The 143865-nt window shown below is 42.8% G+C and overlaps 6 protein-coding genes and 2 long non-coding RNA genes across 17 annotated transcripts; 5 read left to right on the top strand and 3 right to left on the bottom strand.

Moving 5' to 3' along the window:
- Window positions 1–7743: 7743 nt before the first annotated feature.
- LOC109891327 (zinc finger protein with KRAB and SCAN domains 8-like) lies at window positions 7744–10598 on the bottom strand. Its single transcript, XM_020483778.2, has 2 exons — window positions 10266–10598; window positions 7744–9653 (listed from the first exon to the last, which is right to left on the bottom strand). Exons 1-2 carry the CDS (start codon window positions 10450–10452, stop codon window positions 8644–8646), a joined length of 1197 nt encoding a protein of 398 aa, XP_020339367.1. The 5' UTR covers window positions 10453–10598; the 3' UTR covers window positions 7744–8643.
- Window positions 10599–48918: 38320 nt separating this feature from the next.
- On the top strand, window positions 48919–51607 carry LOC109890274 (zinc finger protein 184). Its single transcript, XM_020482259.2, has 2 exons — window positions 48919–49396; window positions 49591–51607. Exons 1-2 carry the CDS (start codon window positions 49219–49221, stop codon window positions 50343–50345), a joined length of 933 nt encoding a protein of 310 aa, XP_020337848.1. The 5' UTR covers window positions 48919–49218; the 3' UTR covers window positions 50346–51607.
- Window positions 51608–52942: 1335 nt separating this feature from the next.
- LOC109891326 (synaptophysin-like protein 1) lies at window positions 52943–86092 on the top strand. 2 transcript variants are annotated; one of them, XM_020483775.2, is made up of 6 exons: window positions 52943–53153; window positions 53340–53414; window positions 76241–76359; window positions 76733–76931; window positions 82688–82861; window positions 83038–86092. In XM_020483775.2, exons 1-6 carry the CDS (start codon window positions 53139–53141, stop codon window positions 83161–83163), a joined length of 708 nt encoding a protein of 235 aa, XP_020339364.1. In that variant the 5' UTR covers window positions 52943–53138; the 3' UTR covers window positions 83164–86092. The 2 variants fall into 2 exon arrangements, with proteins under 2 accessions (XP_020339364.1, XP_020339366.1); XM_020483777.2 differs by having other exon boundaries at window positions 52952–53153; window positions 83095–86092.
- Window positions 86093–87273: 1181 nt separating this feature from the next.
- On the top strand, window positions 87274–95595 carry LOC109891325 (ataxin-7-like protein 2). Its single transcript, XM_031825511.1, has 10 exons — window positions 87274–87512; window positions 88721–88789; window positions 89269–89593; window positions 89787–90205; window positions 90433–90515; window positions 93218–93432; window positions 93519–93699; window positions 93850–93971; window positions 94144–95008; window positions 95154–95595. The coding sequence occupies exons 1-10, from the start codon at window positions 87383–87385 to the stop codon at window positions 95169–95171; spliced, it is 2427 nt and encodes an 808-aa protein (XP_031681371.1). The 5' UTR covers window positions 87274–87382; the 3' UTR covers window positions 95172–95595.
- A 570-nt stretch (window positions 95596–96165) lies between these two features.
- On the top strand, window positions 96166–101689 carry LOC116374229 (uncharacterized). The gene is made up of 2 exons (XR_004210090.1): window positions 96166–96979; window positions 97164–101689. It is a non-coding gene; the product is annotated as an uncharacterized LOC116374229 (long non-coding RNA).
- Window positions 101690–101778: 89 nt separating this feature from the next.
- Window positions 101779–105861, bottom strand: LOC116374228 (uncharacterized). Its single transcript, XR_004210089.1, has 4 exons — window positions 105401–105861; window positions 105190–105303; window positions 103310–105073; window positions 101779–102291 (listed from the first exon to the last, which is right to left on the bottom strand). It is a non-coding gene; the product is annotated as an uncharacterized LOC116374228 (long non-coding RNA).
- A 3327-nt stretch (window positions 105862–109188) lies between these two features.
- Window positions 109189–126755, bottom strand: LOC109891322 (ubiquitin carboxyl-terminal hydrolase 48-like). Of its 5 annotated transcripts, none has more exons than XM_031825509.1 (27): window positions 126717–126755; window positions 125980–126114; window positions 125438–125558; window positions 125068–125209; window positions 122897–123024; window positions 122587–122711; window positions 121729–121837; window positions 120816–120949; window positions 120548–120630; window positions 120170–120349; window positions 119711–119848; window positions 119201–119350; window positions 117352–117552; window positions 117155–117269; window positions 116828–116970; window positions 116414–116613; window positions 116142–116264; window positions 112160–112221; window positions 111950–112060; window positions 111485–111615; window positions 111260–111366; window positions 111042–111149; window positions 110667–110849; window positions 110409–110534; window positions 110177–110225; window positions 110024–110050; window positions 109189–109902 (listed from the first exon to the last, which is right to left on the bottom strand). In XM_031825509.1, exons 1-27 carry the CDS (start codon window positions 126728–126730, stop codon window positions 109880–109882), a joined length of 3168 nt encoding a protein of 1055 aa, XP_031681369.1. In that variant the 5' UTR covers window positions 126731–126755; the 3' UTR covers window positions 109189–109879. The 5 variants fall into 5 exon arrangements, with proteins under 5 accessions (XP_031681369.1, XP_031681368.1, XP_020339353.1 ...); XM_031825508.1 differs by having other exon boundaries at window positions 120170–120352; window positions 126717–126754; XM_020483764.2 differs by lacking the exon at window positions 126717–126755 and adding an exon at window positions 126564–126701 and having other exon boundaries at window positions 120170–120352.
- LOC109891323 (low-density lipoprotein receptor class A domain-containing protein 2) lies at window positions 119801–136997 on the top strand. Of its 5 annotated transcripts, XM_020483770.2 has the most exons (7): window positions 126705–126878; window positions 127362–127449; window positions 131962–132104; window positions 132373–132703; window positions 132875–133033; window positions 133539–133640; window positions 136344–136997. In XM_020483770.2, exons 2-7 carry the CDS (start codon window positions 127431–127433, stop codon window positions 136643–136645), a joined length of 1056 nt encoding a protein of 351 aa, XP_020339359.1. In that variant the 5' UTR covers window positions 126705–126878; window positions 127362–127430; the 3' UTR covers window positions 136646–136997. The 5 variants fall into 5 exon arrangements, with proteins under 5 accessions (XP_020339361.1, XP_020339357.1, XP_020339358.1 ...); XM_020483772.2 differs by lacking the exons at window positions 126705–126878; window positions 127362–127449 and adding an exon at window positions 119801–119908; XM_020483768.2 differs by lacking the exons at window positions 126705–126878; window positions 127362–127449 and adding an exon at window positions 125764–126017.
- The last annotated feature ends 6868 nt before the right edge of the window (window positions 136998–143865 follow it).

The raw sequence follows: 143865 nt of genomic DNA, 5'->3' as shown, positions 1-143865 counted from the left end.
TTCCTGTAGTCTACAATCATCTCCTTAGTCTTGGTGACGTTGAGGGATAGGATTTTATTCTGGCACCACCCGGCCAGGTCTCTGACCTCCTCCCTATAGGCTGTCTCGTTGTTGTCGGTGATCAGGCCACTGTTGTGTCGTCTGCAAACTTAATGATGATGTTGGAGTCGTGCCTGGCCGTGCAGTCGTGGGTGAACAGGGAGTACAGTAGGGGACTGAGCATGCACCCCTGGGGAGCTACAGTGTTGAGGATCAGCGTGGCAGATGTGTTGCTACCTACCCTCACCACTTGGGGGCGGCCCGTCAGGAAGTCCAGGATCCAGTTGTAGAGGGAGGTGTTTAGTCCCAGGTTTCTTAGCTTAGTGATGAGCTTTGAGGGTACTATGGTGTTGAACGCTGAGCTGTAGTCAATGAATAGCATCCTTTTGTCCAGGTGGGAAAGGACAGTGTGGAATGCAATAGAGATTGCGTCATCTGTGGATCTATTGGGGCAGTATGCAAATTGGAGTGGGTCAAGGGTTTCTGGGATATTGGTGTTGATGTGAGCCATTACCAGCCTTTCAAAGCACTTCATGGCTACAGACGTGAGTGCTACGGGTCTGTAGTCATTTAGGCAGGTTGCCTTTGTGTTCTTGGGCACAGGGACTATGGTGGTCTGCTTGAAACATGTTGGTATTTCAGACTCAATCAGGGACATGTTGAAAATGTCAGTGAAGACACCTGCCAGTTTGTCAGCACATGCCCGGAGCACACGTTCTGGTAGTCCGCCTGGCCTCGCAGCCTTGTGTATGTTGACCTGTTTAAAGGTCTTATGTCGGCTACGGAGAGCGTGATCACATAGTCATCCAGCACAGCTGATGATCTCATGCATGCCTCAGTGTTGCTTGCCTCGAAGCGAGCATAGAAGTGATTTAGCTCCTCTGGTAGGCTTGTGTCACTGGGCAGCTCGCGGCTGTGCTTCCCTTTGTAGTCTGTAATAGTTTGCAAGCCCTGCCACATTCGACGAGCATCGGAGCCGGTGTAGTATGATTCAATCTTAGCCCTGTATTGACGCTTTTCCAGTTTGATGGTTCGTCGCAGGGCATAGCGCTCCTTGAAAGCGGCAGCTCTACCCTTTAGCTCAGTGCGAATGTTGCCTGTAATCCATGACTTCTGGTTGGGGTATGTACGTACGGTCACCGTGGGGACGACGTCCTCAATGCACTTATTGATAAAGCCAGTGACTGATGTGGTGTAATCCTCAATGTCATCGGAAGAATCCCGAAACATTTTCCAGGTTGTGATAGGGAAACAGTCCTGTAGTTTAGCATCTGCTTCATCTGACCACTTTTTTATAGACCGAGTCACTGGTGCTTCCTGCTTTAATAGGTATCAGGAGGATAGAGTTGTGGTCGGATTTACGCATGTTGAGGTGGTTAAACTGCTTGGAGTAACCCTGGATTGTAAACGGTCATGGTCAAAACATATCGATATAACAGTAGCTAAGATGGAGAGAAGTCTGTCCATAATAAAGCGCTACTATGCCTTCTTAACAACATTATCAACAAGGCCGGTTCTACAGGCCCTAGTTTTGTCACCAATAGACTACTGTTCAGTCGTGTGGTCAGGTGCCACAAATGGGCAGCATGGCTGGCCCTTGGATGTACACAGAGCGCTAACAATAATATGCATGTCAATCTCTTCTGGCTCAAAGTGGAGGAGAGATTGACTTCATCACTACTTGTATGTTACGGATACCAGTATCCTGTGTGTGTGTGTATCCTGTGTTCTTTTCTCTCCTTCTCCCCTCACAGGTGAAAATCATCACTCCCCAATCAGTCACCAATCATCAATCAGAAGACACACCTCCTCCTGTTTCCTACCCTATCACAGTTCCTTTCCCTTGGTTTAAAAACCCCATCAGTTGTTTGCTCTAGAGCTCAATCTCTCTGTAAATGCCATGTCTGTAGGTCTCTGTGTTTCACTCTCTCTTTGTGTATTAACCTCTCTTTTGTTTGAGCACCTCCATAGCACTTTGTCCTCACCTGTGAGTATTGTTTTTGGTTATGGTGTTTGTGTTTGATTGCTGGTGGGAAAAGGGGAAACCAAGACAAGTCGCCCATGGGCATACACTACCCGCAGGTAGACTTTGTTAAATACACTAGTTAGAACTGGGCGGACCACCCACTATTTTTGGTTAGTTAGCTGTTGTTAAAGTAGGCTAGTCTAGCTTAGGTTTTTTTGGAATACTTATTGTTTCTTTCCTTGAGTCCAGCTCAGCCCCTTTTCCTGCTCCCCCCATTACCGTGTGTTTACAAATAAACCCTTGAGTTTGACGGTAGATTTCAGTTGTCGTAGTTATTTCGTTCTCACTTTTACTTTGTCACAATTATTAATTTGCATGAGTTATGTTACGGGTCTCATTACCATCCCCCCTAGACTGTCGGGCCAAAAGGGATTCGTAACATTTTGTGAGAGGTATTGACATGTTGAATGCACTGAGCTGTCTGTCTAAACTACTGGCACACAGCTCGGACACCCATGCATACCCCACAAGACATGCCACCAGAGGTTTTGTCAGTCTCCAAGTCCAGAACAGACTATGAAAGATGCACAGTAATACATAGAGCCATGACTATATGGAACTCTATTCCACATCAAGTAACTCATGCAAGCAGTAAAATTTGATTTAAAAAACAGATAACAAATACACCTTATGGAACAGCTGGGACTGTGAAGCAACACAAACATAGGCACAGACACATGCAAACACACACAATAACACGCACTAAACAAACACGTACATGTGGATTTTGTGTTGTAGATATGTGGTAGTAGAGTAGAGGCCTGAGGGCACACACTTCATGTGTTGTGAATGTATTGTACTGTTAAAGTTTTTTTTCTAAATACCTTCTTTTGCTGAACCCCAGGAAGAGTAACTGCTGCCTTGGCAGGAACTAATTGGGATCCATAATAAATACAAATGCAAAGTGTGCAGTTTGTGATTTAGCAACAGACTATGTACTTTCAATGCACTTCTATGAAAAAGAAGTGTTCAACTATAAGGTGCTATTTTGAGCTTTCCTAGTTGTGTTGACGAACTAGAGCAAGCAGACTAGTAGTTGCTTTGTTTGGAACACAGCCCTGTATCCCCGCCATCACACACTGTTTGCACGTTCCAAAAACAGTCCATTATAAATCTCAATCTGGTTAGGTGGGCATTATTTGAAAGCATGTTCTATTGCCGACATGGCCAGCTAAGTTACAAAATACGAGCTTACAGTGTTAGGTGTTCACAAGGCAATTCAGAGAAGCAGATCATAATTTTGGTGCGCATAGAATAGTCACACGTGCATTCAGGTGAGTGTTCCCCACTGTTGGTATAATTTCATTATTCCAATATGTTTTCATTAATTGAATTCACTTATTCTATTTTATGAGAATTTGTAAGATTCTTATTTGCATAAAATAGACAGACCAGTCTTATCAAAAATAGATGATACTATTTATTCTCGGAGCGCGCTACCACGAACAACAGTTTATATACAAAATATGTCATAGAATATTTTATAACCTTTCTCCCAACAGTTCAAAAGTTCATTCGAGATAAACCTTCGGACGTTTTCATCCATCACCATTCAGCAGACAGTTCTAATGGAAAACCTAAGAAAACACACACGGCCTTATCTGAACATTCCAGAGCTAAGTTGAGTCAGTTCAACCATAGGTTTATGACCCTTTCTGCTTACTCAAAAAAAAAAACACTTCCAATCTTCTCCAACCTGGCTGGAATGGTATTTATTTAATGTAGTTACCCCCTATTTCAGGCTCCACAATCCCTCACTTATGAATTCATATTGTTAATCAGATATAATAAAACAGAGTATAAGTTTACTTAGTTACAGTTCTATTTAAAACGGGGATACTGTTTAGTCATTTATTCATAAAATTCCTAACACCCACAAATGTTTAATTTAACCTTTATTTAACAAGGCAAGTCAGATAAGAACAAATTCTTATTTACACTGACGGCCTACACCGGCCAAACCCGGACGATGCTGGGCAAATTGTGCAACCCAATATGGGACTCCCAATCACGGCCGGTTGTGATACAGCCTTGTAACTGTACATCAAACATAGTTATCAAAAACGTTAGCACTACGTTTCATGAGTTTTATGATATGGAAAAGTGAAGTGCACATTTGGATGTGTGTTTGGCTTGCTTATATGACATCAGTGGTATTTATCATCCTCAACATCTCATCTTTCAAAACACATCGAGTCCTCTTTATTTACAGCATTTCCCTCACTCAGACAAAGCATTTGCAAGTTACCCAATTAGCAGGAGTGATGGGAGCAACTTTTTGTCCAGCATTGTGCTCAAGTTCAGAACCACTGTCAGTGCTCTGGGTACATCGAATTCAATACAAAACCTAGGAGGCTTGTGGTTTTCAACCACTTCCATAGACTTATACAGTAATTACGACAACTTCCGGAGGACATCCTCCATCCTATCAGAGCTCTTGCAGCATGTTGACATGCTGACATGTAGTCCACCCAATCAAAGGATCAGAGAATGAATCTAGTACTTTAAGCATTAACTACAGCTAGCTAGCACTGCAGTGCATAAAATGTGGTGAGTAGTTACAATACTTGAACTGCTTTGAACAAATTCATTTCTCTCTCTCAAGCGGGAGAGAGAGCTTCCTATAATTTGTATTTTTTCACTTAGCTAGTGAATGCAGCTAGTTTAGCCTATTCAAACACCCGGCTTAAACAGAGGGGTGAAACTCTGAGTCAAGGTACGTTTTTGGTTTTATTAATTTATTGCCACCGGGGCCAGCCAGTGTAACTGCTAAACTGCTTGCTGACTGTACACGGTGCATGATTGTAGCGGGTTTACTAACACTTTGGTTTTAGTAGCTATGTTGACTATGACATTAGCTAATATGATGACAGCGATGTAGGCTGTGTATAGCGGTTAGCGGGTTGGATTTTTTTCTTCCTGGTTACAGACAGCTGATGTGTTGTGCACTGAAGTCCACAAGTGAAGGGAAAAGGTGAGAGGAGAAGAGCGCATAGATGCGAGAAGGAATTATACAACGATCAAAGGGATCATGCTGTTTGTATGTGGCTGCTATGAAAGTGAACTGTGCTTGTGTGTATTTGTATTTATTAGGGATCCCCATTAGCGGTTGCCAAGGCAGCAGCTACTCTTCCTGGGGTCCCAACACATAAAGGCACTTACATTACATATAAAACAAAAGGTGTGATCAGGGGTGTATTCATTCCCCCCGATTCTGTTAAAAAACATTTCTTAAACGGAACGAAATGGGGATAAACATGCATGAATTTGTCCAATACAAACTCTCGTTTGCAACTGTTGGACTAATGTTTACATCATAGATCAGCTAGATGCAGGGAAGTGTGCACAAGGCAGTACTGAATGTGTCAATGTTTGTCACCTTGAATACTCATTTCTCTTGACCTGTGCACCTACAGTGAGGGAAAAAAGTATTTGATCCCCTGCTGATTTTGTATGTTTGCCCACTGACAAAGAAATTATCAGTCTATATTTTTAATGGTAGGTTTATTTGAACAGTGAAAGACAGAATAACAAGAAAAAAAATCCAGAAAAACACATGTCAAAAATGTTATAAATTGATTTGCATTTTAATGAGGGAAATGAGTATTTGACCCCTCTGCAAAACATGACTTAGTACTGAGTGGCAAAAGCCTTGTTGACAGAGGTCAGACGTTTCTTGTAGTTGGCCACCAGGTTTGCACACATATCAGGAGGGATTTTGTCCCACTCCTCTTTGCAGATCTTCTCCAAGTCATTAAGGTTTCGAGGCTGATGTTTGGCAACTCAAACTTTCAGCTCCCTCCACAAATTTTCTATGGGATTAAGGTCTGGAGACTGGCTAGGCCACTCCAGGACCTTAATGCGTTTCTTCTCGAGCCACTCCTTTGTTGCCTTGGCCATGTGTTTTGGGTCATTGTCATGCTGGAATAACCATCCATGACCCATTTTCAATGCCCTGGCTGAGGGAAGGAGGTTCTCACCCAAGATTTGCCGGTACATGGCCCTGTCCATCGTCCCTTTTGATGCGGTGAAGTTGTCCTGTCCCCTTAGCAGAAAAACACCCCCAACGCATAATGTTTCCACCTCCATGTTTGACGGTGGGGATGGTGTTCTTGGGGTCATAAGCAGCATTCCTCCTCCTTCAAACACGGCGAGTTGAGTTGATGCCAAAGAGCTCCATTTTGGTCTCATCTGACCACAACATTTTCACCCAGTTTTCCTCTGAATCATTCAGATGTTCATTGGCAAACTTCAGACGGGCATGTATATGTGCTCTCTTGAGCAGGGGGACCTTGCGGGCGCTGCAGGATTTCAGTCCTTCACGGCGTAGTGGGTTACCAATTGTTTTCTTGGTGACTATGGTCCCAGCTGCCTTGAGCTCATTGACAAGATCCTCCCGAGTAGTTCTGGGCTGATTCCTCACCGTTCTCATGATCATTGCAACTCCACAAGGTGAGATCTTGCATGGAGCCCCAGGCCAAGGGAGATTGACAGTTCTTTTGTGTTTCTTCCATTTGCAAATAATCGCACCAACTGTCACCTTCTCACCAAGCTGCTTGGCGATGGTCTTGTAGCCCATTCCAGCCTTGTGTAGGTCTACAATCTTGTCCCCGACATCCTTGGAGAGCTCTTTGGTGTTGGCCATGGTGGAGAGTTTGGAATCTGATTGATTGCTTCTGTGGACAGGTGTCTTTTATACAGGTAACAAATTGAGATTAGGAGCATTCCCTTTAAGAGTGTGCTCCTAATCTCAGCTCGTTACCTGTATAAAAGACACCAGGGAGCCAGAAATCTTTCTGATTGAATGGGGGTCAAATACTTATTTCCCTCCTTAAAATGCAAATCAATTTATAACATTTTTGACATGCGTTTTTCTGGATTTTTGTTTTTGTTATTCTGTCTCTCACTGTTCAAATAAACCTACCATTAAAATTATAGACTGATAATTTCTTCGTCAGTGGGCAAACGTACAAAATCAGCAGGGGATCAAATACTTTTTCCCCCTCACTGTATGTTGTAAACTTTCATTCATTGGCTAGGTTGTAGCAACCTCATGTGTATAGGGAAAAGTCGATGTTACATTGAGCTGAGTGAATGGAATATGAATGAGAGTAATCCAATATGCTGTAATAGAAATATGGCCATGCTCATTAAAACAAATAATCGTCCTCCCTCAATTTAAATGGCACAGACCGCCACTGTGTTCCACATACTCCAGAAGTATATGTTGAGATGTCAACAAATCGCTGATCAACATTAAATCCTGTGGATTGCACATCCTGCATTACTCATTCTGGAATGGATGCAAAGCCGCTGACTGGGATGTAGAACACAAGTCTTTACAGGCCTTTTCACAATTGCCCTGCACATAAAAGACTTTGTAAGAGCCACAGATTGTAGCACCAGCATGTACTTCTGCATGTACCAATGGATAGAAAACGGAAATGTGTCGGACCACTGCTCTGGCCGCACGTAAAACAGGATGTGGAGATTGTGAGAAGAGGAGAACAAACCAGAGAGAAGAAAGAAAGAGTAACTCATGGACAGTCAAATGTGAATAGCAAGTTAAATTTACAAACAACTTGTTCAGGGTTGTGTTCAGGTGTGTGTGTGTGTGTTAGAGAGAGAGTGTTTAGCTCCTGGACTTTCAGACACAAAAATAATACACTTGTTATGTATTATTTTTTTAAACTTATTTATTTTTCTCTTATGGTATTGCTATACAAAATGTATTCATCAATGTTTATTATTTTAAATCAAACTATATTGTCTGTTTCATAAGTTATAAATAAGCTTTGTATTATTTGACACATTGGTTAGTGTCAATACCACATTTGTTATGTTTATATAGAGATTGGTCATGGAAATTTGGTTAAAAGTCATGGAAAATTCCTGAAATGTCATCTGTCAGAATGTGTATGAACCACGCTTGAGCTCTGACGTCCTGTATAGCATGTTACTGTACAACCAATGCGTTGCAATTTAGGCACTAATCAGTGTCCCAATCTGTCATTTTTAACCCACACACCGGTACGCTATGGCCTCGATTAAATTAGATCGAGGCTTTGGGCGTTAACCTGCGTTTTGCCAGTGTAACTGCAATATGAGCTGACAAATCGGTGAGCAGCTACTGTTGTGTGTCACCAACATCTCCCTTCCTTATTATCGACAACACGTTAGAGGTTGAAAAATGGCAATAAAGTGTAGGCTCTATTGATGTTAGAAATAACGACAGGCTAATGCATATTTTCATGTTCATTTGGGATTAGGGGATTTATAGTCTATCAGTCTAATTGAAGTGTAGACGATAGAACATCACACATTCAAGTGTTTAAATTTGTAACGTGGCTGTATGGGAATTGTCGGATATAAAGTAGGGTGTGGTTTCGTTGCATCCAATGCCAGTGTCTGCAAAAAGGCAACACAAGGAGCCGCTTGTGGATTTCACAGCTCTTAATGCAGTTCCAACTCGACACCGCCAAAACAACTGCTATGCGGATGTCGGCAAACGCGGCTCTGCTAGAATCTAGCCCTATGTTATTCTTACAAGTGAAGCGTTTACTACAACAACAAAAAAGTCAACAATGTGGTTGTTCTCCTCTGTGACTTCGCTGGTGCCGTTTTAGATGACTTGCTGTTCTGAAGCATTTCACACACATAGGGCACTTATATGGTCTCTCCCCTGTATGAATCCTCAAATGTGCTGCTTGGGATCCACTGTGAGTGAAGCATTTACCACATTCTTTGCACTGATACGGTTTCTCTCCAGTGTGCGTCCTCATATGTATGGTCAGGATTTTCTTTTGACTGAAGCATTTGCCACATTCTTTGCATTGATATGGTTTCTCACCTGAGTGAGTCAGCCTGTGACTGGTCAGGGTTCTCTTCTCTCTGAAACTCTTGCCACATACATTGCAACAATATGGTTTCTCCCCAGTGTGAATTCTCTGATGAGTTTTTAAAATGCTACTTTTCAGAAAGCATTTCCTGCAGACAGGACACCTGTGTGGTCTCTCCCCTGAGTGAGCCGCCCTCAATGGAACGTTCAACTCACTGGCTTCCCTGGTCTTAGAGCTTTGTCCTTTCTTTGTCCATGTTGTCTTTGATTTGAGTGGCTGTAACCCTGACATTAATCCTCCACTGTCCACCCCATTGCCTCTGTTCCCAATATGAGCTGCAGAACGACCCGAATTTACTGGAGAAAAGGGATTTAATTCATTGTTTGGTTCATATACTCCATAGCCCTCCCCATCAAGTTCTGTTTTGATGTCTTCAGTTGTTTTGGTGGGAAGAGAGTCCCCCTCTCTGTTCTCCACTGTCTGGTTTTGGTAAAGATATAAGGGCTGAGGAGGGTCCTGATCATAGTCACTTTTCACACAGGGAAGAGAGAATATGAACTCTTTTATATCAGACTCCAGCCCCTGAAGCTGCTCTTCCTCCTGACTGGTCCCAAACTCCTCCTGTTCCTCTTTAATCTGAGTGGGCTCTGTGTCCTCCTGGTCCAGACTGGGGCTCCACTCCTGCTCACAGTGCTGCTTCTCAGCAAGAACCTCCTCTTCAGGGACAGGGAGAATGAGCTGCTGGGTGTCTGAGATGATTGGATAACTAATTAGTCATCAATAGAGAGCAATAGTAATGGCATCTTTTTGTAGGCACTAACTCCGCCATGGTTAGTTGGATAAAACTTATGGGAAAATGAATGGAGTTTTTGTAGGGGCTTTGGGTAAATGCAGAAAATAAGGTCAGAGGTTAACACAGGCTTAGGAGATCTTATGTTTAGTTCTATGAGGTAATCTTCATCAGCTAACATCACTTTTTGTGCATTTTGAAGCATTTATGTAATAAAAACCCTGCAAAGCGTTCATCATTCATAAAGGTCATGTTAACTGACTGATATTATCTCAAATAACAAAACATAAGATCTCTCAAGCCTGTGTTAACCTCTGGCCCTATTTTCAGCGTTTATCCCAAAAGCCTATTATTTCCCCATAGGAATGGTTCAACGAACGGGACCGGTTTTTAGGACTACAAGCTGGTGAACGCTGTAGTTCTATGTGCCAAATTCAAATTAACATTAATTTTCAGAAAAATATCTACAAATCGGTTGATTGCCAGGCCTGGCTGGTTCAATCACATTAATTGATCTAGCGGCGGTCATTACTACCAGAGCCATCTATTAAGTACATATGGCTCTGCTCACCTGGTCTCTGTATGTCAGGTTTGCAAACCAAATCCAGCAGCCTCCGTAGACGTTCGATCTCCTCATTTGAACGCGAGATTTCTTCCTGGTACTCTGCTATGGTATTTTCCACAGCCCCAAATATCTCAACAGCCACCGCTGTTAACCGCTCGTTTAGATAATCCTGCAACAGCTGCATTTTAGACATTTTGAGGGAATATGACGAACAGAATAAATGAACACGTTTATGCTATGTGCTGCTAACGTGGTGTCTATGTACCTAGCAAGCGACCATCCTTTCGAGACCGCAAAAGATAGGCTACTTTCCCCTTTTGTGTCAACAACGCGAACGTTTCCTCTTTACGTATCGGTAAACGAGGGAGGTGTCGCCGCCTGCTGTACTGGAGATGTTGCGCATTTGAATTGAACGATCTCCACCTGGCACCAACATAGGAGTCCCAAAGAATATGCTAAGAAATTACACCAAAAGTTTTGCTGTAATGGGAAATATCCTACATCTCAATATAATATGTCTAAAGGTAAAGTTTGAGAAACTCAATTATAATACATAAAGGTACATTGAGAAACTACATTTTTTTAAATATAATTTTAGCCCTGTCCTATTTAATAAAAGTTGTATACACATTCACAAGTAGCATAACAATAGAAATCTATTATTTCTATGAGCATAACTCCAGGACTCTATAAAATGATTAAGGCACTCAGACTAGGCTGTAGATATACCATACACGCTCCGAACAATATCTACCCAGTGGTCACAGCTTAGCATTTTGAAGACAATTTAGAGTTGTGAATCTAATGATATTGTTTGGAAAATGCATAATAAAAAATAACAGGTTGTTGATTAACAATACCGCTCTCACAGATTATTAAAACCCTTTCCTACAGTCAAATGACCAAATCAACCTCTAGTGGCCTCATTGGTGGAATGATATTAATATTTTAATAATTTTATAATTAATAGACATTCTTTTTTTTAAACAGCCAAAAATACGGTGTATGTCAAACGGTTTTGTTATTTTTCAGGCTTCTGTAATGTACACTACCATTCAAAAGTTTGAGGTCACTTAGAAATGTCCTTGTTTTCCATGAAAACATACATGAAATGGGTTGCAAAATGAATAGGAAATATAGTCAAGACGTTGTGTCCTTCAAACTTTGCTTTCGTCAAATAATCGTCCATTTGCAGCAATTACAGCCTTGCAGACCTTTGGCATACTAGTTGTCAATTTGTTGAGGTAATCTGAAGAGATTTCACCCCATGCTTCCTGAAGCACCTCCCACAAGTTGGATTGACTTGATGGGCACTTCTTACGTACCATACAGTCAAGCTGCTCTCACAACAGCTCAATAGGGCTGAGATCCGGTGACTGTGCTGGCTACTTAATTTTAGACAGAGTACCAGCTGACTGCTTCTTCCCTAAATAGTTCTTGCATAGTTTGGAGCTGTGCTTTGGGTCATTGTCCTGTTGTAGGAGGAAATTGGCTCCAGTTATGCGCCATCCACAGGGTATGGTATGGCATGGCGTTGCAAAATGGAATGATAGCCTTCCTTCTTCAAGATCCCTTTTACCCTGTACAAATCTCCAACCTTACCACCACCAAAGCACCCCCAGACCATCACATTGCCTCCAACATTCTTGACAGATGGCGTCAAGCACTCCTCCAGCAATGTTCTTCTTTGTGATCCGAACACCTCAAACTTAGATTTGTCTGTCCATAACACTCTTTTCCAACCTTCCTCTGTCCAGTGTCTGTGTTCTTTTGCCCATCTTAATCTTTTATTTTTATTGGCCATTCTGAGATATGGCTTTTTCTTTGCAACTCTGCCTAGAAGGCCAGCATCACCTCTTCACTGTTGACGTTGAGACTGGTGTTTTGCGGGTACTATTTAATGAAGCTGCCAGTTTAGGACTTGTGAGTCGTCTGTTTCTCAAACTAGACACTCTAATGTACTTGTCCTCTTGCTCAGTTGTGCACCAGGGCATCCCACTCCCACTCTTTAATTTTGTATTTTTTGCACCCAACTTTTCACCTAAATCCAATGACAGTGAGACATTTTTTGTTGTTGATTCCACATTGAATTCACATTAGTTGATAACCAGATGTAAATCAAATCTAGATATTGAACTGATATTTGTGGTGAGAATTCGGAGCCGGCTCATTTGGCTCTGTTCACGTAAAAGAGCTGGCTCATTTGGCTCCCAAACAGCTCTTTGTTCAAAATGCTTTAAAAAATCAACCTTGACCCATTAAAAAATAGCACATGCCCAATGTAAACCCCAAATGGTAGGCTACCATTATGTCGATCGTGAAATTTTTCAGAACAAATTATTAGATCGCCGTGGACCAGATTGACGTGTTCTCCCCACTATTGATTGTTTCTGCAGTGAGGATGCAGCTTCTTTGATAATTATTTTGTAACTTATCTGCAGAAAAATTCTGTTTTGAGCTCAAAAAGCAGTTGTAGCAGAATGCAAATCAGGGAGCCAAATAAACAACTCGTTCACCGATGCGATTCGGTTCCCGACGTTCATCAAAAAGATCAGTTCAAAAAGAGCCGTTCGTTCATAAACGACCCATCACTAGTGGGGTGTGATGCAATTTGACTTAAAAAGAACAAGTCATGCAATCTGATGTAGAAGTCCTCAATGTATGTTAATGTGATTTATATCTGTTTGTCCAGTTTCTCTCCATTCTACCAGGTAGCCTGGTATGGCAGCCTTGTGCAACCCACAGAGTTCAATGGGAGCTCATTGTGGCAGTGGCTTTGATGCTGACATCATGGAGGACCTTCCTGGCAGTTAACCTTTTATATTATTACCACGTTATTAGTTTCCACACCCTTGCTTCAACCTCTTAATGTTCTTTTGAATTGAGGAAAAGGTACATTTTTGCATTTTTGATGAATCTTCTAATTATATATAAACACAGTCAATGTTTTAACTTTGTTCTCATTGACTGATCTGTCTTACAGATAAAAAGCAAGAGATACCTATTTAAGTTTTCCCATCTTTCATTAAGTAGCTGAGATATGAAGAAGCATGCTTTTGTACATACACATTATATACAGTAATGTGTGCTCCTTAGTCATGTATGAATCCAGACTAATTTAATATTTCAATCTATTCCTACAGTAACGGAGAAAGAACGGACTGTCAGAATGACCCAGCTGTTAGAGGAAAAGTGTGACACCCTATATTTGAATAGCACACTTTGTCATGATCATATTTTATGTTCTAAATCTGGTTGATTTTAGTTTTAAAAATATGTAAGACAGGCAGAAAGGCAGTTGTCGAACCTGAGGTCCTCTCATGAGTGTTAGGAGCTGAAGGTAAGCAGTCAGAGAACTCTTCTCCCTAAACCCCTTTAGCTAGTTACCCTGCCCTCTAATGTATATGACCAATATTCCATGTCTAATACACTGACATTGACTACGGCAAATACTATTTTGGTCTGATGATAATGAGCGATGTTGATGAGGTTCATATTTTCTCTGCCAACAGGTGAGACTGAGACTGAGCGCTGTGCCATTAAGGAGCATTACGGTGGGGATATCAGTGTGCCCAGTGCCACCAACACCACCATTGAGTCAACCACACAGTTTGATCAATGTATAAAAAGCTTCCAAACTGTTAATAGACCTAATAAGCATATTTGTCAGGATTGTTAGAGGGTAGAAATATGTTAGGTTATTCTCAACAAAATGTATTATTATGCTGAACAAAAATATAAATGCAACATGCAACAATTTGAATGTGTTTACTGAGTTACAGTTCATATAAGGAAATCAGTCAATTGAAATACATTTATTAGGACCCATTAAATGGATTTCACATGACTGGGCAGGGACGCAGCTATGGGTGGGCATAGGCCCAGCCATTTGGGAGCCAGGCCCACCCACTGGGGATAATTATTTTTTCCCCCACGAACGTGTTTTCTTACAGAAATACTCTTCAGCACCCACCCCCCTCAGACGATCCCACAGGTGAAGAATCCGGATGTGGAGGTCCTGGGCTTTCATGGTAACACGTGGTCTTTTGGATGTACAGCTAAATTCTCTAAAACGATGTTGGAGGTGGCTTATGGTAGAGAAATTAACATAAAATTCTCAGACAACAGCTCTGGTGGACATTCCTGCAGTCAGCAAGCCGATTGCACGCTCCCTCAAAACTTGAGACATCTTCGGTATTGTGTTGTGTGACAAAACTGCACATTTTAGAGTTGCCTTTTATTGTCCCCGGCACAAGGTGCACCTATATAACGATCATGTTGTTTAAACAGCTTTTTGATATGCCACACCTGTCAAGTGGAAGGATTATCTTGGCAAGGGAGAAATGCAACTAGGATGTAAACAAATTTGTGCACAAAATTTGATAGAAATAAGCGTTTTGTGTGTATGGAACATATCTGGGATCTTTTTTATTTCAGCACATAAAAACACTTTACATGTGTTTATATTTTGTTCAGTGTAAATTACACATTTGCAAAACCACAAATCTCAATGTGTGACCACGAAATACAAAACTCACTTAGTTCTGTTATCATTATAATCCCATAATGATCTCTGTCACTTAATCCAAAAACATGCCTAAATGAATATCCAGACACTGATGATTTATGGTTGATGAGAAGCACATTTATTTATTGATAACATGGTGGGGATATTTATGATGTGGAACATATGACATGAATGTGTATGTATACCTTTTCATTAATTAATTGACGTGGATTGTCAATTAGGGAATTGTTAGTGTTAGTGATTCATTCTGGGTAATGGTGTCGCAACAAGAAGCATGTCATTGCTTTGTTTGAGAGACACAAGACAGATGCTGCCGGGTTTACAGGCAAGGTTGAAGCCAGCGTTTTCTTTTGTTTGAGTTGTATGTTATTCAGTTCGGTTAATTAGACTTTCCTTTTTGTTCATCATCCTGTTTATTTGATTTGTAAATAGTTGTACAGTTCGCCTGTTCTTTATCCTCACTTTGCAGCCTTACACTAACCACGTTTCCATCCAACCATTTCATGCAAATGAATTACATAACACATGAAAAAAATGGAAACATGAAATGCGGGTACAATTTAATAAATGCCAACAGACAAATTTGTTCGTTCGACATTGTAAAATGAATTATGCGAGAAGTGGCGGTGGAAATGCATTTATCCGCAAATATTGATATAATAACCATCAAGTAAACTTGGAGTGACGCAATATGGTAAATGTGTTCTTCTTGAACTGCATTGTTGGTTAAGGGGCTAAGGGCTTGTAAGCAAGCATTTCACGGTCAAGTCACACTTATTGTATTCGGCGCATGTGACAAATAACATTTGATATATGTTGTATGGTACTCCCACTACGACTCGGGAAAGCATGTAGTTTATGCCTATTCGGTTACAGATTTAATAAATTATTATTAACTTTACAGGGTGGTGAAAGTGCAAGGTAATGAGCTTGATGGTGACATGATGATCATGCTTGGCTGCCGTTTGACAAACGCAAATAATATCGGAATATCCGTAATAATCTTGGCAGGTAGCCTACTCAACCTATCTACGAGCTGTTGGCAAGTTCACACGTGCCAAGACCAGAGTGAACATATTTGCTATATAAAGCAACAGTTTGTGACAAAACAATCAGTTGAGTCGAAAATGCGATGGAAACTCATTTAATGTGTATTTTTCATTCGGTACATGGGAATTTAACGGCAAAAGTTATTTGTATATACACTACGTCATCACAGACAGCCTTTTATCCACAACAAGTACGTTTGATGGAAACATACAGTATCTGGTGGGGAAATACATATTGAACTTGATCATACTTTTGAACGCCAACATAATAAACTGACCATAGTAACGAATGCCACCATTTACGGGTAGGTTACCGACCACAGCAACAAACTTGACCATTCCTTTTTATTAGTATATAATCTTGTTCTATGTTCTGATTCTAAAGAGTGTAAAATGACTCATGCTAACTTCTTTCCGGTTCAGTCTTTTACAGTGCCTTCAGCAAGTACTCACACCCCTTGACTTATTACACATTTTGTGTTACAGCCCGAATTTAAAATGGATAAAATTGAGATTTCATGGTAACTGACCTACACCCAGTACCCCATAATGGAATGATGTATTCTGAATTTTTACAAATTAAATTAAAAGCTGAAATATCTTGAGTCAATAAGTATTCAACCCCTACGTTATGGCAAGCCTAAATAAGTTCAGGAGTAAAAATGTGCTTACCAAATCACATAATAAGTTCCATGGACTCACTCTGTGTGCAATAAGTGTTTAACATGATTTTTGAATGACTACCTCATCTCTATACCCCACACATACAGATAATTGTAAGGTCCCACAATCGAGTAGTGAATTTCAGATTCAACCTCAAAGACCAGGGAGGTTTTCCAATGCCTCGTAAAGAAGGGCACCTATTGGTAGATGGTCAAAATAAAAAAGCAGACATTGAATGTCCCTTTGTGCATGGTGAAGATATTAATTACACTTTGGATGGTGTATCAATACACCCAGTCACTACAAAGATACAGGCATCCTTCCTAACCCAGTTGCCGGAGAGGAAGGAAACCACTCAGGGATTTCACCACGAGGCCAATGGTGACTTAAACACAGTTACAGAGTTTAATGGCTGTGATGGGAGAAAACTGAGGATGGATCAGCAACATTGTAGTTACTCCACAATGCTAACCTAATTGACGGAGTGAAAAGAAGGAAGCCTGTACAGAAAACATGCATTCTGTTTGGAACAAGGTACAAAATTAATACTGAAAAAAGTGTTGCAAAGCAAACTTTTTGTTCTGAATACAAAGTGTTATCTTTGCGGCCACTCTCCATAATTTCAAGAATAATGGTGGCTGCATCATGTTATGAGTATGTTTAAAATCTGGGGAGTATTTCAGGATAAAAAAAATAATTGGAATGGAGCTAAGCACAGGCAAAATCCTAGAGAAAATCCTGGTTCAGGCTGCTTTCCACCAGACACTGGGAAATGAATTCCTATTTATAAAATATATATATATGTTTTAATTCAAATAAAAAAAATCGCCCCAATTTCGTAGTATCCAAATTGGTAGTTACAGTCTTGTCTCATCACTGCAACTCCCATACAGACTCGGAGAGATGAAGGTCGAGAGCCATGCGTCCTCCAAAACACCACCCAACCAAGTCGCACTACTTCTTGACACAATGCCAGCTTAACCTGGATGCCAGCCACACCAATGTATCGGTGGAAACACCGTACACCTGGCGACCATGTCAGCATCCATTCGCTCGGCCCACCACAGTAGTCGTTAGAGCGCGATGGGATCCCTGCCGGCCAAGCCCTCCCCTAACCTGGACGACGATGGGCCAATTGTGCGCCACCCCATGGGTCTCCCGGTCGCGGCCGGCTGCGACTGAGCCTGCTTGCACTGCGATGCAGTGCCTTAGACCACCGCACTCGGGAGGCCCAATTAATTCATCTTGCAGCAGGACAAGAACCTAAAACATAAGGTTAGACAAACAAGTGTGTCTATTGATTAACAACCAATTTGACAGAGCTTGAAGAATTTTGAAAAGAAGAAATGGGCAAATGTTGCACAATCCAGGTGTGGAAAGCACTTAGACTTACCCAGAAAGACTCACAGCTGTAATCACTGTCAAAAAGGTGATTCTAACATGTCATGTCATTGACTAAGGGGGTTGAATACTTATCTAATCAAGATATATTAGTGTTAAGATATTAACACCTCTACAGGATCGGTGGGTCGCCCGTGGGACGGTTGAGCTAACGTAGGCTAATGCGATTAGCATGACGTTGTAAGTAACAAGAACATTTCCAAGGACATAGACATATCTGATATTGGCAGAACACTTACATTCTTGTTCATCTAACTTCACTGTCTAATTTACAGTAGCTATTACAGTGAAATAATACCATGCTATTGTTTGAGGAGAGTGCACAATTATAAACTTGAAAATGTATTAGTAAACCAATTAGGCACGTTTGGACAGTCTTGATACAACATTTTGAAGAGAAATGCCTTGGTTTATTGGATTAGTCTAAAACCTTGCACATACACAGCTGCCATCTAGTGGCCTAAATTGTGCCTGAGCTGGAATAATGCAAGAGAAAGGCCATAATGTATTTCAAAGAGGATGGTATAATTCTTTTTCACAAAAAACACTTTTTTTCTTTGTATTATCTTTTACCAGATCTAATGTGTTACATTCATTTCACATTTCCACAAACTTCAAAGTGTTTCCTTTCAAATGGTACCAAGAATATGCATATCCTTGCTTCAGGGCCTGAGCTACAGGCAGTTAGACTTGGGTATGTAATTTAAAAAAAATTGAAAACATACATTTTCGAAATGTCACATACTAAAAAAAAAAATGTACATACCCAAAATGACTACAATTTCTTCACAAAAATGTGAACAGAACTCCATACGCCATCCTGCTGACAACGTCAGTCTCTATGGACCCTTGACTCTATGGACCCTTGACTCATTTCTGCCCAGTGTGAATTCTCAAATGCTCAGTCAGGTTTCCCATCCGGATGAAGCATTTGCCACAATCTTTATTTATTTTACCTTTATTTAACTAGGCAAGTCAGTTAAGAACTCATTCTTATTTTCAATGACGGCCTAGGAACAGTGGGTTAACTGCCTGTTCAGGGGCAGAACGACAGATTTGTACCTTGTCAGCTCGGGGGTTTGAACTTGCAACCTTCCGGTTACTAGTCCAACGCTCTAACCACTAGGCTACCTTGCTTCCCCAATGTGAAATGATTTCTTCCCAATGTGAATTGATTTCTCCCCAGTATGAATTCTCTGATGTATTTTTAAATTGCTCGTTTTCAGAAAACATTTACTGCATACTGGACATCTGTGTTGTCTCTCCCCTGTGTGAGCCTTCAATGGCACTTTCAATTCACTGGCTTTATCGACCCCAACTTAAAAAGACAACCACCTGCTCACCACATCCATTCTGCAAGCCTTCCACAAGTGCTTCATAGAGGCCATCCTGACCTTTAGTATAACATCCTGTTTTGGGGCTCTCTAACCTTCACTAACCACAACAGGCTGGACAGGATACTGTCAGTGAGAGGGACAATAGTGGTAACCCAGCTATACAGTGGGCAACCAAAAAAGGGCAAGAACATCATCTCTGCCCTCTCATCCAGTCTGACCAGTATGCCATTCTACCATAACAGCGTATGATACGATCTCTACTCATGTCAATGAAGAGAGGCCTCTCCAGCTTTGTGCCTGCATTGATAAGTTTCCTGAATGAGCGGGGCTGCTGAGCATTTCTCCTTGCCACCCTAGCCCTCCTGTCTACACACCTCTTCATCTATATTACACAATCAGGGTCTGACAGTCTCAAACTAAAACTAACTTTTCAAATATAACACTGCCTCTGAAATCACTAGACTCCCACACCCAACCTATCAGACATCAACACCACTACACTCCTCCCATCTGGCCATAGGTACCGCCCCTTCAATGATTTGGATATTTAAAGAATGAACAACTACTACACTGTTTAAGTCACTAGGTAAGGTAGAATTCAATCAATTAAGACAAACCCCTAACAACTATACCCTACACACATGCACCTACAAGAAAAAAAAATAGGCAGAGGGTATATAAAGGTACCTTGTCCTGTGGTACCCTGTAATCTATTAAAGAAAATTATAGCTATGCCTTTACTGTGCCATTCTGATTTAAGGACAGATTACCACTTCTTCTGAACTGGCTGGACATAACTACACCAACAGATGCCTAACACAGAACTCAAACAAATTCAGAATATTGATAAGGTTGTGCCGGGGGCATCAATATCTCAGGATCCACTTACTGCCAATGTTCCCTTGAGCAAGGAACTTAACCACCTAAACTGCTTATTGAGCCCTGCACTGTGGCTGCTCTCTCCTCCAGCCTCTCCAACCTAATGTGTGTTTGTGTGTGAATGTATATCGGGGGAGTTGGATGAAAGCTGACAACAAATTTCTATCTGCGTGGACGAATAAAGTATATCTATCTGTCCAAGTTATACCTTTCACGTCAGTGTCAAATATCTATGTAATCTCTTCCACAGTTTTGGCCTGTTGGTCTTTGAAGCCCTGAGGACACAGACCATCAGACCAGACAATGGAGGGATTGTTAGGGTGTCCCACAAGGATCAAAAGGGACCATCCCCAGCTTTTCCAGCTTGTGGATCTGAAACGATTTAAGACAGTAATTCAGTCATACAACTAGTTAGTACACATACATTTGCCTACATACTTGAATAATTCATAGGGAGGATAGTAAGTATGTCATTATCGCTAGCTCACCAGTAAATGGGCAGTATTAAGAACCTTGGCAACATTGTTTCCCTTAAGGGGGCTTCGAGCCCAGTTGTCATCATCTTTCTGCGAATCCAGTTTTTTTTTCAGTTGCTGTGCTGCCCGACAAGTCACATTTGCGACGTGCCACCCTGATGTCTCCTCCACATGCACAGCACTTTATGAATGTTGAACATGGCATCTGAAATTAACAAGAATCAAGATTGGCATTACAATTGTGGAAGAAATGGGAAAATGAGCAAACAGAAATTATGATACGGTAAAATACCAGATTACTATCATTTTACTTCCATGAAATTAGGACAGGTGTAAACATTCAGTCGACCAGCTATCAGATTGGGAAGTGGTGCTGAACACAAAAGCATGGTTACAATGTCATAATTCAACAACATCACACCACTTGAAGCCAACTTCAGAGGGGCTTCTTTCTTGATATAATATAAGCATTTTCTATAGCTAAATGTAATCTACAATATAAACACACATTGGAATGAGTAGGCAGGTCACAGAGAGACTGACAAGCAGACGGACAGAAAGAATAACAGACACACAGACAAGTGACAACAGACTGAGGTGGAATGGCAGAGACAGATTGAGGCAGACAGGCAGGCAGACTGACGGACCGACAGAGACACTAAAGACACAGACAGACTAAACAACAGAGAGAGAAAGAAAGTAAGAGAGAGAATGGCTCTTAGAAAAGCCCTTGGATTGGGTTGTAAACAAGCAAGCCTAAGCAAGGAAGGAAAGAAGCAATCCACAAACAGAATAGGCTGCAAAGAAAGATTTTGGGCCCATGTTGGTTACTGTAACTCGCAGTCAATCTGAATTACAATCTTTAGGCCCCAACTTTAAACTGAATGTACATATAAATCTGACTTTGGAGAAGCAGAAAAAGGACATTACCAAAATGTCCTTTTAAACACACTTTTCTAACCTGTCCTTAATGTAACTGTAGTGGCAATTCCCTATTAAAATCCACTGGCACAGGAGAGAGCTGTCCATAACACGTCCACAAGGAACGGCGTTTTATTATTTTTGGGTGAAGTTCCCATTTATTGAGCATAGAAAATATAAATAGCTCCAATACACATATTCCTATACAAAAGGTGCACAGAGATGCATTCTATAAGCTGTGTGTGTGATACGGTAACAACTGTACAGGTGAAGTCGGAAGTTTACATACACTTAGGTTGGAGTCATTAAAACTTGATTTTCCACCACTCCACACATTTCTTGTTAACAAACGATCGTTTTGGCAAGTCGGTTAGGACATCTACTGTGTGCATGACACAAGTCATTTTTCCAACAATTGTTTACAGACAGATTATTTCACTGTATCACAATTCCAGTGGGTCAGAATTTACATACACTAAGTTGACTGTGCCTTTAAACAACTTGGAAAATTCCAGAAAATTATGTAATGGCTTTAGAAGCTTCTAATAGGCTAAATGACATCATTTGAGTCAATCCTTAGGAGCAATTTCCAAATGCCTGAAGGTACTATGTTCATCTATACAAACAATAGTTCGCAAGTATAAACACCATGGGACCACGCAGCTGTCATACTGCTCAGGAAGGAGACGCATTCCGTCTCCTAGAGATGAAAGTACTTTGGTGCGAAAGTGCAAATCAATCCCAGAACAACAGCACCTTGTGAAGATGCTGGAGGAAACAGGTGCAAAGGTATCTATAATCACGGTAAAAGGAGTCCTATATTGACATAACCTGAAAAGCCGCTCAGCAAAGAAGAAGCCACTGCTCCAAAACCACCATAAAAAAGCCTGACTACGGTTTGCAACTGCACATGGGGACTAAGATCGTACTTTTTGGATAAATGTCCTCTGGTCTGATGAAACAACAATAGAGCTGTTGGGCAGAAAAAGGGGGAGGCTTGCAAGCCAAAGAACACCATCCCAACTGTGAAGTACAGGGGTGGCAGCATCATGTTGTGGGGGTGCTTTGCTGCAAGAGGGATTGGTGTAATTTACAAAATAGATGGCATCATTAGGGACGAAAATTATGTGGATATATTGAAGCAACATCTCAAGACATCAGTCAGGAAGTTAAAGCTTGGTTGAAAATGGGTCTTCCAAATGGACAATGACCCCAAGCACAATGACCCCAAAGTTGTGGCAAAATGGCTTAAGGACAGCAAAGTCAAGGTATTGGAGTGGCCATCACATAGCCCTGACCTCAATACTGTAGAAAATTTGTGGGCAGAATTGATCAAGTGTGTGCGAGCAAGGAGGCCTACAAACCTGACTCAGTTACACCAGCTTTGTCAGGAGGAATGGGCCAACATTCACCCAACTTATTGTGGGAAGCTTGTGGAAGGCTACCCAAAACATTTCACCCAAGTTTAACAACTAGCAAATACTAATTGAGTGTATGTAAACTTCTGACCCACTGGGAATGTGATGAAAGAAATAAAAGCTGAAATAAATCATTCTCTCTTCTATTGTTCTGACATTTCACATTCTTAAAATAAAGTGGTGATCCTTACTCACATAAAACAGGGAATTTTTTACAAGGATTAAATGTCAGGAATTGTGAAAAACGGAGTTTAAATCTATTTGGCTATGGTGTATGTAACTTTTGATTTCAACTGTATGTGCTCTCCTCTCACCTGTGCCAACCCTTCCTGGTCACCTGTGCTACCTATATGCCTACACGTGACCAGTGACCCATGACCCCAACATATAGTCCCCTCTAGTGTACAAAAAAACAAACATGCCATGAGGTCGAAGGAATTGTCCATAGAGCTCCGAGACAGGATTGTGTCGAAAAAATGTCTGCAGAATTGAAGGCCCCTAAGAACACAGTGGCCTCCATCATTCTTCAATGAAAGAAGTTTGGAACCACCAACACTCTTCCTAGAGCTGGCTGACCGGACAAACTGAACAATCGGGGGAGAAGGGCTTTGGTCAGGGAGGTGACCAACAACCCGATGGTCACCCTAACAGAGCTACAGAGTTCCTCTGTGATGATGAGATAACCTTCCAGAGAGACAACCATCTCTGCAGCACTCCACCAATCAGGCCTTTATGGTAGAGTGGGCTAGACGGAAGCCACTACTCAGTAAAAAGGCACATGACAGCCCGCTTGGAGTTTGCCAAAAGGCACCTAAAGGACTCTCAGACCATGAGAAAAAAGATTCTCTGGTCTGATGAAACCAAGATTCGACTCTTTGGCCTGAATGCCAAACATCACGTCTGGAGGAAGACTGGAACCATCTCTACGGTGAAGCATGGTGGTGGCAGCATCATGCTGTGGGGAGGTTTTTCAGCGGCAGGGACAGGAAGACTAGTCAGGTTCAAGGGAAAGATGAACAGAGCAAAGTACTGAGAGATCCTTGATGAAAACCTGCTCTAGAGCACCCAGGACCTAAGACTGGGGTGAAGGTTCACCTTCCAACGGAAGCATACAGCCAAGACAACGTGTTGGAGTGTGCCCCTAGCTATCCGTAAATAAAAAATAAAATAAGAAATAATAATTGTGCAGTCTGGTTTGCCTAATATAAAGATTTTGAAATTATTTATACTTTTACTTTTGATGCTGAAGTATTGTAACGACCCTGGTTTTATAAGAGCAGATATGGTCTCTGCCGCACGAGCATGCTTATGGGGCACAATCGATAGCGCGCTGGACTTCGGGCTAGAAGGTGGAGGGTTTGAGGCCTGCTCCCTGCCTGTTTCATTACAATACTATATTAGACATAGTCTATTTTACATTTGTCATCTTGTAATTCTTAGTCCCACTCTAAAGCTCCACTCAACCCCTCCCATCTATATCAACAACCCGAGCCACTGCCTGTTCACCACGCTACGATCCAGAAAGCGAGGTCAGTGCAGGTGGATCAAAGCTGGGACCGAGAGACTGAAAAACAGTTTCTATCTCAAGGCCATCAGACTGTTAAACAGCCATCACTAACACAGAGAGGCTGCTGCCTACATACAGACTCGAAATCATTGTCCACTTTAATAAATGGTTCACTAGTCACTATAATAATTCCCCTTTAATAATGTTTACATATCTTACAATACTCATCTCATATGTATATACTGTATTTTATACCATCTATTGCATCTTGCCTATGTATGCCGCTCCATCATTGCTCATTCATACATGTATATATTCTTTAGATATGTGTCTATAATGTAGTTGTGGAATTGTTAATTATTACTGCACTGTCGGAACTAGAAGCACAAGCATTTCTCTACACTGCAACAACCGCGAAGCCTGGAAGATGCAGTTGCCATCATAGCAATCCTGTCAGGTTAGCACTACTGTATCTGGCCTCCCGGGTGGCGCAGTGGTTAAGGGCGCTGTACTGCAGCGCCAGCTGTGCCATCAGAGTCCCTGGGTTCGCGCCCAGGCTCTGTCGTAACCGGCTGCGACCGGGAGGTCCGTGGGGCGACGCACAATTGGCCTAGCGTCGTCCGGGTTAGGGAGGGCTTGGTCGGTAGGGATGTCCTTGTCTCATCGCGCACCAGCGACTCCTGTGGCGGGCTGGGCGCAGTGCGCGCTAACCAAGGTTGCCAGGTGCACGGTGTACCCTCCGACACATTGGTGCGGCTGGCTTCCGGGTTGGATGCGCGCTGTGTTAAGAAGCAGTACGGCTGGTTGGGTTGTGTATCGGAGGACGCATGACTTTCAACCTTCGTCTCTCCCGAGCCCGTACGGGAGTTGTAGCGATGAGACAAGATAGTAGCTACTACAACAATTGGATACCACGAAAATTGGGGAGAAAAAGGGGGTAAAATAAAAAATCAAAAAAACATTACTGTATCTACTAAACTACATGTAAAAAATTATGTTGGTGTATGTAACGGATCTCGTCCTCCTCTTCTGAGCAGGAGAAGGATCGGAGGACCAAAACGCAGCGTGGTAATGTTTAATAAAAACAACAGAACACTGGAACAAAATCAAATCATTTTTTTTACATCAGCTGATATCTCAAAGTGCTGTACAGAAACCCAGCCTAAAACCCCAAACAGCAAGCAATGCAGGTGTAGAAGCACGGTGGCTAGGAAAAACTCCCTAGAAAGGCCAAAACCTAGGAAGAAACCTAGAGAGGAACCAGGCTATGTGGGGTGGCCAGTCCTCTTCTGGCTGTGCCGGGTGGAGATTATAACAGAACATGGCCAAGATGTTCAAATGTTCATAAATGACCAGCATGGTCGAATAATAATAAGGCAGAACAGTTGAAACTGGAGCAGCAGCACAGTCAGGTGGAAGTTGAAACTGGAGCAGCAGCATGGCCAGGTGGACAAAAGAACGTGCATCAACGAACAGTCCCACACTGACACGGAAGACAAACACCCACCAAACACAGGTGGAAAAAATGCTACCTAAGTATGATTCTCAATCAGAGACAACTAACGACACCTGCCTCTGATTGAGAACCATACTAGGCCGAACACAGAAACCAACATAGAAAAACAAACATAGACTTCCCACCCCAACTCACGCCCTGACCATACTAAACAAAGACAAAACAAAGGAACTAAGGTCAGAACGTGACAGTGTAGAGTAAAAACATCAGCTGCAAACAATCGCTTAGTAGTTATGAAAATGTATGCCGACACTAGGCGAATTAAAGAAACACCGAGAAGCTATTGTGCACAATCTTGTTACGTACCACGATCAGGAAGGATCAAAGATTATTTGTGTATGTACACGCACACACACACACACACACACACACACACACACACACACACACACACACACACACACACACACACACACACACACACACACACACACACACACACACACACACATACACACATACTGGACTGACTCGACCGCTCTAAACAAAGAGAATAAAATGTCTGCATAACCGGAAGGAGAAGAGGCGGGAACATTCTAACCAGGGAAAAAACGCTTGTGAGCAACAGCACGGAGTTGCCAACTACAGGATGCATCACATTTTCAGGGATGCAGCTTTGATGCAGCCAGAGATAGATACTCCTGTTGCAAACCCAAAGACAGTACGGTATAGACAGGTTGGTTGTTTAGCAACAAAACCAACACGTGCGCAACTATAGGGCAAAACAGCGGGAGTTGGATTAGATTGTTGACAACATGTAAACTATATTTAGTCTTCAATGTTTTTATATAAAAGCCGCGGCTTTTGTGGAGCGATGGGTAACGATGCTTCGAGGGTGACTGTTGACATGTGCAGAGCGTCCCTGATTCGCGCCCAGGTCGGGGCGAGGGGACGGACGTAAAGTCTATACTGTAAGATTGGTGCCATGACCCGGATCAACAGATCAGCTGCAGCAGATCGCCGGGGGACCCCTACACAGAACTGGATCGACATCACACTTTTAGAACATTTGAGGGCAACGTGAACTCTGGACAATATGTTGCGTACACCTCAGGTGTGTAAGATTACAGAACAGGAGAGAGAAGACATATCAGGTGTTGGTGATAACAATGTACATGTTACTCCGGTTGGCGTTACTGTGAGAGGTCCACAAGGTATTGCCACTGGGGTGGGGCGGGGGGCTCAGTTGGCCAGTATGGTGGAACATAGTGCTAGAGACAGTCCTCTTAGATACCCAGCAGCCGATACTAGAGTGCCTAATGTTAGCAGTAGCCAATCAGGCAACGATAACAGTGAAGAGTCCCAGAAAGCCATAGGGGGTGAAAATGAAAACCGAACCCAATAGCAAGCCCTAGCAGAGTTAGTCAAACAACTGTGCAGTGAAATAGGAAATCAAGTTGCCGCTAGTCTAGCAGGGGCTGGTGCAAGCACTTCCCCTCCCCAACCAATAGTAGAAATACCTGATTGGTCAAAGGTCAACCTAATTCTGAAGTCAGACTTCAGAGAACCACCCCACTTCCGGGGTGATAGCACAGACACAGTGACTGAATGGCAAGAACTTATGCAAGCTAGCTTGAAAAAGAAGGGATGCAGTATATCAGAACAGGGGCAAGAGATACAGGATAGACTGATGGGGCGGGCTAAAGGCATAGTCAGAATTGGGCTCCATGGAAACCCTCTTGTTAACATAAGCAGAGGCCCTGAAGCCATATACAATATCTTGAGGCAGCACTTTGGAGAAGCAATCTCATCTACAATTCCATTGGGATACTTCTATGAAACCTTACCAAGACAGTCAGAGAGCTGCTTGGATTGTTGGGTTAGACTGAACAAAGCAATTGACCTTGCCAATGAGTGCTTGCAAAGACAGGGAAAAAAGAGTGGATGATCCAGGTCATGAGGTGACCATGATGTTTGTTAAGCACTGCCCTGATCCAGCACTATATGCCGCTATTAGGTGCAGGCCTATTGAAAATTGGACAGTTGGAGATTTGCAGGCAATGCTTGACAGCTATCACAGAGACAAACAGTCAGCCAGACACAGGGCAGACACAAAGTACTGCCAAGGTAGAAGTTGTGATGACACCCGAAGCTTGGTGTATGACTTAACAACAAGCAGTCGCTCATGATAATTCAGCCACACCCACTAACAGTGATCAGGCTCCATTGAACAAAGTGATTTCTCTCCTGGAAAAGCTCCTGTCAACCCAGGAACAGAATCAAAGGAGAACTTCGGGCCAGAACGCCACAAACTAATACAGCTGCTGGTCCCTGTAGAATTTGTAAGGCCTCAGACCATTCAACTCAGTCGCACTGCTTTAAGGAGGGTTTATGCATCAAGTGTCACAGGACAGGCCACAGAGGCTTTGAATGTCCAGCAAGAAAACAAGTTGGAGAGGCAACTGACGAGGCTCCCCTGGGCCCACTTTAAACTAACATGCTCACGCCAAGAGGGGGGCAGTGTGGGCAAACATGTTACACCCCCACAGAACACCACGGATATAAGGACTGGAAACACAATGAAAACCGAGGCGATTTATCCGAAAATAGAGAGTAATAAACAGTAAATAGACAGTCTTTTCTATGTTCCAGTAATGGTGCAAGAAATTGTAGAACTTCAAGCTCTAATAGATTGTGGGTCTATGACCTGCACGTTACATGAGTCAGCTGAAGACACACTTCTGAGATGTAATGTGATTAAACCGGAGTCTAGAAAGCCAACTCAAGTAGTTCTTGTAGGCTGTGGGGGCAACCAGGCACAGCCTAAGTATGAATATGACTTGAACATTGATCTTTTAGATTGCAAGATGGCAGTGTCTGTTTTAGTTGTACCTGGACAGACAGACGATATGATAGTTGGATTGAACGCCATAAAACACATAATGCAACAGGTCAAGAAAACAGAGTGGTATTGGGACAGCCTCTCCAAACCTGCCAAAGGAGATTCACATTAACTTTTACTCAGCATGCTAGCCAATGTGAACCGCTGGCACGGTGACAAAATAACAGACAAAGTGGGAACTGTAATGCTCTAGCAGAGTGTGACTCTCATGCCTCAACATGAACATTTGGTCTGGGGAAAACTGAAAGAAAAGGTGCCGCTATCAGTTGGTAGTACTGTAGTTATAGAGGCCACTACAGCACGATCTGCACCAAGAAATGTCCTAGTAGGACGCACTGTATGTCCTTTGAGGGGTGACAAGTTGGTCCCCATGAAAGTGATCAAAATGTTGGACCACCCTATTGTTCTCCGCCGTAACACCAAGTTGGCAGATGTTCACCCATGCCTAGCCCTAGAAGACCTAGAGCTCTATTCCAGCCATGTTGAGAACCCCAGTAATGTCCAGTCTCCACTTCAGAATGTCACCCAAACTGGGGAAGAATGTTCAGTTAGTGGAAAAAGGACAAAGGAGTATCTACAAAAGTTGTAAGAGTTGGGCTTAACAGAAGTTGACATAGAGTCCTGTGAAGTGTCTGATATGTGGAAAGGAAAACTAGTGGGCCTTATTGCTCAGTATGAAGGCATCTTCTCCAGGGACCGACTTGACTGTGGAGAAGCGAAGAATGTCATCCACCGTATCCGACTCAAAGATGAAAAGCCTTTCAGGCTGCCGTACAGGAGGGTATCTCCATCCGACTACCAGAAACTGAGGCAGACGTTGGAGGAAATGGAGGAGCGGGACATTATCCGAAAGTCCAGTAGTGAGTGGGCCTCCCCCTTGTCCTGGTTTGGAAGCCGTCAGGAGAGTTGAGAATTTGCACTGATTTCAGATGGTTGAACCAGAGGAAAGAGAAAGATGCATACCCATTGCCCCATCAATCCGATGCTCTCGCTGCATTGGGAGGGAACTGCTTCTTCAGTACTATGGATTTGACTTCGGGATTCTACAACATCCCCATACATGAAGATGACCGCAAGTACACAGCGTGCACAACACCCACAGGTTTATTTGAGTACAACAGAATGGCTCAGGGGTTATGTAACAGCCCAGCAACATTCGCCAGAATGATGACCTCGATCTTCGGCGACCAGAACTACTTGTCCCTCCTGTGCTACTTGGATGATCTCCTGGTTTTCGGGAAGAGTGAGCAGGAAGCCCTGGACCGTCTTGAAATGGTGTTATCCCGCCTTAAGTAACACAACCTGAAGCTAGCTCCAACAAAATGTTACCTCCTCAGAAAATCTGTCAAATTTTTAGGCCATATCGCCACGGCAGAGGGCATTGCAACCGACCCAGGAAAAGTGTCTGCAATCAACGACATCACAGCAGCTGATCTGATGGAAAATGATGGGAAAACACCTTCACCAACCAAGGTCAGATCATTTCTTGGTATGGCAAACTATTATTCCCACTTCATTGTGAGTTTCTCAGGTTTAGCCAAACCACTGTTTCGTCTGATTGCAGGACAGAAAAGAAAGCGGAAAGGAGAAAAAGGAAAACCTCATGGCGGGGCCCTAAAACATCTGAAACCTGAAGACTGGACTACTGAATGTGAGGAGGTGCTGGAGAAGCTAAAATTTGCAGTCTCCCAGACATCTGTGCTGGCTCACACAGACTTTAGCAGACCGTTTCTCTTATCAACAGCTGCATCAATGGATGGCTTAGGTGCAGTACTTAGCCAGACATTTGAGGGTGAGAGTAGGCCCAGACCAGTAGCCTTTGCAAGCAAGACTCTGTCAAGATCCCAGTCCCGTTACCCAGCACACATATTAGAGTTCTTCACTCTTAAGAGGGCTGTGTGTGATAAGTTCACCCATTAGCTGAAGGGGAATAGATTCACAGTCCTAACAGATAACAACCCCCTGACATATACAGTATAATGACAAAACCAACGATAGACGCCTGTGAGCAATGGTGGGTCTCTAAACTGGCCCCCTTTGACTTTGACTTGAAGTACATCCCTGCGCCCCAGAATGTCCCAGCAGACCTGCTTAGTCGACAGCCGTTTATTGGAGGTAGAAAGGCAAGTGAGTTCCCAGAGTATGTGACTTCAGAGTCCATCCAGGACGCATTCAAACTGTCAGTCAATATCCAGGATGGTGAGATCCTGGCTCAAGTCTCTTCTGAAGGAGTGAAAACAGTTTTGGAATCCTGTCTGGAGTGGGATGCGAGTGTGCCAGTGCGCAAATTCCAATTAGCCCAGTATTCTGCCAGCGTCCTTCAGCATGAAGGTGGAGCGGCTACTCTTCCAGTCCTTTCTTCTGATGTGATACGGAGAAAACAGAAGGCGGATTAGGTGCTGGCCCGAGTTGCGTACTTTGTTGAGAGGAGGAAGAGACCTTCGCGGAGAGAGAGGGATCATGAGACTGCCCAAGTGTTGAGAATGCTGAAGCATTGGGATAAACTTGAAATCAAGGATGAGATCCTCTACCGAAGATCTAAGGACAGAGTTGTCAAGAAGAGGTACCAGCTGGTGGTGCCAGACTCCCTTAAAGCCATCGTTTTGAGGGGAACCCATGATGAAGCCGGCCACCAAGGCCAGACTAGAACACTCCATTTGGTACGTCAAAGGTTCTTCTGGACTGGAATGGACGGGGAAGTGAAGAAGTATGTCTCCTATTGTACGCGCTGTGTGGTTGGCAAGACAATGGAGCCAGAGGCTAGGGCACCGTTGGAATCTATACAGACCAGCACAGCATTGGAACTGGTGTGCATAGACTTCTGGTCAGCAGAAGGAAGGGATGGAGAGAGCGTTGATGTATTCGTCATCACAGATCATTTGCGTTTGCGTCATTGCGTTTCCTTGCCCGAACCAGACAGCAAAGGTGGTTGCCCAGAAGTTATGGAACCAGTTCTTCTGTGTCTACGGGTTTCCCCAGCGGATACACTCTGACAAAGGAGCAAACATTAAGAGTCACTTAATTGCAGAATTGCTACAAGTGTCAGGAGTCAGAAAGTCCCATACCACTCCATATCATCCTATGGGCAACGGTCAGACGGAAAGATCCAACCGCATGCTCGGTAACATGGTCCGATCATTGCCAGCGAGAGCAAAAGAAAGATGACCCCAGATGATACAGACGCTCACCTTCTCGTACAACTGTACCACACACGAAACGACAGGATTCGAACCGTTCATCCTGATGTTCGGCCGAATTCCACGACTGCCAGTGGACATCATGTTTGGAAGTACCTTGAAAAACGAAGACATGTTGACTCATGACGAGTATGTTGACTCGTTCCAAAAGGACCTGCGAGAGTCTGTCAGCATCGCACACAGGCACACACAGGCACAGAAAAAGAAAGCAAGGCAGTATAACAAGAGAGTAAAAGGTACTGCCCTGGAGATTGGAGACCGGGTTCTCTTGGCAAACCGAAAGGAAAGAGGAAAAGGTCAACTTGCCGACTTGTGGGATTCAACGGTCTATGTGATCACATGGAAAGACCCGTCTGATCATCTACAGAGTCGAAGATCCTACTACCAAGAAGAGTAAGAGTAGTCCATCGAAACTTCATACTGCAGGGGCCTCCCGGGTGGCGCAGTGGTTAAGGGCGCTGTACTGCAGCGCCAGCTGTGCCATCAGAGTCCCTGGGTTCGCGCCCAGGCTCTGTCGTAACCGGCCGCGACCGGGAGTTCCGTGGGGCGACGCACAATTGGCCTAGCGTCGCCCGGGTTAGGGAGTGCTTGGTCGGTAGGGGAGTCCTTGTCTTATCGCGCACCGGCGACTCCTGTGGCGGGCTGGGCGCAGTGTGCGCTAACCAAGGTGGCCAGGTGCACGGTGTTTCCTCCGGCGCATTGGTGCGGCTGGCTTCCGGGTTGGATGCACGCTGTGTTAAGAAGCAGTGCGGCTTGGTTGGGTTGTGTATCGGAGGACGCATGACTTTCAACCTTCGTCTCTCCCGAGCCCGTACGGGAGTTGTAGCGATGAGACAAGATAGTAGCTACTACAACAATTGGATACCACGAAATTGGGGAGAAAAAGGGGTAAAAAAATAATAATAATATAAAATATAAAAAATTAAAAACTTCATACTGCCAGTGAACTTCCTGCCGGTGGGACAGACTGACGGGATATCCACAGTAGCCTCTACTGCTTCAGAGGAGGACATATTCGCAGACAGCGGTGACGAAAGGCCGGTATTTGACGTGGATGAGGATTCAGAGGATCGAAGGGCCAGAACCCTGAGGGGCCCACGGAAGCTGAAGCTCAAAAATCTTCGGGACTGGAAGATGGAGTAAACATGAGAGAAGCTCAATCCTCAAAGCCCAGGGCCTTCCCTGGGCTTTGAGGATCTCCGAACAAGCAGCTAACTCAAGCACAGGTAGCTCCTCAAGGATGCCTGGTGATGATTCAAGTGATCCTTCTGAAGATGACACAAGTAGAAAAGCAACGTAAGTGAGCAGTCTAGATGGCATCAGCAGTAGAAGTTCATCAGTCAGTGGCTCTGTGTGCATAAGATCTACTAAGAAGAGAATGAGTAACCAGAGAGAGGTAGAGTGCAGAAACAGCCAGACGTCTAAGTTCACTGATACAGTCCTAAGACCCAGTAAAGGCACTTTGAGAACTCGAATTGGAAGAGTTGTGAAGCCTGTCAGAAGACTTTTAGAGTCAATTAGTCAAGTGATTGCTGAGCCTGACAAAAGAGAGCATCTAGCGGCCCTGATTCAGGCCCTATCAACTTTTTCAGCCGGTACCCCAATGAAACAGAGGCCAGAGGATAGATTAAGGAAATGACAAATACTTTATTAGGGGTCTTAGGTTGTATGTATATGGGCATATTTCTACCTGGCAAAGTCTCTTTGCTGTCCTTCTGGACAACTCTTGGTCAAGGTTACCCCTGTGGAGGAAGAACTCTTACCTTATGTCTTAAAGTTTGCTGAAATGAAGAAGGGGTGAGTGTAGTAGTGTTAAAATGGTTATTCCATCAAACTTCAAATTATTAGAATAGTACACAACGCAGAACAGAACAACCAGGTTGAGGGTCAGTGGCCAAGCCCACCAACAGGAATATTCCAAGTTCAGACAGAAGGGGGGAGTAAGATCGCTATGATCGCCAGGAACTTTACTTTTGGTGTCTATTTCTAATTGTTGCACTACTGGTGCTGCCTGTTGATGTTAGGTAGGCAGCTACAGTAGCTGAATGATGTTAACATCTTTTTTTTTAAAAACCTTTATTTAACTAGGCAAGTCAGTTAAGAACAAATTCTTATTTACAATGACGGCCTAGGAACAGTGGGTTAACTGCCTGTTCAGGGGCAGAACGAGAGGTTTGAACTTGAAACCTTCCGGTTACTAGTCCAACACTCTAACCACTAGGCTACCCTGTCACCCCTATAACAAATCGTACAATATATCTTAAGCCTCTGTTAACTTTCTGCGATAATCCCAAAACCCTATTCTTTCTCCATTAATTTCCCCCATATAATTGGCTGAATGAACCAGAGGTAAATCATTTTCCTGGTTTTAGGAAGTTCAAGCTGGCGAGCTCTATAGATTAAGTTTTTTTATGTAGCAGTTAATCACTCATTTAGAAAAACCTGATACAGCTTAATTTTCAACATTTTGAGGGAACGCAGAGTGCATATGTTTATTGTTTTGGTGCTAACATTGTGTCTCTGATGGTGGCCAGCAAGCATCCGCTTCCGATGTAAACAATGCAAACTCTTCCTAGTCTTTGAATTCGTACCTGCACAAGGTAAAATTGTCATATCGCCGCCTGCTGTACTGGAGTTGTAGCGCATCTGAACTAAACAATCATCTGTCGCCAAGTGTCCCAAACATAGAGATAGATAGAGGACTCATCTTTGTGTCTGTGTCAGTCGTACATTTTCTTCTTCGCGATTGGCTGATCCCTCCTGATGACTCAGTTAGACATGACTCCAACAGGGTTACTAGGAAGGATCAGCCAATGAAGTTGGAAGTCCCACCCAGTTGACTACTTTAAAATGGCGGAAGCCTTCAATGGCACTGCCTACGCTAATACAGCCTTTTGGCCACTAGAGGCATCTATCATTCTTTATGGTCCCCAAAAAATATGCCAATCAAACACAGCGAAAGTTATGTAGTAGTAGTAGTAGTAGTAGTAGAAGGCTAATGTGAAATATTCTACATCTCTACCAGAGGGGTATACTACAAAGCAAGATCAGTGATCAGATCATATTCTGAAATGGGCATGTTGACCATGCCCATTTCACAATATTCCGCCAGTTTAGGTTTATAAATGAACCAGAAAACCAATAGTTATTTCTGATTGTTTATCAAAGTTAGCTGGCTAACTCATCCTGCTTTGTAGTACCACTCTGTATACTGTATTATGTCTAGTAATAAATAAAGATTGAGCGACTACTCAATTTCTTTGAGCTAATTTGAGTCCTGTACTAACTGATCTATAAAATAGCCTGCTATAACAAATGTTACAATTTAAATATAATGATTTACACTAAGTAAAAATGAAAATATTTATTCACAAGAAGCATGATATACCAATCCACTCTAAGATGCTCACAACAACATAGAATGGCATTACATGGACTGGGGCCATGTCAGGTTTATGAGAAAGAACACCATGCAGTGGTGTCAAACCCACTACACAGATATAAGAGGTCATGGCAGACTAGAGCTGGTGAGGTGACGCATTTGAACAAGGAGCCTTGTTGAAACAAAAGATGTGCTGCTTTTAGTACAGCTAGAAGAAAGTAATTGAAATGTACCGTGTATAGTTCTGAACAAAATGAGAAGGTAACTCTATATATGCTGAAAATGCATTGTCTCTGTTAGGCACAACATTGTAGGCTTCTTATGCATGTTTATTCCTCATAACATTTACAATGTATTCAACCAATATCAATCACCTTCTGGGGATGTGTTTGTCCTCCTACTACAGGTGTTAGGTAGTGTAAAGGATGTCACGCTGCTTCCTAAAAGCCAATTTATGCTTAAAGCCTATTTATGCTTGATCTTGTAATGCAATCCGGAGGCTCCGTATGGCGGGAGTGATGCAATTGCCTGCAGAAGCCAAATCGAGCTCCTTACCACATCGCTGTGTGCCTCCCACATTTTTTAGCAATGCTTAGGGCTCCGTATAGCTCCGCATTGGCATGATTGGTTGACGGTCGGTTGGGGCGGTACATCCTGTATCAACACAAACTCACTTCCTTGACAACTTCCTTGATAACAAATATGGAGAACTTTGACGAAAGGATATCAGAACAAGTTCACAAATAAACAACATCTTTATAATACCATGTGTAGGGATTTCAAAAACACGAAAGTTAGTTTGAACTCCTGGAAAGCGATCAGGGAAGTAATGGGGATAGATGCGGTATAGAGGTCAATGGAATGCAGACCGCATGGGATAGAAGGACGTTGGATTGGCGCACATTCAACAAATCTGCTCTATCAAAGTGGATATTTGTCAAATCCGCCATGATTTATGTATTTTAACAGGCCCAAGATGTGATTTCTAAAAAACAATTTGGATATATTTGGCTGCTTTCTTGGTCTAACATTTAATGCGAATTTATACTTGATTTGTAAATGTGGTCCGGAGGCTCAGTGCAAAGGGTGTGATGCAATTGTGGCACCTCTAGAGGCTTGTGAAAGCCAAATCGAGCTCCGTACCGCATCGCCATTGACATGATTGGTTGACGGTAGATGGGGGCAGGAACTCGTGTTTACACACAAACTCACTTCCTTTGTCAACTTCCTTCACAACAGCTCTGCTCCGCGAAGCTGAAGAAGTATGAATGCTCTGACTTATGTGGAGTGCTCTGACTTATTGCAGTAAATGCTGTATGGCCACTGCAGACTTCGGATTGACCATGTAGAGCCATAATGCCCGATGTCCACCAGATGCATATGCTTTTTGGTTTTGCCAGATGTCTAGCATGCATTTTCCGTACATGATGCACAAAGGCTTCACTTTTCAAATGAGCTAAAAGCTAGCTAGTTGGATTTTGTGTGTGTACTTCCGTATGTACCATGGTAAAGCACAAGTTGAAAATATTGAATGCATGTGGTACACAGAATGCACCGCAGCCTAGTGCGGCACCTATAGTGTAGCACTGTGGACTGCTCCATTGACAATGAATGACTTCCGACGGAATGCTAAGAGTTTGATGCATCTGCTGGACATGAGGTGTCAGCAAGTACAACTTCCTCCCGATTCGACCCATACCTGGAGCGAACTTAGGACCCCTGCCTTGCTAGCATATTTGACCAGTCGGTGCCACACGAAAAGCTAGTTATTCACTGGCATAAGCGGGGATACTTCAGGCTGAGGAGTAAGTTTCACACATCCCCATGTGCTTCAATAGCATCTGAAGCATCTTCAAAATATTTTATTAACACCAATGTACTAGTACTTCAGGGGATAGTCCAAGTGGGGGAGAGGACTAAAATGTTGGGACACACTTAAAATGTGGAATTTAAAAAAAATGAAATATCTACTAAGTTCTACAAAACATTATATCCACTTTTGTGCCATGCTCAAATTAGTTTTAAATGGAATATCAGCTTTTTAGGATTAAAAAAGGTCCACAAACAAGAAAGAGTTTGATTTTTCCCTAAGCAGGACTGTCATGTTTCTCCCTCTGGGTTCATCCTCACCTTCAGTTCTTACAAGACTTGGGGCACATATATAGTCTCTCACCTGTGTGAATACTAAGATTACATTTGAGGCTTTTCTACTGAGTGAATCATTTGCCACAATAACAACACTGATATGGTCTCTCTCCTGTATGACTCATCTTATGATCTGCCAATAATTTACAGCATTCTTTACACTGATGTGTTTTGTATTTCTCCTCTGTGTGAGTCACCATATGTTCTTTCAGGCATATATGACTGCACTGATATCGTTTCTCTCCAGTTTGTGTTCTTATATGGACTCTCAGGTTATGTTTCTGGCTAAAGTATTTGCCACAGTCTTTGCAACAATTCACTTTCTGCCCTGTGTGCGTCATCATATGCCTGGTAAGGATTATCTTCTGACTGAAACTTTTGCCACATACTTTGCAGCAATGTGTTCTCCCCCGTGTGACTTCTCATACTGTATGTTCTGTCAGGTTTCCCTTCTTACTGAAACTTTCTCCACATACATTGCAGCAACACAATTTCTCCCTTGTGTGAATTTTCTGATGTGCTTTAAAAATGCACATTTTCACAATGCATTTCCTGCAGACGGGACACCTATGTGGTCTCTCCCGAGTGAGCCGCCCTCAATGGAACTTTCAGTTCACTGGATTCCCTGGTCTTAACTGAGCTGTATCCTTTCTTTGTCCATGTTCTCTTTGATTTGAATGGCTGTAATCCTGATATTAGTCCTCCACGGTCCATCCCATTGTCACTTAGACTGTTCCCAATATGAGCTGCAGAACAATCAGAATTTATTGGAGAAAGTGGCTTCAATTCACTATTTGGTTCTGATTCTCCATAGCCCTCTCCATCAAGTTCTGTTTTATTCAGATGTTTGTGTTGGTAGAAAGTCGTCTACGTTCTCCACAATCTAGGTTTGGGGAAGATGTGAGGGCTGAGGTGGGTCCTGATCATAGTCACTTTTCACATGGGAAGAGAGAATTTGAACTCTTTGATATCAGACTCTGACGCTGCTCTTCCTCCTGACTGGTCCCAAACTCCTCCTGTTCCTCTTTAATCTGAGTGGGCTCTGGGTCCTCCTGGCCCAGACTGGGGCTCCACTCCTGCTGCTCATTGGGAACCTCCTCTTCAAGGACATGGAAAGTGAGCTGATGCAGGTCTGGAGCGATGTAGAGATTAATATCAGGGAAATAGGCTAACATACACTACCGGTCAAAAGTTTTAGAACACCTACTCATTCAAGGGTTTTTCTTTATCTTTACTATTTTCTACTTTGTATAATAATAGTGAAGACATAACTGTGAAATAACAGATGGAATCATGTAGTAACCAAAAAAGTGTTAAACAAATCAAATATATTTTATATTTGAGATTCTTCAAATAGCCACCCTTTGCCTTGATGGCAGCTTTGCACACTCTTGTCATTCTCTCAATCAGCTTCACCTGGAATGCTTTTCCAACAGTCTTGAAGGAGTTCTCACATAGGCTGCACACTTGTTGGCTGCTTTTCCTTCACTCTGTGGACCGACTCATCCCAAACCATCTCAATTGGGTTGAGGTCGGGAGATTGTGGAGGCCAGGTCATCTGATGCAGGATTCCATCACTCTCCTTCTTGGTAAAATAGCCCTTACACAGCCTGGAGGTGTGTTGTGTCATTGTCCTGTTGAAAAACAAATGACAGGGGAACTAAGCGCAAACCAGATAGGATGGGGTATCGCTGCAGAATGTTGTGGTAACCATGCTAGTTAAGTGTGCCTTGAATCCTAAATAAATCACTGACTATGTCACCAGCAAAACACCCCCACACCATAACACCTCCTCCTCCATGCTTTACCGTGGGAAATACACATGCAGAGACCATCAATTCACCCATACTGCGTCTCACAAAGACACGGCGGTTGGAACCAAAAATCTCAAATTTGGACTCTAGACCAAAGGACAATTTTCCACCGGTCTAATGTCCATTGCTCATGTTTCTTGGCCCAAGCATGTCTCTTTTTCTTATTGGTGTCCTTTAGTAGTGGTTTCATTGCAGAAATTCGACCATGAAGGGCTCATTCACAGTCTCCTCTGAACAGTTGATGTTAAGATGTGTCTGTTACTTGAACTCTGTGAAGCATTTATTTGGGCTGCAATTTCTGAGGCTGGTAACTCTAATGAACTTATCCTCTGCAGCAGAGGTAACTGGGTCTTCCATTCCTGTGGCGGTCCTCATGAGAACCAGTTTCATCATAACGCTTGATGTAGCGCTGCGACTGCACTTGAAGAAACTTTCAAAGTTCTTAACATTTTCTGCATTGGCTAACCTTCATGTCTTAAAGTAATGATGGACTTTCATTTCTCTTTGCTTATTTGAGCTGTTCTTGCCATAATATGGACTTTTACCAAATAGGGCTATCTTCTGTATACTACCTCTGCTGTGTCACAACACAACTGATTGGCTCAAACGCATTAAGAAGGAAAGAAATTCCACAAATTAACTTTTAACAAGGCCCACCTGTTAATTGAAATGCATTCCAGATGACTACCTCATCAAGTTGGTTGAGAGAATGCCAAGAGTGTGCAAAGCTGTCATCAAGGAAAGGATGGCTGATGATTCCATATGTGTTATTTCATAGTTTTGATGTCATCACTATTATTCTACAATGTAGAAAATAGTAAAAATTAAGAAAAACCCTTGAATGAGTAGGTGTTCTAAAACTTTTGACCGGTAGTGTATGATGTATGCTTCTGCTCAATAACAAACATATCCATTAGTGAGAGCTATACCCACTGCAGTATCTATCTATCTCTCACACAAACACACTCACAGAGAGAGAGAGAGAGATTGCAACAAACCCGGTTTGTGTAATTTCATTTAGAGTTTGCAAACCAAGTCCAGTAGCCTTTGTTGACATCCTCCCTTGAGAGGGAAATTTCCTCCTCATAGTCTGTTATTGTTTTTTCCACTGCCCCATATCTGAACAGCCGTCACTTTTAATTTCTCAGTAACAAACACATTCAAAGACAAGTTTTTACATTTTCAATTGAGTGATTGTCGAGCAGTTCCGTTCGTATGCTAGCTAACCCGCACAGATGAAATGGGGAATACAAATATTTAGTTAACTGGTAATTACTGGTAATGACTCTCTGAGGTCATTAAAGATCCCATGGCACTTATCGTAAGAGTAGGGGTGTTAACCCCAGTGTCCTGGCTAAATTCCCAATCTGGCCCTCAAATCATCACGGTCACAAAATTCAGCCCTGGCATTCTATGCACACCAGCCAACATCACTGTACTAGCCGCCAACGATAAAATGTTTTATGAGATTGGAGAACACATCGGGAAGGATCTCTGACCATTTTCCATACATAATCTTTAAAAATACTTGATATCCTTCATCTGCGATTATGGACTGCCCTCTTCAATTCCAACCACAGGTTTTCAATTGATTTTTGTTAGTCAATTAACCACTTCTTTGTGAATTTTTAAGTGTGCTTTGGATTATTGTCTTGCTGGAAGATCCACTTGAGGGCAAATGTCAGCCTCCTGGCAGAGGGAAGCAAGTTTTTGGCTTAAATGTACTGGTACTATGGGGCTATTTTGCTTACAGTGGTCCTGGGGCCCATGTTAAGGTCAAAGGCATCATTAACTTTATCAAGTACCAGGAGATATTTGCTAAAAACCTGGGTGCCTCTGCCAGGAGGCTGACACTTCGCTGAGAGTGGATCTTATGTACTGTCACAGATTTACATACAGAATAATACAAATTGCCCTGAGGCCACATTGACCGTAAGTGTTAAGTGTTAATTACTATGCAGGTCTCCAGCCTAACATTTTCCCCTGGTTTCACTGGTGCCACAAAACATGATTTATTCCTACAGTTGCATTTCAAAATGTTATACATCAGAATGCATTTTTCTCTTGAGCGTATTGGGGGAGAGGAGAGTGGCTTGCTCATCACAGTAGTGGGCCCCAGAGAGGGCACACTACTGTTACAGGAATCATGAGAATAATACACTCACTTTTTGTTTTGGCACCTCCTGATTTACAAATTAAGCACTGTATGTAACTTTCTCTCTCTGCATTTTTTATTTATGTATAAAAAAAAAAAATCATAATACAAAACTATCAACAACTTACATCGCTACATCAAACATGTCTAACACAACACAGGTATAAACATGTCTAACACAACACAGGTATAAACATGTCTAACACAACACAGGTATAAACATGTCTAACACAACACAGGTATAAACATGTCTAACACAACACAGGTATAAACATGTCTAACACAACACAGGTATAAACATGTCTAACACAACACAGGTATAAACATGTCTAACACAACACAGGTATAAACATGTCTAACACAACACAGGTATAAACAGGAAAATACTAAATACATACAAAAAAACTAAAAACGTATACATACATTTTTTTTACGACAATTCTAGTGCAATTGTGCCACTCTGAAAACATCTTCCTGAATCATTATAATGAGATATTATTATTGTTATTAACTAGGGATAATGTCTTAACAAGATTACATTCAATCAAAAATATTTGTAATTTCGGTATAGAATTCTGGAATTTGTTTGGTGTATAAAGTATTTGACAACAAGAATTTAAAAAAATTGACAATCCTTTCAATGGTCTTGTTATCATTGCAATATTAACATATCATATCCTTCATGTCAAAAACATGGGTAGTTTTCAAAAAGTTAAATAAGTATTCTGCAAGGTTTTCCCAAAATTCTCTCAGATTCACATTCATAGAACAAATAAGTCAGATTATCCCCTTTTTAGCTGAAAACACAGATATAAATCGATAGCCAAACATTTGGACAACTGATTGGCTCAAACGTATTAAGGAAAGAAATTCCACAAAGTAACTTTAACAAGGCAAACCTGTTAATTGAAATGCATTCCACATGACTACCTCAAACTGGTTGAGAGAATGTCAAGAGTGTGCAAAGCTGTCATCAAGGCAAAGGGTGGCTACTTTGAGGAATCTAAAATATATTTGATTTGTTTAACACTTTTGTTTTTGGTTACATGATTTACATGTATGTGTTATTTCATTGTTTTGATGTCTTCAATATTATTAGACAATGTAGAAAATTGTAAAATAAAGAAAAACCCTTGAATGAGTAGGTGTGTCCTAACTTTTGACTGGTACATACACACGTATACATACATACAATGCATTCTAGATGACTACCTCACCAAACTGGTTGAGTGAATGCCAACAGTGTGCAAAGCTGTCATCAAGGCTTGTAGCGTGTTCTTGGGTATGACGCTACAAGCTTGGCACATATATATTTGGGGAGTTTCTCCCAGTCTTCTTTACAGATCCTCTCAAGGTCTGTTAGGTTGGATGGGGAGCGTTGCTGCACAGCCATTTTCAGGACTCTCCAGAGATGTTCGATAGGGTTTAAGTCCAGGCTCTGGATGGGCCACTGAAGGACATTTAGAGACTTGTCCCAAAGCCACTCCAGTGTTGTCTTCGTTGTCTTGGCTATGTGCTTAGGGTCTTGTCCTGTTGGAAGGTGAATATTCGCCCCCAGTCAGAGGTCCTAAGCACTCTGGAGCTGGTTTTCATCAAGCTTCTCTCTGTACTTTGCTCCGTTCACCTTTCCCTCGATCCTGACTAGACTCCCAGTCCCTGCCACTGAAAAACATCCCCACAGCATGATGCTGCCTCCACCATGCTTCACCGTAGGGATGGCGGCAGGTTTCTTCCAGACGTGATGCTTGGCATTCAGGCCAAAGAGTTCAATCTTGGTTTCATCAAATCAAATTTGTCACATACACATGGTTAGCAGATGTTAATGCGAGTGTAGCAAATGCTTGTGCTTCTAGTTCCGACAGTGCAGTAATATCTAACAAGTAATCTAAGAATTCCCCAACAACTGCCTAATACACACAAATCTAAAGGGGTAAATGAGAATATGTACATGTAAGTATATGGATGAACATAGGCAGAACGGCATAGGCAATGTGCAATAGATGGTATAAAATACAGTATACACGTGATATGAGTAATGTAGGATATGTAAACATTATTAAAGTGGCATTATTTAGAGTGCATTGTTAAAGTGACAAGTGATCCATTTATTAAAGTGGCCAGTGATTGGGTCTCAATGTAGGCAGCAGCCTCTCTGAGTTAGTGATTGCTGTATAACAGTCTGATGTCATTGAAATATCTGTTTTTCAGTCTCTTGGTCCCAGCTTTGATGCACCTGTACTGACCTCGCCTTCTGGATGGTAGCGGTGTGAACAGGCAGTGGCTCGGGTGGTTGTTGTCCTTGATGATCTTTTTGGCCTTCCTGTGACATCAGGTGCTGTAGGTGTCAAGGAGGGGAAGTAGTTTTCCCCCGGTGATGCGTTATGCAGACCGCACCACTCTCTGGAGAACCTTGTGGTTTAGGGTGGTGCAGTTACCGTACCAGGCGGTGATACAGCCCGACAGGATGCTCTCGATTGTGCATCTGTAAAAGTTTGTCAGGGTTTGTTGTGTCAAGCTGAATTTATTCAGCCTCCTGAGGTTGAAGAGGCGCTGTTGCGCCTTCTTCACTGTCTGCGTGAGTGAACCATTTCAGTTTGTCTGTGATGTGTACGCCGAGGAACCTGAAGTGTTCCACCTCCTCCACTGCTGACCCTTCGATGCTTTTTCCTGAGTCCCACGATCATCTCCTTTGTTTTGTTGACATTGAGTGAGAGACCTCTCTCCGAGTGCCCTCACCTCCTCCCTGTAGGTTGTCTCGTTGTTGTTGGTAATTAAGCCCACTACTGTTGTGTCGTCTGCAGACTTGATGATTGAGTTGGAGGCGTACTTGGCCATGCAGTTGTGTGTGAACGGGGACTACAGGAGGGGGCTGAGCAAACAACCTTGTGAGGCCCCAGTGTTGAGGGGTCGGCCCGTCAGAAAGTCCAGGACCCAATTGCACAGGGCGGGGTTGAGACCCAGAGACTCCAGCTTGATGATGAGCTTGGAGGGTTCTATGGTCTTGAATGCTGAGCTGTGGTCAATGAACAACATTCTTACATACAGTAGGTATTCCTTTTGTCCAGATGGGATAGGGCAGTGTATAGTGTGATGGCGATTGCATCGTCTGTGGACCTGTTGGGGAGGTATGCAAATTGAAGTGGGTCTAGGGGGGCCGGTGAGGTCAAGGATCATATCACCTCCACTAGTCTCTTGCCTTCTTGGGTACAGGAACAATGGTAGCAATCTTGAAGCATGTGGGGACAACAGACCGGGATAGGGAGCGATTAAATATGTCCGTAAACACACCAGCCAGCAGGTCTGCGCATGCTTTGAGGAAGCGGTTAGGGATGCTGTCTGGGCCAGAAGCCTTGCAAGGGTTAACACATTTAAATGTTATACTCATGTCAGCAACAAAGAAGGGGGGCGGGGGCGCAGGCCTTGTTAAAGGGCCGCGACGGTGTCACTGTATTATCCTCGAATGAAAGAAGTTTGGAACCACCAAGACTCTTCCTAGAGCTGGCCGACCCTCCAAACTGAGCAATCGGGAGAGAAGGACTTTAGTCAGGGTGGTGACCAAGAACCCGATGGTCACTCAGGAGGCTGAAGAAATTTGGCTTGGCACCTTAAACCCTCACCAAGTTTTACATATGCACAATTGAGAGCATCCTGTCAGGCTGTATCACTTCCTGGTACGGCAACTGCACCACCCGCAACCGCAAGGGGGACAAACTACCAGGGGAAAACTACCTGCCAAAAAGATAATAAAGGACAACAACCACACGAGCCACTGCCTGTTCACCCCACAATCATCCAGAAGACGAGGTCAGTACAGGTGCATCAAAGCTGGGACCGAGAGACTGAAAAACAGCTTCTATCGCAAGGCCATCAGACTGTTAAATAGCTATGCTGGCACCTTAGAGGCTGCTGCCCTATAAACAGTGGGGAGAACAAGTATTTGATACACTGACGATTTTGCAGGTTTTCCTACTTACAAAGCATGTAGAGGACTGTAATTTTTATCATAGGTACAACTGTGAGACACGGAATCTAAAACAAAATCCAGAAAATCACATTGTATGATTTTTAAGTAATTAATTTGCATTTTATTGCATGACATAAGTATTTGATACATCAGAAAAGCAGAACTTAATATTTGGTACAGAAACCTTTATTTGCAATTACAGAGATCATATGTTTCCTGTAGTTCTTGACCAGGTTTGCACACACTGCAGCAGGGATTTACATACAGACCTCCTCCAGATCCTTCAGGTTTCGGGGCTGTCGCTGGGCAATATGGACTTTCAGCTCCCTCCAAAGATTTTCTATTGGGTTCAGGTCTGGAGACTGGCTAGGCCACTCCAGGACCTTGAGATGCTTCTTACGGAGCCACTCCTTAGTTGCCCTGGCTGTGCGTTTCGGGTCGTTGTCATGCTGGAAGACCCAGCCACGACCCATCTTCAAATGCTCGTACTGAGGGAAGAAGATTGTTGGCCAAGATCTCGCGATACATGGCCCCATCCATCCTCCCCTCAACACGGTGCAGTCGTCCTGTCCCCTTTGCAGAAAAGCATCCCCAAAGAATGATGTTTCCACCTCCATGCTTCACGGTTGGGATGGTGTTGTTTGGGTTGTACTCATCCTTCTTCTTCCTCCAAACACAGCGAGTGAAGTTTAGACCAAAAATATCTATTTTTGTCTCATCAGACCACATGACCTTCTCCCATTCCTCCTCTGGATCTTCCAGATGGTCATTGGCAAACTTCAGATGGGCCTGGACATGCACTGGCTTGAGCAGGGGGACCTTGCGTCCGCTGCAGGATTTTAATCCATGACGGCGTAGTGTGTTACTAATGGTTTTCTTTGAGACTGTGGTCCCAGCTCTCTTCAGGTCATTGACCAGGTCCTGCCGTGTAGTTCTGGGCTGATCCCTCACCTTCCTCATGGTCATTGATGCCCCACGAGGTGAGATCTTGCATGGAGCCCCAGACCGAGGATGATTGACCGTCATCTTGAACTTCTTCCATTTTCTAATAATTGCGCCAACAGTTGTTGCCTTCTCACCAAGCTGCTTGCCTATGGTCCTGTAGCCCATCCCAGCCTTGTGCAGGTCTACAATTTAACCCTGATGTCCTTACACAGCTCTCTGGTCTTGGCCATTGTTTAGCGGTTGGAGTCTGTTTGAGTGTGTGGACAGGTGTCTTTTATACAGGTAACGAGTTCAAACAGGTGCAGTTAATACAGGTAATGAGTGGAGAACAGGTGGGCTTCTTAAAGAAAAACTAACAGGTCTGTGAGAGCCAGAATTCTTACTGGTTGGTAGGTGATCAAATACTTATGTCATGCAATAAAATGCTAATTAATTACTTAAAAATCATACAATGTGATTTTCTGGATTTTTGTTTTAGATTCCGTCTCTCACAGTTGAAGTGTACCTATGATAAAAATTGCAGACCTCTACATGCTTTGTAAGTAGGAAAACCTGCAAAATCAGCAGTGTATCAAATACTTGTTCTCCCCACTGTACACAGACTTTAAATCACTGGCCACTTTAAACATGGAACACTAGTCACTTTAATAATGTTTACTTATTTTGCATTACTCATCTCATACGTATATACTGTATTCTATTCTACTGTATTTTAGCCTATGCATCTCCGACATTTATATATTCTTAATTCCATTCCTTTACTTTAGATGTGTGTATTGTTGTGAAATTGTTAGATATTACTGCACTGTTTGAGTTAGAAACACAAGCATTTCGCTACACCCGCAATAACATCTGCATGTGACCAAATTTTTATTTGATTTTGAGATAATGGACTCATTTGATTTGAGCCTATATCTATTTCAGAACTTATTCATCATGATCTCTAGTCTTACATTGAGCTATTATATTCCTGAACTCTATTGATTCTGGTATTCCATATGGCTACTGGCTTTATCTAGAAACAACCCCAATATCCTCAAGATTTAGTGAGAGGTTGTTTCTGGATGACACCCGTGTATCCCGCTGACATGGGCGCTACTACGGGATTATCGTAAAAATTGAAAATAAATTGACGTATCTAGCGTCTGAGAATGGCCGTGTTCGACGGCATCAAAACCGTGATGTGTCATGGGTAAATTGTGACTGACTGGCTAATCTACAACTAACATTGAGTAGCTATTTATGAAGTAAGGTGATTTGTAGATTAGTCACTCGTTTTTAAAATAAAAAAAAAGAATACAGTTTTTGGCAAAATGTACTCTACAGGTTTTGCAGAATTAGGTTAAGATTAGGAAAAGGGTTAGCTAAAAGGCACAACAAAATCTAATTTTGAAACCAAATTTGACAAAAGCTGTATCTCATCTAGACTTAACCCCTTTAAAGTCGGCTGCAATATCAGTCCACCCATTGGGCGTGTTCGAACAGATCCATTTTGTCAAGTCGGTGACCATCGGCGGTAACGCCTTTCAAAGTGTTTTGTATTATGGGGATAAAAAAATTTGTCCATCTTCCGTCTACATGTCGAATTCATGAACTTTACCGAAATAATGTGATTAAAAGGCCACTATGTTTTGACTGCCAGTTTCTGCATTTGGTCTTCACCAACTTCATCCTTCAGCCTGCAATGTGGGAGGCTCTATTGTCAACCAATCATTAGGGTGTTTTTGTTTGACCCACCTGAACATGACCAAAGACATGACTGAAACAGGAACCATCTTTGCTGCGATTCATACAGTGGATATAAACAAATGAATGATATTTGAGGCTCTCTCAATGATTGTACACACACACACACACACACGAGTTTAGTTTGTGAGTGTGTGATATGGGGGTCAGAGGCATGTTAATTTCGACATTATAAAGAAACTTTTATAAACAATGGCAACACTGCCATGTTCATCTGTACCTTGCTGTTGGAAAAGCACACTATAGAGTCCAACTTTCGGCTGTCGCAAATGCACCTTCCCAGACTTCACTCCTCGACTTTCATCTACATTCTGTTGCTTTTCTCTTACCACTCAATCGAGCCCATAGTCATGGATCAGGTGAGAGAGGATGAGCCAGAGGTTTCACTCTTGCCAAAATAAACGAATGTGTTTCTATGGGCTTATTTTGGACCTAAGCTTGTCTCATGCCTTTGGGACAACTCCCATTATTAGGGTGGAGACAAAAGCATCTCATTATATACAGCTCCCTGATCAGGTGCTGATAATGGCCTTGTTCGAGAGGCTCAAAACCACAATGTATTGTGGGTAAATTGTGACTGACTGATCTACAAATAATAATGAGTGTTATTTATGATTTGTAGATCAGTCAGTCAGTCAGTCAGTAGTTGTTTTGATGCGCTCGAACACGGCCATTGTCACAGTGTCGCTTCAACCCCTCTACTTACCAAATTATTAGTGTCTATACATTTTTTCTTTATTTAACTTTAATTTAAGTAGGCACGTCAGCTATATGGGAGTAGCCTATTAGCATTCAGAGAGTGAAACACATATGTAACACATAGAACGAGTTTTCCTGCTGTTTTAATTTCCCTTCTATTTTACCCTTATGCATAAGATTCTAGGTAGGATTGTTATATCAATGTGGTTCCTGAGATGACTACGCATTGTGATATGAGTAATTTGCGCCGAAAATGTGTATCTGGAACGCACCCAGAATCTACGCATTTTACGTTTCTCGACTGTTTACTAGCCATCGGACTACGATTTGGAAACATTGCCTAAAACGCCAATACGGTGGTATTTTATTCACAAAATGACCAAGTTGAAGCTGCTAAATGTGTTTTTAAGTGAGAGATTAGCTGCAGCTGCTAAAGAAATATTTATAGAGGTGGAAAATATTTTAATCGAATACCAGGAAGAAATCACTCGTTCAAAGGCAGAGAATGACCGTCTTCGCGGGCTACTGGACGTCGCTTTCCAGTTTACGCCAGGTTAGGCAGCAGACCGATAGCCTAGAAATGTGACAATGTTTCATCATTATTTTATTTTAAATGTAATCGTTTAAATGTAAATGTAATTTTAACATCCCCTCCATGGTGGTACTGTACGTGCGAATGTCAGAACAGTGCACTGTTATCCACCATATCATTTTTTGACTACATCTTCCTTTTCTTCTCTTCGCTAGCACAACAGCCCATTCAGCTTATAGCCTCTGATGAGGAGGTTTCCCCTAAGCATCAGCAGCACTGTGAACAAGAGTGGAGCCCCAGTCTGGGCCAGGAGGACCCAGAGCCAACACAGTTTAAAGAGGAACATGAGCTCAGGACCAGTCAGTTGGAAGATCAGTTTCAAGGGCTGGAATCGGATACAGAATCCATATTCACTCCTTCCTGTGTGAAAAGTGACTATAATCAGGATTCGCCTCAGCCCTTAAATCTTTACCAAATTCAAACTGTGGAGGTTGGAGAGGGAAACTCTCCGTCTCTCCCCGCCAACAAAACTGAAGCAATCAAACCAGAACCCGAAGGAGAGGGCTTTGAAATATCCGAACCAAGCAATCCACAATCCTTCTATGCCATGAATCTAGACAATGCCGAAGCTCAGAGTGAAAATGGTATATATTTCAATGAGATAGACAGTGATGGACTTCCCTCTGAGTTTGAGGTACCACAGCCAAATCAACCAAGGAGTGCCAGAAGAGGGCAAAGAATATGCACAGCGAAGACTGTGAAAAAGAACCCTGATGAGAAGCCGTACCAGTGCAACGTCTGTGGGAAAAGTTTTCATCACATGTCCAAACTTAGAACACATCTAAGGGTACACACAGGAGAGAGGCCATTCAGCTGTCCAGAGTGTGGGAAATGTTTCAGCCAGTCTGGCGAAGTCAACAGACACCTTAAAACACACAATCGGCACAGGGCCTATTTATCCGGCCTATGAGGGAGATGCACCCTCTCTCGTGTCGAACTATGAATAAAAAATAATAAAGATAGCTGTTTTTTGTTTGAAAACAAGTGTTCTTGCTATTTATTTATAGCGGTGGGAAATATTATGCCTACCATTCCACTCAGTTCAGCAGGACAGCATTTGTTTGTTTGTCCTGTGGCAGTTGAAATAGCATTAGCCAAAATTGACCCCAATTGTTATACTGTCTTGTTTACCAATGTACACATGAAATCCATTCAGAAACATATTTAGACTGACTCACTCTTGGTACTCATTGGACCCTAAATGTAGGCCTAATCTCTGTTCATGTTGTGGTATGAATAGTGTTGCTTAAAACAGAAAATGTGACCATTGTACATGAATGTCTTTATTGCATATTTTGTGGCGTTTGAACATGTCTGTTTTCCATTGGGGTGTTTCATAGCCATTAGTATTGCTTGACTTGGACTTGCTACGTCAATCTGAAGGCCCTTCAGATCTTGGACCCTGGAGATCACAGGACAGGGCATGGTCGAAAAATGTCGTAAACATTCATTGCACTGCTAGCCAACTGTATTTTAAAACATTTTTGATTTGGAATCAGGGAGATATGTTGTTCTTGCATTGGTTTACGCATGGACATGAACTGTATTTATATTACTTTAGCAAATTCGGGTGGTAGCCTCGACCGGGACTCGAACCCGATTCAAGCGATTGTCAAGCCAAAACATTAACCGTTAAGCCAAGTGGGCCAAACCTCTTGAATAGGGTTGATAGGTGTTGGGTTAAAGTCACTGCACTAACCCCTTCCTTCGGGAGAGCATGTCCCCACACTTCTATGTACCGAGTCCCTCACGTGGATACGCCTCTCCGATGGCCCCACAGGCTTCCATCCTACTTCTGACACCAGTGTAGCAAATTTGGGGGGTATCCCTGACCAGGACTTGGTCCAGCGACTGTAAAGCCAACACCTTAAACGTTAAAGGGATACTTCAAGATTTTGGCAATTATGCCCTTTATCTACTTCCCCAGATGAACTCGTGGATACCATTTTTATGTCTCAGTAGCTAGGTTTCCATCCAATTTGCAACAGATTTTCATGCGAATATTTCAAAAAAAATCTGCATAAAAACAATATGCATATTTTCCCAGCAGAGATGTGTTTCCATCAAATTGACTTGTTGCAGATAAAAGGTTGTGCATGATGACGAAGTGCCCATCAAAAAACCTATTGCGGTTAAATAAAAAAATGCAAGTTCAAATTGCTTTCCACCACATTTTCACTGAATGTTTTCTCACAAAAAAATATATATAGGGAGTGTGCCCCCTCTGGTATTGGAACATGCACTCTAGCCCAGAGTATTCCAAATTCAGTCTTGGCCCACCCTGATTGCAGGTATTGGTTTTTGCTCTAGCACTACACAGCTGATTCAAGTAACAAACTCACCATCAAGCTTTGATTATTTGAATCAGCTGTGTAGTGCTAGAGCAAAAAAAAAAGAATGCGCCAAGGTTGAGGCCCAGTACCAAGTTTGGGAAACCCTGGGTTAGAGTGCACATATAGCCTACATCCCTTATACTCAACTCTGGCCATTGAAGCCAGCTCCACTGCATTTTTTCATTGTTCCCCTCTAGTCAGGGACTGATTTATACCTGTGACACCAGGTGTGTGCAATTAATTATCAGGTAGAACCGAAAACCAGCAGGCTCTGGACCTCATAGGGTAAGAGTTGAGTACCCCTGGCATACATGATGAGATTATTATGGACAAAGGAGTGAGATTTTTTTTTGGGGTCAAATGGCAGCCAAGCATCAATGATTATGTTATGAAAATAATCCCCACGATATTTATTGGAAACGAGCATCAAGTTTATCACTTTCAACACCCTGTGAAGTTCATCATAATTTATTTAATCTGTGGTTTAATAAACTGCATGCTTTCCCAATGTAGTAGTGGGAGATGTCATCGCCTTCAAAGTGATGGTTACTATATAAATATTTGCACATAAGTGTTGACACCAACATTTGTCGCATAATATATATTACAGACACAAAAAGATCTAGAATATTTTGTTTTGTCAACATTTGGAAAGTTTACCAAAAAATGTGTTTCCATCTGGCCTGTCATGACATGTTTTATCCGACATATACTTTACTCGGATAAAAAGTTTGGATGGAAACCTTGTCTGTGTCCAATATGAAGGAAGTTGGAGGTACTTTCACGAGCCAATGCTAACTATCGTTAATGCCTATCAAATACCAAAAGACTTCCAGTCAAATGCTATTTAGCAACTTCCTTCAAAGTGAACGTAGAGACATACAAATAGTATCCACGAGTTCATCAGACTCTGGGGAAGTAGATAAAGGCACTCATTACCACGATCCAGAAGTATCCCTTTAAACCAAGAGGTCGCTAGGTAATGGGTTGTGGCTACATTATAAACATTACAACACATTTTCAAATGAAACAAGAATGGGCAGATCAGGGCCCAAATGACTGCAACTGGTTCGGATTTCAAATAAATATGCCCTTTCTCTTGAAGAACAAGTTGCCCGTTCAGTAGGTGGCGACGCTACATCAATAGGTGTATTCTGCCATAAAACTTTAAAGAAGAAGAACAAGTTGCTTGTCACGTGTGCTCATGCAGTTTAGAAAGTTTGACAGCAGTTTTACAACGTCAGCTAACCTAGCTGTGTTTAGCTGTTTTCGATCAGTCGTATGTAATCTAGGTTCACCCCGCTACAATATTTGTACGTTTGGGAGAATATAGGATTTCTTCCGGTATAGCGAACTGCTGAAAATCGAACATGGAAGTTGTTCAGGTAAATCGGTTGATACGAGTTTTCGTTATATTCGCTATCTTAACAGTTAACGTTAGCTAGTGAAGGGGACCAACATTCGTGACATTTTAGTGTCGGGGGGGCTACCAATAAAAAAATTAATGAAAAATATATCTCGCTTGACCACGGTCAAGATTCAGATGTTTTTTTTTCTTCTTCCAATTTAAGAAACTTCTGTCGGGATTCAATCTTGACCTGGGACCTTTGAAAGAACCTCTGGGATTTATTCGGATTCTGGAATGGGTAAGATACCCTCTTAATCCTTTTAGAGGACTTCGCCAAAATGTAATGTGTTGTCTCGCAATTGTCACACACACTAAACTTGCTAGCTACGTTAATTAACTAGCTAGTTTGTCATGTTATTGGTTAATGTTGCGCGCTAGCTACTTGTTTTTTTGTAGTTTAATTTCGGAGTAATGTTAGAAGTGTATTGATGCAGATAGTTATCTAGTACACTAACGTCAGTTAGCCCAACCTCCAAGGCAAATAATAGCTAGATTTCCTCGGCAACACCCTATTCAGCGATTGTCTATGTAGTTACGACTCATAGCTACAACAATTGGATCAGTGACTGACATGTCGCTCTTTAAGATGATCATACAAGTGTTCTTTTCTTTAAAAAAAAACTTTTATTTAACATGTATTTAACAAGGTAGGCCAGTTGAGAACCAGTTCTCATTTACAACTGCGACCTGGCCAAGATAAAACAAAGCAGTGCGACAAAAACAACAGTTACACACAAACAAACGTACAGTCAATAGCACAATAGAAAAATCAATGTACAGTGTCTGCAAATGTAGAAAAGTAGAGGTAAGGCAATGAATAGGCCATAGAAGCAAAATAATTACAATTTAGCATTAACACTGGAGTGATAGATGTGCGGATGATGTGCAAGTAGAGATACTGGGGTGCAAAAGAGCAAGAAGATAAATAACAATATGGGGAGGTAGTTGGGTGTGCTATTTACAGATTGACTGTGTACAGTGATCGGTAAGCTGCTCTGACAGCTGATGCTTAAAGATAGAGAGGGAGATATGACTCCAGCTTCAGTGATTTTTGCAGTTTGTTCCAGTCTTTGGCAGCAAAGAACTGGAAGGAAAGGTGTCCAAAGGAGGTGTTGGCTTTGGGGGTGACCAGTGAAATATACCTGCTGGAGTGTATGCTATGGGTGGGTGTTGCTATGGTGAGCCGAGATAAGGTGGGGTTTTACCTAGAAAATACTTATAGATGACCTGGAGCCAGTGGGTTTGGTGACGAATATGTAGAGAGGGCCAGCCAACTAGAGCATACAAGTCGCAGTGGTGGATGGTATATGGGGGCTTTGGTGACAAAACGAATGGCACTGTAATGGACTACATCCAATTTGCTGAGTAGTGTTGGAGGCTATTTTGTAAATTACCTTGCCAAAGTCAAGGATCGGTAGGCTAGGCAGTTTTACGAGGGTATGTTTGGCAGCATGAGTGAATGAGGCTTTGTTGCAAAATAGGAAGCTGACTCTAGATTACATTTTTTTACTGGAGATGCTTAATGTGAGTCTGGAGGGAGAGTTTAGTCTAACCAGACGCTTAAATATTTGTAGATGTCCACATATTCTAAGTCAGAACCGTCCAGAGTAGTGATGCTAGTCGGGCAGGCAGCAATCGGTGGAAGAGCATGCATTTAGTTTTACTAGCATTTAAAATCAGTTGGAGGCCACGGAATGAGTGTTGTATGGCATTGAAGCTCGTTTGGAGGTTTGTTAAATGGCTGCAATCCCGTTAACGGGATGAGATGACAACAGCCAGTGAAAGTGCAGGGCGCCAAATTCAAAACAAATCTCATTCAAATTCCTCAAAAGTACATGTATCTTATACCGTTTTAAAGGTAATCTTGTTGTTAATCCCACCAGTGTCCGATTTCAAATATGCTTTATACAGCGAAAGCACCACAAACGATTGTTAGGTCACCACCAAGCCACAGAATAAACACAGCCATTTTTCCAGCCAAAGATAGGAGTCACAAAAAGCACAAATAGAGATAAAATGAATCACTAACCTTTGATGATCTTCATCAGATGACACTCATAGGACTTCATGTTACACAATACATGTATGTTTTGTTTGATTAAGTTCATATTGATATAAAAAAATCTGAGTACATTGGCGCTTTACGTTCACTAATTCCAAAAACATCCAGTGATTTTGCATAGCCACATCGATTCAACAGAAATACTCATCATAAATGTAGATAATACAGGTATACACATGGAATTATAGATTTACTTCTCCTTAATGCAACCGCTGTGTCAGATTTCAAAAAAACTTTACAGAAAAAGCATACCATGCAATAATCTGAGACGGCGCTCGATAATTGTTCGATATTGTCTGTTATTTATGTCCAATTAGGTACTTTTGTAAGCGCGTTTGGTATACATATCCAAACGCTCGTGCATTTCTTAGGACAAAAACTTTAAAAAGTTATATTACAGGTCGAAAACTTTCAAACTAAGTACAGAATCAATCATTAGGATGTTTTTATCATAAATCTTCAATAAAGTTCCAACCGGAGAATTCTTTTGTCTTGAGGAGGAATGGAACGCAAGTCGATATCATGTGGAATGCGCGTGACCAGGAAATGGCTCTCTGCCAGTAAGCTGACTCATTCAGCTCTTATTCAGTCCCACAACACAGTAGAATCCTCATTCAAGTTTCTAAAGACTGTTGACATCTAGTGGAAGCGCAACTTCATCCATATTCCAATGTGAATTCAATTTGGCTTGGTTTGATTTCACAGAAGTGTGATTGACTTGGAGTTATATTGTGTTGTTTATGTGTTCCCTTTATTTTTTTGAGCAGTTTATATACACAGTGCCTTGCGAAAGTATTCGGCCCCATTGAACTTGGGCGTGCAAAATGATTCAGCCCCCTTAAGTTAATACTTTGTAGCGCCACCTTTTGCTGCGATTACAGCTTTAAGTCGCTTGGGGTATATCTCTTATCAGTTTTGCACATCGAGAGACTGAAATTTTTCCCATTCCTCCTTGCAAAACAGCTCAAGCTCAGTGAGGTTGGATGGAGAGCATTTGTGAACAGCAGTTTTCAGTTCTTTCCACAGATTCTCGATTGGATTCAGGTCTGAACTTTGACTTGGCCATTCTAACACCTGGATATGTTTATTTTTGAACCATTCCATTGTAGATTTTGCTTTATGTTTTGGATCATTGTCTTGTTGGAAGACAAATCTCCGTCCCAGTCTCAGGTCTTTTGCAGACTCCATCAGGTTTTCTTCCAGAATGGTCCTGTATTTGGCTCCATCCATCTTCCATCAATTTTAACCATCTTCCCTGTCCCTGCTGAAGAAAAGCAGGCCCAAACCATGATGCTGCCACCACCATGTTTGACAGTGGGGATGGTGTGTTCAGGGTGATGAGCTGTGTTGCTTTTACGCCAAATATAACGTTTTGCATTGTTGCCAAAAAGTTCAATTTTGGTTTCATCTGACCAGAGCACCTTCTTCCACATGTTTGGTGTGTCTCCCAGGTGGCTTGTGGCAAACTTTAAACAACACTTGTTATGGATATCTTTAAGAAATGGCTTTCTTCTTGCCACTCTTCCATAAAGGCCAGATTTGTGCAATATACGACTGATTGTTGTCCTATGGACAGAGTCTTCCACCTCAGCTGTAGATCTCTGCAGTTCATCCAGAGTGATCATGGGCCTCTTGGCTGCATCTCTGATCAGTCTTCTCCTTGTATGAGCTGAAAGTTTAGAGGGACGGCCAGGTCTTGGTAGATTTGCAGTGGTCTGATACTCCTTCCATTTCAATATTATCGCTTGCACAGTGCTCCTTGGGATGTTTAAAGCTTGGGAAATCTTTTTGTATCCAAATCCGGCTTTAAACTTCTTCACAACAGTATCTCGGACCTGCCTGGTGTGTTCCTTGTTCTTCATGATGCTCTCTGCGCTTTTAACGGACCTCTGAGACTATCACAGTGCAGGTGCATTTATACGGAGACTTGATTACACACAGGTGGATTGTATTTATCATCATTAGTCATTTAGGTCAACATTGGATCATTCAGAGATCCTCACTGAACTTCTGGAGAGAGTTTGCTGCACTGAAAGTAAAGGGGCTGAATAATTTTGCACGCCCAATTTTTCAGTTTTTGATTTGTTAAAAAAGTTTGAAATATCCAATAAATGTCGTTCCACCTCATGATTGTGTCCCACTTGTTGTTGATTCTTCACAAGAAAATACAGTTTTATATCTTTATGTTTGAAGCCTGAAATGTGGCAAAAGGTCGCAAAGTTCAAGGGGGCCGAATACTTTCGCAAGGCACTGTACATACATACATACATACAGTGGGGCAAAAAAGTATTTAGTCAGCCACCAATTGTGCAAGTTCTCCCACCTAAAAAGATGAGAGGCCTGTAATTTATCATAGGTACACTTCAACTATGACAGACATAATTAGCAAATAAATTTATAAAAAATCCTACAATGTGATTTTCTGCATTTTTTTTCTCATTTTGTCTGTCATAGTTGAAGTGTACCTATGATGAAAATTACAGGCTTCTCTCATCTTTTTAAGTGGGAGAACTTGCACAATTGGTGGCTGACTAAATACTTTTTTGCCCCACTGTATATTGCAATTATTCCAAAATGAGTGAGCGTTCATGTGCAAAGGATTAGCATTTCAATTAATATAATTATCAACTGTGTGTAGTTATCCCTTTTTCCTTTCCTGCTTTCTCTGTCCACACCCACTTCCCTTTGTCCACCAAGCCGTCATATCGGCTTAGCCCACTAGGGAATCTTCCCTATCCTTGTTAGTAACATGTTTGTTTATGCATTTCTGTGATTAGTTAGTTAGTTAGTAAATAAATGATTAAGCCAATTGGTGTCTGAATGATTCATAGTAAAGGCTGGGTTTGTGCAGATAACCAACAATTTACGACATTTGGAATGAGACTAACGTGAGGTAAAGAATAATTCATTAATTAGAAGACTAATTGATCAGATATTTAAATATCTGGAGAGTTATATTAGGAAAATTTTAACTTTGTCATCGGAAGATTTTCCTTGGTGCCCCGACTTCCTATAACCACATTTTTATTTTTTTATTTGACTAGGCAAGTCAGTTAAGAACAAATTCTTACTTTCAATGACGGCCTAGGAACAGTGGGTTAACTGCCTGTTCATGGGCAGAACGACAGATTTGTACCATGTCAGCTCGGGGATTTGAACTTGCAACCTTCCGGTTACTAGTCCAACGCTCTAACCACTAGGCTACCCTGCTGCCATGATTACTTTAATCACATAGTAATAATTGGAGAATAGATTTGATCAAAATATGTTCACTTTTTAATGGTGCCAAAGACAAGACGGGTGTATGCTGGGCAACGAACGTTCAGAAATATCTTCCAATACACGTTGCCTGTGAGCATCAGAGGCGAACCAGTTGCATACACAGCTCGAGCAAGACATTCATCAGAATTTCTCTCACTACGTTCCTCCATTGAGTAAAAAAAAACTTCTGATTCCAGGAGGACCATGACCTGTTGCTATCGATAAGGTGTCTGATTCATCATTTTCACCTCGACTAGTAGTAGACTTTTGTCAGAGGTTGCTTGTTGTGAGCGCTGAGGGAACTTTATGCACTTGGCCAGATGATTCTGCCTCTATTGCATTCTTCACATGATTTGGCAGAGTATTTGCAAATGTACACAGCTTTTCCTTCTACATTAGCTGCAGTAAAATGTCTCCACACATCAGATAGTGCCTGTGGCATTTTCCTGTGAAGATTTTGAAAAAAATGATTCCATGTTGTAAGATAAATTAAACTTGAATGGAAACGAGTGAATTAACACCGTTAACAGGCTCAACAAGCTAAAACTAACTAGCAGAAATTAATAAGTTAGCCTACAGTAAAGTGTGTTTAAATAATTTCTATTTACTAGTTAAGAAAAGATCATGCATGTCACTAAATGTATTCCCCCCCCATCCAGTATTGTAATCAAAACTTAGCAGAAAGCATGTCCTTGGCTCAGACAGTGTAGTGTGGGCTCAATAGAATCTCATTAGTGTGCATGATCTTGAGAATCAGCTGTCCATGTGATGGACGAATGCACTGTGTTGCAATTCCATTGACTTGGGGATAGTTCAAACAAAATATGCCACAAGACCTAGAATTGCCTCATGTGTATCCAACATAAGGTTCACTGTTATAAGCTGTTTTATTTTGTATTTAAAAAAAAAAATGAAGTTAAGAAATTCCCAAAATTCCTGGGCTTATTTACCCATGGAAAATTTCCACACAAATTCCGGAAATTTACCGGAATGTTTCCGACCCTTTGCAACACTAGTAAGGACAGATGATTTTTACACACTTCTGCACTGTCCCGTTCTGTGCGCTTGTGTGCCTACCATTTCGCGGCTGAGCTGTTGTTGCTCCTAGACATTTACACTTCACAATAATAGCACTTACAGTTGACCGGTGCAGCTCTAGCAGGGCAGAAATTTGACGAACTGACTTGTTGGTGGAATCCTGTGATGTTGCCACTTTGAAAGTCACTGTTAGGTCTTCAGTTAAACCATTCTATTGCCAATGTTTGTCTATGGAGATTTCATGGCTATGTGCTCGTTTTTATGCAACAGGTGTGGCAGAAATAGCCAAATCCACTAATTTGATGTGGTGTCCACTACTTTTGTCAGGGGATTGTGGAGGCCAGGTCATCTGATGCAGCACTCCATCCTTCTTGGTCAAATAGCCCTTACACAGCCTGGAGGTGTGTTGGGTCATTATCCTGTTAAAAACAAATGATATTCCCACTAAGTGCAAACCAGATGGGATGACTTATCGCTGCAGAATGCTGTGGTAGCCATGCTGGTTAAGTGTGCCTTGAATTCTAAATAAATCACTGACCATGTCACCAGCAAAGCACCATCACACCTCCATGCTTTACTGTTGGAACCACACATGCAGAGATCTTCCGTTCACCTACTCTGCGTCTCACGAAGACACGGCGGTTGGAACCAAAAATCTCGAATTTGGACTCAGCAGACCAAAGACAGATTTCCACCTGTCTAATGTCCGTTGCTCGTGTTTCTTGGCCCAAGCTTCTTATTGGTGTCCTTTTTAGTAGTGGTTTCTTTGCAGAAATTAGACCATGAAGACCTGATTCACAGTCTCCTGAACAGTTGATGTTGAGCTATGTCTGTTACTGGAACTCTGCAAAGAATTTATTTGGGCTGAAATTTCTGAGGCTGGTAACTCTAATGAACTTATCCTCTGCAGCAAGAAGTAACTCTGGGTTTTCCTTTCCTGTGGCGGTCCTCATGAGCCAGTTTCATCATAGCGCTTGATGGCTTCTGCGACTGCACTTGAAGAAACTTTCAAAGTTCTTGACATTTTCTGCATTGACTAACCTTCATGTCTTAAAGTAATGATGGACTGTTGCTTCCCTTTGCAATTTTTTTTCTGTTCTTGCTATAATATGGACTTGGTCTTTTACCAAATAGGGCATATTCTGTATACCACCCCTACATTATCACAGCACAGCTGATTTGATTGACTCATGCATTAAGAAGGAAATTCCACAAATGAACTTTTTTAACAAGGCACACCTATTTAATTCAAATGCATTCCAGGTGACTACCTTTTGAAGCTGGTTGAGAGAATGCTAAGTGTGCAAAGCTGTCATCAAGGCAATGGGTGGCAACTTTGAAGATTCTCAAAGATAATATATTTTATAAATTATTTTTTGGTTATTACATGATTCTATATGTGTTATTTCATACTTTTGATGTCTTCACTATTATTATACAATGTACGTGTGTATAACTGGGCCATGTCACTTTTATCATTTTGGTCCACTGTACTTCATTCCAGATATTGACAGCGTGCATGAATGAAAGTGGCTAGCTAGCTAATGCATAGTATTTCAAACTGCATTCATGCCCAGACTGTCACATCAGATAATAGTTAACTTTAGCTAGCTAGTTGTCACTGACCTATAATATATGTCATGAGTTTAGGCTGATGCTTTAACTGTTATGACCTAGGTAGATCTTGACTTTGAGAATGGATTGTTTGTATTTTCGAGAGGAGCAGATGTAGTATGACCACAAACTGAGAGGTAGAGCACTAATGAATCCTGTGCGTAGTGCAAACCCTATTTGAAAGGTCCTCGTGCTCATTGGTAACCAGGTCAACTAGGCTTCTTGACTTCATTTTGTTGAGTACATGGACATGGAAATTCCACTTATGATCTACAGGGCAGGTAGGAAATCAGTAGCTAGGCTATCAGACATTCTTCATGAGTGCAGCTTAGTAGTGCTGCCTCTTGGAGCTAAATTTGCATGGAGAATTTGACTATTTATGTGATGTGAAGCCCAGTGACTCTTCACTGTCCTTCATTTGTCACTAGCTGATTTCTGTTTGTTTCTGCTGCCTATAGGCTACATCAAAGAATCACCAAGTCAGAATAATTTAACCAAAATCAAACTGCTCACAAGCAACGCTCACGTGAATGTTTTAAGTTGGGTCCATACAGAAAGTGGAATTGCCCAGCCCAACACATTGGAAGGACTTAGTGCACGGTATGTAGGCCTGAGAAGAGGTGTTTTGCTAAAGAGCTGACATTTCGAGCAGGCCTTGCTATGTGATGAAGTGACATTTTTAGAGACGTGGCCAACTGGCCAAAGTGTAGACAGCTTGGATTCATGAACTTGTAACCTGTCTGAGTAGCTGTCTCAGGATAAAAGGAGGACCACTGGTTCTGATCATCAAGCATTCTGTGTGTGTACACGATCTGTACGTGTATACAGTACCGGTATGTGCCTTTGTATGCACTACATAGTCTGTCATGAATTTGCTAGTTTTGCCTGTGTGCTTGGCTAACTGTGTTGAGGTACTGTCTGTGTGCTTAAGTAGCAGAGCTGCCAGTGGCCCTGTAGGCAATAAACGCCAATGTTATCTTTTAGGTTAGAGCTTGAATTCAATCCAGGCAGTCTACTTCTCCCTCAGCCAGTCATCACTATCTCGCCATGTTAGAAAGGATAGAAATGTATACTTTCTAACCACAAATGTCATTTTTAAACCACTACGCTTTACATCAACCCCTACCCTGACCTAAATTAATAAGGAGAAATGGCTCATGTGCTTTGACCATAATTCTACTTTTGTCCATTCTAACATGGCTGTCTAGTAATTACCCTCCTCCCTCTCCCCTATGTGCTGTGCCAACCAGCTACATGCCTTTCTCTGGTTAGAGAGGGGAGTGGCCAGTTACTAGGAAATGCACTGTAAATCCTGGCCAATGCTACAACACAACATTCTCAGAGCGTCAGTGCAGAGAGGGAGTGGAGGCAGGGGTTACATTATACACACCACTGATCCCGGTGCTAAACCCTGACCTGCATGCTGCTGCATGCATGAGGGGTTAGAACTAACAAGTTCCAATTAGGCAACCTGTATCCATACTATGTCTGTGGCTGCTTCTTTAAGACGTGTTCTTTAGAATTAGCTTTAATGCAGCATTTAATTGCACCACTTTATTGCAGCCTACGCCACAGGCCCCTGAAGAACTTGCATAGACTACATGCAGTTGAAGTGTTGGAACAGAAGCATGACTTTACCCCTGAAAAACATAGCCTAGCTTAATTCTCAAATAAATATTTGTATGATGAACCACAAATGGGCGGGAAGCTTTTTGTTCCTTGATGCACTGATGTTAAAACAACTTCTAAGCTTGGTTCAGATCTGTTTGTGCTCTTAACTCCATTGCTGTTAATGTCATGTTTGTTATGAGAATGAGTGTCAAGGAGTTGACATGATAGCCGAGTGCCTGCCTGTTTGTGCTGTCTCTGACCAATTCATAATATGTATACCATGACAACAGTCAGGAGTTGGCCAAAGTGCCAACAAGTCTAGAACCAGGTTTGAAAACAAAGGCCTGCTAACGTTCCCATATCATCAACTCCCACCTAACTACACTGTGACTGTACTAGCCTATAGGTGTGCCCCCATTCTCAGTCAGTGGGAGGTTGGGTGTCTTACTTACTCAGGGAACTGCATAGTGGAGGGTTTATTTTGAGGGTCAGCGGCTGAGGTGAGGGGATTGCTGGAATGGTCAGGTGTTTAAGTGGGGGTAAATTGGAAATGCTTTACTTCACCAAACACCTGAAAGATGAAACCAGTTCCCACAAGGTTCACTTGACCTCATGCTGCTACTACTACGATCATGATACACTTTTCTCCCATGTGTTTTTTTATTTCACCTTTATTTAACCAGGTAGGCATGTTGAGAACAAGTTCTCATTTACAATTGCGACCTGGCCAAGATAAAGCAAAGCAGTTCGACACATACAACAACGGAGTTACACATGGAGTAAAACAAACATAAGTCTATATACAATGTGAGATGGGAGGTAAAGGCAAAAAAAAGGCCATGGTGGCAAAGTAAATACAATATAGCAAGTAAAACATTGCAGTGGAAGAATGTGCAAAGTAGAGAGAAATAATGGGGTGCAAAGGAGCTAAATAAATACAGTAAGGAAAGAGGTAGTTGTTTGGGCTAAATTATAGATGGGCTATGTACAGGTGCAGTAATCTGTGAGCTGTTCTGACAGCTGGTGCTTAAAGCTAGTGAGGTAGAAGTGTTTCCAGTTTCAGATTTCCATGGCTCGCATACCCCTAAAATACTAGTGGACTAAACTCCACGGTTTAGGAAGTTTTTGATGAACTCCACTAGAGGTCGACCGATTTAATCGGAATGGCTGATTTTTAACAATCGGAAATCGGTATTTTTGGACGCCGATTTTTAAAGATTTTTTTATTTAAACTTTATTTAACTAGGAAGGTCAGTTAAGAACACATTCTTATTTTCAATGACGGCCTAGGAACGGTGGGTTAACTGCCTCGTTCAGGGGCAGATCGACAGATTTTCACCTTGTCAGCTCGGGGGATCCATTCTTGCAACCTTACAGTTAACTAGTCCAATGCTCTAACCACCTGCCTCTCATTGCACTCCACGAGGAGCCTGCCTGTTACGCGAATGCAGTAAGCCAAGGTAAGTTGCTAGCTAGCATTAAACTTATCTTATAAAAAACAATAAATCAATCATAATCACTAGTTATAACTACACATGGTTGATGGTATTACTAGTTTATCTAGCGTGTCCTGCGTTGCATATAATCCATGTGGTGCGTATCGTTGCTCCAACGTGTACCTAACCATAAACATCAATGCCTTTCTTAAAATCAATACACAGAAGTATATATTTTTAAACCTGCATATTTAGCTAAAAGAAATCCAGGTTAGCAGGCAATATTAACCAGGTGAAATTGTGTCACTTCTCTTGCGTTCATTGCACGCAGAGTCTGTGTATATGCAACAGTTTAGGCTGCCTAATTTGCCAGAATTTTACGTAATTATGACATAACATTGAAGGTTGTGCAATGTAACAGGAATATTTAGACTAATGGATGCCACCCCATAGATAAAATACGGAACGGTTCCGTATTTCACTGAAAGAATTTCTAAGCAAACAGCTGGAGGCAGGGCTTTCTCCTATAGAGCTCCATTTTTATGGAACGGTCTGCCTACCCATGTCAGAGACGCAAACTCGGTCTCAACCTTTAAGTCTTTATTGAAGACTCATCTCTTCAGTGGGTCATATGATTGAGTGTAGTCTGGCCCAGGAGTGGGAAGGGGAACGGAAAGGCTCTGGAGCAACGAACCGCCCTTGCTGTCTCTGCCTGGCCGGTTCCCCTCTTTCCACTGGGATTCTCTGCCTCTAACCCTATTACAGGGGCTGAGTCACTGGCTTGCTGGGGCTCTCTCATGCCGTCCCTGGAGGGGGTGCGTCACCTGAGTGGGTTGATTCACTGTTGTGGTCATCCTGTCTGGGTTGGCGCCCCCCCCTTGGGTTGTGCCGTGGCGGAGATCTTTGTGGGCTATACTCAGCCTTGTCTCAGGATGGTAAGTTGGTGGTTGAAGATATCCCTCTAGTGGTGTGGGGGCTGTGCTTTGGCAAAGTGGGTGGGGTTATATCCTTCCTGTTTGGCCCTGTCCGGGGGTGTCCTCGGATGGGGCCACAGTGTCTCCTGACCCCTCCTGTCTCAGCCTCCAGTATTTATGCTGCAGTAGTTTGTGTCGGGGGGCTGGGGTCAGTTTGTTATATCTGGAGTACTTCTCCTGTCCTATTCGATGTCCTGTGTGAATCTAAGTGTGCTTTCTCTAATTCTCTCCTTCTCTCTTTCTTTCTCTCTCTTGGAGGACCTGAGCCCTAGGACCATGCCCCAGGACTACCTGACATGATGACTCCTTGCTGTCCCCAGTCCACCTGGCCATGCTGCTGTTCCAGTTTCAACTGACCTGAGCCCTAGGACCATGCCCCAGGACTACCTGACATGATGACTCCTTGCTGTCCCCAGTCCACCTGGCCATGCTGCTGCTCCAGTTTCAACTTCCACCTGACTGTGCTGCTGCTCCAGTTTCAACTGTTCTGCCTTATTATTATTCGACCATGCTGGTCATTTATGAACATTTGAACATCTTGGCCATGTTCTGTTATAATCTCCACCCGGCACAGCCAGAAGAGGACTGGCCACCCCACATAGCCTGGTTCCTCTCTAGGTTTCTTCCTAGGTTTTGGCCTTTCTAGGGAGTTTTTCCTAGCCACCGTGCTTCTACACCTGCATTGCTTGCTGTTTGGGGTTTTAGGCTGGGTTTCTGTACAGCACTTTGAGATATCAGCTGATGTACGAAGGGCTATATAAATAAATTTGATTTGATTTGAAAGAATAAACGTCTTGTTTTTGAGATGATTGTGTCCGGATTTGACCATATTAATGACCTACGACTCGTATTTCTGTGTGTTATTATGTTATAACTAAGTCTATGATCTGCTAGAGCAGTCTGACTGAGTGGTGGTAGGCAGCAGCAGGCTCAGGCCATTTCACAACCAAATTGAAATGGCTAGCTAGTTAGCTAAGAGGATTCAGTGCTGTAATTGCTGCCACAGTGCTTCAAAGTACTGATACCAAACCGTTGAGGTTGGGTGATTGTGGAGGCCAGGTCATGGTTTCGGATGAGTTGTTCCGCAGAGTGAAGGAAAAGCAGCCAACAAGTTCTCCTCATATGTCGGAACTCCTTCAAGAGTTCCAGGTTAAGCATTCCAGGTTAAGCTGGTTGAGAGAATGCCAAGTGTGCAAAGCTGTCATGAAGGCATAAGTTGGCTACTTTCCCAGTGACCTTGCCATGGTTAAATGCGGTTGTATGCACTTTCAGTTTAGCACAAATGCTGACATCTAGACACGGTTTCTGGTTTGGGTAGGTTTTAATAGTCACAGTGGGAACAACATCCCCTTTCTGATGAACTGTCACCGTGTCTGTGTATACATCATTGTTATTGTAAGGCAACCCGGGAACATATCCCAGTCGGCATGATCAAAACAATCTTGAAGCATGGATTCCGATTGGTCAGATCAGCGTTGAATATATCTTATCATTGTTAATTTTTCTCCTATGTACGGTTTTTGGATTCTGCTTTAGAGCAGTTTTCTGCAGCCTTGGTAAATATGTGATTTTATAAATGTTGAGTTCATTCCTGTGCTGTTTTGTAACTAACCTGGTAGGTTGTCTGACAAGTTTGTTTTCTCGTGTGAAAATATACTTATGTTTATCACATGCATATCACATACATTATCCAGAAATGGACTGTTAGCACTTGGTCTATAGCAGGTTCCCACAAGAATGTGCTTTAGGTGAGGCAGATGAAGCCATATTACTTTGATATCTCTGTTGACTCTGTCAATCACCATATTCTTATCGGCAGACTCAGTAGCCTCGGTTTTTCGGATGACTGCCTTGCCTGGTTCACCAATTACTTTGCAGACAGAGTTCAGTGTGTCAAATCGGAGGGCATGCTGTCCGGTCCTCTGGCAGTCTCTATGGGGGTGCCACAGGGTTCAATTCTCGGGCCGCCTCTTTTCTCTGTGTATATCAATGATGTTGCTCTTGCTGCGGGCGATTCCCTGATCCACCTCTACGCAGACGACACCATTCTATATACTTTCGGCCCGTCTTTGGACACTGTGCTATCTAACCTCCAAACAAGCTTCAATGCCATACAACACTCCTTCCGTGGCCTCCAACTGCTCTTAAACGCTAGTAAAACCAAATGCATGCTTTTCAACCGGTCGCTGCCTGCACCTGCATGCCCGACTAGCATCACCACCCTGGATGGTTCCGACCTAGAATATGTGGACGTCTATAAGTACCTAGGTGTCTGGCTAGACTGCAAACTCTCCTTCCAGACTCATATCAAACATCTCCAATCGAAAATCAAATCAAGAGTCGGCTTTCTATTCCGCAACAAAGCCTCCTTCACTCAAGCCGCCAAGCTTACCCTAGTAAAACTGACTATCCTACCGATCCTCGACTTCGGCGATGTCATCTACAAAATGGCTTCCAACACTCTACTCAGCAAACTGGATGCAGTCTATCACAGTGCCATCCGTTTTGTCACTAAAGCACCTTATACCACCCACCACTGCGACTTGTATGCTCTAGTCGGCTGGCCCTCGCTACATATTCGTCGCCAGACCCACTGGCTCCAGGTCATCTACAAGTCTATGCTAGGTAAATCTCCGCCTTATCTCAGCTCACTGGTCACGATGGCAACACCCATCCGTAGCACGCGCTCCAGCAGGTGTATCTCACTGATCATCCCTAAAGCCAACACCTCATTTGGCCGCCTTTCGTTCCAGTACTCTGCTGCCTGTGACTGGAACGAATTGCAAAAATCGCTGAAGTTGGAGACTTTTATCTCCCTCACCAACTTCAAACATCAGCTATCTGAGCAGCTAACTGATCGCTGCAGCTGTACATAGTCTATTGGTAAATAGCCCACCCTTTTCACCTACCTCATCCCCATACTGTTTTTATTTATTTACTTTTCTGCTCTTCTGCACACCAATATCTCTACCTGTACATGACCATCTGATCTTTTATCACTCCAGTGTTAATCTGCAAAATTGTAATTATTTGCCTACCTCCTCATGCCTTTTGCACACATTGTATATAGACCCCCCCTTTGTTTTCTACTGTGTTATTGACTTGTTAATTGTTTACTCCATGTGTAACTCTTTGTTGTATGCTCACACTGCTATGCTTTATCTTGGCCAGGTCGCAGTTGCAAATGAGAACTTGTTCTCAACTAGCCTACCTGGTTAAATAAAGGTAAAAAAAATTATATATATATCCTCTCTAAGCTTTACAGGAATGTGGTTCTGAATATTGACTGCAACACTGCCCTTGTTTGCTTTTCTGGAGATGTTAACTTTTTATTGCTGCCACTATCATCAAAGGTATTGTCTAAGTGACTTTTTAATTTTAAGAGAGTCAGAATATGAATGTACTTTGTTACAAGCAAGTTATTGACTTCATTAACCTTGTTTCTTAGGCTACATATGTTAAGATGGGCTATTTTTAGTACTTTTCTGGGTTGCTTGATTTGTTTTTTTAATGCTTTACTGGAAAGCTTATCAGAAGTAGACTAGCTCATGTTATTTACATTGGTGCTGATAGTGCATGGTAAGCGCACACAGTGGACTTCCTACTAGGGCACACCACTTCAGTGCTAACAGTAACTATGGTTCATACAGTAGGAACATGATTACAGCGTACAATAGCTGTAGGATCAACAGGGGGACTTTAATTCAGTTGTCTGCCAATGCCCCTGTGATGTACATTTGATGCAGCATTATGACAACACAGCGTCAGAATGGTGGGGATTAACTGAGCTGGTCTTGGGTCATAAGTCATTGTCTCAATGCAGTCTTGAAATGCTTGGACAGAGTACAGGAGCCAAGCTCATTTAGATGGACTCTGTCATTCCTATAGATTATCTTCTGTTTCCAGATGGTGTCAGAGTTATCTATGAAAGTGACTCCAGCAGAGCTACACTTGTCTTTTAGCCAGATGTGTAATGCCAGTAGCCTGCTGAATCTTTCAGACATTCGGCCCAACGATGGTACCGGACCTGATATTATTTGCCGCTTTTTGTAATCTGTCATTGCTCGAATCAGTTATTTTTCAAATCAATTTTCAGAAGTTCCAAGCTAGCCCTCCTGATGTCGTAGTCCATGTGGGGTCAAACGACAGCGTCAGCCCCCGGCAGCAGTCGTAGAACGGTTGGAAGCAGCCTTGTATTGTCCTGTACTCAAGCTCCTGGGTAGAACAGTTGGAAGCAGCCTTGTAGTGTCCTGTACTCAAGCTCCTGGGTAGAACGGTTGGAAGCAGCCTTGTAGTGTCCTGTACTCAAGCTCCTGGGTAGAACAGTTGGAAGCAGCCTTGTAGTGTCCTGTACTCATGCTCCTGGGTAGAACAGTTGGAAGCAGCCTTGTAGTGTCCTGTACTCAAGCTCTTTGGTAGCACTGGGAACTGAGATGTTTCTCACCATAGACCTGCCAATGATGACAGCTGGTGAAATAGCAGAGGGCAGGCCGTTCTTTCAACTCAAGTGATTTAGAAGACCCCTCGAGGACCAAAGAGCGGTGGGGCCCAATGGACCCGAGTCGGCTGTAGTATCCATCGTAGATGAATGGCCCGGTATCTCAGGCAGTCTCACGGTCTGAGGAGGGTGGGTGCTCTGAGGAACTAAACCTGAGGTAGTTGCCACCGGAGAGGGAGACAACAGAGGACCAAGGCACCTGAACCTCTGAATCCAGGGCGGCAAAGCAGTTTCTGGTCTGTGTCCGGGCTTAACATCTCCAAGGAGTCCCCCATTGCCAGAAGATGCTTTTTTCCCGACTTACATGGCGAGTGACACATCTCCATGGCTGGTTGGGTTGAGAACAGGAACATCCCACAGGAGCATCTTACCACTTTGGGGAGGGATCCCTGCAGAGTACAGGCCAAGTCGTCTGTGGGGAGCTGATACGGCGGCAACACTTCCACCAGAGCGCGACGTCTGGCTACTGGGGTAGAAGAACAATTTAAAAGTAGGCGGGGGTGGAGTCCCCCAGTAGGTTTTCTAAGGGTAGGCACTTCGCCCCTGTAGTCCTCTGCAAGCAAACAGTTGCCACTTTGAAAGTCTGGGCAGTCCACATTGTCCCGGAATAAAGCAAAGTAAACACAGCTCCTGCAATGTTAAACGTTCAATAGCGACCTACATTTGAGACTGTTGAGCTAGCTGGGTTTCTGTGTCTCTCTCTTTACATGGAATCTGTCAGGATCCCAGGACAGATTGTTGCATTCACAGCAACTAAGCCGTGGAATCCAAAATCAAAAAGTATATCAAATCTTAACTTCACAAGGAAACACTATCACAACTTTACGTAAACGATTAATCGAGGTCTCTTGTTTAGATGTTTTGGGGGAGGAGCTCATTAGAATAATGGCCTGTGTGAAATATCACAGCACAGTTGTAATATATGGTAAACAGAAACTGGATGGTTTTCAGAGATTGATGGGAGAGGTTTAGTGGAGCTGAAGGATGGAACTAAAAAGAACAAGGTAAAATGTATAGTTGAACTCAGAAGTTTACATACACCGTAGCCAAATACATTTAAACTCAGTTTTTCACAATTCCTGACATTTAATCCTAGTAAAAATTCCCTGTCTTAGGTCAGTTAGAATCACCACTTTATTTTAAGGATGTGAAATGTCAGAATAATAGTAGAAAAATAAATGTATTTAAGCTTTTATTTCTTTCATCACATTCCCAGTGGGTCAGAAGTTTACATACTTAACTAGTATTTGGTAGCATTGCCTTTAAATTGTTTAACTTGGGTCAAAAATATCAGGTAGCCTTTCACAAGCGTCCCACAATAAGTTGGGTGAATTTTGGCCCATTCCTCCAAACAGAGCTGGTGTAACTGAGTCAGGTTTGTAGGTCTCCTTGCTCGCACGTGCTTTTTCAGTTCTGCCCACAAATTGTCTATAGGATTGAGATCAGGGCTTTGATGGCCATTCCAATACCTTGACTTTGTTGTCCTTAAGACATTTTGCCACAACTTTGGAAGTATGCTTGGGGCATTGTCCATTTGGATGACCCATTTGCGACCAAGCTTTAACTTCCTGACTGATGTCTTGAGATGTTGCTTCAATATATCCACAATTTTTCATGATGCCATCTATTTTGTGAAGTGCACCAATCCCTCCTGCAGCAAAGCACCCCCCTCAACATGCTGCCACCCCTGTGCTTCACGGTTGGGATGGTGTTCTTTTGGCTTGCAAGCCCCCCCCCCTTTTCATCCAAACATAACAATGGTCATTATGGCCAAACAGTTCTATTTTTGTTTCTTCAGACCAGAGGACATTTCTCCGAAAAGTACGGTCTTAGTCCCCATGTGCAATTGCAAACCATAGTTAATGGCGATTTTGGAGCAGTGGCTTCTTGCTTGCTGAGCGGCCTTTCAGGTTATGTCAATATAGGACTCATTTTACTGTAGATATAGATACTTCTGTACCGGTTTCCTCCAGCATTTCAAGGTCCTTTGCTGTTGTTCTGGGATTGATTTGCCCTTTTCTCACCAAAGTACGTTCATCTCTAGGAGACGCGTCTCCTTCCTGAGCAGTATGACGGCTGCGTGGTCCCATGGTGTTTGTTTGTACAGATGAAAGTGGTACCTTCAGGCGTTTGGAAATTGCTCCCAAGGATGAACCAGACTTGTAGAGGTCTACAAAAAAAATTGAGGTCTTGGCTGGTTTCTTTTGGTTTTCCAATGATGTTAAGCGAAGAGGCACTGAGTTTGAAGGTAGACCCACTGACCCACTGGAATTGTGATTAAGTGAAATCTGTCTGTAGAAATTTTGGGGAAAATGACTTGTCATGTACTAAGTAGATGCCCTAACAGACTTGCCAAAACCTATAGTTTGTTAACAAGAATTTTGTGGAGTTGTTGAAAAATGAGTTTTAATGACTCAAACCTAAGTGTATGTAAAACTTCCGACTTCATCTGTATGTATATAGATAGGTTCAGAAGTTTTGTGAAACAGCGCAGTCAGATATATGGCAAATAGAAACTGGATGGTCTTCAGAGATAGATGGGAGGGGTTAAGGGTAGCTGAAGGCTGGTACTAATAACAAACTAAAGATGACTAATGTAAAATGTATTTTCTGTTAAATGTATGTTGAAGCCTGTTGTCCATTAATTTACTCCAATTAGGAGGTGGGGAGGGAATAAAAAATAAAGTGTGTTTTCTGTACACTTACTACCGTTCAAAAGTTTGGGGTCACTTAGATATGTTCTTGTTTTTGAAAGAAAAGCAACAACAAAATTAACCTCATTGATCAGAAATACAGTGTAGACCATTGTTAATGTTGTAAATGGATATTGTAGCAGGATATGACATTTAAAAAAATATATATTTATATGGGCATACCGAGGCCCATTATCAGCAACCATCACTCCTGTGATCCAATGGCATGTTGTTAGCTAATCCAAGTTTTTCATTTTAAAAGACTAATTGATCATTAGAAAACCCTTTTCCAATTATGTTCGCACAGCTGAAAACTACTGTTCTGATTTAAAGAAGCAATAAACCTGGCCTTTAGACTAGTTGAGTATCTGGAGCATCAGCATTTGTGGGTTCGATTACAGGCTCAAAATGGCCAGAAACCATTAACTTTTTTCTGAAACTTGTCAGTTTATTCTTGTTCTGAGAAATGAAGGCTGTTCCATGTGAGAAATTGCCAAGAAACTGAAGATCTCGTACAACGCTGTGTACTACTCCCTTCACAGAACAGCACGAACTGTCTATAACCATAATATAAAGAGGAGTGGGAGGCCCTGGTGCACAACTGAGTAAGAGGACAAGTACATTAATGTCTAGTTTGTGAAACCGACGCGTCACAAGTCCTCAACTGGCAGCTTCATTAAATAGTCCCAAAACAAAACGGCAGTCTCAACGTCGACAGTAAAGAGGCGACTCCGGGATGCTGGCTTTCTAGGCAGCCTCTGTCCAGTGTCTGTTCTTTGCCCCTTTTTAGTCTTTTTTGGCCAGTCTGAGGGAGTATTTTTTTCTTTGCAACTCTGCCTAGAAAGCCAGCATCCCGGAGTCGCCTCTCCACTGTTGACGTTGAGACTGGTGTTTTCACCTCAACCCAATTGAGATGAGTTGGATCGCAGAGTGAAGGAAAAGCAGCCAACAAGTGCTCAGCATATGTGGGAACTCCTACAAGACTGTTGGAAAAGCATTCCAGGTTACTCTGTTTGAGAGAATGCCAAGAGTGTGCAAAGCTGTGCAAAGGGTGGCTATTTGAAGAATCTTAATTTATAAAATATAATTTGGTTTTGTTAACACTTTGGTTACTACATGATTCCATGTGTTATTTCATAGTTTTGATGTCTTCGCTATTTATTCTACAAAGTGTGAAAATTGTATAAATAAAAATCCTTGATTGAGTAGGTGTCATCTTTTGACTGGTACTGTAAAATCATGCACAAAGAAAATATGGAGTATTGGAAATGATGCAGAGAATTTACATTGACGGAAACTACAATCTGTCTGCAATATTAAAGCTGCTCTACCCCCAGAATAAAAAAAATCAACTTCCTTCACTTTGTAGTTTAGTCCGCTACTGAAATACCCACATTTGACCCCTTTACACTCAGCAACTGTTGTGGCATTGTTTTTTATGACCCTCTATTTATTGCATTGGATATTTGTTATTGTTCAGAAGGCCTGAACTCTTTAGGCCTCGTGGTCTGTTTTGCACTTCTCAACTGCTATGTAAATTCTGATTGATTGTGATCATGTGGGAACGTGCTTGAGCTGACGTGGGCACTGGACTAGGCTACTTTTAGAACAGAGGGCATTATTCTAGAAGAAGTTGGGGCGTCCTAGATCTCCCATCACGTTTTCATTGGACGGATCTGTTCAGTAACTCCTATTTGTGGAACACTGCTACCAGCAACCAACACGGGAACAAGTTTGTATTCAAATATACAAAAATATAAATGCAATGTGAAGTGTTGGTTTCATGATGTGAAATTAAAGAAAATTCCCTGGCATGTTCCATTCACACAAAGCTTATTTCTCTGAAATGTTGTGCATATTTGTTTACCTCTGGTGAGCATTTCTCTTTGCCAAGATAATCCATCCACCTGACAGGTGTGACATATCAAGATGATTAAACAGCAAGGTCATTACACAGGTGCATTTTGTGCTGGGGACAATAAAAGGCCACTCTAAAATGTGTGGTTTTGTCACAATGCCACATGTCTCAAGTTGAGGGAGCATTCAGTTGGCATGCTGATTGCAGGAATGTCAACCAGAGCTGTTGCCAGATAATTTTAAGTTAATTTCTCTACCATAAGCCGCCTCCAACATCGTTTTAGAAAATCTGGCAGTAGGTCCAACCGGCCTCACAACCGCAGACCACGTGTATGGCGTCATGTGGGCGAGCGGTTTGCTGATGTCAATGTTGTGAACAAAGTGCCCCGTGATTACGGCATGGCCAGGCAAACTACGGACAACAAACACAATTGCATTTTATCGATGGCAATTTAAATGCATAAAGATGCCGTGACGAGATCCTGAGGCCCATTTTGTTTTAAGATGTCTGTGATCAGCAGATGCATATCTTTATTCCCAGTCATGTAAAATCCATAGATTGGGGCTTAATGACCTTATATCATGGCTTATTTCCTTTATGAAGTCTAACTCAGTAAATTCTTTGAAATTGTTGCGTTTTTCTGTTTTTGTTCAGTATACATCTAGGGGCAGCAACATCATCCTAGTCCTACATTTAAAATGGGCTGCCTTTCTATGCAGTCTATTTAAATGGAATCAGCCCACCAGACAGATTTTTCTGTAGTTCGGATGGTGTGGTAGTCCCAAGTTTTTAAAGTTTATTACACCTAGGAGAATAAACCTTACTCAAGCATTGCTATCAGACGATACAAAATCACTGATCTACAAATGACCTTACATCCCAATTAACTCCTCATTACAGCTCAAGATTGGATGTGCGCCTATCCTTTCTCAAACAGAACCCATTAAACGGGCTGCTAGTTTGTCAGACTCCGCTGTTAGGAGCCAGTCCGTGTTAATGAGTTGGCTCTCTCAGCACTCACTGAGGGAAGGAGTTTCCTGTGTGGAAAGAGGCTGGAGGGGAAGTTAAATTGGTGAAAAGTAATCATGAGAGAGAAAGAGTCAAGGTTCTAGCACAGGGAAAGTCTTCGTCTGGGAGAGAAGTGTAAGCCTATGATTTTGCATACGTGTATGTTTGCCATTCTTCCCCTCTCTGGGTCTGCTCTCCCCCACTTTTATGCTTTGATTAGAGGAAGTAACTATCAGGGTGGATGAGGAGGTCCCCAGTGTTCTGCCCAGTCAGGGTTTCAAGATTTTTGGTACGAGCCATGTCTGAGGCCTCTTGGTCTCTTCCTGTCTGACCTGACCCCGGTGGGGCGTTCTGCTGGAGTTGGGGCTTTTCTTGCCGGGTGATCACTCCCCACCCTTATGGCTTTTACAGAGGACTGTTAACTGTGCTGCAGCAGGAACACTTGACCACTTAAAACCAGCTCTGTGTCCTACCGGTGGAACACCTCTTATTATAATAATATATGCCATTTAGCAGATGCTTTTATCCAAAGGGGCTTAGTCATGCATACATTGTACGTATTGGTGATCCCGGGAGTCAAAACCCACTATCCTGGCGTGGCACTACAGAGGACGACTTTCTGTTGTGAGTTACAGAACCACAACTCTGAACAGCCCTCTGATCAGCTATAATACAGATGAGCTAAATATAGCTGTATACAGTCGTATGTAGGCTACATGTATTATGTGTTGATTTAAAATCTTAAAGGACAAATTTTGATAATCAGAGGAGTGCACAATAACTCTAGATCTTTGGGAGAGAAACAGTTTATGAATTCTAAAGTACCTTTCCTTCCTTGTCTCCTTTATTGACCTGAAAACAAAGCCTAGACACTAGTGAAAAGTCCGCCCACCAGGAATGAGCTTTTCTTAGCTGCCCAGGAATGAGAATGATGTGAAGGCAAATAGATGAGGAGAGAAAGTAACTTAAGACCATTGAGATGCACGCTAACTCACCTCTCTCTCTGTGCAGGTGTTCACCATCTTTGCCTTTGCCACCACGGGTGGTTACTCTGGGACGACCCACATCAGTGTGAAATGTGGGGATGCGGTGCTAAAGGACATAGACGTTGGGTTCGGATACCCATTCAGGTAAAACACCTCTCGCATAGAGCTGCATATTAACAACATGTATGCTGTCATATTGTTTCTTGTTTTTTAATTGCCAGTAACCCCTACCTGTGGTCTGTACAGTAAATAAGCCTATCTCTGGCACTCCCTGAAAAGCAATGCAAAACTTTTCAAGGGTTTGATGTGTAAACGGGAATTCCAAAGAGCAGTTTCTTTTTACTCTAAAGCTGGTTGTAAAATGTATGCAGTCACACATGGAAAAAAACAAAAGATTCTTCCCACCAAGATAATTTTTATTTGCCTTTGATGGTTGCCCCTTAAATGTTTTTGAATTTATAGTTGAAATGGATTTATCTAATTGATAGTTTCTCTCCCACCCCCCACTACTCTCTAGGTTGCCTAGCTACGGCCCTTTAAAGGTGCCCACGTGTAACGGGAACGCCACGAATGAGATTTACCTACAGGGCGACTACTCTTCCTCGGCTGAGTTCTACGTCTGTGTCGGTGTCTTTGGCTTCCTGTACTGCACCGCCACCCTGGTTTTATACTTGGGATACCAGCATGTGTACCGCGAGGGCCGCGGACCTACCTTTGTGAGTCTAAGATACTAGGGCTGATCCCATTTTTAGTCATCTGTTGGGTAGATAGGCTGTTGGTCGACCAAGATTTGAATTTTTTTGTCAAGCTGTGGCAAATATATAAAAATATATATATTACACACACACACAGTGGGGAGAACAAGTATTTGATATTTTTATTTCACCTTTATTTAACCAGGTAGGCTAGTTGAGAACAAGTTCTCATTTGCAACTGCGACCTGGCCAAGATAAAGCATAGCAGTGTGAACAGACAACAGAGTTACACATGGAGTAAACAATTAACAAGTCAATAACACAGTAGAAAAAAAGGGGAGTCTATATACATTGTGTGCAAAAGGCATGAGGAGGTAGGCGAATAATTACAATTTGAAGATTAACACTGGAGTGATAAATGATCAGATGGTCATGTACAGGTAGAGATATTGGTGTGCAAAAGAACAGAAAAGTAAATAAATAAAAACAGTATGGGGATGAGGTAGGTAAAAATGGGTGGGCTATTTACCGATAGACTATGTACAGCTGCAGCGATCGGTTAGCTGCTCAGATAGCAGATGTTTGAAGTTGGTGAGGGAGATAAAAGTCTCCAACTTCAGCGATTTTTGCAATTCGTTCCAGTCACAGGCAGCAGAGAACTGGAACGAAAGGCGGCCAAATGAGGTGTTGGCTTTAGGGATGATCAGTGAGATACACCTGCTAGAGCTCGTGCTACGGGTGGGTGTTGCCATCGTGACCAGTGAACTGAGATAAGGCGGAGCTTTACCTAGCATGGACTTGTAGATGACCTGGAGCCAGTGGGTCTGGCGACGAATATGTAGCGAGGGCCAGCCAACTAGAGCATACAGGTCGCAGTGGTGGGTGGTATAAGGTGCTTTAGTGACAAAACGGATGGCACTGTGATAAACTGCATCCAGTTTGCTGAGTTGAGTGTTGGAAGCAATTTTGTAGATTACATCGCCGAAGTCGAGGATCGGTAGAATAGTCTGTTTTACTAGGGTAAGTTTGGCGGCGTGAGTGAAGGAGGCTTTGTTGCGGAATAGAAAGCCGACTCTAGATTAGATTTTCGATTGGAGATGTTTGATATGAGTCTGGAAGGAGAGTTTACAGTCTAGCCAGACACCTAGGTACTTATAGATGTCCACATATTCAAGGTCGGAACCATGCAGGCAGCGAACGGTTGAAAAGCATGCATTTGGTTTTACTAGCGTTTAAGAGCAGTTGGAGGCCACGGAAGGAGTGTTGTATGGCATTGAAGCTCTTTTGGAGGTTAGATAGCACAGTGTCCAAGGACGGGCCGGAAGTATATAGAATGGTGTTGTCTGCGTAGAGGTGGATCAGGGAATCGCCCGCAGCAAGAGCAACATCATTGATATATACAGAGAAAAGAGTCGGCCCGAGGATTGAACCCTGTGGCACCCCCATAGAGACTGCCAGAGGACCGGACAACATGCCCTCCGATTTGACACACTGAACTCTGTCTGCAAAGTAGTTGGTGAACCAGGCAAGGCAGTCATCCGAAAAACCGAGGCTACTGAGTCTGCCGATAAGAATATGGTGATTGACAGAGTCGAAAGACTTGGCAAGGTCGATGAAGATGGCTGCACAGTACTGTCTTTTATCGATGGCGGTTATGATATCGTTTAGTACCTTGAGCGTGGCTGAGGTGCACCCGTGACCGGCTCGGAAACCAGATTGCACAGCGGAGAAGGTACGGTGGGATTCGAGATGGTCAGTGATCTGTTTGTTGACTTGGCTTTCGAAGACCTTAGATAGGCAGGGCAGGATGGATATAGGTCTGTAACAGTTTGGTTCCATGGTGTCTCCCTCTTTGAAGAGGGGGATGACTGCGGCAGCTTTTCAATCCTTGGGGATCTCAGACTATATGAAAGAGAGATTGAACAGGCTGGTAATAGGGGCTGCGACAATGGCGGCGGATAGTTTCAGAAATAGAGGGTCCAAATTGTCAAGCCCAGCTGATTTGTACGGGTCCAGGTTTTGCAGGGGGGGGGGGGGGTTGGAGCTACAGGATGCAAATTTCTGCCTGAAGATACACTGCTGATTTTGCAGGTTTTCCTACTTACAAAGCATATAGAGGTCTGCAATTTTTATCATAGGTACACTTCAACTGTGAGAGACAGAACATCACATTGTTTGATTTTTAAGTAATTAATTTGCGTTTTATTACATGACATGAGTATCTGATCACCTACCAACCAGTAAGAATTCCGGCTCTCACAGACCTGTTAGTTTTTCTTTAAGAAGCCCTCCTGTTCTCCACTCATTACCTGTATTAACTGTACCTGTTTGAACTCATTACCTGTATAAAAGACACCTGTCCACACACTCAAACAGACTCCAACCTCTCCACAATGGCCAAGACCAGAGAGGGTGTAAGGACATCAGGGATAAAATTGTAGACCTGCACAAGGCTGCGATGGGCTACAGGACAATAGGCAAGCAGCTTGGTGAGAAGGCAACAACTGTTGGCGCAATTATTAGAAAATGGAAGAAGTTCAAGATGATGGTCAATCATCCTCAGTCTGGGGCTCCATGCAAGATCTCACCTCGTGGGGCATCAATGATTATGAGGAAGGTGAGGGATCAGCCCAGAACTACACGGCAGGACCTGGTCAATGACCTGAACAGAGCTGGGACCACAGTCTCAAAGAAAACCATTAGTTATACACTACGCCGTCATGGATTAAAATCCTGCAGCGCACGCAAGGTCCCCCTGCTCAAGCCAGCGCATGTCCAGGCCCGTCTGAGGTTTGCCAATGACCATCTGGATGATCCAGAGGAGGAATGGGAGAAGGTCATGTGGTCTGATGAGACAAAAATAGAGCTTTTTGGTCTGAACTCCACTCGCAGTGTTTGGAGGAAGAAGAAGGATGAGTACAACCCAAAAAACACCATCCCAACCGTGAAGCATGGAGGTGGAAACATCATTCTTTGGGGATGCTTTTCTGCAAAGGGGACAGGACGACTGCACAGTATTGAGGGGAGGATGGATGGAGCCATGTATCGCGAGATCTTGGCCAACAACCTCCTTCCCTCAGTACGAGCATTTGAAGATGGGTCGTGGCTGGGTCTTCCAGCATGACGACAACCCGAAACACACAGCCAGGGAAATTAAGGAGTGGCTCCGTAAGAAGCATCTCAAGGTCCTGGAGTGGCCTAGCCAGTCTCCAGACCTGAACCCAATAGAAAATCTTTGGAGGGAGCTGAAAGACCGTATTGCCCAGCGACAGCCCCGAAACCTGAAGGATCTGGAGAAGGTCTTTATAGAGGAGTGGGACAAAATCCCTGCTGCAGTGTGTGCAAACCTGGTCAAGAACCACAGGAAACGTATGATCTCTGTAATTGCAAATAAAGGTTTCTGTACCAAATATCAAGTTCTGCTTTTCTGATGTATCAAATACTTATGTCATGCAATAAAATGCAAATTAATTACTTAAAAATCATACAATGTGATTTTCTGGATTTTTTTTTTAGATTCCGTCTCTCACAGTTGAAGTGTACCTATGATAAAAATTGCAGACCTCTAAATGCTTTGTAAGTAGGAAAACCTGCAAAATCGGCAATGTATCAAATACTTGTTCTCCCCTCTTTATAAAAATGATGGCAGGCGAGACACCTGTCTGAGTGGACTAATCCATTGTGAATGCTTCAGGGATGGCACACAAGTATCACCAGTAGTATGTTTACCATTTCTTGTCTAAAAGTTCTGTTCATGCATTCAATATATTATTATTACAGTCTTGTCATTGTAGGAGTGGACATGTTGTTTGTAGAACGCACAACCTAGGTTACACTTGTGAGGGAAAGGTTTAGGTTTATTTCATTCCATTTACGAGTTAATTTATTAATTGTCTTTTGTTTGGAGAGCTCCTGTCAATCTTGAGAAAGGACACACACCTGATTTATGAATAGAACTAGGCCTAGGCTACCTGGCCTGCATGCAAATGTAGGCTTATAAATATGCACATTTGGGGATCTGATACTATTTCTGATTGGCTTAACTCGCCATCACTGTGGAGCTTCTCAAAGTAATTTTTTTCTTCGCCTCAAAAAGAAAGTAAACTGTCTGTTTTGACATCCATTGTGAATAGTTCCTCAACGTAGCCTATTTGAAAAATCTTTCCAGCTCTCCCACTTTCAATAACCACACAGCATGAAAGGGGGAAAATGTCATGCTCTGATCCGGTGGAAATGTCATAAAGGCCTACCTCATTACTTCTTATCCTTTGTGCAAATAGCCTACGGCTGTGTCTGTCTGTGTGGTGCTCACTGGCAGCACCCAGAATATTTTAAACAGTGTTGCAAGTTTGTTAGCTTGAGCTTCAGGCTAGACCCAAGTTAATAGTTAATACAATGTTTCAAGTTCCTTGCAGACAGGCCATGCATAGCTCCCGAGGGACTCAGCGGTCTAAGGCACTGCATCTCAGTGTCTGAGGCATCACTATAATTTTGATTAACCGCATGACATTGATTTTGAGATATGAAATTGTTCCACAAAAATGTGCATCTGAAAATCAGAACTGACACACAGATCAGTAGAAATGGTACGATAACTTGCCACTCCAAATGGTAAAGGTTGCTGACCACTGTTGTAGCCTACTACCGGCAACTTCAGATGCATAATGGCAGAATCTGCAACGGCCAGCAGCAGCAGTGCCAGCAGCAGTGGGAGAAATTTTCTTCTGATTAGTTTAAAATGTTTTAACTAGGCAAGTCGGTTAAGAACAAATTCTTATTTTACAATGACTGCCTACCCTGACCTAACCCGGACAACGCTGGGCCAATTGTGCGCCACCCTATGGGACTCCCGATCACAGCCGGTTGTGAGACAGCCTGGGATCGAACCAGGGTCTGTAGTGACGCCTCTAGGACTGAGACTCAGTACCTTAGACCGCTGCGCCACTCGGGATCTGTGGCTCACGCTTTAGTAAATTGTCTAAATGTTTAATTGCAGCGCTTGACGCATCAGGCAAAATAGCCTACATATAGTTGATTTTATTCGAACATAGGGTGGGGTTTATGTTCGTTACCGTATAGTGTAGCATAACTGGAGAACTATTTGTATATCATGGGCTACCAGCCTGTGTACTGCCAGATCAGTGTCAACCAGTCATTGTGAGGCTGTTTGTAGGGTTTTTGAGAAGCAACCCATCAACTGGCAGACCAATAATGGTGTGTGACTGTACAGAGTAAGCATGTACAGCTGATATAGTGATTGTAATGTTAGCCACACAGTACTGCACAGTTTGCAGAAAAGAAAAGCATATCTAAAACAGCATACTTACATTTTCAGAATTAGACAACGACTCTCAGCCAGATGCCGAAGAATTGGTTCATGCATTTGCTTATTTTAGGCTAGTTCTCTAAAGCATCACAGTTGTGGAACAGCTTGCTATGTCAGGTAAGAGGGGCAGATAACAGAGGTTTTTAAATCACTTTTAAAAACCCACCTTTTTAGTTGGGATTTTAATAAGTGAGTTTTATACATCCTCAGTTTGTTTTAATGTGAAGTATTTTGTGATTTTAAATAAATGTTGATTTAACAATGTAACCATTTGTCTCTGGCTGATGGGTTAGGTTAATGTTTTAAGCCTGGTATGGCTCTAACAGCTGAGACGACAGGTTAAGTTGTGAGCCTAATAGTTTTCAAAAGAGATTCATGATTTAAAAGCTGCATTCTTCCATCCTCTTCAACATGGTCCTATAGTGACAACCCTCCCCTGTGTTTTTCTCAGGACCTGTTGGTGACTGCTGCTTTTGCCTTCCTGTGGCTGGTGTCCTCCTCTGCCTGGGGGAAGGGCCTGACTGACGTGAAGTGGGCCACCAACCCATACCACCTGGTTGAGACCTGTCAGCCCCTGTGCTCACCTGGATACTTCCCCTCCATGGGAAAACTCAATGCCTCTGTGGTGAGCAATTTGATTTAGTAATAGGAATTTCTAGCCATTTCTCAATGTGATTTACAGGTATGTACAAGTCAAGCATGAAAGACAGGTCTACGGTGTAGTGGCACTTAATGTAGCATTTGTAATTCCTTTGTTTGTATCCTGTGTTGTCTTTGTTTCACACTTTCCTGCTTGTCCAGATTTTCGGATTTCTAAACCTCATCCTATGGACCGGTAACTGTTGGTTCATCTTTAAGGAGACTCCCTTCCACAAGGACCCCAACCCACCAGCCACCATGGAGGAGGGCGGAGTCCCCAGCTCTTAATTGCATAGAGCCCAAGCCAATCGCCAAGGTGCTTTGGACCCACACTGTTTCTTATTTAACCCTAACTAAAACCTCAAGCAAAATGTTCCTTTTTAATGACCCTTACAACAGAGGCCACTTTTCAATGATGGGCATTAAGCTCAAGCTTCAGGGAAAGTATTCATGCTGTGTTTACACAGGCAGCCCAATTCACACACACACTTTTTTTTCTCACTAATTGGTATTTTGACCAATCAGATCAGCTCTGAAAAGGATCAGATGTGATTGGCCTTTTGGCCAAATAAAAATAAAATAATTTGTGTGCCTGTGTAAACACAGCCTAAGTTCCCCAACTCTAACCCTCCAACACAGCTACCCTTGGATGTTGTTTTAATACTCTGCATAGAGTTGGTCAGTTAATGCGAATGATTTGCTAGCTGCAGTCAACACTACCCCAATTTACAGGTGTAAACCCTGAAAACTGAGTGACCGCAACGGTTTAAATTGTTTTTTTCCTGTTTATTTTTAAACATTCTAAAAGGTGCCTTGAGTTAACTGTACATAACATCTATTCAGTTACAGTGAACGTAGCTTGAGTTGAACACTTTGAAAGGATTTGGGTATCTGTGATTTTCAAAATGTCTGATTTTGGTCGCTTCCTCTAGAGCAGGTACTTTCAAACGCATAGACCAGGTACAAAATGTCCCAACAGGGCTCACAGACACACTACTGTAGCTGAACTGTGATTAATATGGGGATGTTCAGTAATGCTGCATTGACATCACAGGTGGCACCTTAATTAGGGAGGACGGGCTCTTAGTAATGGCTGGAACTGTATCGAAAACAACAAACGCATGGTTTCCAGGTGTTTGATTCCATTCACTCCTTTCCCGGCCATTTGTTATGAGCCGTCCTCCCTTCAGCAGCCTCCTGTGGTTCAAATACACTAATTGTCTGACCGTCAGTCCCCTCGTTTACCATGAATCTAATAAAGGAGATGAGGTCGACGGTAATGTTGAAATCCAGTAATCAGTCATTCCAATATTCCACTACTACATTTTTTGAAACATGGATGTTGCATTTCTGTCATGTTCTGAAAGCCTACTGCTTTGGTGCACTAAACTCGTCAGTTGTTAGCTACTTGACCCCACAATCGCTCCTGATGTTCAATGCGTTCCTCTTTGAAATGGATGGTTTTTTTTTTTGTTTTAGTTTTGTTATTCTAAATTATTTTGTCACATGCTTCATAACCACCCGGTGTGGGCTAACCTTGAAATGCTTACTTGTGGATGAACATATGAACAGTGCCTTGGTTATTTATACTAACTATAGCAGTAACCAACTAATATGGACTACATTCAATTTGAGGACACATTTCTAGTAACTGCTGTCAATATTTTAGTTATTCAAACTGTCAGTGCCTATATTTCACCGCAGTGCTGGTTGGTGTATTGTTTACTCAATGAAGCCAAACTTTTTAAAGTATTATGTAAAGTTGTGACATTGAAACAATTAAAACACTAAGTTCCCTCAGTATTTGACTCTTTTCAAAATGTTTGAACTAGAGCTGGGACGATAAACCAGAAAATGATCGACACTGACCACTTATTGCAGGCATTTTGCAGATAACATTCAGTACGATAAGTAGACTATACTACAGAAATGTAAAGTTTGAAATGAAATAAGTTTGCTAACATGGGTGGATTGTTATAGCTATTAATTGACCCATAAAAAAAGCTTAGTAGTAGTTTAAAGGGTGATTTTTAAACTTGTTATAAAATTATAGTTCTATTTATTATTTCATCCATATCGCGATAAACTGCCTGAATTGATTTCTGTCTGACGCCCAGCTCTAGTTTGAGCAGGAAAAGACAACTTTTGATTGATGTCATTTAAAAAAAAAAAATACATTAATTGGTCAATTCACAATAAGCCCTTTAATGGCTTCTGTGTGTTTAGAAAATATCTATAACTTATCTCCCTGAGTAAGTTTTATGCCTTTGGTTGTCATTTTGTTTTTTCTGTTTTGTCACACCACTGGGCAAGCTACAGACTATCATTGAAGAATGGTAAATGGTGCTGCCATGTAACACAAATGGCAACATGTAGGTGCCAAAATGAATGAATCCTTTGGTATTTCTTGTTGCTTGTTTTTTTTTTCTCACTCATTTACATTTTAATTTAGCCAATGATTGCAGTTGATGGGTGTGTGGAGATGGCCTACGTCTGTCACACTCCCATGGGAAATTAATGGAACTTATTGATTTACTATTTATTTTAAAAAAAAATTGCTTTGCACTAATTATTTTGTAAGTAATGTCATTTTGACATCCTGTTCCTTACGAGTGTTGGGATTTGAGGGATATGCAGACATTGCCATCCACACAGCTGGTTGTACAGCCTTGGCCGCTGTAGTGATTTACAAAGCGAAGGCTTGAGTCAGTCATGAAAGGACACTGATCTCTTAGATTATTTGTGCCATTTTTTATTTGAATATAAATAATCTAGCTATTTAGGATATAAATCAGGCTTGTAGGCCTTTATTTGATTGGATTTCTAAAATGTGACTTGTTTGTACAAAAGAAACATGTCAATAGTGAGGATGTATAGACAATGCATTAAAGGACGAGAGCTGCAACAACTGCTGTACAGATGTTTGTTCACTCTGCTCGGACTGTAATGTTACCAGTTAATTAAGACTACAGTTAATGTTGTAGCCACAAGATGGTACTATTGTATTTCATATAACTATGGCTGCAAAGTAATTGTAACAATGTTTTTTGGGGGCACAAGGGTACTGTTTCCTTCATATGACTAGAAGGCACAATTTCATGCTCAGTCCCAACCATAAACCCTTTTGTATCTACATCTAAACTAAACAAAAAGTTGTGCAAGTGTATGAGGTAGGTTGACCAGCAAAATAAAGTTCTGAACCGGTTGGAACCAGAAATGAACTGTTTATCTTTCCTTTTTAAACCTCTGAGATGTTTTAAATTATTTTGTACATTTAGCCTAACATTTTCAACTACTTCACCATTCAGTGCAGATAGAGCTGCTTTCTATTGGGTGGGCAAGCTATTTACATGCATTGGACAGACAAGTGTGAGATGTGACTGAAATTTTGAAGTGCTGGGTATCTCGTTATGACATGCATTATTTGAATTAGTCCCATAGAATTATACCTACAGAGGAGCGGCTTCTGTGATGGAACTTTGAATGTCGTCCAAATTGTAATTTCAGCTTCATATTCATCTCCAGCACCACCTCCAACAACATATGTAAAAAAATATATTAAAAAAATGAGTTTGCCTAATTGGTTGATGTCATCTTTTTGACAAAACAATGTCTACTCATAATTGGTAAGATCACAATGTACACTGGAGTCATTGGAAACACTGATCTTGCTTTATTAAAAAATAAAATACATCTGGATCAGAGCTAGCTCGCTAACAAGCATCTGCATGCATAGCAGCAGCATAATTAAAATGACACGTCTTACCTTTTTGTACTTAAATTCAATGTGCAACGTGATAACTATATTTTTAACTAGCGTTGAATCTAATTTAAAACAAATCTATCCCTAATTTCTGAATCATGCTTGTAATTTCAGTGTGTGGGGGGCTGGGCTGGGCTGCACACGCTGGCAAAGATTTTCAGCTGGCAGGCATACACTGGAATAAGTTTGAGTGACAGGGAGGGCTTTGCATAGGCATTTTTTTTTTTTTGTACTGGGAAAAAAATGTCGAACGTGAAAGAACGTTATCAACCGGTTCCCATGCTTTTAAAATAACGGCTCTGTTCAGTATAGACGTTGCATGCCTCAACCAATGGTTGCAAGCCAGGTTGACTGTACGGTCAGGCACCAGATTGCTAAAAACTTGGTTAGCTGAGAAACTAGAAGCAATGCCTGGTCATTTTATGGCATTGAACTGTGCATGACAGACCAAAACCATCAGACTGTGGCCCTCAAGGACTGGAGTTGTGCATGCACCCCAGGGGACACAATCTGGGCTGGCCACCCTACCTTTTGTATATTTCAGTTTCAAGTTTACTACTGAAGCACAACAGAGCTTGAAATAGCAAGGCCTTCCCATCTCGTCCATAACATTCATAAACACTGAAGAGAGTCAAGTGACCTCCACTCGACAGGTACATGCGGGCATTTCATGAATGCGCACGCAGGTACTTCCCATCCCTGTCGTGAACGCGGATTATGACGTAAGTCACTTGCCGCGCAGTGATGATGGCGGTGCGTGAACGCGCAGTAAAAGTAATGGCTGCTCTGGAACGGCGGGTGCCTAGTCTCGATGATTTCGTGGGCGAAAGCTGGAGCGCCTGGGCCGAGAGAGCCAGTGTGACTGCGTCGGAAGGTAAGGGAGCACTTTGACATTGGTATTGTTAGATATCAAACCGATGGTCATTCTGTTGAGGGTTATTTTCGAGGAAACGGGCGGCAGCCTTAACCATGTTACCCAAACAAAGACCCGGCTGGGTCCTAGCGCTGGGAGGCTAACGTGTTGCTCTCTCCCAGGTCCTAGCGCATACGCCGTCTTCTCATAAAATAAGTGATAATCGTTTCTATTTGATCCTCGTTATGTCGTTTTATGTACACAGACAGACCATGGCAACCATTTGACAATATTCTCTCATTACAACGGCACACACCTAAATAAAACTATGGCCCTACAGCGGAATGCGTCTTGTATTAGTTGTAGCGATGGTTGGGCGAGCAACTTCTTGCCATGGAAAGCTAGCTAGCCGTATTAGCAATGAAGCTAAGCTAATACTTCTAGCAGTATGATAGACACCGGTGACGAAGGAGGAGTCTGATGCTGTTTCCACCATGTAACATTTAGGTAATCTAGCTTTTTATTTCAGGGCGTATTTTGAGTTATCGATTGATGGAATGGTGATGTGAACCTAATAAAACAATTTTTGGAAATACTGTGTATTCGAGGCACAATTCATTTTTTTTAGTTGCCAGGCGAGATCCGTGTCTTCAAAGCTCCAAGTGTGTGTGTGTGTGTGTGTGTGTGTGTGTGTGTGTGTGAATGAGCATAATTTCATCAGATCAGTGCACACGTGTATTAGGTCAAATATCATGTTCGTAGCATAATTCAAGCAACAGAGGTGCCAAATTCGCCATACAAAATGAAGTCACTTAACCAGTTTTCTTCCAAATTTACGTCCACACTGAAAGTGAATTCCTATATATATATACATCCTGTATGGAACCTGTACCTGCTGCTTATCTCTGATCTGTGTGCCAGTTGTGAGACCAGAGGTCCAGGTTCTGCTCCTGACTTCCTGTCTAGTAAACCCAGACAAGGGGATGACTCTTAATAGTGTCTTTCCCTCATCTCCTCTTCCCTTATCCACTGATGTTGAAGAACTGAACTGGCAAAGGTGTTTGTTTTCCATGTTGTTTTCACTTGATCTGCCTTTCAGATCATTGTGGATCAAAGGAAGATGTAATGGAGGAACCACCTCTTGACTATTGAGAGGCACCCAAAGGTTACTACACTAGCCTTGCATGTGTATCCTGTATGTACACCTCAGTCACAGTCTCTGTTTTCAGGCTCCGATGGAGATGACTGCAGCAAGAATGGGAAGAAAGCAGCCGAGGCAATGTCTCTTAGGAAGGAAGGTAAGTATTTTTTGGGACGCTTGTAAGATTACATCCTTCATACTTAGGTTTAGATTTGCCTCTAACATTACTAATCCGGGCATCTTAGCTAGCCACAGCCGAACATGCCTCTGCAGCACAAAATGTGTGTTTGTGTGTCCCAAACAGTGTGTGTGTGTGTGTGTGTGTGTGTGTGTGTGTGTGTGTGTGTGTGTCTTTCCAGATTTGATTCCTCTTCCTTTCGTGCTCGTGGGTGTCTTGTCTTAAGAGATGAATTTGGGGTTGGGGGGCACTGTTCTCTGTACCCAGGTGCCCTCTGGTAACCAGCCTGGCAGTCTGCAGCAGCAGATGTCTAACAGACGCTGCCTCGTGTGTGTTTGTCTGCCTGCTTTTGTTCCTGTGTTTCACGGAGAGGGAGACACGGTGATGTGTGTGTGTCTATACATACTTTCTTTGTGATTTCTCACCACCTGTTCCTCCTCTCGCTCCCCACCCACCAGACATGTCCATCTTCGGCCACTACCCGGGCCAAGATGACTTCTACTTGGTGGTGTGTAGCCACTGTGGCCAGGTGGTCAAGCCCCAGGCCTTTGAGAAGCATTGTGAGAGGAGACACGGCCCTCTGAGCAAACTGTACGCCCCCCTCCGCTCCACCCCTCCAGCACCCCAGCAGCGCCCCCGCCATAGCCACTCCCCATCCTCTGCCCACGCAACCTCATCATGGGAAGGGAGGAGGCAAGGGACTGGGGCACCAAGAGCAGCCCCCCAATCCCCATCCACACCCCCACAGTTCAGACACACCAAGCCCCCCAAGGAAGGAGTACGGTAAGAGGGAAGGGCTAGATGGATCAAGGGTGGGCGTTGAGTACGAGGTGGAATTATATAATGGGGGTGATCTTTCTCTATTTTCTTATTGTATCCATAACCATCTGAGATGTATTTTTTTTAATGTATTCTGATTATTAATTTCCATGTTTTAAACATCTGACCATGTTCTCATTCTCTCTTGTCCCTTCAGCCACTCCCACCTGGATAAGAGCCCCCACAGCGGCCATTCTGAATCAGCTGTGTTCAAGCAGCCTCCACCCCTGGAGCCTCCCCTGAGCTCCCCACCTCCCTCACTCAGAGACCCACCCTGGCCCCATGGAGGCACCCCACCCAGCCGGTCCTCCACCACCCCACCCAGCCGGTCCTCCACCACCCCGCCCGGCCGGCCCTCCACCACCCCGCCCAGCCGGCCCTCCACCACCACCTCGCCCGGCTGGCCCTCCACCACCCGGCCCTCCACCACCCCCCCGCCCGACCGGCCCTCCACCACACCAGCCGGCCGGCCCTCCACCAGTGAGAGGACACACACTCAGAGGAAGGAGGCCATAACGGTCCCTACCCTCCCTAGCCATCTCCGTGGACCAAGACCTTACAACAAAGTGGCCTCCAGTGAGTCTTCTTTTTTTAAATTTTTTTTTTAAAGAGAGTCAAGCCTCCCCCTCTGAACCTGTTTGTTGGGTCAAGAGTCTCTTGAATAGATTCATTTTAAAATAGTGACATCTTACCAGACTAGTGATCAAAGAGGAAAGGACACAAAGAAAGGAAGCTAGTGTAGACTATTGATTCACAGCCGTTTGATTGCTATTAAGACACTCTTCTCTTCCTGTCATCTCCAGGGAGAGAGTGTGATCTTGACAAGCACTGCGGAGTACTGGACTCCGAGAGGAAGAAAGTCTGCACTCGTCTCCTAACTTGCAATGTAAGTTCACACTCACCCTCTCATGTAAGCTCTCATTTTCCTCCCCTATCCCAGTCTCCTCTTCTTGTCCTAGCGATGATGTCACAGCACCAATTTTGCCCTCTCTCCTGCAGCCCCCCCCCCCCCCCCCCCCCCCCCCCCCCCCTCACACACACACACCTTGTGCACGTTTGCGGCAGAATTTAGTGGGAAAAGTATCTAAATGCTATCAAAACCATAGAAATCTTCAGTGTCAAAACTCCCCAAAGGCAGCCTGAAAAGTAGTGGAATTTGTCACTAGCCTCTTACCAGTAAAAGTCGCTGGAGGGGTCTGAAAACACATTAAATATAGTGACAAAAATCGCTACATTGGCAACACTGGGGGTGAAAGTAAGTCTGAGACGAGTAGAAGAAATAGTGCCATACCGGTTGAACATGAGCCTGTCACAACAATTATCACTGTTGGCTGTTACACTATTTATCATTACCACATGTCAACCGCATGAACATTTGCAAATGTACCGGAAAACGTATGGAATGGGCTCCAAAATGCAAGGTGGTTCAACGATAACAGTAACAGCGTGACCGAGACACGTTATAAGTGTAGACTGAATGTCAATGTCATCCCTTACACTTATTTGTGTTTTGTTAGATGTCTCTTTACATTCATCAAATGGCAGGTGCATTGTATGGCTGTGGAAATTATTTTCAGGACGAACGTGCGCAGGGAGCCTTTTGAAGTGTTTGCTTGGCAATCAGATTAAAACATAGCTGTTTATGTTAATGCCACATTAAAAAGTAATACATGTTCAACAACAATTCTTTACTACTAGGCCCACAGAGATCCTATTAAATGAATGAGATCCTATTAAATGAATAAGGAGATCCTATTAAATGAATAAGGAGATCCTATTAAATGAATAATTTACACACAAAGCATTTGTGTTTAGTGAGTCCGCCTGATCAGTGGCAGTAGAGCTGACCAGGGATGTTCTCTTGATAAATGTGTGAATTGTACTTTTGAGTGTCAGGGAAAATGTATGTAGGAGAAAGTACATATTTTTTCTTTACGATTGTAGTAAGGTAAAAGTTATAAAATATAAAAATTGTAAAGTAAAATACAGACACCCCAAACAGCAACTTAAGTAGTACTTTAAAGTATTTTTACTTGAGTACTTTACACCACTGGAGAGTAATAACTTCGCTCTTTATTTTTCTGTGATGATTTGGCACATTTAGAAAAGGGGAACTATCAGATACAGATAAGAGATATCTAGGTTATTATTACTATCCTATGATAATAGGAGGAGCTCCAATGATAATGGTCCCCTTCAAAACTAGTACCCCGTAGATAACATAGTAATTACTTCCATTTATGATGTCACATCGGGCATGGATTTCATACAGACACTTTTAAACAAAAAATGGATGACGTTACTAGTAGGCCTAATTGTGGAGTACCCCTTTTGGATTATGAGGGTGACTAATTTCTCTCCATTTTATGTTATTTTCTCTTCCTCTCACCTGTCTCCTGTTGTCTACACTTCAGCAATTTGTTGCTATAGCAGCATAATACACTGCGTCTAAATATCATGTTGCTTCGTGATTATGGTGTTGCCTTCATATTTGAAGAATCTGCCATATAAGGGAAGGGGTATTTTGTGTAGGGCATTGAGGACATTGTGGAATTAAATATTACCCCTAGTCCTAGAGCCCTGGTGTAGTTAGTGCTACGACCTCCTCTTTTCGTTATTAAAATCACTGATCTGACATGAATAGGAAGGTGACTGCAAAGTAGTAGAAACCTGACTTTCACCCATCCCGCCATGTTAGGTCAGTGATTACTTCAAGTTCAGATGAGGCTTTTGTCAAAGTACTCACATGGCCACTGTCTAGAGCTGGGAGCACAGGAAGTGTGTGTGTGTGGCGCAGGCTGCTGGTTTGTCTAAAAGAGGAACCCGGCCGTGTCGCTCAGTGCAAAGAGGGGTCACGTGTAGGCAGGAGCAGAGAACCCCATGTAAAGGAAATGGAAAGAGAAAGGAAAGGACCTGAGGAAACGGCTTCCCTCCCTCGTTCAGACGGCCTCGCTCCCTCGCTTCTCGTTCAGACAGCCACACTATCTTTCTTCATCTCTTTACCAAGATTATTTGATACAACAGTCTATTTCCATCAGCTGTTATACCTACATATTGTTGATGAAATGTTGCCTCTTTTTAAGTGCTTTCTACAAATCTCTCATGGTGGTTTAGGCTCTAGTTTCCTGTCTGCTTGGAAGTACCAAAGCCAGGTCTTCCCCTCATCCCCAACCCGTGTGCTGCTCTGAACAGATTGTCTCAGGCGTATGTTATGTGATTCAGGTCATCTCTAGCAGCACAGTTAAATGCTAATGAATCCCACCATGTCTCAGACCCATCTGTGCCTCAGAATGTGTTGATGAGAGAACAGATTTACTAATATCCTAAAATTTGTGAACTAGACTCATTTCAGACCATCGGGAGTTCCTAGGACTTGGCTGTCATAGGGGCTGGGTGCTATAGTTTTCATTTAAAAAACAGAAGGGAGTTTGGACAGCATCACCCATTTATTCACCATACTAGAATCACAGGCAGAATGTAATTTTTTTGAAGTTGACCAAATCCTTGTGTAAGAAATACATTTGATCAACAAAACAAGGATTAATGTCTAGTTTGTCTCCCTCGTCTGTTTCTTTCTCTTCTCCTTAGATTCACTCTATTCACCAGCGGAGGAAGGTTTCTGGTCGGAGTAAAAACTTTGACCAGCTGGTGACCGAGCTGAAGACGGGTGTCCGGATCCGTGAGCGGGGCGCTCAGACCCAAGAGGGGAGTGGCTCATGCCGGTCCCCCAGCCCAGAGGCCCAGAGGGACCCCCTAGCACCCCCACACTGCAGGAGGCCCCTCACCAACAACCCTGCCTTCAGGTGGAGGGCTAATGTTATCAACTGTGGTCAAATCATAGTAAAGGTCTTGTGGTAGATGTGGTCCAAATATGAATGTCTGTCTTCAGTCGGTCCAGGGCTTCTTCGGAGAGTGCTCCAGAGGAGGAAAAACCTTGTCAAGAGGAGGGTAGCACCCAAGCCCCATCACCCCTCACCCATGGGCGCATTTCCAGCGATGAGAGCGAGGGAGAGGGGCCTGAGGAACCAATCGAATACCCCTCGTCCTCTTGGCACCCTAAACCAGCCGCGGTAAGATTACAGGATGTCAACAACTACTCCTAGTATTATTACTGCAGTGTGTTGACCTTTTGACAGCTGTACAACGCAAGAATGTTGCCAACACGGGCCGTGTTATCACTCCCCTAATTCCCCGTGCTCGGTCTCTTGTCCTCTACCTAGGGGTGTTCATTTGGCAGTTATGTGATGGGTCATGGTGTGTACACCTTTGACCGGCGGCTCCACCACCTTCGGTCGGCGCTCAATGCCATGGTGGAGCAGCACATCAGCGCACACCTCTGGAAGTAAGATTTCTTTCAATGTGTGTCCTGTGGGAGCTGTATACGAGGTCTACTGGTGTAATTGTTTGGCATAACGGCTACATAGTGCTCTTTTCCTGATTGTTTTCTCTCTGGACAAAGTATTGAATTGTAGTTTTCTGTCTGGATCTAATACAGATATATTTTCTCTCTGCAGGAAAATACCTCAAGCATCAGACCTCCAGTCCCAAAGTCCCTCTGTGAAGAGCATCTCCTCTTCCTCTCCCTCCTCATCCTTCTCTTCCTCTCTACATTCTAAAGTCAGGACAGGAAGCCACAGAACCACCCCATCCCTCAGGCCTTCCTCCCATGGACCAGGGAGGGAGACACGCCTACAAATCGCCTCCCACTCCACAGCCATTAACCAATCAGAGAATTCCAGTGGCAGTGGCAGCCATATTGTAGCCCCTGCGCCCCCTCCTGTCCGCCAGGCAGGTCCAGGGCGACCGCTAGGTCCCGGAAGGACCAAGAACCCGGTGGGGCGACCCAGCAAGCAGCAACTGAGACTCAGAGAGGAGGAGGCGGCAGCAGCAGCACTCCGTAAACGTGAAGCCCCATCACAGGAGGGTGAGCACTCCAGCCCAGACAGGAACTCTATCATCCTACAGGACCGGAGACTGCCCCCAACCAGTTCCTTTAAGACCACCCCGCCCACCCCTCACAGCCAGACCAATGGCACCCTCTCCCCCAGCAGCAAACCCCGCCCCCAGCCATCCCCCTCGGAGCCCCATTCACCAGCATCTGCCTGGTTGTTTAAACGGACACACCCACCCTCTGGACACACTTCCTCCCCACCCGATCCTCACTTCCGCAGGGGGGACTCAGGACTGCACGGGAGGGGGGCAACGGGGTACGACCATAGGGGTCTGGGGAAGAAACGCAAGGGGGGCAGCAGTGAACCCTCTCCCCCCTCCAAACCGCACCGCCTGCCCTCCTCCCCTCACTCCAATTTCTACCCCTGGAAGGACAGTAAGGGGGGAACACTGCCTGGTGGGGTGGAGAAGAAAATGGGCACACAGAAGGTGGGTTGAGGCAGTTGTTGTAAGTAATATGTTGCAATTTACGATTATATAAGGAATATGTTATCTACATATGGTACAAGTTATGTTATCCTAGTTTTTGTGACTATAAAGCAGCCATTTGACTGTTTTCCTGCTCTCTCCACAGCCAAAACTGCACCATTAAGAGTGCCTGCCTTACAAGCTACTGAGGGAGTCAGCCCTGCCTGTGCTGTCAGACATCATGCCTCAGACTGTGGCTACAGGACTCAAGAGATGTGTGTGTGTGAGTGTGACTTGATATTCAAGCCAATGTTTGTTTGTGTATGTCTTTTGACTCCTATATGAGTGTACAGGTAGGTGTGTGTGTGTGTGTGTTGTGTGTGTGTGTGTGTGTGTGAGCGAGAGTGCTTATGACCAATAAAGTATGAGTTATGTGTTCAGTTCCTGAGTCGGTGTGTGAGTTTGCTGCTGTTGGTGAGTGTGTGCAGGACAAAGGGGACATGTGAATTTCTGTGTATGAATTTAGAAATACCTCAAGACCTTCTGGTTATGCTGCTAAATAAATATGTTGGTTTATAAAAATTGATTAAAAATATCCTTTACACTTGCTTGAAGTTGTGGCCATTCCTTTATTATGAGGCTGGTATAGGAGGAGCGGGGGTTACCAAATAATTATTTATTGCACCCTTGACAGATACTTCTGTGTCCCAAATACCGTTTTATTTTATACAAGCATGGCAGTCTGAGAAATTATCTCACTGTATTGTCTAATTACTGTTGTATGATGCCTGTATATTTAGTATTGACAGACCATTAGGGTAGGCGACACACCTTCGCGTCAAGGAGCGCTCAGATAACATTTTATCGCTCAATGGACTGCATTCCTTCACGTCATGTCAATGCAATTGGGACCACTCCCTTTTGAGAGGTTGTGTTTTTTATATGATATAGACACATTTTACTCATCCTCGTTCATATCAACCGTTACGTATTATAACGAGTGCGTGCAATTAGGACAATGCGCGCTCTTCCTGGTAGGATACCGGCTCGTGCTGCTGAAGTACCGGATGTCTCCCTGATCTGAGGTCGCGATGTTTCTTTATCCAAGCCTCTGAAAGGTCGTCCTTAGTTGCCACAGTCATTAGCCCAGCCCATTTCTACATTTTATCTAATTAAAATGTGATGTTGAACCTAAACTTAACCTTAACCACCATACTAACTTTATATTAAGTCCAAAAAGTTAGTTTTTGTTTTCATGAATGATTTATTACGATATAGCCATTTTGACTTTGGCTGTGCAATCTAGTGCAAACCTGTAAAATGTCTTATCCACCGATTGGTCATCCCCAGGAAGTGGATTGAAGAACCCACCTGATCGATTTGAACCAGTAGTTGTACAGTATAATTATAATTGCGCAGGACTAAAAGTGGCTGCTAGATTTAAGCGGTTTGTTGTCTGCGGGATGTCCAGGAATAAAACCGGCCGGATTGGAATTTGATTTAGTCTATGGAGGTGCGGAACGGGAAAACGCTGCCCTTTCATAATCTCTTAAACGGGAGGGGATTTACTGTCGAGTGTCGACTAATCCATTGAAGAGACTGCATGTCTCGTTTCGCGACATCGTTTTCTTGTGATGTTTTGGTCAACAGTTTGTGACATTGTTGCAGCGCTAACGTTAGAGTCCCCAGCGCGGTCACAGGTAAACTGGCGCCAACGGTTCAAGAAGAATAACTGACCATATTCATCTTCGAACTATTCACCATGTTTCTGCAACTGTACAGAGACCTTCGGTTTTGTCGTTGTACAGTCAGTCTGAATGCTATCAGATAGCCGAGGGGAGATGAGGGCTGATGTGGAGTACAGCCCGGTCGGCGAGGGGCTGTGGATGAGCGAGTTCTGGCTCCATGTGTGGATGCGGAGGGTCGCCGTGATCGCTGCCCATGTTATTGCCTTTGGTCTCACTGTGCTGATTTCACTACTTTCTGGAACAAGTGAGTACCCTAAATGTCTGTCACTACTAACTGTACTGTCACTACTAACTGTATCAGTTGATCAATTATCAGAGTGCTGCTCTGGTGCTGGGCTGGAGAAAAAAACAGCAAAGTATTGATCTCAAGGACTAGGGTTGATGACTACAGTAGTAACCTACATTTAAACAATGCATCTGTGTTTCAGGTCTCTTTTCCTGGCATCCTGTTTGTATGTCTAGTGAAGTAAGTGGTCCTAATGGCATAAACATGACACACACAAACACTGGCTGAAGTGTAGTACTATACCAAAATACCAGCTATGTCTAGTTTTAGTTAAGGTAATGTCACTGTGGCAGATGAAGCTCTATGGCATCTTATTTCTGCTGTGACATGTACACTGCCATGTCATGCCTCTCCGCTGCAAAGGAATTATACCAACACTGTATGTCTATCTTTTAAGATACCAAGTATGCATCCTAGGATGTGGACTCGCACATACAGTAGAGTACAGTAGATACAGTAGCCAATAGACACAGACATACATACGTGGTATCTTAAAAGATAGACATACAGGTAACTGCCAAAATGAAGATAACACCAACATAAAGAGTCTTAATAGGGTGTTGGACCACCAAGAGCCAGAACAACTTCACTGTTTTCTATGATTACATTACATTTTTCAAACAATATAGACATATACAGACACAACAAAAAAAACGATAGACGCACACAAACATCAATGACATCACATCTGTCCAGACCCACATGTTCCCACCGCATCTCCAGTGACATAGAACGTGTGAACATGTAAGATGAACAAACATTTAACAGAGAACACACCAAAGACATAAAGCAAGTACTTCTTTGTACTTTGTGCCTTTTTAGGGCTTATAAACTCTAACTCATCACCTAATGTACCAAAAGACTGGATTATGTCATTGTAAATACATTGGCGAAAGACTGCCACTTAAAGCTGCAAATATGTAACTGTTTGGGCGACCTGACAAAATGCACAAAGAAATATGAGTTAAAGATCTATAATTTTCTTTGAAAGCAAATCTAAGGAGCAGTAGATCTGTTCTATGTGCTCTTTCTATGCTTCCTGTTTTTTAAGTTTCGGTTTTCTGTCTTACTTTTGGTTTTGTACGCCAGCTTCAAACAGCTGGAAATACAATATTTTTGGTTCTGGAAAATATATTTCACAGCGGTTTAGATAGTACAGTTATTCTGTACACTATACTTGCTTGTTTTGTCACTTAAACTGAAATAATAACTATTAGAATTTTAGTAACCAGGAAATGGCGGTGCGATTTCTGCATAGTGCATCTTTAAATACTGTGGTCAATTTATAATACCTTGTGAATTAAAGTATAGTGGCTGGCGGGGCTCTACTTGGGGAGAGTGGGTCCACCGAAAGACCGAAGTGAGATGAGTGAAGAGGCATCACACATCCTTCAGGGAAATGTCTGATGCCCTCCCAGCCACCCGTCCCAATCCCTCAGATGGAGCCCATCTCCACTCTCACCAATAACCACCATTGGATCCTAGCTATAATGGCAAACAAGGAATAACGATGACTTGACTTCCTCTCCTAATTTGGCATTGTTGTCATGCTCATCAAACCATTCAGTGACCACTCATGCCTTGTGGATGGGGGAATTGTCATTATATGGGGGCATAGCCATGGTCGCCAAAATAATGGTCCGCACTGCATTTTTATACATGACCCTAAAAGCATGATGTGATTTTAATGACTTAATTAACTCAGAAACCACACCTGTTTGGAAGCACCTGCTTTTTATGTACTTTGTGTCCCTCATTCCTCAAGTGTTTCCACTTTTATTTTGGCAGTTACTTGTACATACTTAGTATCATAAAAGATAGACACAGACAATGGTGTAGTGGAGGGTATAAGCCGGTATATGCCATTTACCAAGGTATTTTTCAGTGGGCATTGCGTATACTCCTTAATCCCCACATTGCTTATAAAAGTAGTGTAGTGAAGGTATACGCCTATCAATGGCTGATGGATCAGATCAGAATGTTTAGCTTTAAAAATAAATCTGAAACCTGTGAATGACAGACTCATGTTTGTTTCAGTAGTAGGCCTACTATTAGCCTACTGGCACAGAGTGTGAAAGACTAATATGAGATTTATAATTTTAAGTCATTCAGAGTATGTCACTGTTTCTCATATAATTTTTATATAATATAGTATATGCCATTTAGCAGACACTTTTATCCAAAGCAACTTACAGTCGTGTGTATACATTTTATGTATGGTTTGCCCCGGGAATCAAACCCACAACCCTCGCTGTGCAAGTGCCATGCTCTACCAATTTTTCACACAGGGCGCCTTTCCTTCACCGTGCGGGCCGTTAAGGGAAATGTTTGGTAAAATGACAGTATACTACCACTCCAGGCACCACCACCACTGGACACAGATATACATACTAGGTATCTTGAAAGATTATCACCTGGCACTCAGTCTTACACAAGTACATATACAATCGACTAACTGGAGACAACGTTTGTTGTGCTGACACACCTATAAACACCTGGGTGTGGCCATTGTATCCTGATGACCTTGTATGGGACCTGCCCTGAGAGGCTTATGAAAGCGGACCACTACTGGGACAGAGCGGATGTAACTGAAGTCGTCTCCTTTGCTTCATCTGTTTCTCTAGATGCTACTTTGCACATTTTATCCAGCAAACAATAACTCTGAGACACTACTGTATCTGGATGGTTTAAGGGAATACAGTACCTACTTTACTGTGTATCAACCTGAATCTGTGGTTGTGAGCAGAGCAGCTATGTGGATGTGTATTTTACCAACCCATTTTTATCAGGGGTCGGCAACTAGATTGAGCCGCGGAATGTTTTTTGTCAGAGCAAATTGTCAGGGGGCTGGAACATAATTATGTAAATTTGCACATAACACTGCAAATTGACCACAACTAAGTCCAAAAATAGATTTGATTTGAAAATAACAATCATTTCATACCTCGATTACATTGAGACACAATCACATATCTTTTTATTTCATTTGTAAGAATACATGGGAAAAGATTTCCTAAATTAAACACATTTTTAGCTGAATTCCTGGTGATATTAGTATAGTTGTACCTGAAACTAAAATCACTCACGGGACGGTTTTGGCTCGCGTGTTGCCGACCCCTGCTTTATATGTTCTATTCATGATTTGTCTGTGTGTGTTGTCAGTCACACTATGTTACTGAACATTAGCCTCTATGACACATTTCAAAAGTGTCATATCTGTTTTTATTTTAACCCACTTATGTTTAACCCATGCAGGTTGTCTTGCCTGAGTCAATGGGAGAACTGTGTGTCTTGTGGCAGTTTCATTGACACTTGAAGGTATTTGTTTTTTCTAAGTGAGGATGTGTTTTGGTCTATTTTTAAACTTTGTGCGCCAGGGCTTTCAAACAAAGGCCTATTGGATGTGCCAGCACAACGCCTAAACTTCTCCCAGTCTTGTTCAGTAGATAGAAACATGTAACAAATGGTCATAATACAATGATCAATTTACCTTTATCTATTTAAAGAAATAGTGACCAAATACCAGAATGTTGTTGGTCCATTTCTATACTTGATAAAGTGTAAATAAGTAAAACTACACACGAAAAGGGAAAAATATATTATGAGACCATAATCAAATATTTGTTTAAGGAGGTGCCTGTTTTTTATTCCTCAAGTCTTCCCTGCAGGAGTAAAGGAGATGGTTGTTAATGTTGTATCCACCGAGATCCCTGTGTGTATATTCCCTGCTATTCTATATCATGTAAGTCCCGCAAACTCAACTCTGGACCTCGAAGCCAGTGAGTATTTTAAAATGGTTCCCCTCTAATTAGGGACGGATTTAGACATGAGAAATGAGGTGGGTGCAATTCATTATCAGGTAGAACAGAAACCATCAGGCTCCAGACCTCGTAGGGTAAGAGTTGAATAACCCTGATGCAGGTCAAAGTTTGCAAGTTACTTGGTGTATGGCCAATAAAATGGCATTTGGTACCCATGTTGTGAAACGCAAATCTCTTCTCTGCTTGACTTGCCTGCAAAACCAATGCAACTCCCTGTTTTAAATTCTGCTTATGGCCTCATTTTAACTAACACAAGGCTTGTTGCGTTTACTGATTACGAGTGGCTGAATGTAGTTTCTAAGGTGGTCTTTCAGTATGATTATATGGTTTGAGTTGAGGGGACCAGGCAAATCAAACCAATGTATGTATACTTGCAGAATATATTTATTTTCCAAATGCAACAAGTTCACAGTACGATTTCTGTTTGAAATGAGAACCTCTAAAATGTAGGTAGGCTATTCTACTCAAGGCTATGACCTTCAAACCCAAACGGTGTGCTTATTAGCATAGGAAGAAGTGACCACTAACCACTGATCCAGCAGTAGATATTTTCTCATCCCCCTGTTAGCATTAATATCAGGTAGGGAAAATCTAGTCATATATAGATCTGTGTTTGACGGCAACATCGACCTCAAGTGTGTTCATTGAATAAGCTGAGTATATATTAATGGTCAGTAATTTGGGTTCGTTTTAAGGAGGCACATACCTCCTCAGTCAAGCATGTATATACACCAGACTGACTATGATTCCGTCTAGTGAACCATTAATGTAAGCTCGCGGCAATAGACAACTATGGTTGCTGTGAACCTGCTGATGTGTTGTGTCTCAATAAAAACCTTGAATCCCATTATTTGTTTGAGGAATAATTCTATTGTTGGTAAATATTATTTAAAGGTTCTGGAAAGTAGTGTTTAAAAAAAAAAACTCATACGGTGCTGGATTTCACAGATTTATCAACCAACCGTGTACAACACTCATACAGCAAGGCTTCACACGCCAGTTCAAAAGGAAATAAATACTAAAGATTCATACACAGCTCTACACAGGGCAATAACAGAGTGATTATTAATAAAAAGACACCAATCCTGAGGGTTCAAAGGTTACGCTTTGTCACTTAGTGTATAAGCGTACACACCATCTCAATATTTACAGCTATTACAGGATACAAAACTAGTGGCATTGACAGTGTCAAGTTTGTTTCATTCATTCCAAGCTGCCACTATTGCTAGGACAGTTCCTCCTTCTCCAGGAAGTAGAGACTAGGGGTCAGAGGTCACCTCCACATATAAAGGTGACGGTTCCGTTCAGTAGGTCCTCCAGGTTAACCACCATCACCTCCGTGCTTGAGAGACCATCCTCTCCGTCTCCCAGGGCAACAAACACCTGATGGGATTGGTCCATAGAGATCACTTGTTCTGCCCCACCAGCAGTGTCCTCTGTCTCAATCACCTAATAGGAGGAATGACATGTCATTCACATTTCACTATCTTCCCATAGTTACTAACATAGATATACTGTATGAGATAGGAGAAAACATATAGGAGCGCCTAGAGCCAAAGCCACCCCCTGTCATCCCAACCCCTATTCAATAGTGTAGATCACCCATATGTTTAAAAAAAATTATGTGTACACGCTTGACTAAGTGCTTTGGATATTATAAGCAATAGAGTACCATAGTATGAGTCATAATACCCATAAAACCTAGCGGTCAAACAGGGAAATATTTTGATAGGCTTACCCTGGCGTGACGTTTTGATAACAGTGTAAATCTCTCTAGGACAAGGTGTCTTTTATCATTATAGTCATCTATTTACCCACCAAAAATGAAACAATGATTAGCTGCTAATGTGGCAATCATAAAGAACTACAAATGCCATGATGATCTGGGCGAGACTGCCGAATCGAGACAAAGCTAAGAATCTCTGGATTAACTATCTAACGTTAGTTTAATGTAGTAACGAATAAATTGTCTAAATATCTTTAAATGGACAATTCTGTGAACTGTCTTGTGAAAATGTTAAATTGACACAATACCTGTTAGCAAAGGTGTCAGCTAGAGATGACATGCAGGACCTTGCAGGGACTCATTTTGTATTGATGTCTATTTTGATGCAAATTGCATTTGAATCAGAGTAAATGGAGCCGAATATATTGAAAAAGGTCACCTTGTCCGAGAGAGATTTACATGGTTATCAAAACCAGGGTAAACCTACACGAAACAGGCCTTATTTGAAGCCTTTCTAAAATAGTCTATGGGAAAAATGAATGGTGGAAAAATGATTGGAACCATTTTCCTGTTTGACAACTAGATTTTATGGAAATTATGACACCTCCACTGTGGGGCTCTACATGGTGAAAAATTACACTTAGTCTATCAGAGGGATAGATGGGGCCATTACCCCTATTCAACCCTTTCGGAAGTGCTTAGGGGTTAGAGTTTTAAGGATTGATTTAGGATGCATTTTACCATCTGGGATCTGGAGGCCTGCTCCTGCTCCTCTAGCGCCCCTATGTGGCAGGAGAGCAAGTGCTCCTGGAGCTACAGCTGGCAGAGAGAGCAGCTGAACACTGCCCCCTCCTGGCTGAAATGCTCGGTGCTGGCGTGCTCCTGCACCTCAGCCTCGCTGGGGGAACAGGCTGGGACAGTACAGGCACTTCACCACTGATGAGTCTGGGAGGATACAGGGGAGAAGAGCTCAATACACATGCACAGAGAGCAGACACGGCCACAGACAGATAGAACTGTATGTTAGGAGTATAGCAGTAAGACATCACAGCTCTTTCCTGATGGCAGGTCTGGATTCCCCACCAGCAGCACGTCAGAATCAAACATGCCTTTAGGAGACACAAGGGATTGGAAGGAATACATAATACACCCCAAATGGCATATTCCTTAACAGGGATGGACAACACTAAACCAACAACAACAAGAAGATATGTCAGTTGGGTACCCAAGCAAATAAAAGGGGGGGTGGTTGTAATGTAATAGCATGGACAGGGTAGGTTAGGTCTGAAAGCCTTTCCTGGGTCTCACCCCAGCTGTGGGTGTCCTCACCTGGGTTCCTCTGGTGCTTAGCCAGGCTCCTGGCACTAGGGAAGAACTTACAACATACGCTGCACTGCATCAGAGACTAGAGCTGTCGGTGGGTCTGTCCTGCAAACACCTCTGGGTGGCTGGTACGGTTATGATACCACAGGCCTGACATTTGTTGTGTGCGGAAAGATATGATAAGTAATATAATATATTCCACTTAGCAGACACTTTTATCCAAAGAAACTTTGTCACGCGTGCATACGTTTTACATATGGGTGTTCCTGGGAATCGAACCCACTACCCTGGCGTTGCAAGCACAAGGCTTTACCAACTCATCCTTTAATAGTAAAGCATGAGAATAAAGGTGTGTGTTCTATAGGCCAATGTGTGGACTTCTGGCAGGACTTCTGGCAAAGCTTGCAGCGGTATGGTGTTCCCCCAGCGTGCACAGCTATGTGTTTCTCCAGTAGGACAGGGTTGGTGAACATCTTGTTGCACTCAGGACACTGGTGGAACTCCTTGGGGTGGCACTCCTGGATGTGCTTCCAGTGGTCATCCAACGAGGGAAAAGTCAGATGACATTTCTGACAGTCATGGAGCTCTGAGATGTCTGGAGACAGGGTGGGGGGAGAGAAAAAGAGAGAGGAGGGTGAAAACAAAGACATTTGTTTTCAAACAGCTTCTCTTCAAAGTGCTCTGTGCACTTGCTGTGCAACTGGGTCCTGGACTTTGACGGGCCGCCCCCAGGAGGTGAGGGTAGGAAACATCTCCGCTGATCCTCAAAACTGGGGCCCCACAAGGGTTCGTTCTCAGCCCTCAGGATCACATAAACAAACTTAAGTCAAACACACTTAAGTCAACCTCAGTTGTCTTGCAGAACATGTTGGCTAAAACTGAAAGACTGGTAACCATGCCACTGCCCTTATTTCTCCTACTCTGTACCTTTAGCTCCCTGTCTGCTGTTCTCTCCTTGCAAAGCAGCAGTGTTGCCAAATGGGGGTTAAACTCCTTGAGCAGGCCTAGCAGGGTGAGTAGTGTCTGGGCTGAGAAACTCCTTTTCTCCCTCACCTCTGTTCTGGAGCCTATGGAACACAGCAGGACCCCTGGGATCTCCCTCACCTCTGTTCTGGAGCCTATGGAACACAGCAGGACCCCTGGGATCTCCCTCACAGCACGACTGTAATAATGCTGTAAACGCTGTGGAGGAAGAGTGGTTCACACACACCACTGTGTGTTAACGACTGGAGTGTTGTGTTGAATTGTGTGCTCTGTCAGATTAGAGACCACTGTTTCCAGTCATGCCAAAGTTTCACCTGTTTCTCCTCAGTGGAGATATCGTCCCAGGTCTGCAGTGCTCTCAGCCACTGCTGCACATCCTCCATCTCCAACTATATTGGCACCTCCCTGAGACAGGGGGTCCACGTCAGCTGCAACCAGGAAATACAATATTAGTCACCTGAGCATAAAAAAAACAGGATACAGAACATTGTGATAAAGTTTTATTCCATTTGAATTGAAACCCACCTGTGCTCTCTGGAAGTTGTAGGTGAGCTCTTTTAGATGGTGGGCCGGCCTTCTCTTTCCTGTCCTCGTTCATATTCATTGACTCGCTATGTTTGGCTGCTGTGGTCACTCCACCTTCCAAACCTCCCTCACCCACCTCTGTCCCCTCTGGAGTCCAGGTGAAGGGAATCTTCACACCACACTCTCCAATGCTAGGGGCAGCTGTCTCTGGGGAAGCTGTGTGCTTGGCCCCCTGGCTCTGAAACTGTTTGAGCTGTGATTGGGTGGCGGTGGGTGGAGGTGAGACTGGTTGTGTAGTCGACTGCCTCATCAGGTTGGTGTCGATGTTCTTGTTTAAACCCTTTACAATGAAGATCTGTGAAGTTATTTGGATTTTAATTAATTATCTTTGAAGGACAGGGTCCTAGTGTTAGCTAATCAAAGTTTATCATTTTAAAAGGCTAATTGATTATTAGAAAACCCTTTTGCAATTATGTTAGCATAGCTGAAAACTGTTGTTCTGATTAAAGAAGTAATAAAACTGTCCTTCTTTAGACGAGTAGAGTATTTATTTTTTTAACCTTTATTTAACTAGGCAAGTCAGTTAAGAACAAATTCTTTTTCAATGATGGCCTAGGAACACTGGGTTAACTGCATTGTTCAGGCAGATTTTTACCTTGTCAGCTCGGGGATTCGATCTTGCAACCTTTCAGTTACAAGTCCAACACTCTAACCACTAGGCTACCTGCTGCCCCCTGTATCTGAAGCATCAGCATTTGTGGGTTCGATTACACGCTCAAAATGGCCAGAAACAAGGACCTTTCTTCTGAAACTCGTCAGTCTATTCTTGGTCTGAGAACGGAAGGCTATTCCATGCAAGTAATTGCCAAGAAATTGAAGATCTTGTTCAATGTTGTGTACTACTCCCTTCCTAGAACAGTGCATACTGGCTCTAACCAGAATAGAAAGAGGAGTTGCAGGCCCAGGTGCACAACTGAGCAAGAGGACAAGTACATTAGTGTGTCTAGTTTGAGAAACAAGACGCCTCATAAGTCCTCGACTGGCAGCTTCATTAAATAGTACCCGCAAAACACCAGTCTCAACGTCAACAGTGAAGAGGCGCCTCAGGGATGAAAAGCAGCCAACAAGTGCTCAGCATATGTGGGAACTCCTTCAACACTACTGGAAAAACATTCCAGGTGAAGCTGGTTGAGAAACTGCAAAAAATTACCTCGGCCCCATGGCATAATATGTAGAACTGCAGAAAGCGTGCTTTAAAACAAACATTTTCGCTGCGCCCCATGGCAAATTGTGTAGAATTGCAGGAAATTAATTTTAGAACATTCATTTTTATTTTATGGGGGGGCGGGGTTAAATCTAAGATCTTTGCAGACCAGGATTATACATAGATTTTCAATACGATTTAAGTCAAAACTGTAACTAAGCCACTGAGGAACATTTAATGTCGTCTTGGTAAGCAACTCCAGTGTATATTTGGCCTTGTGTTTTAGGTAATTGTCCTGCTGAAAGGTGAATTTGTCTCCCAGTGTCTGTTGAAAAGCAGGCTGAACTTGGTTAGCTTTATTCTTATTTTTATCACCCCAAAAACTCTGGCAGCAGCCACCACACTTGAAAATATTGAGAATGGTACTCAGTGATGTGTTGGGATTTTCTCTAAACATAACTCTTTGTATTCAGGACAAAAAGTTATTTTTCTTTGTCACATTCTTTTCAGTTTTACTATAGTGCCTTATTGCAAACAGGATGCATGTTTTGGAATATTTTTTATTCTCTACAGGATTCCTTTTCACAAATTTATGTTAGTATTGTGTTTGTTAGTATGTTGTTTTCAATCCTCAGGTATCTCCCATCACAGCCAATAAACTATGTAACTGTATTCAAATCACCATTGGCCTCAGGGTGAAATCCCTGAGCAGTTTATTTTCTCTCCGGAAACTGAGTTAGGAAGGACACCTGTATATTTGTACTGACTGGGTCTATTGATACACCACCCAAAGTGTAATCAATAGGAAGGACACCTGTCTCTTTGTACTGACTGGCTCAAAGGGATGTCAAAAAGTGCTATACAGAAAACCAGCCTAAATCCCCAAAAGGCAAGCAATGGAGAAGCAGTGAAAGGCAGGAAGGCAGGAAACTCTAGAAAGGCAGGAACCTAGGAAGAAACCTAGAGAGGAACCAGGCTCTGAGGAGTGGCCAGTCCTCTTCTGGCTGTGCCAGGCGGAGATTATATTGCCATTAAGGTCAGATTGTTCTTCAAGATGTTCAAACGTTCATAGATGACCAGCAGGGTCAAATAATAAATCAGTGGTTGTAGAGGGTGCAACAGGTTAGTACCTCAGGAGTAAATGTCAGTTGGCTTTTCATAGCCGAGCCTTCAGAGGTAGAGACAGCAGGTCCGGGCCAAGGTAGCACTTCCAGTGAACAGGTCAAGGTTGCCTAGCCGCAGGCAGAACAGTTTAAACTGGAGCAGCAGAAGGACCAGGTGGACTGGGGACAGCCTGGAGTCATCAGGCCAGGTAGTCCAGAATCATGATCCAGGGGCTCAGGTCCTCCGGGAGGGGAAGGATAATTAGAGGGAACATATTTAAATTCACAGAGGACACCAGATAATACAGGAGAATTACACCAGATATAACAGACTGACCCTAGCTCCCTAGCACATAGACAACTGCAGCATAGATACTGGAGACTGAGACATTGGTGAGTCAGGGGACACTGTGGCCCCGTCCGGCGATACCCCCAGACAGGGCCAACTAGGCCGTATATAACCCCACCCACTTTTCCAAAGCACAGCCCCCACACCCCTAGAGGGATATCAACAGACCACCAACTTACTACCCTGAGACAAGGCTGAGTACAGACCACGAAGATCTCCTCCACCGCATGAGCCCAAGGGGGCGCAAGGGCAGTTAGTCGCTCCAGTGCCTTGCTGTTCACCTTCGCACCCCTTGGCCAAACTACACTCAATCATAGGACCTACTGAAGATGAGTCTTCAGCAAGGACTTAAAGGTCGAGACAGAGTCTGCGTCTCTCAGAGATATGCAGACCATTCCATAAAAATTTTGCTCTATAGGAGAAATCCCTGCCATTTGCGGAGAAATTATAGGGACAATAAGGAGGCCTGCGTCTTGTGACCGTAGCATACATGTAGGTATGTACAGCAGGACCAAATCGGAGATTAATTTATAAACATGAAAAAAAAAAGTCCACTTTGACATTATGTAGTATTGTGTAGGTTAGTGACAAATCTCAATTTATTCCATTTTAAATTCTGGCTGTAACAGCAAAATGTGGAAAAAGTCCAGGAGTGTGAATACTTCCTGAAGGCACTGTATTCTAGTCATGGGTCATCTGATAACTACTGCTGTACATACCTTTTCTATTCATATACACACAAACTTTCTGGATTCTGACTGCTTGTTCTGATACTTTTTGGTTATTTTATTGCTAAATATGACTCCTGTCAGAGCTAGAAACATAAGCATTTCGCTGCACCTGCGATAACATCTGCAAATCTGTGTACATGACCAATAAACTTTGAATTCAAAAACACACACCATGCTCTCTTGTAGATGCACTACGCATCCAGACTTGGTTTACTATGTGTGTTAGAGAACGAGAGTCGATACTTTATCAATAACGTAGTGGTCAAAGCATTGAGGTATGAAAGAACGGGTCAGAGAGACGGTTTCCCAGACACATGATTAGGCTTAATCTGTATTGGGGAAACCTCCCCATGGTTGTTTTTTTACTTCACACAGTGCACAAATAGATCCAAAACAATGTGTGTGTGAGAAAATCTGTTGGAGAAAAAACAACTTTATTGCCCATATGAAATAACAGTTCACATCAAGGCCAGCATCGGTTTCTGACTGCAGCACAAACCTAATCTAAATGTGCAATGTTTTTTATTCATTTAAGAAATATACATATATTTTATTATTCTAAATGCAAGGGAGTGTTTTGTTAACTTTGAGGTACTTAAATGTTAAACCACCAAACAGTTACAATGTTCAATATTTAAGAGTTGCTCATGCATTCTTTAAATGTTTGAAGAAAATTTGCAGTGAGAGCACAATTTTCCTTTGAACGAAAAAAATGTATCTTGTAAAATTCAATTGGGTCGATCCTCTCAGAAGTCTACGGAAGCAGACAGAAGAGAAGTTTGGGTTCCACATTGGAAGATGACACTCGATTCTCATGACCCGTTTCTACTTACAGCCCAGGTGTGACCACAAAGTCCCAGAGAATGCATAAACGTCTTTAAATATTAAAAAGCCAGCAGATCAATTTTAACAGAGAAATAACCAAAGGATTTGCAACAGTCACAGCTTAAAATACAAAAACGAAATCTTTAGAAAACGACATAAGAGAAATCAAAATTAAAGCACTTTTTTCCAATTTATGGACACTACAAGCATTTGATTCTTGTTGTCCAGCTTCAGTCCGCCTCGAGGGCAGAGACTGTCATGCCTTCTTCAGTGACCGAGAAGCCCAGTGCCTGAATGGATCCATACAGTATGTTTTATTGAGTTGTTGTATGTGAAAGATAACAGCTGCACATACTGCAGATCAGGGTTAAAAAACTAATTCATGCAAACATGATTGCAATCAGAACGTACCTTTAAATCCTTCTTCAGGCATACAGACTGAAAAAAGAACACAGAAACCGTTGTTAGCAAATGGAATCTTTCAATTCATAGTGTACAAAAGATTCAGGGTATACAAAAGAAAGAAGAGAAAAAAATTGAAAAACGAGAGGAAAAGAAACATACCCTGATAAACGTCATCCAATGCTGCATAATCTGCTATGGGTTCATCAGCCTGAAAGAAAAAGACAAAACGCATATTCAGAAATAAGCAACTTCAAACCATTCACTGCTCGTCTCCGGTAATGACATGATGACGTGTTCACTTTCATATTAGATACTAGTCTTTACCCCATTCAATTTTATTTTACTTTAAATTCAAGTTTCTAATCAAATCTAATATAAATGTGGTACATACCTTCAGACAGATGACGCTCTCTGGGATGACTCCTAGGCTGCCGAGGGTGGCAGAGTCATCCGTTAGACACCGGCCGTCGATCGACAGGTTCTGATCAAACGGGGCCACAGAGAAGGCATGCATGATCTGAGGGAGAACCATTAACACACCCCAGAGTTAGGGATCAGAAATCCTTAGATTCAGTGTTGAGCAAAAGCAAGGATGATGCATTATGGTTATTCAAGCCTCCATCGATGGCAACACTGGTGAACCCCTCACTTGTATTTTGAGCTCCTTGAGCGTCTGATTGGCTGAGACGATGAGTGCTTTCTCTCCCCGGAGCTTCCTGTGCCTTGTGCTCCTCCTGATACCTGATTTGCCGCCACTGGCCATGGGAGCCGGACTTGCGGCAGCACTGATGGTGCCGTCACTCAGCCTCTGACGCTTCGCCCCGTCCTCTATCTGGACAGACATCATGTGACCAGGAAGCAAGGGAAACATCGGGCAATATCCATGTCAATCATCCTCTCAGCACTTCTTACTTCTACATTATTGGTAAATGGCTTAGTTCACAAAACCATTACTCAAACATTCAATTCTTAGAGACTTATAAGTAATAAAAAGTGAAACTGAAGTGAGGGGTTTGTGTCCTACCTGGCTAAAGTCAGGGTCTCGCTCTCCGTCCACCTTAGTAACAGGCTCCTCCCTCTCATCCTCTGCCTCCGACCCACTCACATTCACCTCAGGAGCTGCCTCCATTAGCTAAATAGGAAGGCAGTTGTATTCTTCTCTGGAGATTCATACTATTTGCATATTACACTCTGTGACAGACATATTTCCTAAAGAGGGGAAGGGGAGAGAAAGACACTCACTCTCTTGTCGTCTATGACCTTGCGGACGTAGACTGTGGCTTGTGCATACTCTCTCATGTCCCTCTGTTGCTGGAAGATGAAGCCTTCTCTGCAGTCCCTACAAAGCTCTGGACACAGAACACAAACACAGTCAAACAGTTCCTCTGCACAGTTCTCAAAGAATCATAACATAATAAAAGCATTAAGTCACACAGTTGAGGGAAATCATAAGGACTTAAATCTCACCAGGCTGGGTGGTGTACTCCACACTGGAGCCGTTGGGTGTGGCCTGACTGATCCTGCAGATGGAGATTGGCTGATCAACCAGGAAGTGTCTGCTGATCACCTCCCATTCACCGGGCCAGAGAAGAGCTATACTGTGCAGAGGGAACAGCACACAACATGAGACCAGGAGGGATGGATGATGAAGACCAGAGCAGTATAAAACACAACATGAGACCAGGAGGGATGGATGATGAAGACCAGAGCAGTATAAAACACAACATGAGACCAGGAGGGATGGATGATGAAGACCAGAGCAGTATAAAACACAACATGAGACCAGGAGGGATGGATGATGAAGACCAGAGCAGTATAAAACACAACATGAGACCAGGAGGGATGCATGATGAAGACCAGAGCAGCGCTGTATAAAACATGAAAACAACATGGGTCGAGAGGGGTCAGACAGAGGTCAGTGAAGTCACTCACTGTTGGGCGTCTCCCATCAACATGGAGTCATGGGTGAACATGAAGCCTCCATGGGGACAAAGGAGCAAACTGTTCCCCACGCTAGACACTGGGGTGGTCTTAGTGGGCCTCCTACAGAGAGGGAGGGAGGGGATGAGAGAAGTCATTCATTTGGCAGTTTGAATGGTGAAGCACTCAAAAAACAAACTATAGGATTAGGACTGGACTTACCTGATGAACTTTCTCCACTCGTCCACAAAAAACAGAGGAACTATGTAGAGAATGTCCGTCTCCTAAAACAAAGATTGGATTCATCAGTATGTCAACATGTCATCAACAAATATATTCAGTTCAGCCAATAAGATATCTATGTAAGTGCACAAACTGTTAATACCTCTTATTACCTGTGCAATAACCATTATTACCTGTGTTATTACCAGTGTACATACTGTAATTACTCATGTAATAACTTGTGTTATTACACGTGTACTAACTTATTACTTGTCTAGTAGGCTTGGGCAGTATACCGGGGTATTTGGAAAAAGCCACAGGATGGTCAATAACGTAACTATTTTTGAAGTTTTTACATACATTTTAATAATTGTAGCTCTTTTTTTTAACCCCTTTTTCTCCCCAATTTCGTGGTGTCCAATTGGTAGTTACAGTCTTGTCTCATTACTGCAGCTCAAGGTCAAAGGTCAAGAGCCGTGTGTCCTCCGAAACACAAGGCAACCGCACTGCTTCTTGACAAAATGCCCACTTAAGCCCGGAAGCCAGCCGCACCAATGTGTTGGAGGAAACACTGTACACCTGGCAACCGTGTCAGCACGCACTGCGCCCGGCCCGCAAAAGGAGTCGCTAGTGCACGATAGGACAAGGACATCCCTGCCGGCCAAACCTTCCCCTAACCCGGACGACGGTGCAATGCAGTACCTTAGACCCTGCACAACTCGGGAGGCCCCAATTGTAGCTACTTTTTAAGTAAATACCTGCAGTCAACTTGTACAATACGTTAGGAGTTGCAGATTGCATTCATTTCACAGCTCAAATTATTTTACATTATAAAACAGTTCCCCAGAACAAATGAGCCAGTCACATATTTCTTTGTAAATAGCACAACAGGAGAAAGTGGGAGCAGGTGAGTCCAGCTGTGTATTGACAGGGGTCGTGTTTTATATTGAAAGTCAGTGTGTTTATGCTTCAACAGAGTTATCAGGGGAGTGCAACTACAGTTTTCCTTCACAGAAAATACATTCGTACAACATTCGGCTACACTGAGAAGTAGCGGAGAAAGGTAGCTACACATCAGAGTGCTGTTGGTTTGTGAATTCTCATCCAGTGGAGAAGTGCAACTGAAGCAACATTTGTCTGTGTCGAGCAGAAATTACAATAAGAAGCATTTCAAATTTGCTTTTATAAAACACAGCAGTATATTTCTTATGGGTTTCATAATTTTTCTCTGTGAGAAAAAGTATGTGAACCCTTTGTGATTTCCTGGATTTCTGCATAAATTGGTCATCAAATTTGAACTGATATTCATCTAAGCCACAACAATAGACAGTGTGCTTAAACTAATAACACACAAATTATTGCCAAATTATTGCCAAACCAGTCCCAACTTTTTAGAGCACCAGATGCAAGCAGCAAATTGGAGATTCAACTCGGCTTGTAGCACCCGCCGAATTGGGTTCTTTCCCTGCACGCGCGCTGTTTGTGAGTCTGGTCGCTTTAAAGACACGGTTCCTAATTAACACAAAAAGAAAAACCACTTTGAAAACATAAAAACAAATGATCGCATCGATACAGACCGCAAACTGGCTACACAAAGCTTAAGTAGGCTACCGCAAAGGGAATCTGAACGCAGTTCGCTAGAGTCCGGTGTTTCAGCCTAAGGTGCCCATTGTATTCTTTGCAGCGAATACATCATTTCCGATTTTCGAAATTGATAACATCTCAAATCTACGGCAAAGGCATTTTAGAATCATTGCCTCTATAGCCAATACCGGACACTCATTCATTCTACATCGCACAGTCTTCTAAACTCCCGATTCCATTTAATGCCAATATGTTTATATTTATTTTGATTATACTTTTGAAATGCTTTTTGTGACGTGGATCATAATTGCAGATACAGTATATCAGGTTGCGTGATCCTCGTAATGTTACTTGGAAAATACAACTAATTGGACGCAGAATTAAATGTATATCACACTCGCACAAATGCGACCAGTTATTGTTCGTATTTGCATTTAATTTATTTCACTAGCAAATGCGAGTGAACTGCTGGCACTTTAGAGCCCACTGAATGTCCATATTATGTTCGCTAACGTTAGCTTGAAACAATTAGTGTTTACCTTTCCACAACACACGGAGTCGAAAAGAGATTTGTCCATGTGTTTACGTACAGCTGACAGTCAGCAAACTCAGCATCACAACAAACAGGGGGGGCAGACACCCGGTAGCTACGTCGAAAAAATAATTTCCATGTCCGTTGACACAAACTCCGTACATGTCTGTGTGTTACTGCTCGAGAATCGAGATGTTAGATTTACTCAGTGGATTAAATTTTTTTTTAAATGTTTAAAAAAAATATATATCAGGCCCTATTCATTTGTGCGTACTTTTAACTCGGATCTCGTACCTGCGTACATGGACAGAGAATTGTGTAGTTGGTACGCAAAATGCGTGCATGTTGGCAGGTCTTTATATTGAATACATAATTTAAACATTCACAGTAGGTTGGAAAAAGTATGTGAACCCCTAATGACTTCTCCAAAAGCTAATTGGAGTCAGGAGTCAGCTAACCTGGAGTCCAATCATTGAGATGTTGGTTAGAGCTGCTTTGCCCTATAAATAAACTCACAAAATGTGAGTTTGCTATTCACAAGAAGCATTGCCTGATGTGAACCATTAAGAATGGTTGCCTTGCATAAAGCTGGAAAGGGTTCCAAAAGTATCTCTAAAAGCCTTGATGTTCATCAGTCCGCGTTAAGACATTGTCTATAAATGGAGAAAGTTCAGCAATGTTGCTACTCTCCTTAGGAGTGGCCGTCCTGCAAAGATGACCAAGAGCACAGCGCAAAATGCTCAATGAGATTAAGAATCCTAGAATGGAAGCTAAAGACTTACAGAAATCTCTGGAATATGATAACATCCCTGTTGACGAATCTATGATACGTAAAACACTAAAAAAGAATGGTGTTCATGGGAGGACACCACGGAAGAAGCCGCTGCTGTCCAAAAAAACATGGCTGCACGTCTGAAGTTTGCAAAAGTGCACCTGGATGTTCCACAGTGCTACTGGCAAAATATTCTGTTGACAATTTAAACTATCTATCCGCCAATTGAAGCTCAACAGAAGTTGGGTGATGCAAAGGACAACGACACAAATCATAGAAGTAAATCATCAACTGAATGGCTTCAACAAAAGAAAATACGCCTTCTGGAGTGGCCCAGTCAGAGTCCTGACCTCAACCCAATTGAGATGCTGTGGCATGACCTCAGTTCACACCAGACATCCCAAAAATATTGCTGAACTGAAACAGTTTTGTAAAGAGGAATGGTCTAAAATTCCTCCTGACCGTTGTGGAGGTCTGATCCGCAACTCCAGAAAACATTTGGTTGAGTTTATTGCTGCCAAAGGAGGGTCAACCAGTTATTAAATCCAAGGGATCACATACTTTCCCACAGTGTGTACAATAAAGACATGAACACGTATAGTTGTTTGTGTGTTGTTAGTTTAAGCAGACTGTGTTTGTCTATTGTTGTGACCTAGATGAAGATCAGATCAAATTGTATGACCAGTTTATGCAGAAATCCAGGTATTTCCAAAGGGTTCACATACTTTTTCTTGCCACTGTAAGTGGCTGAATGAATGAGACGGACATCACAGCGTTAGTTTTCTGCTGTGTTTGAGAAATCTGTACCGCTGCCAAATCATCTTGATTTCCTTGCGTTTTTTCTCCTCTCCATTCTCGGCCCATCTGCTCCCCCCAGGCATTCTCTGAGCAGAGCAGGCAGACCAGTTACCCTAGCGACTCCACAGACACAGCGTGTACACATGCTGCTCCAGAGCCAGGACTGTTCTTCCTTCAGACAAGCATACGTCAAAACTTTGTTAATTTGCACAATGTCTCGTTCATATTCGCTTGTAAATATCCACTCACCAAAAATTAGTCGATATTGTTATTACCTGTGCACTAACAGTTATTACCTGCGGCCACTTAGTGAGTGTGGGTCTGTTCTTCTCCTGGAACAGGTTGAGGAGGGAGCTCTTCTGTTCTGACGCCATCATCCTGTTCAGAGCCTCATTCTCCTTCCCCTCACGCTCCAGCCTCTACAGGAAAACCCACAGGGATATCACACAGCTAAAAGGAATGTGATCAGCTCAATTTGGTATTTCCATTTACAAGGCTAGAGAGGAGTAGGGAGAGAGAGACAACAGTATCTCTATCCCTCCCACCACCTCGGTCCATCCCTTCTTACCAGGCACTGCTGACAGGGCTCCTGTAGCTGGGTGAACTGGGGGGCTCTGGGGAAATACACCCTCAGTTTGGACCACACCTCCTCCGTCACCAGCCGCCTCTCGCTCTCCAGGATACTCAGGCCACCATGCCGACAGAGGATGTCCTCGTTGAAGGTCTTCATCTCCTCCTCATCTTCATCCTGGTTCTCTGGGCCGTACTCTGGAATCAGACAGCAATAGTCAAACAATACTGGGCCACACTGATAAAGAACCAGACAGCAATAACCAATCTAATCAATCATGATCTCCGCACAAAGGAGGTGAATATGTTATTTCTGACATGATTCTAATAATATTGTAGTTACCTACTCCACATGTCATTGTGACAAGTAGTTTTTCAAGTTGTACTCTGTGACCTCTGCTGGTTTGTGTACCTTTAGTAGCAGTGATCTCTGGTCCCTCTCCGTTGGTTTTGCCGTCGATGTGTTTGGTCTCCTCCTCGTCCTCATCCAGCTGCTCCAAGGCCAGCTGTCTCCAGCTCCGAAGAGACGTCTTGCCCACCCAGTACCCCTCATCACTGTCAGATAGGGGTGAGATATTAGAACATACACACATTGCAAACTGCAAACTGCAATCGCTAGCTGCAGTACTAAAAACATGTCTGGATCAATAAAATATACTGTTATTTTGTCTAACATTCTGCACTGCGAGGACTGTTTTACGAACACAAAACGTAGCCATTAATGTGAGTGAGTGGTTACCTTTTGGGCGGGCCCTTGACAAGGTTGGTGACTTCTTTGTAGTCCTCAGCCAGCTGGTTCTTTAGCCGCAGCACCCTGCATCTCTGGCCCACACATTCCTCACAGAGAGTTGACCCTGGATACAGGGTCACACACACAAGGTCAGAGGTCACAGAGAGGAGCTGAGACTATCCATGCATATCAGCAATGTCTCTTACCATCTAGTCTGGGTCCTCCGCCGTATCTGTCAAAGAGAAGCTCTGCTGCCTTAACAGAGATCCTCTTGGCCTCCCCCACCTTGTCTGGGTGAAGTTTACCATGAGAACAGAGGAAGTTGCCATTGTCGATTTCTTTAGTGACCGTCGAGTCGTCCAGCCATTTCTTCAACCACTCCAGAGGCACAAACTCATACTGCTGGCCTGAAACAAACACACAAACATGAAACACTCAACCCGGACCACAACCTTGTAAGATGGACATCTTAGTTGAACTTCAGTGCTGGGCAAAATAACTCTGGATAAAGAAAATGGGCAACACACAGTATTTGCACTCGTACAACATTTATTGTAAATACCTGAGCTATATTCTTGTGTGACTTTGTTTCTTTACAAAGTAAGCATAGCTACTGTTAATGCACCTGCATAGCATACCAGGGATGTGGTATAATTAGGGCTGTAAAAATTATCTCAAATTATCGCAAATTATTTCTGACGCCATTAATCGCAACTCCATTTCTTTACCGGACGGACCTTTGAAGCGTGTTTCCACACTGACCCTTTTAAAGCGCACAACTACAGCCAATACTTGTGCCTTTATGTCGCTGAAGACCGTGTGCCTCTAGCTAGCAACCTGATAACTTGATCACAAAATTGGATGGCACAGGAAGAACTGAGAAGGAATAGGCTACTTAAAGTTATCTGGGCCCAGTTTCCCCGATAGTGATGCAACTTAGGCTTAGGAGTGTTTTAATGACGCATCTTTCCTACAATTGCCGAAGATCTAATATGCGTTCCCCAAAACACCATGCATAGAGAACAGTCGCTAAGTGCGTTGTTGGAGCATGTGTCGATGTTGACTTGCCTACAAGTAGCAAACTATAACTCGATAGATTGAACATTATATTTATTTTAATATGAATGAAATAGGCCTATAGTCTACTATTTATATTTTAATGCCGTCATCTCGGTTTTCACTTGACACATATTTTTATATTTTGCATGTTTCTATCAATTGTAGACATTGGCAACTTTGTATTTGTAGTCAACTATGTTCTGAAGTTATCGGCAGTCACAGAGAGACAGTTAAACCACGGGATTCTGTGTTTGTAGTATATTTTCTGTGTATAAAGTGACGCGGGAGGGCAAAAAGCATCTAACGACGCACTTCTTCGAGTGATCTGAGGCAGGCGTTAAATTACGAGCGTTTTCAAGTGCAACGTTAATAACGAGCGTTTAGGGAAACAGCTGGGAGATTTAACAAGGCTCCTATGAAGGTTCTAACAATGAACTTATTAGCCTTAAGATGCTTTTGGGAAACAGGGCCCTGAACAGTACAGATGGTTACAGTGTTTTCATAAGATTGTTGGACAAATGTAAAAGCTCTTTGTATCCATAGAGCCAGGTTTTTCCTGTAGTCACTCATTTAGAATGCCTGCAGCAGTAACAGTACTTAGCTTTGTGTTGTGCATAAGTGTTAAACTTCAAGAACATTGATGAGAGTAGGCCAACTTAAACATATGGAGCATAAATAGCTGTACGTTACAGTGACTTGTGTTTAAGGGGAAAATGCTATTAAAACATTCGGATGTAGATCATTTTGTGTTTCCATCCCTTACAAATCAAAACATAGTATGCCTGTAACTCAATGCACTGCTAATTAAACGGAAAAATATTTTAGGGCCAAATTTGAGCACATTAAAAAATTGCAATAACTAATGCCATCAACTCGATTAATTATTTTAATCGTTTAACAGCCCTAGTTATAATGCATTATACAACATCATGAACAAATAACTACTTTCATATTGCAATATTGTGATAGCTGGGCTAAGGGGATGTTTTTACCGACCGTCTTCCGCAGGTAAAAGCTCGTAGAGTTCCTTCACCTCTTCGTGCTTGGCCTTGCCCTTGTCGACGCTCTGCTTGCGCATGTCGGCCATCTCCAGGCACCACTCCTCAAACTTCCTGTTGTCTCGGTCCACCAGCCTCTGTAGAAAGCCTGGCACAGATAGAGGGCTCCCACTGATATCACAGCTACCGTTGCTGGGTTCAAAGGTCATACAAACAACATTCTAACCACATCACCTCTGCAGCAACAGGTAGTGTACCACGCATATCTAGCTGACTTTAGTTGCAGGGAATATACAACTATACAAGTCTTACTGGGGAATAGCTTTAACCGCCTACACATTTCTTCTTACCTATTTTTCCCTGGGTGGTAACTTTGGTTGATTATTTTAATAAAGTATGTCAAAGGGATGTACACACTAGAGCTATCCAGCTAGCTCAGTTCTTACCTTGTACATAATGTATTGAACTACAGTCATCACCAGGTGCAGTCCAGTAGTTAGATCCTCACCTGGCACGTCAACGTTGGTCTCCATGGGGTCAGTGTCCTCCTCTCTATGGCACTTGTACACCAGCATGTAGGCGTTCCTGGAGCAGTGGTATCCTTTACTGCACTTGGGCTTACGGGTCTGGGACTTCACCGTCTCGGCTGGAGAAAGAGCAGAACAGCAGCAGAGAACAGGTATAAGAGAAGCCATGTTGAAGAGTGGTAAGTTCCTTTATTCTTCCTGTATGGTTTTTATTTTATCTCCGACATTTGTTGTTTTACTGTAAAGTGTTACGATTTTAGATGCACTTTAAATAAACATTGATTTATTAAGGGAGTGGGTGTGGGAATTTTACCACCAAACAGTCCGTTTTTAACCAAGCTGTATTACAAAACAATACAGCTACAATTCAGGGAAGTGAAGGGGAGAAGAGGTTAAGGGGGCACAAGTGGACTAATGCAGAAAGGAGCAGGGGGGCTCACCGATGTCCTCCTCGATGCCCAGTTGTAGCTTCTTGCCCTCCATCTTCTCAATCTCCTCATCGTTGAACTTGTACCAGTCGCTGGTGCGGGCATCTCGCACATGTGCAATGTAGTGACCCGAGTAAGCGCTGACCCCGCGGTGGATCAGGACCGCACTCAGCTCGTACACACACTTCTCATCTTCTGGGGACGCCACCCAAAGAGACCCAAAACAAACAGCATGGATTATGTGTGTCTGTATGTCATAATGCATAGTAAAGGGTCAGCTTTTATCATACCATAGTCACAGAACTTCGGTCATGTATCTTAATCATTAAATATTCTGCCACATTTATAGAATGAGGACAGTATGTTGAGCCATTGCAAGGCTGGCGATACCTTTTCCCTCCAGAAACGGGCCCATGTCCAGCTGCTCTGGAAAACTGATGAAGGTGTTGAGCTTCTTCTTGTGACCCGTTTGTCTGGGAATCAGAAGACAGACAACATTCAGCAACAGTACCAAGTTAGAGTTGTTGCATTGACCCTTAGTGATACTGCATATGGCCACTACTAGTGAAGGTATGTACGTTTTGAGTTGTGGGCTGAGGGATTGTAGACTAGAGACCCTTCTACAAAACGACAGAATGAATGAATGAATCAAACTGACCTGTCGAAGACAAAACGCATGAGCTGCAGGTTTAGTACGTGTGGGAGGCTGTGCAGTTTGATGCGTCGAGTGGCGTTCTGTTTGCTCTGGCAGCTCTCACAGAAGTAGCGGTTGTCACCGTCCAGCTTCTCCTCCTGCAGGGAGCGATCACAGGGTCAACACTAGGAGGTCAAACATTTTTTTTATTTTTTTTTATTACTCTAAACTGTTCAACCCAACTACTCACACATGTTATTTTAAAACTCAATCAGTCTGTTACATCAATTAATTACCATGGGGAAATAACCCTGATGTCATACTGCATTAATACCTTGGGGAACCAATGTCATACTGCATTAATACCATGGGGAAATAACCCTGATGTCATACTGCATTAATACCATGGGGAAATAACCCTGATGTCATACTGCATTAATACCATGGGGAAATAACCCTGATGTCATACTGCATTAATAACATGGGCAACCGATGTCATACTGCATTAATACCTTGGGGAACCGATGTCATACTGCATTAATACCTTGGGGAACCAATGTCATACTGCATTAATACCTTGGGGAACCAATGTCATATTGCATTAATACCTTGGGGAACCAATGTCATAATGCATTAGACCTTGGGGAACCAATGCCATACTGCATTAATACCTTGGGGAACCAATGCCATACTGCATTAATACCTTGGGGAACCAATGCCATACTGCATTAATACCTTGGGGAACCAATGTCATACTGCATTAATACCTTGGGGAACCAATGTCATACTGCATTAATACCTTGGGGAACCGATGTGTCGCCAAAATGCATTAGTTAAACTAATGAACTATATGCTGTCATAATGCATAATCGCCTTAAAGAACAACATGATGCATCATCATCTTCATGACTAATGTGATGTCAGAATGCAAGGTTACCTTGAGAAACTCTGTGACACATTCTGTAAGGTTCTTGTGGCCCTGGATGTTGAGCTCCAGTTCGTAGTATCGGGACGGCAGTGGAGAAGCGCGGCCACACTGGTTACACCTGTCATAAACCCAGACTAAGACACTCAAAGTCTGCATCTGTTATTGCTGTTTCTAAGGAAGTTTGAAAAGGTGTTGTGTAGAAGTCTGGGTTGAGTTAAGGTGACTAAAACCTAGGTACTAGTTGAAGAAACGTAAATGGAAAAAATGGCAAAAGCATGGCCCGGATAAAAGCATAACCTTTGCAGCCACAAACGAAAACCTCTAGTAAAAGTCCCTAGCGTCCAATCTGACATGAACAGTCCAGTTAACAGCCCAGTTTCATCTGTCTTTATGATGTTAATAAAATACTAAAAATCCTGTTGCATTTCTGACTGGCACCACCACTGATGTCAAAGCACAAAATAGTTAAACGCTTGACTTTATAAAACCAACCCGTAAAGCAAAAAAGGACATCTCTCATGGCAACCTGAATATTCCAAATTCTAACAAATAAAGCTACCACTGGGTTGTTGGAGAATTGTTTTTATTTATTTTTTATTTAACTAGGCAAGTCAGTTAAGAACAAATTCTTATTTACAAAGACGGCCTACACTGGCCAAACCCGGACAACACTGGGCCAATTGAGCGCAGCCCTATGGGACTTCCAATCACGTCCGTTTGTGATACAGCCTGGATTCTAACCAGGTTGTCTGTAGTGAAGCCTCTAGCACTGAGACGCAGTGCCTTAGAACGCTGTATCATGTATTCGGGAGCCCAATGTTACTTAAGTCTGATTAAAGTTGATGGGTGAATGTAGTGCTGGCTTACACAGTGACGTAAGACATCTGTCCACAGAATTGCAGCTGAATGACATTCTGCAGGTTTGGGTTCTTCTGTTTGGATAATGTGTCCTCCAATAGCGAAAGGAAGAGTTTGGAGAACTCTTGAGCGTCCTGAATGTGAAAGAAAGGCAAGAGAGAGAAATAGAGATGACAATGAGTATAATTAAAATACTGTAGTTTATTACATTTGAATGGTATTCTTATTTTTCTTCCTGTACCCACTATAAAAATAACTAAGCTTCCCCAAAACATTGTTAACTCTTCAGACTTTCCTGAGCATGTAAAAAGATGACTACCTGCTGTTGTCCTGTGTCCAGCCCTAGCGCCTTGACCAGCCCTGAGGGGTCAATGTACCTTCTGTTGCTGTTCTGAAGCAGTGCAAACAGGTACTGCAGGTGTTCACATATGCTGCGAGGCTCATAGTCTGAGAAAGGGAAAATGGTGTGAGGACTTCAATTTGGGTTGAACTTTTCAAGATGATTCATTAGATACATGGGCGCCGATACAATACAGGAACAATACATTTTAGTTTGAAACTATTCTGTGCGATCCAGTTTGATTAGAGGAACAAATTGATGTGATTTGGTTCGATGCACTAACATTTGTTGCATAAACACATTCATTTTCCATTCGAAATTAAAATCTGCTGCTGATGAGCTGGGCCTTTCTGAGCAGCATCTGTTTGAGCTGACTTCGGTGTGTGTGTGTAAATTATGTATATGGTGGATGTAGGCACCTTGGCTGAGCCATAAGGGAAACTGGGCAACCTTTCGATTACTGGCCCAATTCTCTAACCACTAAGCTACCTGCCGTCCCTAGAAGTTCAGCCACCCCACTATCAGTTGGGGGGCAATGTTTGCTTTTTGCCCCCCCCCCCTTGTCATTTTTGTGTTAGAGCTAGTAATGTATCAATATCTACCTGTAAAACAATTGCTATGACATAGCCAATGAAAATAAGAAATTATCAACTTCACCCTGTATATCAAATTACTCTCTCATATTTGATATAACACACACACATTCAGAAGTTGGGGTCACTTAGAAATATCCCACAAGTTGGATTGGCTTGATGGGCACTTCTTACGTACCATACAGTCAAGCTGCTCCCACAACAGCTCAATAGGGTTGAGATCCGGTGACTGTGCTGGCCAATCCATTTTAGACAGAATACTAGCTGATTGCTTCTTCCCTAAATAGTTATTGCATAGTTTGGAGGTGTGCTTTGGGTCATTGTCCTGTTGTACGGGGAAATTGGCTCCAATTAAGCGCCATCCACAGGGTATGGTATGGCATTGCAAAATGGGAGTGATAGCCTTCCTTCTTCAAGATCCCCTTTACCCTGTACAAATCTCCCACATTACCACCACCAAAGCACCCCCAGATCATCACATTGCCTCCACCATGCTTGACAGATAGCCTTAAGCACTCCTCCAGCAATGTTCTTCTTTGTGATCCGAACACCTCACTCCTCTTTCTATTCTGGTTAGAGCCAGTACGCGTAGCTAACACAATTGGAACACAGGAGTGATGGTTGCTGATAATAATATGTAGATATTCTATTTTTTAAAAACACATAAAATAAAAAAGCCGTTTCCAGCTACAATAGTCATTTACAACATTCACAATGTCTACACTGTATTTCTGATCAATTTTATGTTATTTAAATATTGACCCCAAAAAATGCTTTTCTTTCAAAACAAGGACATTCCTAAGTGACCCCAAACTTTTGAACGGTAGTGTGTGTGTGTGTATATATATATATATTGTTTCAAGTAAAACTACCAAATCTACCAAAACCATTGCTGCTGGAGAACCTGAACAACCGATCAGCATGTATAACCAGATGAGTTGTGTCTCCGGCAGTAGCTTAGGCTACTTTTATTCAGGTAAAACACAATTTTCAGCCCATTTGACAAAATGGCACACGTAGATGTGCCAGATCAGGAATTGGCCTACTTCTCGTTGGTCAGCGCGAGAAGCTGCGCACACCGCAGTTTCACTAGGCTACTGATATTGCCTGGGGTTGTTTGGTATGCAATATTAAATCAATGACTGTCAACCCAATAGTCATTATTTGGGGGGGGGGGGGGGCTTATATTTATCCTGTGACACACAAGTGTGTAATGCTAATGTGTGTTTTTTTTTGTTACATGTGCCAACTCCACGTGCCTTGCTCAAGGGCACAGTGACAGTTTACCTTGTCGACTCCAGTATTTGAACCAGCAACCTTTTAGTTACTGGGCCAACAATCTAATCTGGAGGCTACCTGCCGCCAATTACATGCTTAGTTAGACACTGAAGGACAGGATGTAGTTGTCACAAAAGATTTTGGTTTTTTAAAGGTTGAGAGGAAGTAATCCGTTTGGGCCGATGCACTTATATTTTAAACATATGAACCATGGACCGATGCGTATCGGTAAATTATTACATCCCTACAATCTGGGCTCATCTTCAAGGGCTAGCACACCTGAGTCCATGTTGTGCTCCTCTGCCCGGGCATTCTGACACAGGTACAGGGTCCTGCGCAGCTCCAGGTTGTGGAACCACACCTGCAGGAAGGTGTTGACATAACACGTGGCGCCCAGGTTCGTCAGCCCCACAAACGTGTTCTGAGAGAGGGGGAGGACGAGAATTAGAGGGGATAGAGAAAGGTGGGGGGGGGGGGGGGGGTGAGATAGATGGACAAGTTCATCCAGTGTTTTCAAATCAGTGCAGATTAAAAGGCAGACAATTTAACTTGAAGTAGACCCAAGTCATGTGTATTTAAAAACAGGCAGGAGCAAGTCCTTGCAGGTGTAAATCTGTGTTCAAGATGAATGTTGTGGATGTAGGCCTACCTTGTCCCGGCGCTCTGAATTTGGATCATCAATGTTGTGGAAGTTGTTTTCGTTGATCTCTCCCAACCAGGCATGTTCCCCAATACCGACAAGACAATTTGGGTTCCCTTTACAATTCCTCCTTTATAAGCAAAGTCAGGGGGAGAGATGTCAATATCCTAACAACCATCTCTTTCACACATTTTTTTAAGCAAATAGAGACAGTTGTTTCAGGCATTGAAACTTGAGAATAACATCAAGCATTAGGAAGCCGATGCCATTCTGTAATGTGAATATCAAAATACTTGAGGAAAGGAAATGAGTCATGAAGTGTTTCACCCATCTTTCCATTGCTGAAATCTCATATTGTGACCGCACATGTCATTCAGCTGAGTGACTAGCTAGTTACTTGATAATCAAATTGCAGACAAAATAAGATAGTTATGCAACACAACTCAGTCTTAGCGATCTGGCAACATTATAGCAGTGAATATGACAAACGACAAGTTTTAAGTATGGGAATTGAAGAAATTCGATATTGTTAACTATGTGTGCCCATTTACCTGCATGCTCCCCTCTTGCACGGCGGTACACAGATTCGGTAAGCTATCTCAATATGTTCCCGGTGTATGTCCTCCGGTCTCACCGACTCGACCCAGCGCCAGGCTGCTTTCTCAAGCTGTACGCGAGGCGCCATTCTGTAAGAAAAACAGAGCTTACCATGGGTACCCTGACAAAGAGGTGCCGAGGATGCTCCGGCCTAGTTTAACTTGCCCTGTTAGCACAGCTAACTTAGTCACTCAACGTCGTTAGTTAGCCAGCTGGCTAAATATAGTTAGCTATAGTAGTCGGCGGCAGAAAAACGCCCCAAAAATAATACAATGTTAAGCACAGCAGGCAACCAGTTCAAATGAAATCATATTTTAATTACATCAACTAAACGTTCTAACATAACACTATAATCAGATCAGCTGATGCTTGTAGCTAGCTAGCTACCAACCATCATGCTAGCTACTAGCTAGCTTGTCAGATATTTCCCACTGCAAATAACTGCGTAGCTAGCTGGCTCTCAAGCTAACTAGCTACCCATCATCATGTCTTGCTAACGTTAGCATATTTTTTTTTAGAATTAAATGTACATTCGAACCTTTCGTGCGTGTATCACAAACTTCTGATTTTGCAGCTGAATATATTTTCATATTTTATTCACAGTTTGTTTTAGATTTAGCGCCCTTGCGTCAGTTTTTAAATAAATATTTCATCCTTCAGTTTCAAACTTGTGAAAGGCGCAAGTACTTACGCATGACGTGCCATTGTTGTCTACGTAGCTACGTCCCTTTCAAAGAAAAGGCGGTTGGTGGAGCAAATCGCAGTGGGCATTTCCAAAGACAGTAAATACACTTGAGTTTTTCTTCTCCATTATTGGACACATTCGTCTGTGATCTGCAGAAACCTCCATCCAGTATGTTTTTTCATCCCGTCTGTATCTAGTAATGGGAAACTCTTTTCACGCCACTTCAATATCGAAGTGACATTTTCGTAGAGGGTTAGGATATCTTACGCAGCAGGTTAGGATAATTAACCTAGCTGGTTAGCAAAATGATTGTGTGTAACCTTTATTTAACTAGGCAAGTCAGTTAAGAACCCATTCTTATTCTTATTTACAATGACGGTCTATGGTTAGGGCTAGGGTTAGCGAAAATGCTCTCCTAACATGCTAAGATAATCACTTTATATCAAAGTGGCGTTAAAAGAGTGTGTCCCATCTATTTCCGAGTCTTTTGGCGGCAACTGGCGGTTTATCACGGCAACTGGTTTGATACATTCACCTCTGAAGTAAATAATGTACTTACATTCAGTAATCTTGCTGTGATTTGTCATCCGGAGATCCCCAGAGATAAAATGTACCATAGTTTTGTTTGATAAAAAATGTTTTATATTTTAGGAACTGGGTTCTACAGTTTGAACCCCTGCTGTCTGGCTCCACACCCAGCCATCCAGCTAATGAGCCATCATGTATGACATTCCAGGAAGTGTGTAAACTTACATTTTGTATTACCATATCATGTGTGTATGTTCTCTATAGTTATGTACTTAAATTGATCAATTGACCAATTTGGCACATTTGGGCAGATTACAGTATAGTATTATTACAGTATTGCATTGCTTCAATTGATCAATCTGAAACTTTGCACACACACTGCTGCCATCTAGTGGCCAAAATCTAAATTACGCCTAAACTGCTATATTCTATTATGGCAATTCTCTTGCATTTCAAAGATGAAAAATGAAAACATGTTTTTTTGTTTGTATTAACTTTTACCAGATCTAATGTGTTATATTCTACTACATTAATTTCACATTTCCACAAACTTCAAAGTGTTTCCTTTCAAATGGTATCAAGAATCTGCATATCCTTGCTTCAGGTCTTGAGCTACAGGCAGTTAGATTTGGGTATGTCATTTTAGGCTAAAATTGTTATAAAAATTTTAAAAAATTAAAAGGGGGTTTGATCCTTAATAGGTTTACCAGGGCTGAAGCCCCTGTGCCCAGGCCCAAGAGGAAGCAAAAAAAAAAAACGCCAACCACAGGAGGTCTCAGGAGCCTGCTCTCAATGAGTGTAGACAGCCTGCTGCTGCTCTGCTAGTCATCAGATGGGGGAAGGAGAGGTGGTAGTGTGCCCATGTGGTTAACTGATTAATATATGATTTTAAATTAGCTGCATAATAAATAAATGTGAATTGTCAATTGTGTGAGATGGACTGGGCCCAAGAGGCCAACATTTTTTAAAATGTTTATCCAACCACAGGAGCCTGTTCTCTATGTTCAAAATACACAAGAGAGCATAAGCCAAAAGGATCAATAGTTTATAAAAAACAAAACAATTTTGGATTAAGTTTTATCACAAGCACATACAAGTACACTATATATACAAAAGTATGTGGTGTATTAAATCGAGAACACAGCCATGCAATATCAATAAACACAAATTGGCAGTAGAATAGCCTTACTGAAGAACTCAGTGACTTTCAATGTGGCACTGTCATAGGATGACACCTTTCCAACAAGTCAGTTCGTAAAATTTCTACCCTGCTAGAGCTGCCCCAGTCAACTGTAAGTGCTGTTATTTTGAAGTGGAAACGTCTAGGAGCAACAATGGCTCAGCAACGAAGTGGTAGGCTACACAAGCTCACAGAACTGGACTGATGAGTGCTGAAGCTCGTGGCGCATAAAAAAGTGTCCTCGTTTGCAACACTCACTACTGAGTTCCAAACTGCTTCTGGAAGTAACATCAGCACAAAAACTTTTTGTTGGAAACTTCATGAAATGGCCAAGTAGCCACAGACAAGCCTAAGATCACCATGCACAATGCCAAGCATCGGCTGGAGTGGTATAAAGCTCGCCGCTATTGGACTCTGAAGCAGTGGAAAGTAGTTCTCTGGAGTGATGAGTCACACTTCACCATCTGGCAGTCCGACGGACAAATCTGGTTTTGGCGGATGCCAGGAGAATGCATACTGCCAACTGTAAAGTTTGGTGGAGGAGGAATAATGGTCTGGGGCCCTTAGTTCCAGTGAATGGAAATCGTAACGCTACAGCAGACAATTACATTCTAGATGATTCTGTGCTTCCAACTTCGTGGCAACAGTTTGGGGAAGGCCCTTTCCTGTTTCGGCATGACAATGCACAGAGCGAGGTCCATACAGAAATGGTTTGTTGAGATTGGTGTGGAAGAACTGGTCTGCACAGAGCCCTGACCTCAACGCCATCGAACTCCTTTTGGGTTGAATTGAAATGGTGACTGCGAGCCAGGCCTAATCGCCCAACATCAGTTCCCTACCTAATGGAAGCAAGTTTCAATATCTAGTGGAAAGCCTCAGAAGAGAGGAGGCTGTTAAAGCAGCAAAAGGGGGACCAATCCATATGAATGCCCATGATTTTGGAATGAGATGTTCGATGAGCAGTTGTCCACATACTTTTGGTCATGTAGTGTATCTGCCAAAATAAAGGAAACACCAACATAAAGTGTCTTAAAAGGGTGTTGGGCCACCACGAGCTGCCAGTACAGATTCAATGTGCCTTGGCATAGCTTCTACAAGTGTACCTAAACCATGCCAGAAACATTCACACCATAACATAATTTTTTCCCTGGTTTAGTCAAGCCCAGGGGCCTATGATTTCTTAATCCGGCCCGACTCCACTGTTTAAGCAATGGCAAAAGCATGCAGCAGTTGTAGGCTGAAAGGAGTGATAGTGCACTGGGCACAGATGTCAGTTCAACATCTACTTTTGATTTACATTTGGTTGATTGGTCAACTCTGGTGAAATCAACCAAAAATTTCACCATGTCATTGGATTTAGGTTAAAAGTAGGGTGAAAAAAGGAAATTCCTTTCCATTGATTAGTTTTTGCACATCCAATTAGTTCTCCACGTTGATTCAACATCATCACATTTATGTTTTGATTGAAATGATGTGGAAACGTTGATTCAAACAGTTTTTGCCCAATGGGAGGCTACAGTTCAGTGAGGATAGGCTACTAGACCTCTTTGGGATGCATCTAGTCAGATACCTCACCGCTCGTCCTTAAGAAACATCGCTTTGGGGCCGTTGTCATGGAAATCAAAGGACATGTAGATGGATTTGACAAAGAAGGGGGCTTCAAAGGAACAAAAGCCAGTATGATAAAGAGTACTACTTCCAAAGGCGTCAGAAACATTAAATGCGAATGTACCTTGTATATCCCTCAAATGAAGACCGCGCTTCTCTTGGCACACCGATAACCTAATCTCCACAAAGTGCATTTTGCAATATGGTTGCTTTCTGTGAAGAACATCATTTTAAACCGAATCAGACACACATGCAACACAGCTTTGCGGCTTGAGATACGCAGGCCTGAGTGACACGGAAAGTGCGCATCAGAGTGGAACACCATCCTTTGCGCTTGGGAGTAGGTTACCAAGATGGTCAACAAGGGGAATAAACTTCAGAGCCTGTCAAAAGGGTTTGTTCTGCTCAGCATAATGACACTCAAGACCAATGCCATCGACACGGGTAAGGAGATGGAAGCTCAATTGTAAGATGTAATCCGTCGCCATTTCAGCCACTTGTTGCCATTACGGTGACGCACTGCCTGGTGCGCATAATTTTGCCTATTTGTTGCTCCTGGCTTTCTCATTGCGCCACTGGGCTTTTGTCACTGAATACAGTGTGTTTTTTTGCGTCACTGTAATGAAGCATATATCTATTCTTTATCAAATACCTGTTGATTTGAACTCTGCTTTCTAAAAGAAATTGCCATTGAAACAGGCGCATACCGATGGATAAGAGAGTAATGCATACAGGGGATGTCCATGGCGCCAGGGGTTCGGGCCGCTGCTGAACGTTCATTTGTGACTATTCTTAATTTGTGAAATAACAGTTTACACATGGGTTTGAATTATCTCTACACTAATTCATGGAATATTTCTGGCTTTTTTGACAACCACCCTAAAATATTTTGTTCACTTATGTTGTATTCCACAGACTTTTGACATGTTTCTATGCTTTTATCATGTTCAAAACCGGATAATTGGGAAATAAACATTATTTTATTATTGATTTATTGAGTGAAAATAAAATAATCATTATAAAAATAATTTTCAGCTCATTCTCTATGGACTTGATTTTTGGGGGGAATAACAGAACTTTACCAGTTATAATGATAGTTCTATTTAATTCTGTGGTTATACCTTCACAAATACAGAATTTGAATTTCAGTCATTGATTCAGTTACTTTAGTATTGTCCCTAACTCTTCACCAAATTATATAAATGACATATAATCATTCAAAGCTTAAATAAATACATGTTAGCTTTCAGTGATTGACATTAGGATAACACATGGATGTACGGTTGGGGCAGCTGCCGTTTTCAGAGGTATTGCTCACTACTGCGTGTGAGCGTGCATGGGAGTGTGTCATCAGGAGTTGCCCCATGCCTTCTTACTGGTCTTTTCCCTACTGGACTACAGTAGTACCAGAGCTGTTTATTTTTCAACTGTAAAATCCTTTATTGGGGACTCACTGTTCTGCTGTTGTCCATGTTTTGGACAGTGCTTCTCTTGCGGGCATCGTGTTTACCTGTGGGGTATTGTGGAACTGGTTGTTTCCCGCCAATAGAGCTCCTCAGTCCCCTTCCTTGGAACATTCCAGGAGGTCAGCGCAGAACGATCCAGGGGTTGCCTGGGGAAACAGCTAATAAAACCAGGAAGGGGTTGTAAATCTTCCCATTATATGGCTCACTGCCCAGAGTGGCTGTCTGAAGCAGCAGTTTAGGTCCGGTTCTGGCTATTTGTTCCACCTACTCACCTGCAACAATCAGCTGTAGCCTACTCAGTTGGGTTTTATTTTATCTTAGTTTTTATTATTCATCTCATAATTTGATAAACGTCAGTGACTCTGGCACTGTGGAGAAACAGAGAAAGTAAATGGTTTACACATCACATCCTCACAAACAAGTAGTTTGTTCCTTCATGGTACTTCTTCATCTGTTTGTTGTCCTCCAGTCAACGTGGTGGACTTCTGTGGCCAGAACATCCAGGGCAACGGGATGATTGTCAACTCACACCAGGAGTCCAAGAAGTACTACTTTGTCACCATGGGAACAGACTGCCACTTCACTATGCAGGCGGCCTCCCCCAAGGACAAGGTGCCCACCACTAACCGCACCCAGCCCCCACCTCCCTTTTTGTGCTCCCTACACATTTATGCCCAATATCCCAAATGGACTCCTAGCCCTAGATCTTAGAGGATTGGATAAGTATATGCAATATGATAATATTTCCACCTTGACTTCCCACACCTATCAAGTCCTTTCAGATCCAAGGGTTAGGGTGATAATCCCAATATTTTACACATTATCTTCCTTGCAATGTCCGTCACCTAAACATGCCCCCCTTCCTTCTCTTCCCGTGAAGGTACAGTTCCACTTCCGCTTCTTCCTGGTCTACAGCCTGCTTCGTTTAGCACCCCAAAGTCCCACCCCCCTCTTCCCTGAGTCCCCCGGGGACCTCCGATTGGAGCCTTCGAATCCAGTGGTGGAGCCAAGGGACCCGTGTCATGCGGGGTCATACATTCAGTTCTATGATGGGCGGGACAAGAACTCGCCTCCAATTGGGCCACCGCTGTGTGGGAAGAGCCCACCCCGTCCGGTGCTGTCCACAGGGAATCACCTGACCCTGCGTCTGGTAACCCGCGGTACCCAGCCAAGAGTGGACTTTGTGGGGGACTTTACCTCCTTCAGACTGGGTGAGACATGACACGTTGATGTTTGCCACATATTCATTAGTTGTAGTTTTATAGTCATCTGACGTCGGTGTTGAAATCTAGCTCATCATTACAATCCTAGCCACCTCATAAGCTGTAGTTTGTGCAGTTTGTAACCAATCAAATGTACGACCTTGCTCTATCCGTTTTCAGGTTTTAACCAATCCGCGTGCAGCGGCGAACCTTATTTCCCGTGTCGCAATGGGAAGTGTATCCCCGTGAGTCTGGTGTGTGACGACAAGGGCATTGATAACTGTGGGGACGGGAGCGACCTGGAGGATCACCTGCCCTCAGGGTGCAAAGGTCACTTAGGTAAGACACCTGTGCAGCTACCTGTTCAACAAACCTTTAAAGGTGTTCTATGTGGCCCCCAAACACCTTTCAGACTCAGTCTCACTAATGTTACACTATTCCACAGTTCATACACTATATTTTGGTTTATTGGTTAGGGCAGAAGTAGAGAGGAAAGATAGAGGAGAATGTGCTGAAATAGCAGTAACCGGGTTCGAACCCATGCTGCAGCGGTATATGTGCACCAGAGGCAGCGGCTTAGATTGCTAGACCACCCTAGGCTACCCTAGACCACCCTAGGCCACCCTAGACCACCCTAGACCACCCTAGGCCACCCTAGACCACCCTAGGCCAGCCTAGACCACCCTAGACCACCCTAGGCCACCCTAGACCATCCAATTGTATTATTCTACTGCTCTTATATCCTGTACAACTCTTTTCAATATTGTTACTGTAAATTGGAATGTGTTCTCAGTCACCTTATTTACTAAAGGGAAGGTAAATAACACCTGTGTCCTCTCCTCAGCAGGTCAGCTGGCTCCAGCCCAAGCCACTTCCCCAGCAGTGATCCTAACCCCTCCTGTCTTAAACCCTCCGGACGGCGTACCCAATCACGACTCAGTGACAGGTGAGTGACAACTGTTACATGTGATGCAGGTTATTGACCAACTAGGAGGTTGTTTTTTATAAAAGGATCAGTTCCCAACACCCTTAGTGGCATTGGAAGAAAGCGGATGTTTCTGGTTTTCAGGGATACAGTATTTTCAACCTAACTTCCGTTTCCCCTGAAAAATGGAAGTGGGGACTCTGTTCAGGTGTCTTTCTTTGCCTGCTACATTAGGTTAGTTCCCAAAGATTTACCTGGTTAAGGAAAGGTTAATAGAATAACAATCTCAACCAAAACTCTGTGTTTTACATGTAGTATATCTCACAGTGGCTTTTCTAAAAGATCCCTTATTTCTTAACTGCTGGGTAAGATATTTTTGGGAGCATAAATCCGTGTTGGGGTATTGTACAGTATGTGTCTGTAAACTCTATTTGGGAACCTAATTCAAATGCAAAGCATATCCATGATAGGGGGCATAAAACTAATTGGGCTGCGAATAGGTCTTTATTTCAACCTTAACGGTTGTAAACCAATAAAGTGTGATGGCGGCTTCTCAGTGGCAAACCACCAGATATCCAGCCAAGACCACAATCATTATTTTATTCAATTGACTAAGGGGAGAAAAATGTCTGTGGAATTTGCCAGTAGTGATAACAGGATATGTGTGTGAATGGTCTTTTTTTCTGCCTAAATTAAGGGATGAATGGATCAACATTGACTACAAGGAAAAGTATTTTCTGTGATTTGGCAACAAAGCATTCTGATGTTTGTACTATTCAAAATAAAATAAAGCTTTATTTATACAGCACATTTCAGGCATGGAATGCAATGCAATGTGCTTTACAGGAAGCAACGAATAAAAACAATGAAAATTAAAGCTAAAATATTTACTATACAAAGATACACTATACAAAGATACAAATCAAAAGAATGACACAAACTGAACAACCAAAAAGCAAAGCTAAAAGGATGTTTCAAGATCTCTTTTAATTATGTCCACAGATTCAGCCTCCCCTCAGGTTCTCTATTCCAAAGGCTGCAGGTATAATAACTAAAGGCTCTAGAAGAAAAATAAACGCACACCTATTAAGACGAGGTGCTGGCTAGCGGAGTAGAAAACTTGAAAATAAAAGAGAGCCGCACACTCTAGGAGCTCAGATGCAAAAATATAATTACCAACGTTTCAACAGCCAAGCTGCCTTCATCAGGATATAGTCACAAACACTGCGGGATGACTCGTTTATATAGTGTCAAAAGACACAGGTGTCTGTAATCATGGCCAAGAGTGGCCTAATATCATTGGTTAATAATCAAATATGAAAATGTCATACAAAGAACAACATACCAACAACAAATGGATAGCATACGATCATAGATTCATTTGACTACACAAGCTTACAAACAATTACAATGGCAAAGTCACAATAATCACAAGAATGGCTTCAGATCAAAGTCTACGTTGAGACCGAAGGAAGCAAGGGTCTTTAACAATAAATTATCAAGGTCACCCCCTCTCCTAGGGAGGGTGACATGTTTGATGCCAATATAACGCAGAGACGAAATCGAGTGGCCTGCCTCCAAGAAGTGGGCCGCAACTGGATAAGTAAAGTTTTTATACCTAATGGTGCTACGATGCTCTGAGATACGTACTTTTAATTTGCGCTTTGTTTTACCTACATAATTTTTACCACAAGGACAAGTTATAAGATAAATAACTGCCTTAGTGGAGCACGTAATAACACCTAATAACTAAAGGCTGCATCTCCATGCCTCTTGGTCCTAGGCTTTAGGATAGTTAAAAGGCCAGTGCCAGAGGACCTGAGGGACCTACTGGGTAAATAACTTAAAAGCATGTTTGATGTGTATTGGGGTGCACAATTGTGGATTGATTTAAAAACCAATAGAATAATCTTGAAATGAATTACGTAGCAGTGAAAATCAATGCTATGTTGTTGTTTTTTACCCCCTTTTTTCGTGATATCCAATTGGTAGTTACAATCTTGTCTCATTGCTGCATTTCCCCAACGGACTCGAGAGAGAGGCAACGGTTGAGAGTCATGTGTCTTCCAAACATGACCCATCAAGCCGTCATAACTGACGATCAATGTCAGCTTACAGGCGCCCGGCCCACCACAAGGAGTCGCTAGAGCATGAGCCAAAGAAATCCCCCCGGCCAAATCCTCCCCTAACCCGGACGACGCTGAGCCCATTGTGCGCCACCCCATGTGGCTCCCGGTCACGGCTGGCTGTGACACAGCCTGGGATCGAACCCAAGGCTGTAATGGCGCCTCAGCACTGCGATGCAGTGCCTTAGATCGCTGCACCCCACCCCCCTTTCTCTGAGTTACAGTATGTTCACCAAGGGTGACAAAAAAACTCTTGACCGGATAAATAGGTCCTAAACCAATTTAGAACTGGACCAGAGAGGCCAACCCACCTCTCCAATCTGTCCAGAAGGACATCATGGTCAACACTGCTGAATGCTGCACTTAAATCTAAGAGTACAGCCAACTTTAACTAAGGCTGTCTCTGTGCTGTAGTGGGCTCGAAAACCAGATTGGATTTTTTCAAAAATATAGTTGGCACTTAAAAAATAATTTTGCTGTTTGAAAACACATTTCTCCAGTATTTTGCTTAAGAATGGAAGGTTGGAGATTGGCCAAAAATTGCATGCAGACCCCATTGCTAACAGTACTCTACTCTCACCCCTCCACGCTCCCCCAGACTCTCCACCCTATCTGTCTCTGCTGGCGCTCTTCATCATCCTGGGTGTGATAGCTGGTTTGGTCCTGCTGTGTTGGTGGTGCTGGTCTCCAGGCTGGTTCCTCTGCAGGATCATTGTCTGCCGCTTCCTACCCTGCTGTAACTCAGCCTGCGCCTCCTGCAAGCTCTGTGCCCGAAGCTGTTCCCAGAACAAGGAGCACCGACTGACTAAGGTTTCACCACAAGGACAGGTCACAATCAACAATGCCGCCTTGGCCCCCCTCACCACAGCCACAGCTAGCGCAACTACTGTCACTGTGTAGGGAGTCGCTATATAGTGTAGGACTGTTATCGCTATGTAGGGTAACCACCATGATGGCTAACAGTGAGACAGATGGACTCATGGACATGATGACCCAGATTTCATGTTCTAGACTGATGGACTGAGATGAGACACATCTTTTTGCTAGTTTACAAGAATGTCATGGAAGAAGGGTTACTGCAGGGTGTACATTTGCGACAAATGAGACATTGTCATTATCTTCTCCCCACATTTGGACAGTTCTTAAAATGGGGGAGGCTTCACTTTTGAATGTTTCACTCACTGTATGATCCTTTTTTGTTGTTGCTTTAAAAAATAAATGACTGGCGCTAAATCCGCTCCACTCAAATTGGTATGATTAGTTTTTTCCTTAAGTAATCCTCTGTCTTATGTAACCATACCAAACGTAACATAAGGACGACGGTTTGTCGGGTGGATGGGTAAGCGTATAACATAAACGTCAACAACCCAAAGATTGCGTGCTCGAATCTCATCATGGACAACTTTAGCATTTTAGCTAATTAGCCACTTTTCAACTTCTGTCTACTTTTTAGTTACATTGCAACTACTTAGTATGTTAGGTAACCCTTCCCCTAACCTTAACCCTTTAAACAAACTCCTAACCTTAACCGTAACCCCTAACCCTAATCCCTAGCCTAGATAACGTTAGCCACCTAGCTAACATTAGCCAAAACAACTTGTAATTCTTAACATATCATACGTATTTCAAATTTGTAACATATTGTATGAACTGCAATTCGTAACATATCATACAAGTTGTAATTCATAAAATACCATACAAATTGTAATTTCTAACATATCACACGAAATGGGTGATGGACAACCACAAATTAATACCAAACGTAACATATCACACTAATTTGAGTGTCCTGGATTTTAATTTACAGGTTTTACAGAGTCCAGGTTGCTTCTTCTGACTATTTTGTATTTAAATGTGCTAGTTGACCAACGTAGGAGGTTATTTTCTGAACGTAGCGTAACCCAGGTTCACCTATTCAATTCTATCAAGGTTGGCATAAGACTCCTTTACAAAAGCATGAGAAATTCCACTCCCCTCAACTTTTCACTCCCCTCAACCTGCTCCCACTGAAATGTTATCTTCCCACACGTGTAAGCCCGTTACTCAGCAGGGACTCGATCCATCTGCTGAAAAATACATTGTTTTGCTGCGGGAAACCATACATACTGTATGTCACACTCATGTCTGCCATGTAAACTCATCCTGCCTAGATTGAGTAGACACATAACCTTTCTTGGGTTTCCCGCTGTGCTTGTTGTGTAACTAGATTACACAGTGCCCCCACCTTTATCTTTTGAGTGAGAGGTGCTTTCAAGGCTTCTTAAGGATGACACATGCTTGACTAAATGCTGAGTTTTTGTCTTCTGAGTTGCCAAGTGACAATTGAAGCTATGGTCCTGCCAACCTCTCAAACTCTCTCTCGCTCTCCCTCTCTTTCTTAGAGACTTAAGATACACAAATATGCCTGACACTTTTATTCATGAGGTCATGAACTAAGCTGGAAGAGATGACAATGAACAACAGGTGCATTAGTATAATTTTATACACTAGGGCGTCTCCCTAACTTTCAGATATGATACCATAAAACACGTGCTCTCAACACCACAAACAAGAGGATATAGGGGTTTGATTGTGTCACACAGCCAAAATGATTTGTGTCCCCAGAACTACTGTGTAAATACATTCTTTCCCGCAGATGTTTCAAATGTTTCAATGTATTCAGAATGCTAAAGTGCTGTCTACCACTACCTTTTGTATTATTGACAACCTCCATATTCAAAAGCAAAGTGTGCGTTTAAAGCAAGGTGTGTTTGCTTATAGTCAGTCATGTTTGTCTGAAATGTCATCATTATCTATTTTTCACACTTTTGTTTAAGTTTATACTTTATTTCTCATGATATTTCCAAAGACAACTAGGAAATTGTTCATGTAATCACCGCTGCCTGATATACACTGAGTGTACAAAACATTAGGAACAATTGCTCTTTCCATGACACAGACTGACAAGGTGAATCCAGGTGAAGGCTATGCTCCCTTATTGATGTCACTTATCAAGGCACAAGGCGAGTCTTACAATGTTTATTCATCCAATGGGGTAGGAAAGAGAATGGTTGTGGACAGGCAAAAAGGTCAAAACCAGATCAGAGTCCAGGAGGTACAGAGTGGCAGACAGGCTCGTGGTCAAGGCAGGCAGAATGGTCAGGCAGGTGGGTGCAGAGTCCAGAAACAGGTAAGGGTCAAAACCGGGAGGACTAGAAAAATGAGAATGCAAAAAGCAGGAGATGGGAAAACTGCTGATTGACTTCAAAACATACCAGACGAACTGGCACAGAGAGACAGGAAACACAGGGATAAATACACTGGCACAGAGAGACAGGAAACACAGGGATAAATACACTGGCACAGAGAGACAGGAAACACAGGGATAAATACACTGGCACAGAGAGACAGGAAACACAGGGATAAATACACTGGCACAGAGAGACAGGAAACACAGGGATAAATACACTGGCACAGAGAGACAGGAAACACAGGGATAAATACACTGGCACAGAGAGACAGGAAACACAGGGATAAATACACTGGCACAGAGAGACAGGAAACACAGGGATAAATACACTGGCACAGAGAGACAGGAAACACAGGGATCAATTATTTTTTTATTTTTTTATTTCACCTTTATTTAACCAGGTAGGCTAGTTGAGAACAAGTTCTCATTTGCAACTGCGACTTGGCCAAGATAAAGCATAGCAGTGTGAGCAGACAACAAAGAGTTACACATGGAGTAAACAATTAACAAGTCAATAACACAGTAGAAAACAAAGGGGGAGTCTATATACAATGTGTGCAAAAGGCATGAGGAGGTAGGCAAGTAATTACAATTTTGCAGATTAACACTGGAGTGATGAATGATCAGATGGTCATGTACAGGTAGGGATATTGGTGTGCAAAAGAGCAGAAAAGTAAATAAATAAAAACAGTATGGGGATGAGGTAGGTGAAAAAGGGTGGGCTATTTACCAATAGACTATGTACAGCTGCAGCGATCGGTTAGCTGCTCAGATAGCTGATGTTTGAAGTTGGTGAGGGAGATAAAAGTCTCCAACTTCAGCGATTTTTGCAATTCGTTCCAGTCCCAGGCAGCAGAGTACTGGAACGAAAGGCGGCCAAATGAGGTGTTGGCTTTAGGGATGATCAGTGAGATACACCTGCTGGAGCGCGTGCTACGGATGGGTGTTGCCATCGTGACCAGTGAGCTGAGATAAGGCGGAGCTTTACCTAGCATGGACTTGTAGATGACCTGGAGCCAGTGGGTCTGGCGACGAATATGTAGCGAGGGCCAGCCGACTAGAGCATACAAGTCGCAGTGGTGGGTGGTATAAGGTGCTTTAGTGACAAAACGGATGGCACTGTGATAGACTGCATCCAGTTTGCTGAGTAGAGTGTTGGAAGCCATTTTGTAGATGACATCGCCGAAGTCGAGGATCGGTAGGATAGTCAGTTTTACTAGGGTAAGCTTGGCGGCGTGAGTGAAGGAGGCTTTGTTGCAGAATAGAAAGCCGACTCTTGATTTGATTTTCGATTGGAGATGTTTGATATGAGTCTGGAAGGAGAGTTTGCAGTCTAGCCAGACACCTAGGTACTTATAGACGTCCACATATTCTAGGTCGGAACCATCCAGGGTGGTGATGCTAGTCGGGCATGCGGGTGCAGGCAGCGACCGGTTGAAAAGCATGCATTTGGTTTTACTAGCGTTTAAGAGCAGTTGGAGGCCACGGAAGGAGTGTTGTATGGCATTGAAGCTTGTTTGGAGGTTAGATAGCACAGTGTCCAAAGACGGGACGAAAGTATATAGAATGGTGTCGTCTGCGTAGAGGTGGATCAGGGAATCGCCCGCAGCAAGAGCAACATCATTGATATACACAGAGAAAAGAGTCGGCCCGAGAATTGAACCCTGTGGCACCCCCATAGAGACTGCCAGAGGACCAGACAGCATGCCCTCCGATTTGACGCACTGAACTCTGTCTGCAAAGTAATTGGTGAACCAGGCAAGGCAGTCATCCGAAAAACCGAGGCTCCTGAGTCTGCCGATAAGAATATGGTGATTGACAGAGTCGAAAGCCTTGGCAAGGTCGATGAAGACGGCTGCACAGTACTGTCTTTTATCGATGGCGGTTATGATATCGTTGAGTACCTTGAGTGTGGCTGAGGTGCACCCATGACCGGCTCGGAAACCAGATTGCACAGCGGAGAAGGTACGGTGGGATTCGAGATGGTCAGTGACCTGTTTGTTGACTTGGCTTTCGAAGACCTTAGATAGGCAGGGCAGGATGGATATAGGTCTGTAACAGTTTGGGTCCAGGGTGTCTCCCCCTTTGAAGAGGGGGATGACTGCGGCAGCTTTCCAATCCTTGGGGATCTCAGACGATATGAAAGAGAGGTTGAACAGGCTGGTAAATACACTGGCACAGAGAGACAGGAAACACAGGGATAAATACACTGGCACAGAGAGACAGGAAACACAGGGATAAATACACTGGGGAAAACAAGCCACACCCTGGAGGGGGTGGATACAATAACGAGGACAGGTGAAACAGATCAGGGTGTGACAGTCACTTGTTAAATCCACTTCCGTCAGTGTAGATGAAGGGAAGGAGACAGGTTAAAGAAGGTGGTTTAAGCCTTGAGACATTTGAAGCATGGATTGTGTATTTGCCATTCAGCGGGTGAATGGGCAAGACAAAAGATTTAACTGCCTTTGAACAGGGTATGGTAGTAGGTGCCAGGTGCACCGGTTTGTGTCAAGAACTGCAATGCTGCTGGGTTTTTCATGCTCAACAGTTTCACTTGTGTATCAAGAAGGATCCACCACCAATGGACATCCAGCTAACTTGACACAACTGTGGGAAGCATTGGAGTCAACATGGGCCAGCATCCCTGTGGAACGCTTTCAACACCTTGTAGAGTCCAGCCCTAAAGAATTGAGGCTGTTCTGAAGGCAAAGGAGGAGGGCAGTGGTGCAACTCAATATTAGGAAGGTGTTCTTAATGTTTTGTACACTTAGTGTATGTAAATATATGTTTGACAATATTAAACTTAGAACAATGAAGATGGATTCGACATTGTCACATTATATACTGTAGACAACTAGTATTTTTTTAAATGAAATGTACAAATACTTTGATATTTGGCAGAATACGACACAATAAGACAATGCATTAACTTTGACTGATCACTTTATCTCTCCTCCTTTCTCACTCTCTGTTTCTGTTATAAAACGAGTATAGGTAGGGTATTCATCTAGAGCAGGATATAATTGCTGCCTGGTTGGTTGTTCATCCTCTGAGAGCCTTGTTGACAATGGGAAGAACTTGGCATGGTCTCACAAGCTTCAAACTGTGTCTGTTGCCTCTGTTACTACTGGCAACCTTTCAGGGCAAATCCCCCTTCTACAAAGAGAATCCTCTGTTGTTTGAATGGTGTTTAATCCCTACCTCTCTATACTCTACAGCCTGACTTTGATTCTGGGTTTATTGTTCTCTTGGTGAAACATGACTTTTCGATTAGATGTTTTTTTCAAAATGATTATTAATTGTTTTTAGTGTTCCCAAGCCAATTTGTGCTAGGGACTCAGAGTCTAGAAAAATCATAGTTCTTGGTCCCACATTAATCCCAGCTGCATCAGGCTTTTTAGTTCTGAGTAAGACAAGCCTGTTTTGCAGCTCAGGGACAATTCCTCTCTCCCTATTCAGGGCACCTCCAGCTATTAATGTGTCATGTCTGTCCTAGTGATAGCCAAACATTGTTATTAGAGACATTTACATAGGAGGAGGAACCATATTTCTCTCTGTTCAGCTCGGTCTGGTTTTTGGTCCCAATCACATTCATGTGATTATCTTTGAGCTAAAGGTGTCACATTGTTTGTTCAGTATCTCAGTCATCCAAGCCACAGGAAGTGTCATCTATAATTCACCCCCACAGCGCTGTGACCCTATAAGAGTGATGATTGTCTGCACACAATGGAAATAATAATGGGTTTGCATTTATAAAGCACTTTACACAAGGTCTCACTTTACACTGTAAGGGGAAGGCAGGGGTGACCTCATCCAAGACTGTGTTGAACCAACCAGGATGATGGCCAGCAGACATAGTATACAGATATTGTGAGATTTAGTTGCTTCATAAAAATTGTTTTCTGTCTCATGCGGTAAATGGAATGAAATCCATTGAATCCTGGATTTCTAGATTTGAACTGGATGCAATGTTGCACATGTTTAGCTCATTCAAGTCTTAATAGAAACCATACAACACCAGAAGTTACCGTCTTACTCACAAAGACAAATCAAAGGTTACCCATAGCCTCCCTGTGTAGACTTTCCTGCTCACTTGTCCTCTGTCAAGGCTTCTGTGCCTTTATGGTACAGATGTAAGATCTTAATTTGAGCCAGTTTAGGTGCGACAGCAGAAATATTATCCTGATGTAACAGGAAATGTGGATTATAATTAATGGACATTTTTGTAAGGGTTGATATAATTTTGGAAAGGGAAAAACAAGTCTGAAATTTCTAAGTGGAAATTACACATTTCAGAAGCCTTTTTAAACACATTTCCTGCATTGCAACAGGGTGATCAAATTAAGATCCTACATCTGTGCAATAGGTAGAGACTTACTCTACAAATGCAGAGGTCGCTGATACAACCCCCTCCTTGCCTGTTCCCCTTCCATTGCTACACCTGTAAAACCCCTTTGAGAATGCATCCTTCATTCACTACTACTCTCTTGAAGCAGCTTCTTACAGATATAACAAAGGCTTGTTTAAAAAAATAAATAGGATTGTTACATTTCTTTCACTTATCCAATCACGTCCAGTTCAATGATTGCTCAAGGGTTGGAGGTAGCAGGAAGGAAGAATGCCAATTGGAATCTTTATTATAGGCTACATTCGGGCCCCTTTGCTTACCCAGTATGAAAGCGCCCTCTAGTGACCTGATGCAAGAATATTCAAAAGGAAAGGTAACCACCGTAGGCTACTAAACAAATCAAATCAAATGTATTTATATAGCCCTTCGTACAACAGCTGATATCTCAAAGTGCTGTACAGAAACCCAGCCTAAAACCCCAAACAGCAAGCAATGCAGGTGTAGAAGCACGGTGGCTAGGAAAAACTCCATAGAAAGGCC

Source organism: Oncorhynchus kisutch, linkage group LG5, assembly GCF_002021735.2.
Source record: "Oncorhynchus kisutch isolate 150728-3 linkage group LG5, Okis_V2, whole genome shotgun sequence".
In the NCBI taxonomy this organism is placed as follows: domain Eukaryota; kingdom Metazoa; phylum Chordata; class Actinopteri; order Salmoniformes; family Salmonidae; genus Oncorhynchus; species Oncorhynchus kisutch.
Note: the sequence above shows the minus strand (reverse complement) of the source record. Positions and strands in the feature narration are given on the sequence as shown.

Bases quoted from the DNA above. Each gene is read 5' to 3' on its own strand.
- LOC109891327 (XM_020483778.2), bottom strand. From the start codon at position 10,452: ATGTCTAAAATGCAGCTGTTGCAGGATTATCTAAACGAGCGGTTAACA. The intron at 9,654-10,265 runs GTGAGCAGAGCC...CAATCATCTCAG, and splicing joins ACCTGACATACAGAGACCAG to ACACCCAGCAGCTCATTCTC.
- LOC109890274 (XM_020482259.2), top strand. From the start codon at position 49,219: ATGACCAAGTTGAAGCTGCTAAATGTGTTTTTAAGTGAGAGATTAGCT. The intron at 49,397-49,590 runs GTTAGGCAGCAG...TCTCTTCGCTAG, and splicing joins CGCTTTCCAGTTTACGCCAG to CACAACAGCCCATTCAGCTT.
- LOC109891326 (XM_020483775.2), top strand. The intron at 76,360-76,732 runs GTAAAACACCTC...ACTACTCTCTAG, and splicing joins GGGTTCGGATACCCATTCAG to GTTGCCTAGCTACGGCCCTT. The intron at 76,932-82,687 runs GTGAGTCTAAGA...TGTTTTTCTCAG, and splicing joins AGGGCCGCGGACCTACCTTT to GACCTGTTGGTGACTGCTGC.
- LOC109891325 (XM_031825511.1), top strand. From the start codon at position 87,383: ATGATGGCGGTGCGTGAACGCGCAGTAAAAGTAATGGCTGCTCTGGAA. The intron at 87,513-88,720 runs GTAAGGGAGCAC...CTCTGTTTTCAG, and splicing joins CAGTGTGACTGCGTCGGAAG to GCTCCGATGGAGATGACTGC. The intron at 90,516-93,217 runs GTAAGTTCACAC...TCTTCTCCTTAG, and splicing joins CTCGTCTCCTAACTTGCAAT to ATTCACTCTATTCACCAGCG.
- LOC109891323 (XM_020483768.2), top strand. From the start codon at position 125,984: ATGCTCCCCTCTTGCACGGCGGTACACAGATTCG. The intron at 133,034-133,538 runs GTAAGACACCTG...TCCTCTCCTCAG, and splicing joins AGGGTGCAAAGGTCACTTAG to CAGGTCAGCTGGCTCCAGCC. The intron at 133,641-136,343 runs GTGAGTGACAAC...ACGCTCCCCCAG, and splicing joins CAATCACGACTCAGTGACAG to ACTCTCCACCCTATCTGTCT.
- LOC109891322 (XM_031825508.1), bottom strand. The intron at 120,631-120,815 runs GTCAGTTTGATT...TCTGATTCCCAG, and splicing joins ATGCGTTTTGTCTTCGACAG to ACAAACGGGTCACAAGAAGA. The intron at 111,367-111,484 runs GTGAGATTTAAG...TTCTGTGTCCAG, and splicing joins GGAGTACACCACCCAGCCTG to AGCTTTGTAGGGACTGCAGA.